This window comes from Rhinolophus hipposideros, assembly GCF_964194185.1.
Source record: "Rhinolophus hipposideros genome assembly, chromosome: 18".
Lineage (NCBI taxonomy): Eukaryota > Metazoa > Chordata > Mammalia > Chiroptera > Rhinolophidae > Rhinolophus > Rhinolophus hipposideros.
Window position 1 is genome coordinate 22,348,651 of NC_138064.1, and position 105,312 is coordinate 22,453,962.

The following is a 105,312-nucleotide window of genomic DNA, read 5'->3' on the forward strand; positions in this document are numbered from 1 at the left end:
CTGTTACTCTGTAACCAGTTACCCCAAAACTTACCAGCTTACCAGCATCAATAAGCACCATCTTATATAGTTTCTGCAGGCCAGAAATGCAGGAGCAGCTTCCCTGGGTGGTTCTGGCTTGGAGTTTCTCAGGAGAGTGCCGTGAAGCTGTCAGCCAGGGCTGCACTCATCTGAAGCTTTAATGGGTCTGGAGGACGTGCTGGCAAGATGGTAAAGTGGGTCTGGAAGATGGCTTGCCACTCACTGGGCTGTTGGCAGAAGGCCTTAGTTCCTCCCTGGCTTTTGGAAGGAGGGCTGAGTTCCTCATGACATGGACCTCTTCCGAGGACTGCTTAAGTGTCCACATGATACGGCAGCTGACGTCCTGCAGAATAAGTGATCCAGGAGAGGGAGCAAAAGAACATTTCGATTCTTTCTATGGCCTAGTCTTGGAAGCCACACCATCATTCTTGCCCTGGTAGCAGCCACTCACCCACAATGCCAAACTCTCTTTTTCTTTCTCTCAGCTGCAACCTTCTGCCAAGGACCATCGCTGAATTTCAGACTTTGGCTGTGCCCAGAGTCTCAGGTGCCCACAGGTAAAAGGATATTACAGATTCTCAGAGACGGTTTGCTACTCCCTCTGGGGCTTTCATCTCTTGCCTGTTCTGATCTCAGCCCCACTTCTACCATGTGTCTATGTTACAGTGTGGTGGTTTGAACACCATCAGATAGGGGGAAACGTGACTCTGCTTTTTATGAGCTTTTGATCTAACTCTTCAACTTAGCTGGAGAAAACCAGCAATGTGTTTGAGTTACCTTCACTGTCCAGTTTTGTGTCTAAGAACCAGGCAACTGCTGAAAGCGGTTCTGGTTTCTCTTTCCTTCAGCAGAATTCTTCTGGCTAGGCCAACCTCAGGTCATTAGCCCACACACAGAACTGGCAAATACCTCCAAAGGTGAGACTTAAAAAAGCAGTAGACTGGATAAATACATTGTGGTATAGTCGTATAATGGGATACTCTATAGCATGAGAACAATAGAATTACTGCTACTAGCAACAACATGGGTGAATGTTACAATGTTGAATAAAAGAAACCAGACAAAAAAATAATTCAACTTCTATGATTCCATTTATATGCTTTTTAAAAACAGATACAATTAATCTATAGTTTAGAAATCAGGAAGCTTTTAGAGTGCTGGTAATGCTCTATTTCTTGATCTAGGATGCTAGTTACATGAATGTCTTCAATGTTTGCAAATTTGTTGACTTGAGTAGTGATGGTTTGCGTACATTTCTATATACATGTTTTACTTCAACAAAAACTTCGTATAAAATGTAGGAATTATTTTTCATTATTGGTGTTTCTGTTTATATTTAAATGTTTCAAATAATACAGAATAAATGTGTAATATGCTAAATCACAGAAAAGTTTAATATACAGATAAACTACTAGGGTGTCTAGAAATACCAGGGGTTATCTCAGTATAACTGTGAGCATTTGAGCAGGTTGTGTCCCTTTCTCTTCAAGGTATTTTTCCTCTCGTGTTGGCACTGTATCCCAGTTCAGAGAGGTAATAGCCATCACTGATCTCTTCATGGATCTTAGAAAAACAGCATCTTCTGGGTCATCAAACACAATTCTGCAAAAGTGGCAATTATGTCAGGGGGAAAAAAATCAATTAGGCCAAAATTCATTTTTAACTTAAATGACTCAGTATCCTATTTCTCTTCATTATTTGTAGTATAGTAACACTAACAAATAACTTTTGGGCTCTAATGACAAGTGATTTTCAGGATATGGAACACTATTTTTATTGTACATATAGTTTATTTTAAGAATAGAGTTTTGACCATATGTGGGATCAGCTAGTACAGTTTAGGTCTCACACATTCATGCATTCATGTTTTAAACCAGTGTTAAATGAAATGATTAAAATATTTCTAGATCTCATATGCATATTAGTATCTTACACACATTTTGTTGGGAAGTTATTATTTTAGTACATTATGCCATATTTTATAAATGGGGATAATATTTTTCAACACTGAATGCAAAGAAAAAATTCCTAAGTGCAAAATTAAAAGAGAACAATTGTTTTTAAATTCATCAATATTCATGAATTTCAAATGTTTTTCATGGTTTAATGAAGTATTTGCTTTTGAAAATGTAAATCCCAGTGAATATAAAATGTTAACAATTGCTCTCACTGGGCATATTGCGAACAGTAAACAAGGAAGGTAAAGACCCTCATTTGTAATAGCTAATAATTCTTAAGTTTTATTTTTTTGTGCATCAAATCACATTTTCATTTATTGCAGGTTATACTATTAAAAACTTAAATATGTCAAATATGAATACATAGTTTGAACTCATTTATCACAGAAAGATATAGCAATTTTTCCTATTGAAGAGTTAGTCATTTTTTAACTTACTAAAATCTACTTGGGAAAGTGGGAATAATTTAGGGGGTGAACACAATTATGAAATAATCTGATACTACAAGTAAAGTTTTAAAAAATCACTTACTTGTCTACATTATTTGCAAATCCAAAATCTGAAAAAAATATATATTTCTAAATTAGTATTTTTCAAATGTTTATTCAGCATTTTAAAACAATTGAACAATGCTGTAAAGGAAAGAAGTCTAGAGCATAAGTCTGATTTTCAAGCAAGCGTTTAGATGAATAGTTCAATCCATCAGAAAAGCCTTGACACTTAACCCCAAATTGAAATTTTCTTTTAGATGTAGTGCCTTAAGTTTGTCTTAGGTTTTGAGGCCAATTCTTTAATACAAGACACATCTCAAACTCTGAGAACAGAATGCTTAATCAATTTAGTTACCAATGGAATTCAAGTGGGAATTTTTATAATTAAGATATTGCATCTCATGTGCAGAAACTGATCCTTTTTTTTTTCCAGATAGGCACATGTATCTATAAATGGAATAATAGACCAAATGGGGACAAATATTTAGGTCAGTTTAAACCATTTGGATTCTTGGCATTAACTTCAAAGAAATGGAATAAACAAATCCTAGATCACAAGAATCTACATCTTCCCTAGCTTTGGAGCTCAAAGGCTAGTCCTCAAAGCTTGGATTTCTTATGGTGTCTTTTAGAGACTGTCACTGCTTTGTTTATTCCTCTCCAGAAGGCCTAGTGCCAGACTAGAGATGGAATGTACCAGCACCTGTTAGGCCACCAAAGCCCACATGTGAGCTTTTGCCAATCCACAAGCAGCAGGGAGCACACAGCCTCTGCCTAACTAGAGGGGTTCATGGCATCCTTCCCTCCACAGGTGGCTGACCTAAGTCTCCCATGCCTTTTCTGATCTCCCCAGGCACTCTATTTCTACATTTTTAATGATAAAAAGCACCATTTTGCTTATAATGAATATAAATAAGAAAAGAGTAAAAAAGTCAAATCTCCCTTTCCAGCTCCTCTTATCAGAAGTATCACTATTAAGAGTTTTGTACGTAGGCTTCCAGCCCACTATGGGCATACACACGTGTGTATTCCCACACATACATATACACAAAGATTTGTTCATTGACCCAATTCCAATTTTATCATAACTCTCCATGATGTATTTTTCATACTCAATATATGTCATGGAACAATTCTATAATGCAATAGTTTACATCGTATGAATATGTCATAATTTAACTTTCTCCTATGAATGACCAGATTGCTTCCACTATTTTTTCTATTACAAAAAAATGTTTCAATGAGCAGCTTCATACATATACTTTGTCTCATATGTGTGCAAATACTTTTGTTGGAGAGACCTTTCACATTTAATTGCTGTGCTGAATGGTGTGCACATTTTACATATTGATGGATACTGTCATATTGCCATGTGGTCTTCCAAGAAAGTTGAACCAGTTTACACCCCATCAGGAATATGTAAGTTGCTCTTTTCTGCCCTCATCTTCACCAACGCGTTTAACTTTTACCTACCTGCTGAATGAAAATGGTATCTCATTGTTTAAACTGCATTTATTTGCTCACTAGTGAGGCTGATCATTCGACACCATATTTCCTTCTATAAATGTTTTGTCTACAGTTTTTGTCACATTTTCTATTTGATGTTTTCAAATTAATTTATAGGAGCCGTTTAACATAATGGGCATTAACTTTTGCCTATTGTGCATACCGCAAACATTTCTTCCAATTGTGTCTGTAATTTGGTTCCTATATTATATAATGGTTTTCATTATATACAATGGTTTCATTGTAGTTAAATCTGTCAACATTTTATTTTTATGCCTCTGGGATTTGTTGTAAGGGTTTGACTGGCCTTCTTCACCTTGGGATTATAAAGGTATTTTTTTTCTAACACTTTTCAATTCATTTACATTTAGATATTTAATCTCTCTGGACTTTATTTTGCATTTGATATCTTCTTTATAAGATAGTCTTTGGCCCAGGACAACTACATAGCATAATTTCAGGGGCCCCAGTCATTGATTTCTATGTAAATAATGTCTACAAGGAAGGTTTGCTGACTGCTGATTTTTGCCTTCACAAATCCTTCTGATTCTGCATACCTTTCTCAGTTGTCAACCATTCTCCAGACCCATTGACCTCAGTCACCTATCTGAGCCTTCATGCATAAGTAGCACTTAGTATTTACTTTCCTGGGTGTGTCTGGTGTCATTGCTGCCCAGAATCACAAATGTCTTCAAGGCCTGGCTTCCTGAGCCTTCCCCCTAGCTCAAAACTTTTAATTTTCTGTTTTATCTGGATTCTGTCCTGTTGCCTTGTACCTGGATTGGCTCACTATAGTGAACGGCCATTTGTTGAATGGTCTGCCTGATTTTCCTTCTTCTCTGTGCCTGAGTAGTACATGTCTCAGCTGCCAGATCCAGGCTCTGGGATACTATCCCTCAGCCTGATCTCAGCACCTGCAGTTCTTCTGTCTTGTTTGGGGGAGAGAAGCAAACATGATGGAAATCCAGCAGTTCCACTTTTGTACTAGTAGACATTTTAAAAGTTTATTAATATTTTCATCTATTTTAAGTAACCCTTAATGGCTTTCCAATTTAGGCAATTCGTGTGAAATCTGCAAATGTCTTTTTCCTTAAAGTCATATGAAAGCCCAAAGAGTTTTGGTTCTGAGAATATTGGTTATCAAGCAATAAGAACCAAAGACATTAATGGAAATAGGTATATGCCTTTTAACCACACCTCTTTAATACGGACAGAAAGCTGGGATTTGAAGAAACGTTAAATTGACCTTGCTTTTCTATTTGAAGTATGACTAGTTTCTATCTCAGTGAAGGGTTGAGGATAATAAAATCAAAATGTGGTGTTACAATTGCCTATAAACATTTCCAAGTATATTCTCTTTCCAGTAAAATAATTCAGAGTCCTAAATATGCATGTCATAAGAAGATACAATTTAAATCAAAATAAATATAGAAACTAAATTATAAGGGACACATTTTTAAAATTTGCATAATGGTTTCATTCTATTTAATAGTTTCATTATAAATGTTTGGTTTTTAGAATATAGGTAGATTGACTAGAGTTGTGCTGCCAATTTTTAGGAAGACTATATATAGTCTTATGTCTATAAATCAGAAAGTGAATTCAGAAGAAAAACTTCCCAATATAATAATATACTCTCCCTATTCTTTCTTACTCTGTTTTGTTTTTGGAGGTTAGACATGAAAAAGCAATCTGTTTCCACAAAAGAAATGTAAAGCACTAAAGGCAGTGACCAGCTGTCCTCCTCACACCTGTAATAATAATAGCTCTGAAAAACACCGGGGGAGCGGCCTTTTATTGCTTGTTATTGGGTGCATTAGCTCTTTTTTGAAAGTGAAGATGTTCTATCCAGAAATTCCTTTTCTACCACAGAATGGCTTTTCCCCAATAATCCAGTCACATTCAGTGTGGACATGAGCTGTTAGATGAAGTAAAAGAAAAATCAAGGAAGTGGCCTTGATTAGATAGAACAATTCAACTTATCATGCACTTGATAATGTGTCAGATCAGGTGGTGCAATGTTTTACATAGTAAGCATCCTGAAAGCCAGAGGAAGACATTATCCCTGTTTGAAAAATCAGAAAGCTGAAGCAAATGAATGTCCCAAATAAAACGTGTACTTGCTAGCAAAGCCGGTGTTTAAACCCAGGGGAATCTGATCCCAAAGCTTGCGCTTTTGCCTCGACAGTGGTTGTCCTCTCACAGGAGAATGCACAGAATCACCTGAAAGGCTTGTTAAAACATGGCTTCCTGGGTCCCACCTTTGAGTTTTTATGTGGTAGATAGTGTTTGGGGCAAGAATGGGCATTTCTAATAAATTACTAAGCAATGCTGTTGCTGCTGCTGCTGGTGGTTTGGGGACCACACTTGGAGTACCACTCCCCTACTCTATACTCTTCTGCATCCAGAACATGTCCTCCAGACATTACTTCTATTCTATGGAACACACAGGAGTAAAAGAACAAGTTAAATGACACTTTGTGGAAACATTCATACAAATTGAGGCATTCTACAATACAATTGGCCCAGTCCCTTCAAAAAGCCATGGAAGCAATTCGGGCATCTATTCTAAATTAAAAGAAATTAAAGGAGCCATAACAACCAAATGTAATTATGAATATTGACTGGATTCTGGGTTGACAAGCAACGATGGAAGCCATCTTGGAACAACCGGGATAATTTGAATATGGGTTAAATATTCAATAATATAAACAAGTTATTTTGCTTAGATGTGATAATGGAATTGTGGCTATAAAGGAGAATGTCATTTTAAAATTTACAGGCTAAATTATTTAGGAGTGAAATGTCATGATGTCTGCTACTGAAGTATTTAAATTGTTCAGCAATATTTTATGTTTTCCAATTTATATTAGGCAAAACCTCATATTGAGGGTGGCAAATATAGCAGAATATTATTATTGAATGAGCACATACAGGTGTTTAATATTCTTCCAACTTTTTCTATGTTAGAAAAATCTCACAATAAAAAGTTAAGGGAAAAGTCTTGATTTTTTGGCCTCATTTTTTTCTTCTTTTGCTTATTCTTAAATAATAACTTAGCTGATTGTAAAATTCTTGGTTGACTATTACTTTTCCTTAGCATTTTAAAGGCATTAGATTATTGTCTTCTGACTTCCATAATTGCAGTTGGGGAGTTTATTGTGAAACTATAAATTACACTTTTGTAGGTAAATTTACATTTTCTCTCTATTTTAAGATTATTTTGCTTTGGTATGGATTTTTGTTGTTAAGTCTTTTATGACTTTGGATTAATTTTGGTGAATTTAAAGATTCATATCATTATCAATTTTGGAAAATTCCCAGCCATCATTACTTGAAACATCACCTTCTGTCCAATTTCTGTATTATTTTCCTTCAGGATTACTAAACTTATATTGGACCTTATCTTTCTAATGTCTCCTTGTCTCAACAGCTAATTAATATTTTCTGTTTCTTGCTTTCTCTGTTGCATTCTGGGTAATTTCTTCAAAATTATTTTCCAACTTAATATTTTTCCCTTTGCTTCTAGAAAATCTATTCTAGAATGTATTTTCATTTTTAAACACATGCTTGCAAAGTGTCATGTGGAAAAGACTTTTGTCTTTGTATCTTTTTTAAATCCTTCTTTGTGACGCCTGATGATACAGCAGCCACATTGTATCCACAAAACACACTAACAATAGCAGAACAAAATATAGGTGTATTCCTGAAAACTGATGACATCAATAACTTTACACTAACCCTGGACACCTTTGTACCCTTTGTACCCTTTGTACCCTTTCCCTTTACCCTTTACAATGTGAGAAAAATAAACCTCTACTTGCTTAAGTCACTGTAGTTGGATTTCTGTTACATACAAGAAATTAATTCTAATTAATGAAACATCTGAAGATATTCAAGTTATACTTGTATATAATGACCAAGATATTAACAGTGCTTTTTCCTGCGTGGAAAAATGGCAAACAATCTTTATGTCTTCTTAATATTTGTTCCGTATTATTAAAAATGTACAGCCTTAATTGGCAAAATGCTCCAGTGATAATAGTATAATAACAACTATAGCTTATTTACTGACCCCTTTCTATTTTGCTACATATTGGGGTAAGGACTTTAATGTAACATCTCATTATTATTATCCAATTTCTACACACACACACACACACACACACACACACACATATAATTGCATGTCAATTTCATTAGACTGATAAAATTGAAAGTACTTATTTCACTATGTAGGTACTTAGCTTATTATAAATTGTTGCAGTCATTATCAAATTACCAAAAAGTTTGATAAGTTTTTATTTCACTTTTTTTCTTTTTTCAAAATACCTGGAGGTTCTCTCTGGGCTCGTTTTTGCTTAAATGGTGATCTAGGATCCCATGAGGCATCTACTTTTCTTCCAAATGAAATTGATTGAACAATATGAGCCTTTTTGTGGTTAAAAATGGTAATCATTGATCTTCTTTCTTTTTCTGTAACTTCTGATCAATGCAAAAAGTAACGTTATTGCATAGCTTTATAAATAACCAGAGTGATTCAAAACAGAATTGAACCCATTCAAAAATGTATTTATTTGAATTATGTAACATTCTGTCAAAATGAATTTAAGAAGAGCTATCACAGTTACTTCCATAATTTTACAAGTACTCGATATATGCCCCTCAGGTCACAGACACAGATCAATCCTAATGCCTCACAGACTCTTTCTGACACCTCACCATGGAGGACTTAAATCACAGCTATGACACATCCCTCATTTCCTCAAGGCTGTGAGGAGGAGGAGGTATAAACTCAGGTTTTGATATATCCTCATTAAGAAGGTACTCAATAATACATTATTAAGAATGTTCAAACCTAGAGATAGAAAGACAAGTGGATAGATTGGGTAATAAAGCCCTTGGAGGTAAAACAGTCCTCCAAAAATGTAAAATGTAGTGCACTGAAGTTGATTGTTTTTATGGCTTATATGAATCAGACTTACTGATTCATACACACACACACACACACACACACAGAGAGAGAGAGAGAGAGAGAGAGAGAGAGAGAGAGAGAGAGAGAGAGAGAGTTTTAAAGAATATGATTTTTAAAACTTAAATAGACCTTAAGAAATTTAGTCCAATGCTCTCATTTTTGATGAAATAAGAAATTAAGGTATCAGGAATTCAATGATTTGGCATTCAACACTTTATATGTCAAAATCAGTATCAGAAGGAGAGCTATTCTCATGCTGAATTAGAGTGGTCAAGAGGCATACATCTTTAAAGTAGAACAAATTTCATAGAGCAAGAATTTCAAAAATAATACTAAAACTTTCATTTACTAAGAAAATAATTTTCAAAGATATTCAACATTTCTAAACCACTGGGTTATAAGACTTTCTCTCAAATATTTATCTGCAAGAAAGAGGTGTGCTTACGATTTCCGTCAAGCACCTCTACTCCTGGAAGGTGGTAGATTGTATATAAACGGTACAGGTTATATTGGCAAAAAGGGTTTTGGTAGAGACCTGCAAAGAAAGAATTAAAATTAAGATGTCAGATTTCAAAATTAGTTTCACTTATCACTTGAAAAAATATGGAAAATTACATGATTAATATAAAACACAAGGACATGTAAAGCTCTGCTTCATAGATCAAACCAACAGCCTCACCAAACCCTTACTTATTCAGAGCAGCACTTACTTTTCCTATTTATTAAATTCATTCATGCCACAAATACTTTCTGAGTGCTTTCTATCTACCAGGAACTGTGCTGGGTGCTGGGGACATATCATCAACCGAAATCTGCCACAAATGAGAAATATTTAACACGTCCATAAGTTAATTAGTAAAGGAAGAACTAGATAATAGCTTTTATGAGGGGTCTTGATGCTGCTCTATATTAAAGTATTCATTCTCTTGGTTCTCTTCTTCCAGTCTCACAGGTCACAGGTCGCCTGTGTGAAGAAGGACAGAGGTATGGTACTCTGTTCTAACAGTTTTTTTCTCCCACTTCACACCATTGTGCATAGTTCAAAATATGTAAATGTCAGTAGCAGTTTCAGGTCTCAACAGGGGCAGGGCCGAGCCGGTGTGGATATCTACCTCTGGCCAGGGACACCTATTGAACCACGCTGGCTCATATAGTGGGTGGAGGTGGGAGGTATGTGGATGTAGAAGAGCTCCTGGAAATTCTGATGTCACATCCCTTAGGCTTCAGTATGTAGGACATTTTAAAGAACACTCAATTACAAGTTGTGAGGGTTTTATATTCATGGAACCGGTAACACATTTTCCCTATTCTTCCTCAGATAATATCAAACAGGGTTTTTCCAATACAATGTGAAAAAAAACACACCTTATAAGTTCTAGTTAGATATCTTTAGCTATTTGATTCCGCATGTAATTTCTAAAAGATACTTCTGAAATATACAGCTAGTGAGGAGAACCACTAGATGGCAGTAGCAGAAAGAGCTACAGATATTGTACAGCTACATCATTCTCAATCAACAATGAGGCTCTTTTAAAGTACATGTTAAATTTAGGGGTACTGCTGTATCATTTGACTACAAAATACAAACAGGCTTGATAAAACCATGAAAATATTAAGCATTAGAAACCCAGAAAACTGACTAATATTTATAAGGAACTGTTTGCAAACCTAAGGAAGGGGGGGGGGCATGCTTAAAAGACAACAAAGTATTTAGATAAAAACTGAAAAAGTTAATCATCTGAATGTTTTCTAAAGATGGGGGGGGCATGCTTAAAAGACAACAAACTATTTAGATAAAAACTGAAAAAGTTAATCATCTGAATGTTTTCTCTGTAGGTAATAAAACATTATGATATTTGTTGTATAAATACAAACTTTTCTGGCCAATAAAATCATTATATATAACTATTCCTTGTGGAAATCATGAGTGTTAGAGGAATTTAAAGCAGGCAATGGAAGACACCTGGTGCATCATAAACAAAAGCTTTAAGACTGTAGGGAATATAGTCAATGGTATTGTAATAGCTATGTATGATGTCAGAGGGGTAGTAGACTTGCAGGGGTTATCAATTTGAGAGGGGTGTAAATGTTCTAATCATTATGTTGTTTTGTATACCTGAAACTAATAAAAATAAATAAATAAATAATAAATAAATATGAAATAAACCACAATGAAAAAAGAATGTTTTAAGACTGAAAAAATGCATAAAAGAAAATGTACCTCACAACCAATGAGCCCAAAGGTCAATCTCCCTCCCCTCCATCCCAATGATGTGCAAAGAGCAACCAAGGTTCACCTACAACAGGAGGACACACACAACCCACACAAGGGACACAACTGGAGTGCGTGGCTCAGGTGACCTGGAAGACTGCACCCCACAGCACAACTACTACATAAGGCCATTCTACTAAAACTTGGAGACATTTCAGCCTTACCTAATACATGGAAACAGCCAAAATGGGGAGACAAAGAAACATATCCCAAATAAAAGAACAGAACAAAGCTCCAGAAAAAGAATGAAACAAAAGGAGACAAGCAATCTACCAGATGCAGAGTTCAAAACATGGGTTATAAGGATGCTCAATGACCTCAGAGAGAACTTCAACAAAGAGACAGGAAACATAAAAATAGAGATAAAACATAAAAATGAATCAGTCGGAAACAAAGAATACAATAATGGAAATGAAGAATACATTACAGAGAATCAATGGTACATTAGATGAAGCAGAGGACTGAATCAGTGAAGATAAGGTAGCAGAAAACACCCAATCCAAACAGCAAAAAGAAAAAAGAATTCAAAAAAATGAGAACAGTTTAAGGGGCCTCTGGGACAATATGAAGCATACCAACATTCACATCATAGGGGTACCAGAAGGAGAAGATAGACAGCAAGTAACTGAAAACCTATTTAAAGAAATAATGACAGAAAACTTCCCTAACCTGGTGAAGGAAATGGATATTCCCACCCAGGAAACATAGAGAGTCCCAAACAAGATGTACCCAAAAAGACCCACGTCAAGACACATCAAAATTGAAATGTCAAAGGTTAAAGACAAAGAAAGAATCTTAAAAGGAGCAAGAGAAAAGCACATTAGTGGCCTACAAGGGAGCTCCCATAATACTATCAGCTGATTTTTCAACAGAAACTTTACAGGCAAGAAGGGATTGGCAGGAAATATTCAAAATGATGAAAAGTAAGGACCTACAACCAAGATTACTCTACCCAACACAGCTATCATTGGAAGGACAGGTAAAGAATGGAAGGACAGGTAAAGAGCATCCCAGACAAGAAAGAGCTAAAGGAATCCATCACCACCAAATGAGTTACAAGGAATCTTAGAGGGACTTATTTAAGATGGAAAAATATATATATATATATGAATAATAAAGTGGCAATAAGTACACATCTATCAACAATTACTTTCAATGTAAATGGATTCAATGCTCCAATCAAAAGATGGAGGGCTGAATGGATAGGAAAACAAGACCCATACATATGCTGCCTACAACAGACTCACTTCGGATAGACACACACAGATTGGAAGTAAAGGGATGGAAGAAGATATTTCATGAAAATGGAAACAAACAAACAAACAAAAAGCTAGGTAGCAATAATAATACCAGGCAAAATAGACTTTAAATCAAAGGCTATAACAAAAGACGAAGAAGGGTCTGATTATCCCACTTCTGGGTATTTATCTGAAGAAGCCCAAAACACTGCTTCACAGGGACATCCTCATCCATATTTTCATTGCAGTATTATTTACAATAGCCAAGATATAAAGGCAAGCTGGGTGTCCCTGAATGGATGAAAGACTAAAGAAGAGGTGGTAAATATAAACAATGGAATATTACTCAGCCATAAAAAAGAATGAAATCTTGCCATCTATGACAGCATGTATAGACCTAGAGGGTATTGTCCTGAATGTAGTAAGTCAGATAGCTAAAGACAAATGTCATATCATTTCACTTATAAGTGGACTCTAAGTAACAAAATAAACAAATGAGACAGAAACAAACTCATACAGTGTTTCCCGGGAAATAAGACCTAGCTGGACCATCAGCTCTAATAAGTCTTTTGGAGCAAAAATTAATGTAAGACCTGGTATCATATCATATCATATCATATCATATCATATCATATCATATCATATCATGTCATATCATACTAGGTCTTATATTTTATTAAAATAAGACCAGGTTTGATATTAATTTTTGCTCCAAAAGACGCATTAGAGCTGATGGTCTGGCTAGGTCTTACTTTCAGGGAAACACGGTAGATACAGAGGACATTTTGATGGTTCCCAGATGGGAGGGGGTTGGAGGTGAATGAGAATGGGGAAGGGATTAAGAAGTACAAATAGGTTGTTACAAAGTAGTCATGGGGATGCAGGGTATAGCATAGGAATATAGTCAATAATATTGTATTAACTATGTATGGTGTCAGATGGGTAGTAGATCTATCAGGGTGATAGGTGGAAGGGGGGTTGGAGGTAGGGTGAAAAGGGTAAAGAATTGGTAGTTAAAAATAATCATGGGGATGTAAATTTAAGCATAGGGAATGTAAGCAATAATAGGGTAATAACTATGTATAGTGCTAGGTAGCTACTGTTGAATAACTATGATGCACACATGAAACTAATATAATATTGTATGTCAGCTACATTTTATAAAAATATTTAAAAAATAGAACAGAAAATGTAGAGCCAGGATCAACAAAGAACTTTAAAAGAAAGGATATATGTATGCATTGGGGGAAATTAGAGGAAAAAATGAAATGGATATTTTTCAAGATTTCTAAGTAAGGACAAAAGTGGTTTGAATGTTAAGCTCAAAAGAGAAGGAATTTAAAGCAGTAACAAATAATTATAGCTACAGGACAGGGAATAGAATGAATTTATATTAATCAATAATAAGGACAGATTTAAAACGATCCACGGGGATCATGCATTGTAGTTTGAGCCAGAAAGAGAAAAGGACACCCTTGAAGGATATAAAAGCAAACACAATTGTTTCTAATGAGACTTTAGGAGGGAGAAAAAGTCACAAATTCTTTAGCGCAGAAGTCTGTTCTGTGGTTACTATCCTGGAGAATCACATCTGACACATCATAACACTATCATACATTATAGCAGCTGGGAGTAGAGTCTGCCTTTGCATATGATGTTAATGGAAAATGTACTGATATCTTTCAGTGGCATTTATTTTTGGTATACCCTTCATATTTTCTTTTCCCTCTGAGAGTATTACTACTTTTTTTTCTTGGCTTTTTCTCCTAGTGCTTAGCTAAGTAACATCTTTATGTAAGTTAAAAACAACAACAACAACAACAAAAACCTGCTAGCTTCAGCTAAACAAAACATCCAATTTGGATTTACTACTATTACATTACTTATTAAGATGTCTCAATACTGAAAACCAATATGCTTAGTATGGTTCAACATTCCTTTCATCGTAAAGTAAAATGTAAGTGACAACAAGTCTGAAAACTAGGCTATTAAGCCCAGCCTCTGTCTAAATTAACTTAAAACATAAATAGAATTAAATAATTTGAAAGGCATTTCATCTTTATTATTATTCACTTAAGGCAGTTCATCTTTATTATTTGCTTTTTTTTCCCCTGGCTCTTAAAGTTTAGAAGGAAGCAATCTTATTTTTAACTGTCTTTTTTTTCCCTTCCATACTATCAAGCATTTCACATTTGGATTTATGAGTTTTGGATTGATGCTACTAAAATTACCATAAATTAAGTTTCTAAGATATGAAACTGGTTTCCTGTGTCTGAAAGTTCTAAAAGCCTTCCATGATGTATAGGTACATTCCTTTAGAAACTATGAGGCGAAAATGCTTACACTTTCACTTTCAATCGGTTAATACTATTTAATCCACCTTCCCTCTAGGCTACTTAAAGAGTACACCTCAGTGGCGCCAGCACTGTCTTGCTTATCTTAATTTGGGATTCTGAGTCTAAGCAATTTACATTTACCCAATAATATATCAAAATGTCTCTACTACCTTACTGCACAAGCTTGAGTTACATGAGTCACATGTGTGAATCTACTCATTATTGAAAACAGAAGAGAGAGGGAAAAAAAAAAACCACAATCATCTAAATAATTGGCTCCAGTTATTTTTTTTTTACAACTTTAAAGCAAAATTTAAAATTATTTAAATGAGCCTAAATGTTTTTAAGACCACCTTTGAAGAAAGTTGATGGAATTAATAATGTACCAATATACCCATTAACAGTTAGAGTCTGTGCCTATGCAGAACAGCCCGTGGAAGGAAGTTCAGATGTCAATAATCAGGAAGATTTTGAGGTTCTGGCTCAAGGTTACTTAGAAAGGCCGGCATCTCCACACTGATCACCATCGTGTTGTAACTAAAATCTGTGGGCCACTGTATACCACATCCCTGTATTGAATGTGGAAATCATCCCTGATTTTTAAAAGGCAAACCTGGACTGAAGCAGGGTATGAAGAGAGTGGAGGGGTTAGAATATTGTCTTTTTCAGGACAAACCGCAGTGAAAGACCCAGTTGGTCATTTTTATTGGATGGATTGTTCCATTTTGTAGTTTCAGAGGGGTGGTCCCACCTCGAGGGGTATTCCAGGTAAAGAAGTTCAAATGAAGAGACCACTGAGATCATAGTCTCACTCTGATCTCTTTGCATCTCTCTGAACTCCCTGACTGTTTTCCATCAGCAATGGCCTGTGGCCCAATGAGGAAAGGCAGAAAATGTTTAAAGGCAGAACCTGTAGAACATGAAGACCCTCTCTTGAAAGGGATACTCCTTGTCTTCAATGGTGAATCCTTGTAGCTCTGCAAGGAGTAACTCCTAAAAATTGTGGGATGTAGGAGTTTCAGTCTATTTTCCCATAATGGAGATTAATGAAACATAGAGAACATTTGAAAGAAATGAGGAGAATAAACGTTTAGGAGCAGGAAAGTGTTAAGCATTTTGTTGCTGTTATTGGTGGTGTTTTTCCCTCTGTGCTGGGAAAGAGGCAGGGAGACTGAAGGTTAGTGAAAGTCATCATCCACAAAGTAGTCTTTTGACGTATGTAGATCCTGATGTAGAAAGAGGAAGGGAAGAGAAAAATGGAGAAGGAGGAGGGTGTGGAAAGGTAGACTGCCTGGAGAGAAGAGGTGGGGCCCTTGTGAGTCAGCCTGGAAGTCCAGAATTCCAGTTTCCAGGACCTCACACTCTGCAGCTGGTTTTAGGCCTCCCTGAAGCTCCAAGCCATGTGTCTCCTGGGCAATCTCTTGGCAATTCTCATAAATGCCATCGGAGGGTGCAATGCTGAAATGGATTAGAGGTTTAGCCCCAGGCAATTTTCTCACTCTCTGAAGAACTTGTAATTGAAGTGGAATAATAACACTTTAGCATTTTATAAGGTTTTAGAACTTGAGAAAACAAAAATTTTAACATTTCAAAATACATGACTTCTCATTTTAGTTAATGAGCTGAACCTAATCTGTGATTGAAAATGGGGCTCACAGAAACTGAATCTGAGGGCATTATCGCACTATTTATAGTCTAGTAAATACACATTCACCCCCATAATTTCTTTAACCTAAATGGGGCAAAGGTTCAAAGTGTACATATTTACTACCAAAAATTTTCAGAAAATGCTCTTTTTTAAAAAAATGGACACGGCATCTTCTCCATTTCAAAGATTGATCCCACTATAAGATTTTCAGTTGGAACAATTATAGTTATATAATTTGAATAACACCACTATGATTTTAAGTAGAGGTCACTTAAACTGTTGTGACAGGTAATGATATGAACATTACACTACCGGGTTGGCCTAACAGCCTTTCAGAAAACGAGAAGAGGCACTGCTGCACCGCACTCAAGCCTGACACCATTCTTTGTTCATATATGCACTTGACAGACAAGTGGGGCATGGGGTGGGTTTCAAACTCCACTCCCCGGGGCAGGCACATAATCCTGCTGACTATGATGGGGGTGATGATAACCTCCAAATTTTGCATTGTAAAATAAGTTTGCTTAAATGATTGCATTCTTACATTTAGCAAATTATCCAATTAGTTTTGCATCAAGCCCCTTCAGCTCTCTAAGAAATATTTAGCTTGAGAGTTATAAAATTATAAGCTCCATAAAGGTCCAGATAGGGTTTCACCTGTTCACTTTTATGGCCCCATCTAGTAGACAGTAATATAGTAAATACATGATAAGTATTTATTGAATGGATGAATAAATGAGAAATGTTTAATGAATGAATAAATAAGTGATTACTAAAAGAAGAAGGCATGAGTTTAAGTTTCAACATTCCTTAGCAGTTTGGTTAAAGCTCTGAGCCTTGCATTTTCACCATTAATGAAGGAAAAATTCTAATCCTATTATAAGATTTAAATGCGAATATTGGGAGAAAGCATTTTCTCAACATGAAAGACATTGAAATATGCTATTATAATGATTACTATTTAAAATGTCAGTTATATTTTGTAATCTATTTACTACTTAGCATAATTTCTACACTATCTTAATTCGTTATCTAATTTACATAATTCACAATAAAACAATTTTTGTTCCTACTTCAAAATAGAATTAATGTCAAGAAATACTTTTTATAAAAAAAAGTTTTATAGAAATAGCTTAATATTTGAAGCAATCCTGAGGTAGCTATTAGCCCATTTTATAGAAAAATGAAGATAAGTGAGAATTTCGGATCTAGCATAACCAGTCTTTTAATCACGAAAGCATCTGTTCAGCACAGAAGGGCCAGGTAATTCAAATATGCAGGTCAATCCTGAGTCTTTCACAGACCTTATCATGTCTCAAAAATAAGCATGGAATTGCCATGAACTTGGTGTAATATTAATATTTGGCTTTAAAGAATCCACCTATAAGCACATGAATCATTTCTCCTAAATACAGTAGATGTAACTGATTAACACAGAAAATAGATGAAAACTTTACTCTCAATTTATTGATCTGATTAGAACCTCCGCCAACAACACCAATTTACATGTATGCAAAACCCTATCTCAGGCAAATCTGAGAAATGAATAAAAAAATGAATAGAAAAAAAACCCACATCCATTTCATGACATTATATAAAGAAGTCTCCAAACTCTAAAGTTTGAAAGCCCACTCATTGATCTGAGCGTCTTTTCCCTTGGTACACCTAGAACCATTTGTCCTGTACTGCGGTTGTGTCTGGGTTTATTTACCCTTCAATACTCTAAGCTTATTGAGAGTAGGAACTGTGTATTATTTATTTTTCCAACCTTCTCACATTTTCTTCTACTACCGAGGTCAGTTCATTTCTGGGTATGATTCAGTATTCATGAATGAAGTTTGCTGTTCATCCAATTGATGAACAATTAAAACTTTTTTTTTTGGTGTCAGCTTTATTAATATAATTCATATACGACCTGATTCAGCCATTTTAAGTATGCAATTCATGTTTTTTAGCATATTTGCAGAATTGGGCAACCATCACCACAGTCAATTTTAGAACATTTTCATCACCCTGAAAAAAACCCATATCCCTTATTCTTTAGCTATAACTCCCCAGTCCCTTTATACCCCCAGTACTGGGAAAACATTAATCTACTTAAAAATAGTTACCTCTCAGTGTTGCTGTCTTGATAGATGTATCTATTCGGGACATGCCATATAAATGGAATCATATAACATGTCTAAAACTTACTTTACAGATAAAAACCAAAACCACCGATTTAAATATGTAAATCATCTTTTGTCACTTTTGTTGTTTCTGTTTGGCGTGTCACATCATCTAAAACCATTTTTCCCCCTATCTGTTGTTCTTTCAAAAATGTTTTAAAGAGAAATAAGATCCAGTCTTGTTTTTAGAAATATCTACATATTTTATTTATAAGCATGGATCTGATTTAAATTTAAAAAATACACACATGTCCTGTGTTATGACTATTTTAACTTATGGCCATATAAAAGTGTAAATTAATACTTAGCGTCTTCAGATTTAGCATTCCCTTCAATTCCTTCACTGTTTCATCTATGCCTGTTAACTCATTGTGGTGTAGCAGGAGTATATGCAATGATGGCAGGCAGTGCAGGCCTAAAAACAAATTTTTACACGTTTTTAAACATTTTTAATGCCAATTAAACACACTAACTAAACAAAAGCAAAGACTACATTACAGCTGGTGAAAGGAAGAATTATTATCAACAAATATTGTGATTTATCACTAAGAATAGAACAAAGCATAAGAATTTAATTAATTGAGTGAGATGTGGGAATGTAGAGTCGATTTCTCTCCAGTGTTTTTGTTTTACATTTTTCTGTAGCAATGGTTTTTCTGTTTGATTGTAGGAGGGGTATTTTCTTTATTCTTTTTGCTTTGTTTTGTTTTGTTTTGCCTGTTACTTAGATTTATAATGCCGATCGAGGGAATAATTACTCATTCAATTCAATCCCCTCCTAAGTAAATATTTTCTTTGTACAATGTGAAGCCAAATATTCATATTGTTTTTGTTGATTCTAAATTGCACATTTCCCCACATTATTAACATAAGTGAAAGTGGGTTGTGTCTTTGTGATAGCCACATCATAGTTTAATTGGCAAAATTTTCTTTCTTTGTGGTACATGAAATGATGGTGGATCTTAAAATTTATGATATTTTGATTCTATGATATATAATATTAAGTAAAAATATTCTGTGCTGTACCTCTTCATATTTCCTCATCATAGTACATCACATATTTTTATACCTGCTTTAAAAGTGTCATTTTAGACAGTGTTGCACATATAAAACTAATTCAGAGTGAAAACAAGAATTTGGCTGGTAAAAATTATGACCAGTAAAAAGTTAAGACTATTTATAAAGTTGCTATATTGATGAATGCTCCCAAATATTGTGAAAATTTGCTTCCACAATATCCAGTTGTGTTCAACTGTGCCGTAGAATGGCAACATTTCTATGTTAAAAAAAGATTCTTTTACTTTTTGAATAAGACACAAGACTGTATTAAAACCATAATCAAAAGCATATTTCTTAAAATGAAATGTATATAAGAACATTAAAAAATAATCAGTTGCATCACATAGTTTCAATAGAAATGTTAAAACAGATTTTTGCATGCTGTTAGCAATTGCATACGAGCAGTTGAAAGTTATTATTTAATTGAAAATTCATTCAATCAATAGAGAAAATTTAAGACATACCTTCTATTTCAAATATTGCATTGTTGTGTAGATACAGTTCTGTCAGACAATAGTTTCTGGTTAGAAATGTTATTCCATGGAGCTGAAAAATAAGTGATAGAGAACAGTTTACTTTCTACAATAACTATATGCCTATATATAATTATAATAGACCATAGAAGTTTGGCATTTGCTGTTATTAATAATTATTTGTGAGCTTTTGGTCTGGAATATGAGTTTTTAAGACAGTGTGATGAAAAGGATGTGTTTAGCTACCTTAATATAAACCTCTAGACCAAACTCCCTTGCATGATTTTCAAAGCCTCTGTAAAAGGGCCTAGACCTTTTGCTCTAACAACATTTTATTCAATTCTGCTCCATATAGACTCCCTGGGTCTGGCTTCCATGTATCACTCATTCACCACCACATATTTTCAAGTGCCTATTATGTGCCAAGGGCTCTCTCCTCAGATAATGCTGAGGCCATTTCTGCATCTGTAAATGAGCCATGATTTCTCTTTGCCTGCATACCTTTTCTTCTGAGGATGCCTAAGGTCAGTCCTAGGCAGCAAAATGTACGCAACCATGCCTGAGGGGGCCACCACGGGAGATTTCCATTGCTCTAGAGAGGTGTTGAAACCTTGCTTTGATCTCTTTGCATCTCACTATTGTCTTCTCACTCTTTTTTTTTTTTTTTTTTCATAAATTTATTTATTTATTAGTTTCAGGTGTACAAAACAAGGTAATACTTAGACGTTCATCATCCATATCCCTCACACTGTGAAACCCCCTCCCCCCATCCACCATCCCTCCGACCCCACACCGAACCATCACATTATATATATAAAATTATAGTTGGCATTCATTAATGTCCAGCCTCTGGTGTCCAATGCCATGATCAGGTATCCACAGCATCCCTGAGGTGGTCTCCCCAACAGGACGCATGCCCATCGGATACCCAACAAAATCTCCACAACATTATAGAATACCTTCCCCAAATTAATTTTCAAAAACAAAACAAAACAAAAAAAAAACAAAAACAAAAACAAACAAACAAAAAAAAAACCCCGAGGCCATCTTGTCACTCTTTTAACCCACTTTTTACTTTTCGAAACTTCCATTGCTGCAGTACTTTGAATCATACCTCCTGAACAACGGTCTAATTCTGAACTCTCTTTCTTTATCCCCCACCCAGTCTAGGAACCACTCCCTTTACTCCAGCTCACTGTCCTGGTAAACAGATTTCCTCAGTTTAGCTGAAGACACTGTAATCTGAATAGACACAGAAGGCCATTGTGCCAGGTCAGGCCAAGTGTGAACAGCTCAACCAGCCACTATCGACAAGCGAGGGCAGGCACAGCATAATCCTACTACTTCACATCCCCTCTTTTAAACAAGGCCTTTCCTGACAACCCCTGTGCCTATGCACCTCCATTTGCTCGACCACTCCAACACTTCCTTTGACTTGTACAATAAATCACTTGAAAACTAGTTTTGTGTCTTCCTTAAGGAACAGAACCATATTTCTTCAGTACTGTATCCTTCCCACGTTCTCATTCTCCTAATGATACCATAAGGCTACATCTTACTTTTGAGATTCTGTTATTAATTCAGTGTATGTGAATTGCGAATAGTCAAAAGTACTCTTTTTCTTGAGTTTTTCTTTTTGTTGTTGTTTCAAATGCATTTTTTAAAAACAGTATTCATTAACAAATACATTATTGTTGTAAAACATTCAAACACCACAGATAAAATTAAATTTCTGTGTGGCCAAGTCCTCCCCAAGGAAATGGCCCTCTGCATTCCCTTCTATGGAGATGACCAGTGTTGTCAGATTAATGTATCTTAATTTTAAAACCAGATCTCAGGACAATGTACATGAGAGCTGTTACTGTCTGGCACTCGAAAATTCCTCCAATGAATCACTAAGTACTGCATACATGATATGGGGTATTCAACTATAAACTGTTAGAGTTGCAAGGAAAACTCCATTATTATTATTATTATTATTATTATTAATACTGACTTAGTAATAAACTTGATAAAATGTAACAGGTTTATTTGAGTTATAAGGATAAGACATGGTAGAGTCATAGAGGTAGGGCAGGTATGTTTTAAAGCAGCAGGTAAATTAAATAAAAGAATGAGACTTACATAGAGACACATATAAGAGATTACTATATAATATAGGATTTAGCAGGGAGAAGATTCTCATGAAATAGTAATTGATCAAGTGCTTAATACTTTATATAGAGAGAAATATATGCTCATGATTATGATTAGTTTTAAGTGTTCATTAAAGCTTATCAAGGAAACTATTATTATCAATTAAATAGAATTGTTTTGACCTTTGCTGGATTGATTCAGATAGAAAAATGCCAAGCTATCTGATTTAGTAAGGACTTACTGCAAATTTTGCTCACACCCTCTCATATCTCAGAAAAGCTATTTTAGAATTATATCCAAAGTTCGAAAACTGGTTTCTTCAATACATTTTCTTTACTTTTTCCCTTATATTTACAACATTTACAAATTCTGAAGCTACAGAAGGCACGTGCGCTACTCATCTCATCATTTCACAGATTCATAAGCATCACGTTATGTCAGTCCTCAAGTAGGAGGACCACCAACAATTTCACCACAGCTTTTGTTAATTCATGAGGAGCCACATTGCCCCCAGTTGGGAGAAACCATTCAAGGTAGCGAGGAGTGGTTCCCAGTTGACTTTCTAACCCTTTTTACTTTTCCTACCAGCCTACTGACAGCAACTTACTACCTTCCATCCTTCTCCTCACCACTCCCTGGTCTAATGATAGCCATACCTGACGTCAGCAGAGCAAAGAACATTAAATGGAAACCACGACTTTTTTTCTCTCCTTTTCTAGTGGTCTGACTGATCACACATTAACAGGACATCATTAATTAACTGAGGTTTTTAATTTCTCTGGACTTACTTATTAACACAAGAAAACTACTAATGAACTCAATAATTTCATCTTGATTATAGACTCATCGTTTTCCCAAGAGCATTAATAGCCTTGGACTATGATTATTAGAATGTTAAGACTGCGCTGTTTGTTGGTGGGAGAGGAAATAAAGGGGAAAGAGATAAAGCCAGATCATGAGGGTCTTGGAGTGCTATTACAAGATTTTATGCAGAAGGGTGCTATTGCCCAATTTTATTTTACAAAGAAAATGTCAGGGAAGAACATAGTTTAGAAGGGATAGTAAGTATAATATCAGGAAATGAATAGGAAGGGGGCTACGCTAATTCAGAAAAATATATGCTGGCCCAGAGTAAAGTAATGGCAGTGTGAGAAAAAAGTGGAGGGAGTTACAGTTCCAAGGCGCAATTCATGGGACATAATAGACATTGCAATGTAGCAAGTTATTGAAGTTAAGAACTAGGAACAGGAATTAGAAAAGACATACTGATGTTCCAGCTATTGTTAAAATAAAAAGTTGTTATAATTATCTATTTAAAAATCTACCCTATTGATTCTAAGGATTGCCACAGGATTTATATTTAATGAGACATTTCACAAATCATCTGTTTTAGCTCAAGGCTTCATAAATACAAGTGATTCTATTGTTGATGTGCATATCAACAGTATTTGTGGAAACCAGTTCTGGATATGGTTTTGATCATGGCTCACTTTGATCCTGACATTTTTCTATACTTGATTCTTCAGCTACCCAATATCTACCCAATATCTTTCCAATATATTATTTTTCTGCTTAACTCAGTCAAAGCATGCTTCCATTAAGGGAAATTCCATTATCTTAACGAGCACCTATGCAAAGAAAAGTTCAACCTGGCAGAAAATATCAGGATTTTTATTTACTCATTCTTCCATTTTAACAAATATTTGTTGAGCAACTACTATATGCCAGACACCATGCTAAGTTCTGGGGGTATAGCTGTGAACACAATAGACAAAAATCTCTGCCTTTTTTCTAACAGGGAAAGAAAAAACAAATAATATGTACAATAAGTAAATTATATATTACGGCATCAGTTGATAAGTGATAAGGGAAAGAAAGCATGTAGATTGGGAGAGCCAGTAGGGAGGGGGTGTTATATTTGAAATGGGTTGGTCATAGTAGGCCTCACAGAGGAGGTCATGTTTGAACAAACTCTTGATGAAGGAGAGGGAGTAGGCCACTGGGATGTCTGTAGGAGAAGCATTTGGGGACAAGCCAGTGCTCAGGTCAGCGACAGTGCCTGGTGTGGCTGGATCAGAGTGAACCAGAGAGAGAAGGTGGGCAATGAGGTCAGACAGGAAATCAGAGGCCTACTTGTGTAGGGCCTTGTAGGTTATTATAAGAGCTTGGCTGAAAGTAACAGGTAATCATCGGAGGTTTTGAGCAGAGGAGTGACATGTTTGGTCTCAGGTTTCTGTATATCACTGTGTCTACTGCATTGAGTGATTCTCGGTTGGGTGGGGGGGCTGCAATTTTGCTCCCCAGGGAGCATTTGACAATGTCTACAAATATTTTAAGTTGTTACTTCTGGGACAGATTTCCTGGTATGTAGTGGGTAGAAGCCAGGGATGCTGCTAAACATCCCCAAATGCACAGAACAGCCCCTACATCCAAGAATCATCCCGTTCAAAAAGTCAGTAGTACCAAGGTTCAAAACGTAGGGGCAAAGACCTATAGACCAGTGATGAAACAACATGAAGAAATTCTGAAAAATTCTGTCGTGATGTGTTAGTTAAAAGGATACATTATTGTAGGTGTGAATATTGCAATCACAGTATTTCCTAAATTTGCATAGAACTCTAAGTATTACTTGGGGAGAATTTTTATAAAATATGCTGTATTATATAAAAGAAAAAAAAAAAGAAAAAAATTCAATATATTTCCATGATTCCTAAATTCACTTTTTATGGTGTTGCTGTTCAATAAATGAGAACAATGCATTCATGTGTATCTTAGTTTACAATACGTACAAAACTGAAAAATAAAATCTATACTTTAAAACTATAGTGAGAATAACTATTTTTATTCAATATAAAGTCTTTCATTTTCACGTTTTTTCTCCTCTTTTTTCCAAGTTACTGAAATTTTTGTATATGCTCTTTTCTAAAAATAGGTTACGTTTCTTGGACAAATAATTTTAAAGCATAATTCAAATAGAGATACAGGGTACATGTTTTATGAATTTCACAACCATGCATTGAAGTCTTATTTAGGATATTTATGTTGATTTACTTTTTTGAGGAGGTTTTACATATTTGGCAAAATATGATTCTTTCAATAAAGTTGACATGAGGGATATAATTAATGTTGCCCGGAGGTAACAGAAACACACAAGAGCCCAAATTATATGGAATGTACCCTACTTCGTTTTATTCTCTAATAGCTCTTACGCTCTGCCGTGGTATTTGTGCTGCTCTAAATTGTGTTTTGGAACAAGGTAGGTATGTGTAAACGAATAAATAAAATACGTATGCCCAAACCTGATGGAAGGAACCAACTAAAATTCCATAATGCAAAGCTTGTTGTGAAGCAAAAAAAGAAGTGTTGCTCTTCAAAACATCTTTACATATATTTAAAACAGCATGTTAAAAATAAGTATTTCAACTTTCCAATGGTGTTTTTTCGGTCTTGTACACCAATATTCTTTCCTAAAATATATCCATTTGTGCTATTCACCAAATTTGTAATAGGTGCTGAATGTCTGGGAGACAAGAAACAAAGTGTCTTACTGGCTCAGAAGAAGGAGCTCAGGATCTTTCTTAAAGCAATTTTCTCATCTCAACCTGACCATTCTCTAGTCAGCTAGTGTGGAAAATGTTATTATAAATAAGTATTTCAATTATTATTTTTCAGATGACGAATTTTATAAACAATGACTTTGCCAGAAGAAGTATTTTTTTTAAATTCAGCTTGTAAACTTGTCAGCTAGATTTTGCTACATGGCAGAAACTCATATTCCAGTTTGGCTAGTTGCTTGGTGAGGCATTATTTAGGTTTTTCATCAAATGCTTATTCTAAGATACATGCAACATACCAAAGTACTGCTAGTTCTTCCAGAAATAGAATGCTATCATTGTGGTACCAGTATTAGGGACTTATTATTAAATACCTTTGAAAGAAGAAAAAAATTGAGGTAATTAGCCAAAACACAATTTAATTGTAGTATAAAAGGCAAATCACTTAAGTCACTTGCTGAGCAGACTCGATTTCTCTTGAAAAGTTGGAAAGGATGAACAGTGGCCTGAAAATACCCTCATTCAAGCTCCCAAGAAAATGAGACAAGGAAGGTCGTCTTTAGGAAGGCCTTAGTTAACATGCACCTAAGAGTAGCTGCCTCCCACTAATTATATCAAATGAGATTAGAAAAAAAAAATGGTGACCCATAAAAGGAGGAGATGCAGAAGTAGTGAATATCTCTGCAGTATGAGGAGAAAACCAGCCCTCAGAGAGCATACCGAAGGAAGCAGAGTTGCCTGAGGAAACCTAGGAAAGCTGGGGTATTGGAGGTCCTTAGAAACAACTGTACCTGTTTAATCTGCTAGTCTAGGGTCAGACCAGAAGTTCCAGTTTTATCATCCACCAGATAATAATGGGGAGAAGTGCATAGGGTGCAAGGCTCCAAACACACCAAGCTTCTTTCATTGCCTCCCAAGACTACTGCTTTCTCTCATTCCATCCCCGGCAGTTGTAGATGCAACGTCCTGACTAGGAGCACAGCTACTCCCTCTGCCCTTCCTAATTTTATTACTAAAGCAGGTACCATCACATTTAATGTTATTTTCTATCAGTAGCCTAATGCAAGTACAGAATAAGCCATGTCAGATAGGATGCTATTGGCTCCAAGTAACTTCTAAGCTCAACTCAAACTGGCACATAAATTAGAACATTTATTATCTCACACACCAAGAAGTCCAGAGGTAGTAAGAGCCTCAGTCTTAGTATCTTAATGATTCTCTGGGCTCTGCTTTTCTCTAAATATTGGATCTATCCTCAAGTTGGTGGGATGATTCTAGGCAGAGGAAACAAGGGACCTCTCTCTCTTCTAGGGTCCTCCTTTAGGGATAAGTAAACCTGACACAGAAGCCTCTTATGTCTCCAATACCACAGTTGGTGAGGTGCCCATTCACTGACCAGCCACTCACGAGGAGGATGGAATTATCCTAATTGGCTTAGTGCAGAATCCACACAGGGGATGGGATCACCTACCTAAGCAAAAAAGAGGAGGAGCATGGACCAAAACTCAAATTCTGCTGCACAGGTAAAAGAAGAGAATGGATACTGAGTGGACAACCAATAATGCCCAGTACATACGCCTCAACAAAACTGTCAATTAAATAAAGGAATAAACAAAAGAGATGTGCTCATTTTATTTTACTACTTTGTGTTTTAGCTGTTCCTAAATAGAGGGTAATCTTAGGTATTTACTCACAGAAGAACAATGCTGGTCACAAATTCAGATCATTGTTAACAAAACATTACAATTCTAAATATTTATATTCTTATGTTAGGGTTGATGTTTTGTACCACAATTTTCCGTACCATTTCTATACTGGCATGATAACTTCTTAGTTGTACACCTAATGTAACTGAGATTTCAAAGAAAACTATCAAAATTTTACATAAGAATTTTGATGAAGTACTATCATAGCTAATATGCCCACCAGAGTTTTGGATCATGGGTAAGAATTTAATTTTTCATGAAGTATGAGTAGTCAGGCAACTTATTCAGTAACCAGTCAATTATTGATGAATAGGAAAACTCACATCAGTTTATTCACTTACCCATGACCACTTAAAACTTATTTTGGGTATGACATCCTTCCAGTGTTATGTGGACTGAGTAAGTTAAAGAACAAAGTGACGGTGATTTTGTAATGATACATATAGTTAGTTTCTTCAACATAAAGAACCAAGTACAGGAAGAGAATTCTGCCTTTGTTATATCCCTTCCCCAACCAACCCTTCAAAAACAAAGTAAAATAGTTGACAGCTACGCAATCCCTTCCTACGTACATAATGTATCTGTCAGTCAACCGTGTGAACATTCAATGACTGAAGGTGGGACAGTGTCCACCACCAGATTGCAAAAAATAAAAATAAAAAATTTACGAAATCCCTAATTATACCTCTCCCTGTAGACATATTGCCAACATTTGTACACATTCTTTCCTTCAAAACTGAACACCACTGAACACCACAAGAAGTACAAATGAAAAACAAAGATTAGTTACTTTTGCCATGTCTTATGACTTCCATCTTTTTCTAATCAGAGGTTGCACACTGTGACCCAGGATAATTTTTGGCAGAGTGTTCAAAAGAGTTTTGAATTGTGTGCCCGTAAGTGGTACATGCACTTTCCATTTCAGTCTTTAGCTGGCTGGGCCTTGGAGGTATTTGTGTTTGTTCTCCTAGAAATGATTTCAAGCTTATGAGACTTATGTTTACACTTAATACTAGAAGCACTTTCATTTTCCATTTTCCACTTAGTTGGTTTAAATAAAAAGACTGAAAATTCAACGTAATATTGAAATACTTTCATAAACATGGTTGCTTAAAGATTCAGTGCTGTGAATCTGAACTACTGCTTGACAAGGATACTACTACTGAAACTCAAAAGATTTTTTTTTTTTTTTAATAAGCTAGTGTTTGGAAGTCTAAATACAAAATGCTAGATTGGATAATTAATTTATAATGAAGAAAACACAAGCTGTTGGAAAGTCGCATTTTTGAAGGTTGAGAATAACTGACTAGCTAACTGTAGTGATTGTTTGCATCTGAATTCTAGTTCAGTCCTGTTCTTTGACTTAGAGTTTGGAGTCCCACTCAGGCCCCCACTATGGAGGAGGCAGTCAGAGGACTCTGCCTCCTAAATGCTATCTAGACTCTAAGAGAAGCTTCAAGGGCCACACTTAGTGACCTTGAAGGGTGTTTCCGACAATTGAGGACACGGTGGCTTAGTGTCTGACACTTCTTGAGGAAGCTAGACCAGTCTGGGTAACAACTGGGAGTCAACCAATTCCTTTGGCCCCTTATAGCAGATCAAACGTATGTGAATCCTGGGAACTGCATGCCGGCCCATTGTAGGAATGTTGATCTGGGGTACTTTATGAGGTATCCCACCTGAGAGCATTGTTTGCCAAGGCCAGAAGACCCTCAGCAGTAAGTACAACTGGGATAAAAGGTGGGGGGAGGTCAGAAGTGGCCAAAGAAGAGGTTATTAGAGTTGGAGTGACCTAGGAGGGAAGCTTCTGAATAACCCACTAAGAGAAAAGCGTCAGCTTTGAACATCTGTTAGTACCAGAGTGTGCAAATCAAAAAACTGTTTCTCCCTTGCCTTTGCTATACTTCCACATCTTCCCATTCCATACAACCCTGGAAAAGGCTGGGTGGAGATGAGAGGGAAGGAAAACCCACCACACCTCCCTAGTTAATAAAGAAAGCAGGTGGCATCTGCAGATGACCCTCACTCGATGTGGGAGGGGAGGTAGGGGGATGTCCCATTTATGAATGAAGATTGAAAGTTGATTAACATATTCTCCTAGACATTCTCATTTCTGAACTATGGCTATAACTCAAATAGGTGGCAAAATTTTGAATTACATAAGATTGATGAGAAAAGTCATGCGACTGCCCAAGTTTTCTTCCAGGAGCTTGAGAAGGAATAGCCTCCCCTGAGCAGGTTTGACAGGACATGGGGGACTAAGGTGTAGTGTGGTAACATCTCACAAACTGTGCTATTAAATATATATATACATACAGAGGGTGCCAAAAAATGTATGCACATTTTAAGAAAGGAAAACTATTAAAATTGTAATACTCAATATATACTGATAACAAAAGATGAATACTAGTCATGTTTGACTTCTGCAGTAACAAAAAGTGCTCAAAGTGGTTACCGTCAGCGTCCAGACACTTCTGATTACAGAGAACAACTGTTTGAGCAACGTTGACCAAAGTGTCCACTTGTATATATTTTTTGGCAGCCCCGGTATACATATAGTTTCTTACCAAAATTTAAATTAGGTGTACAAAATATTAATACTTTAAAGATTAGCTCTATTAAAAACGTATTGAAATAGTCATTTAATTATAGAGCCATTTGAAGATAACATATGAATCCTACCTTGTTATGATGTAGCCATAAGTATTTTAATTTTTTAAACCTAGAAAGATCAATGACGTCTGTCAGTTCCCTGTAATGGACAAAAAAAGTGAACATTAGCAATGATTAATTTATTCATGGGTAAGGCAGGATATGTAGTCTGACTCTGGAGTAATGGGGGAAAAAACCTTTCTTGGTCCTTTCAAAATTGTTGGCACATTTATATGCTAATTTCTGAAATTCCATCATTAAAACTTCATGCATATGGATTAAGATTTTGTCAGTAAGTGAAAATAAATACTTAAAGGAGAGCATTTTATCACATGAGTAGAAAAACATACCTCATTATGACTGAATTTATTGGGACCCCAATTAAAAAAAAAGATTTTACTGGGGAGAGGGGTTAGAGGAGAGGGAAAAACGTAAGTGCAGAAGACACTGGACTTAACAGGTAGATGTGAGGAATGCTTCAACAGCATCTTCAGGGGTCTTGCTTTGGGGTTACCCAGATCTTGGCCAGACTGAGTTAGGACATGGAGATTGCAGAACACCAAGAGACGGTGACTGACTAAAGTGTTTTATTCTCCCTTTGTTGTTTATTAATACAGGGACAAATATTGCCCATCCTTCTGGAATTGTGCAGGACTCTGGCTGTCAAGTGCTTCTGAGCTTTACTGCTAAAGCAGATCCCACAGCAAAGGGGAAGATACTGGGTGAGAAGTGGGAGATATCAGCAAAGAAGCAAGATCTCTGAGGATCATTTGCCCTTTGACAGCTGTGGGCTGGAATATTCAGATCCCTTTTATTTCTCAGGGCAGAAATTATGGGCCCTGGTTGGGTATGAGCTCCTAAACATACAGAATGTGCCAAAAAAAAAAATGAATACACATTTTAAGAAGGAAAAAACTGTATTCAAATTGTGATAATATATACCGATAACAAAAGATGAATACAAGTAGTATGTATACATTTTTTGGCACCCCCAGTGTATACCTGTATTTATCAAACATTTACAGAGCATACCCTGTGTTCCAGGAACTTTTCTAAGCAATTTAAAAGTATTAATGTTAATTAACATTACCTATATTAACTCACTTGTAGCAACATCCTTTCACATTTGTGTTTAACCTTGGGACACTGAGGGACTAATTATTTTCCTATTTTTATGAAAGCATATATTTTTAAATTATGACAACATTTCTAAACAAAAGAAACCTTTCTCACCAACATTTTATATTGAAAAATTTCAAACCTTAGAAAAGTTGAAGGAATGATAGTACAATGAATGCTTGTATAGCAGTTACAATTTTTATTATTTTGCCCCACTCTCTCTTACCTATGTATCTATTTATTGGTTGATAATTTTCTGGGAAATCATTTGAAAATAAGTTGTGCTCTTATTATTGTAGTGCCATCACGCCTAAATACTTCATCATGCACATCCCTTAAATAAGGACATTCTTTTGCATAACCACAATACCACTGTCACACCCAAGAAAGTTTAATTGAATCCAGTAATATTTTCTAATATACTATTCATATTCAAATTGTCCCTGTTTCCCCTACAGTTATTTTATAGTTTGTTTAAATCCATAATTCCATCAACATTCATGCCTTGCTTTTTCAGTTGGTATGACTCTTTAGTCTTCTTAAATTTAGAACAGTCATCTTCTCTCCTTTTTTTCCCTTCACAATGTCTTTTTTTTTTTAATTAAAATGTATTGGGGTGACAATGGTTAGTAAAATTACATCAGTTTCAGGTGTACAATTCTGTATTACATCATCTATATATCACATTGTGTGTTCACCACCCAGAGTCAGTTCTCCTTCCATCACCATATATTTGACTCCATTTACCCTCTTCTACCACTTGCCCTGCCCCCTTATCCTCTGGTAACCACTAAACTGTTATCTGTGTCTATGAGTTCTTGTTTTTTTGTTTGTCTCGTTCCTTTGTTGCTTTCAGTTTTATATCCCACATATGAGAGAAATCATGTGGTTCTCGACTTTTTCTGTCTGACTTACTTCACTTAGCATAATAATCTCAAGATCCTCCCATGTTGTCGCAAATGGCATTAGTTCATCTTTTCTTATGGCAGAATAGTATTCCATTGTGTATATATACCACATCGTCTTTATCCAGTCATCTATCGAAGGACACTTTGGTTGTTTCCATGTCTTGGCCAACATAAATAAAGCTGCAATGAACATTGGAGCATATATATCTTTACAGATAAATGTTTTCAGATTGTTTGGGTAGATACCCAGGAGAGGGATTGCTGGGTCATATGGCAATTCTATTCTTAATTTTTTGAGGAACCTCCACACTGCCTTCCATAGTGGCTGCGCCAATCTGCATTCCCACCAGCAGTGTATGAGGGTTCCTTTTTTCCACAGCCTCTCCGAGACTTGTTTTTGATGGGCACTTAGGTTATTTCCATATCTTGGCTATTGTAAATAAAGCTGCAATGAACATAGAGGTGCATATATCTTTTTGAATTAGTGTTCTGGATTTCTTTGGATAAATACCCAGAAGTGGAATTGCTGGGTCAAAAGGCAGTTCTATTTTCAATTTTTTGAGGAACCTCCAAACTGTTTCCACAGTGGCTGCACCAATTTGCAATCCCACCAACAGTACATAAGGGTTCCCTTTTCTCCACATCCTCACCAACATTTGTTGTTTGTTGATGATAGCCACTCTGACAGGCAGGTGTGAAGGTGATATTTCATTTTAAATTAAATGAAATATTAATTATTATTCAAATTAATTTGAATTTCCCTGATGATTAGTAATGTTGAGCATCTTTTCATATGCCTATTGGCCATCTGCATGTCCTCTTTGGAGAACTGTCTATTCAGGTCCTTTACCCATTTTTTAATTGAATTGCTTTTTTTTTTTTTTTCTTTTTTGGCATTGAGTTGTGTGAGTTCTTTATAAATTTTGGATATTAACCCCTTATTGATTATATCATTGGCAAATAACTTCTTCCATTCAGTAGGCTTTTTGTTTCGTTGATGGTTTTCTTCACTGTGCAAAAACTCTTTAATTTGATGTATTCCCATTTGTTTATTTTTCCTTTTGCTTCCTTCACCCGAGGAGACATGTCTAAAAACATACTACTAAGAGCAAGTTCAAATAGTTTACTGCCTATGTTTTCTTCTAGGAGTTTTATGGCTTTGGATCTTACATTTAAGTCTAATAAATGGTGACTTTTCTAATGTTCTCATTCTTTTTATATCTGTTACCTGGTATTCTGTAAAGAACATCTGCCCCTCACCTTTCTGTCAATCATTTCCTTCCCCACTGTCTTTGTATTTGAAGCAAAGCATTTTTCTCTTGATCCTATCTCATTTTATTTTATTTTATTTTCTAAAATCATCCCAAACAGAAGACTTTTCAAGCGGACGACTGTGTCCTTTTGACCTGTACATTTAGCCTTTGTGCACTTCCCTGGCACAACAGAATATTTCAGGTTCTTCCAAAGCAATTTCTAATAGGAGATTTACACACATCATGCATTCTCCTCTCTCACTGTAGATATATAGCCTATTTTGGGGAGGGAGCATTTGGACTCTGGTACACCTACACTATTGCATTGGGCAATAATGATAGTATGTTAACTTCATTAACAAAACAATCATTACAAGGTACCAGAGAAACTCAATCCCCACTTAGAGGATTTCCCCGAAAAGCTATTTTAATATATTTATACTTTAAAATATCAATAGTGTCAAACTACTGCTATTAGTTTTCTTGTACAAGTAGTACTGATGTTTAAGTTTTGGCTATTCGATAATGTAATAACGTGATTCACTTTTAAGGGGACTTTAACTCAGGTCAGAATGGTTGATTCTGCACATAAACCTGTCTTAAATCAATAACAAGCTATTACATTTTAAGGCGAGGCCAATGAAAGACAAGGAGAGGAAATTCTACCACTAATGATGGCAGTGACTCGTGCTGACAATAATTTGTCAACACCATTGTCACAGTATATGTTCTCAGTGCTTACTCAGGGACTCATTGGTAAGATTCTTTCCATTTTCCCAGGGCGACCGAGACTTAGGAAAATAACTCAGTTTACTGGTATCTGGACTGTGAAATATAAATGTAAATATAAATATAAATATAGATATAGATATAGCTAGATATACAGATATAGATGTAGACATATATAGATATTTGTACCCAGAAGGATTAAAATGGTAATTTACTATTCTTAGGATATTAAATGTGCTGACCTTTAGTTGAGAAGACCACTCATTACTTACTGTCAGACAATCAATATTTCTAAATTTTTTTCTAGTGTTTTAAAAACTTTATTTTTTGTTATCTACATACCCTTTAGATCAATAGTGTACAGTTGTTAAAATCATGAAAGGCTGAAGTACAAACTTTTGACTATATAAAATATTTATTATAATACTATCTACTTGTAAGTTCTTGTTATTACTGATAAGTGATAATATAACTGGACTAATGCTCATTGAGTGTTCACTGTGTCCCAGCCACCCCCCCCTCCTCCCACACCTTCTATTAACTCACTAATAGAAGTTAGTGAGCAACCCTGTGAAGCAGGTAGTATTGTTACCTGAATGCAGGCAATACCAGCTATAATAAAATGCAGGATACCCAGTTTATGAATTTCAGAGAAACCAGAAATATCTGAATGTGCTGTGGGATATACTTATACTAAGAAAAAAGGTATATTTGCTTGTTTCTCTAAAATTCACATGTAACGGAACATTCTATATTTTTATTTGCTAAGCCTGATAACCTTAACAGGGAGGTTTATGGTTAAGTCCAAGCTCATCCAGCTGGAAGAGATAAAACTGGGATGCAAACTTAGCTTAGCTCCATACCTTTGTTCTCATCCCTTTCAATATGCTACCTCTCAAATGGAGACTGTGACTCTAATGAGTGGTGGAGTGTGGTACTTGCCCATCCAGTCCTTGCGGGGGTGGGGCAATGAAAAAGAGCATTCGAATCTATGACACATTATAATACGATGCTTTTCTATCTCTTACATAAAGTACCCTTACTTTTGAGAAAGGAACAGCTCGAAGACATCAGCATCCCTCTTATGGCCACATATCTTTAGTTGATCTTCAACTGCCTGATAACATATAATTAATCTGTCAAGGCACATTCCATGGAGCAAAAACACTGAGACATTTGCAGTCAATAACAACGTCTACAAGAAGATCAAAGGAAAGGTGAATATGGAGGTAACCACTGTAAACTGATAAATTCCAACACTACAATTATATATTATTTAATCATTTTGTGGTTGAATTTCATTATCCTTAATCCTGGGCACAGATGTGTAAATAATTTTTAATCAAAGAGAAAAAAATGTGTATGTGTACATATATACCCAAAACAAGTTTTCGATTCTCTATGAGGTAATTTCGTCTTTAGATATTCTTAAATGTTCCTTCAAACACAAGGAATTCATATGTGGTAGGTTTTCTACTTTTACGGAAGACACTCAGAATCAAGGTTGGAGGTGGAGGAGGTTGAATACAATGTACATTATCATAGGGGTGCTTGGCACCCTGTAAACACTCAATAAATGTCAGACAGAAAAACAAATGAGTGAAAAAATACCATTTCCCTTTCTTTGTAAAGGAATAGTGTCTTCATTTTTTAGGAGTTACTAACTTACTTGCACCGTGGGAATTTTTGGTGAAGAAGAAGCAATTTTGATTCCCATAGGCTTTGTTTTGAAAATACAAACCCAACAACAGCTAGTTAAGTGCTTTGCTTTTTCTTTTGAGGTCCTTTGCTAAACTACAAAATAACATTTATAGGCCATATGGCCTAAGATTATATGTAAAAATTAAAGCCCATGTATAATTTGCCATGAAGGAAGCAAACAAGACACAACAAAAGTGGAAAGCATAATTGTTGCACTTCTGGAATCTGACAAACATTGTAATTATAAGAGTCAGAATAATCACCAAATTTCAGCTAGGATTTGTTGTGGGTGGTGAGATAGTAATGTCTGTAAGTGAATTATGAAATTTTGACAATGGTATTATTATTTAGTGGAGGACTTTAAGAAGAGCTAGATTTAATGGGATGAGCAAATCTCTAAAGAAGTGACGAAGGTAGATATCCTAGGGATAGAGAGCAGCTGCTAAGTTGTTGTCCCAACCTTTCTTTGTTACCTGTGGCACACTCTTGAATCTCCAGGCTTGGAGAATTCATTGGCTCAGGTATAGGCAATTCCATCAGGGTATTTTGTTACCCTGACAAGCAAGCTGAATCTGGAGCTTGGGAAAACCCAATGGATCAGGCTTACATACCAGCCTCTGGGTGTTTTTAACTGAAACAACTAAACTCTCAGCTTCTACCATGCACCGTCAATCACAGTTCTGCCACAGTATCTGGGATGTTAAAGGCCAACGTAGAATTAAAATTTTGCAGCTATCTATTAAAATTGTAAAAGTACTTTTAACTTGACCCCACCCTTCCACATCCAGCTGTCAGAAACATAGTGGTACATACACACACGCAGAAATGTGAATATCATTTCATTTCAGCATACCTTGTCTGTAGTTGTTAAAAATGCTCCATTAATTGGAATACAGTTTAAATTAAGGTATAACTTTGTAATAGAATACTGTGTAGTATCTTAAAAATATAGAGAGATGGATATCTACACATATGATATCAGAAATATCTTTTTAAGTAAAAATGCCATTGGCAGCATAATATGCATAAGTGTAACAATATTTTTGTTACTAATAACATTAATATGCACACAAAATACACACACTCCAAATTGTTAACAACAATTATCACTTGAGATCATAGGGATCTTTTACTTTTTAAGCCATAGACTTTTTAAGAATGGTTGACTATTTTATAAGAAGACATTAATTTAGTAATCAGAAATTAATACATATTTTGAAAATTTTACATGGAGTGAATGTGTAATCAAATTTTGATAATTAAGACACGAAAAGGGAAATTGAAACTATCAGTATAATATGTAAATCACTGGTGTAATTAGGTATTTATTTACACAGCTTTTTATCATAGTGTTTTTCCTTCCAACCAAAAATTTTCGTATGAATCTGGTAACAAGTATTAATGTCAAAGTGCCAAAGAACAGGAAAATGTGCCAAGAAGTTTCAAGTTTCAGTGGATCTGAGGTGGAGCAGTTCCAGTTCCCAATCAACACACAACTTCAATAACAGCATGTTCCTTTCATCTAAAGAAGCACAGCAAGAATTCTTCCCCTGAACTATTTCTTTTATTGTGGTAACATATACATAATATAGAATTTACTATTTTAACGAGTTCTGCGGCACTGAGCACACTCACTTTGTGCAACCATCACCACCATCCATCTCCAGAAGTTTTTCATCTTCCCCAAATGAAACTCTGCACCCATTATAAACACTAATTCCCCATCTCCCCCTCCGAAAGCCCCTGGCAATCACCCTTCTACTTTCTGTCTTTAGGTACCTCATATAAGAGGAATTATAAAGTATTTGTCCTTTTGTGGCTGGTTTATTTCACTTTGCATAATATCTTCAAGAATTATCTATGTTATAGTGTGTGTCAGAATTTCTTTCCTTTTTTAAGGCCAGATAATATTCTGTTGTATCTATGTAGCACACTTTGTCCATTTATCCATCAATGCACTTGAGTTGCTTTCACGTTTTGGCTTTTGTGAGCAGTGCTGCTATGAACATGGGTGTATAAATATCTGTTTCAGTCCCTGCTTTTGCTTTGTTTGAGTATAAAGTCAGAACTGGAACTGCCGGATCATATGGTAATTCTGTTTCATTTTTTTGAGGAATTGCCATACCATTTTCCACAGCAGCCGCTGCATATAACAGCATTTTTAAAGATGAACATTTAAAAAAAGTAGGTCCAAACAGATTATTCAGCCATTTATTGAATGACAAATTATGGATTGCTTAGTTCAGGTTGTGATTGGTCAGTGACTAGCTAGTAAATGTAACAATTAACCAGGTAAAGTGACTGTTCTCTAGGAGCAAATCTTTTCCCGTGTTTCCCCAAAAATAAGACCTAGCCAGACAATCACCTCTAATGAGTCTTTTGGAGCAAAAATTAATATAAGACCCAGTCTTATTTTACTATAATATAAGACCAGGTATAATATAATATAATATAATATAATATAATATAATATAATATAATATAATATAATATAATATAAAATACTGGGTCTTATATTAATTTTTGCTCCAAAAGACTCACTAGAGCTGATTATCCGGCTAAGTCTTATTTTCGGGGAAACACGGTTGTAGGAGAAGTAAAGGGTGTAGAATGCTGTAAAAGAGGGCTGTAAGTGTTAAGGGCTGTGACAGAAGGGAAATCTACTCTGGTGAATTCGGAAGAAGAAATTACTGTTAGCCTGGGAACTCTGAGGCTTCACTGCAGGACGGACAGTTGGATTAGGCTTGAAAGGATGAGGAGAAATTAGAAACAGAATATTGATGGGTGGGTGTTTTAGTCAGAGGGGAGTAAGTACACAAACAAGAAGTGAGGGAAGAAAATTCGAGGAGTGCAAAGCTGTATAGTCTTTGGCTTCAGAGAAAGGCCCGTGGAAGGCAATGGTGAGAAATAAATGAAGAAAGCTGAATTGGGGACATATTATTTGTGCTGACTTTGAAATTTAGGCTCAGAAGTATGCACTTAGTTCACAAACAAAACTTTGATATGCCTGAGGACTCTAACTTAAAATCACATAGTTTATGTAATCTGTAATGTAAAATGAATTGTATGATACATTTACATATAGATGCACATACTGCCTGATAAAATCAGTGTAAGTCCTACAAAGTTCTGATTTTTCCCATGACAACTACTACACCAATGCTTTTAAACAATATCCAATATCAATTTATTTTGAAATCATTGGACCCAATTCTGGGGCAATAGGGAAATAGTACCGGATTTTCAAACTGGAGAAAACTGCTACAAAGCTAGGCCTCAGGCAGATGACTCGCAGCAACATGTATGATGGCCTGGGGTGCAGAGAGCATGCAGACAGGAGGCAAGGCTGCCTCTGGAAAATCCAGGCCGGAGCTGATGAGCCTGCTGCCCCAGGAGAGTGGCAAGAGGCAATGATCAGTGAACAGATATGACATCGGGTGCACAGAGAAGACTGATTGGAACTGGCAAGGAACTGGAGGCAAGGGAAGTCACAGGCAATGATGACAATGTGATGACATGATCCCAAGAAAGGTGACTGAAAGGGAGGATGAATTCAGCTTAGAAATGCTGAGACTGAGGTGCTGGGGGAGCATTTAGGTCAAGGCAGAAAGCTGGGCAAGTGGGCGAGGGGATCTCACCCGAGTTGTCAGGGTGAGTACGTCCATACTGGTTGAGTCAGGTCAGCACAGAAGAGAGAAGGGGCCCAGATAAGATTACTGTGGAGTAGCTGCATTTAGAAAGAGGGGAGGGGACCAAGCTGGCTAAGGGGACAGAAGAGGGATGGTTATAAAGTTAGGAGGTGAAACAAAGACAGTGGAAACTGAGAGGGTGAATTTCAAGAAGGTAGAATTTGAATCTGCAGTGTTGTATCGGATGGTAGAGGATATTTCCCAGAAAAGGTATTGAGTTTGGGGAGCCATCCCTGTAACCTGATGAGGCAGAAAAGTCAGATTTCAAACGAACTGGCTAACAAAACAAGAAAATAAAAACAATCTAGCACAATTGGGATATGGACAGTTCATAGCAGCAACTTCCTCCACAGCCTGATGCCTTAGGATCCCAATAAAACAGACAAAAAACTTTTGAAAATTGTGGGCTTATTAAATCCCAGAAGAATGAAGCCTGTATTCATATCCCTAGAAGAAAATAGCCTCTCTGGGACAATTCATGGGCTGTAATAATAAATTCCTAGACCTCCAGGAAACACACAGACACGCACACCACAGGTTAGTTAGGACTTAGTGTGAATAGCTTTGAATTCATGACAGAACTGCCAGCCTTGATTTATCATGGTAGGCCCACACCTTCCCAGACAAGTCTGAGAACCCTAGAACACTTTGCTAGCTCCTAGGTCGCATAATTTTGACATTTTCCCACTCAAGTATTCTTTGTCATTATCATAACTGTCCTCAACTCTACTTGTATTATTCCTTAGAGAACCTTCCCTTCTCAAAGTGTCAATATGTAGTAATGTTGGAGAGTCAAGATCCCGATTTACAGCTTTGTGGGGACAAAGCTCCAAAAAACAGTTTCCAGGCTCTCGGCCTCACATAGAAAGGTGCTGGCTCGGGTAGTAAATGGCCATCAACTGTGATCAGATGGCCATCAGCTGTGGCTAGTTGGCTGTCAGCTGTAACCCGTAAGCCATTGGCCACTAACATAACTGCTGTGGCTACGCTAGCAGAAAAGAATGGGGGCTAGCAAGAAGATGGTGGCTGGCAAGCGCAGACTGCTATTAGGCAGATTATGTAGATCCTCCTTCCTGTGTCTCCAGCCCAGCCTCCAGCGAGAATGTATTGGTTTGATTCCCCTACTTATGGCTCCATGGGTGTTCCTTTTTGGCCTTACCATGTCCTGCGTTCTTGGGCGGGGAGTGGGAGCTGAGACCCTGCACGACAAATGGCACAGCGAGCAGGGTCCCCTGCACGACAAGCTTTGTTACCTAATATCTATGCGGCAGATGGTAAGTGGGAAAAGGACAATTCACGTCTCTTAGCGTTAATCAGAGCAGCCCCCAAACCCTCCTGAGAAGATTACGGACCTCTAGATCCAATAGAGATCTGGGGTCCCCATTACAACACCCCTCTCCACCCGGGACCCCAGGGGCAGCCTCGGTCGGGCTGGGGTTTCCCCGCAGGGACCCGAGAGGCTCTTGGTCTGGGGGAGGGGGCGACCCTTACCCTGCGGCTGGTCTCCAGGTCAGGTCCCGGAGCCCTCGCTAGGCTCGTAGTCCGTGGGAAGGAACGGGGTAGATGCTTCAGAGGCCAGGTCATCAGGACACCGGGCGGCAGCCAGTGGCACCTGGGATTGACCCAGCCTGGCTTATTGGTCTCTTACCAACGGTTACCACAATCGCCTCGACTAAAAGCCAATCCAAACCAGGGAAGATTTGAAGCCAAATTCTGACTTCTGTGATGTCTGCGCGCGTGGGCCTTGCGGCACGCACTACGTGGTACCCCACACACACTCGCATTTCCCCCGAGCGCCGTGCTGTTGTGGATGCCAGAGAGAGGGCAATCAGCTATGCCAGAGTGTGTCAGAGGAGTCACCCAGTAATAATCATTTTATGGAGGTGAGATCTGAGTATCAGAAAATTTAGATTTCTGAAAACTAGACGTGTCTGGTGACACTGGCCTCGCGTGGAGGGTCAGGGCACAGAAGTGCCCTGTGGAATCGTAGTGGAGCTTGAGGCAAAAGGAAAAACAAGAAAAGTCAATTCTGCTGGTCCTGTCTTTATTGAACATGTTGACGTTTTGTTCCACATGGATGTTTGGCATTAATTTTGATTTTCTAAAAAAAAAAAAAATATTGCATTAGGATTGATTGTGCTGAGTTTTTAGTGACACTACATTTTTGCACTAAGTCCAGTGACTCACTTGCCTCACCCTAGACTCAGTCCTAGGATGGAGACAGGGGTGGCAGTATCAAGGAGCAGCCAGGTTCCAGGTGCACAGAAACATGGAACCTATACTGGACTTACTGGCCAAGAGTCAGTGCATATCGATTCAGTAGCTGAGAAGCCTTTCCTTGGCAGAGAACAGGTAAGATGAGCCGCTGTTGGCCAGCCTCTTCCAATCCTGACGATACATACTTTTAAATTGATGTTTCCTTGAGTTCTATTGGAACCTCTAACACAGACTATCTTATGATCTTATTTATATGAGTTTGATTCTCTTCTAGCTTAGGACACTTTGGACACAGGATTCTGTCTGTGTCATCACTATCTTCTGACAGGGAGTAACACATTGAATTCAATAAATATTGATTCAATTGAATGAGTTGGTTTCTTGGTTCCAAATTTGAACTTGAAATCTAGGCATTCAATATAGCTGGGGTTTTTTTTTTTTTGTGTGTGTGTGTGTGGTTTTTTTTTTAATGGGTCAGGCTACTTACACACAAAAATTCTGATTTTGAAATACAGCATTAAAAGTGTGTTACTAGAGAAATCAAACACACACACTTTTAGTACTTCTAAAAAGTATTTGGGCCTAGTGGGAGTTGGTGGGTAAAAGTCCTTTAAGTTATGTGGAGGGAATAATCATCTGGGAACTATTGTTTAAATGGTTTTTATCCCATAAATAAAAATCAGATGAAAGGAATGATCCACTGAGAAAATGTATAAAATAATTTATAGGCTTTTTGTCTCCCATTTTTGCTGTTAATACGTTACAGCAATTCAGATATCATGCATAAATATGCTACATGGAAACATAAAAATGTATACTACTTGGTCAGTTTGTCCATTACACAAATGTGAGTTTTAGAACTTTACGCAAACTTCTTTTAGAGAGCATTTTACAGAAGTAAACTACTAACCATCTAATTTCCACTAAAATTACATTAAAATTTTTATCCTTGAATTACTGTTTAAATCTTTTTACCTTACACTGATTAAGAAGAGAAAAAACAAATTTTTAAAAGCCAGTTCTGTTCTTAGGAAAATAACTCAGGAACTCATGTATTATACAATTTTAATGTGTTCCCTCTTCAAGAAAAATTGGCAATTTAACTGATCACGAGGACTAAAATAATGCAAATTTAATTATGGGATGTGAACAATGAAAGGTCGTTCCCAGAAATCCTCACAATGGTGCTACAAAAGTTTTACAAAAGAAGTATCCCTAGCAGAGTGAACTGAGAGAATTTTTACCTCTATGTGGTGGGATTATAGCCTGAGGAATTCAGCCTGAAATTTTAAAAATTCATGTAAAATGTACATTCTTCTGCACAATCAATCTTGTTTTAATATAAAAATAAAGTGGTCCCCCTTAACTCCCCTCAAATCTTTTTTCCCCTCAAATCTTTGAGTAATATTTACACTGAAGCAAGACACCCTGTGTTTATCCTGTGGATTTGCCTCCCTGGCGTGCTGCCATTGCCTGCAGCGGTATGCATACCCTAGTTTGAAAGTTCTATCATATCATGTATGTGGATTTGGATAAGAAGAAAGAGCCTGTGCTCCAAGTCAGGGCATGTGGGGTTTAGTCTCAGCTATGACATTAACTAGTTGTTGGCCACCTTTGAGTCACTTAATATCTCTGGTCCTTGGTTTCTTTAACAGTAATATTAAGAAGTTGGAACTTTAGCTCAAAAAAATCTATTATTTAATTATACTCTCCTAGAAAGGTTATAAAGACAGTATGTATTGTTCAAAGAGTAAAAGATTCTTGTGGAGATATTGGCATGTAATTGTTTTTTTTTTTTTAAATACAATTTCCCAGGGACAAATAAATGTGTGAGACAAAAATTATGCATGTAATGGATATCATTAAAGCTACATAATTAAAAAATTATCTTCCAAATTTTGTCTTGAATAATTCCAGCGATCAGTCTGGATGTTATTTTTCTAAGTGAGTAAAAGAATATAAGGTAAAATCATAATTATCAACAATTTTCTGCTGTGTAGAATAAGCAATATATCACCCACAATCAAATCATTTTCTTAGATGTATAAAAAGATCTTTTTAGACTATTTGATAACCACAGCATCAACATTTTCATTGTTATTAAAGTAAAGCAACATACTATTTTAATTGACAGATACCATTTTTTGTCAGTTTACATAAAATGAAAATGACAATAGAATGTTGGGAGTCCATGGAATTCTCCATGAGTCTTTCATGTTCCTGCAGGTCTTGTGAGAAGAGGCAGTGACTGCCTTTTTCAGGACTATATTTTAAAAGATATTTGTAAGGTAGAGACAGAGTCTACCTCCAGAGCAAAGGGTGGGTGTTTGTCGTGTTTTGTTTTTTACTGTGCAGCATAATAATGTCTCATTTCCTTATAATAAAGGTAAGCCTGCCTGCAGGCTTACTGCCCAATATAAAAGATTTGGGTTCCCTAAGTTCAGGATTCCTTGCTTATAACACAACACACTGTTTGTGATCACATTACCTGGACTGCTTTGCATTGTTCTCTGGGAATTGTGGCTAACTGATACTCTGGCTATGCTGTTACTGTGAGTAATAAACTGTCTTTAGTCTCTGACCCATAAGTCTCATATCTCTGCCAGTATCTATGAAACAGAGGCTGACTACCTTTTGCTTCTGTTTGTGTATTTTTTTTTTAAATGGAATGCATCCATGCAATTTGTTCTTCAACTTTCATATTTCTTCTTACCATCTCATAAACCTCCATCTTACAAAGCCAGCTATTGAATTAAATCATTGAATAATATTCTACTGCAATGTATCTTATGGTTTTTTTACTCACTACTCTAGTACTGGACACTTATGTTGTCTGCTTGTTTTGCTATGATAAACAATGCTGTAACAACGGTCTTTGTGTTTTTGTGCTCCTGGGTTAGTATTCCATTAGTTGAAATTCCTTTATAGTATTAATGTGTCATATATTAGAGTGTCCCTTTCTCTATCGGATAGCATTAATCTTGTTGAATGTTGCCAATCTAATTGGGGAAACAATTTTATCTCAATGTTTTCATTTGTATTTATTTAGTGAAGTTGAGTGTCTTTTCAAATGCTTATTGGTCATTTGTGGTTTTTTCTGTGAATTGTTCTATAAAATTGCTTAACTTTTAACATGCAGATGCCAATAACCAAATCCCTAACTGCATTCTATAAACTAGATCTGTAAAGAGGTCCTGAGATATTATTTGAAGTCACAAATGGGTCATCTCAAGTAATCTTGTAGCGTCTTGCAAAGCTGTCTTCCTTTGCTTTCCTCTCCCTGGCTAACTAACGCCTGTTGCCCTTTGCACTGTTAAACTTCATTTCTCTATCTCCACAGTAACCCTTCACTGATCTCTAGAGTCCATCCCCAGGATGCTGTCACCTGATGCTCTAAGTCCTGCCATTTTTGAGTTATTAGAGTGTTGATGTGTTCTGCTCTAATCGGGGAAGCATCAGTGTCTCTCCAACCCCATGGCACATTTTGTTATCAGGGTTCTGAAGGAACATTGCCCACATGCAGTATTTCTTAAACTCGCTCAGGAAAGTAGCTATTTCTACTTCTTCTGTATATGCCTGTTTTCCCTCAAAATCCACACACCATCCTCCAAACCTGTATAGGAACAGGAAATGGTTTAGAGTTGGAAACATTCCTATACTGTCTGGAACAGCTAGACACCTCTAGACAGAACCCCTGCTTAACTAAATAATATATTTTTCAATTCTAAATCTGTGTTTGCTTCACTGCGATTTCACATTTTCTCCCAAGAACATTGGACCCCCATGTCTAAGCTCTGTTCATCCCCCAAACAGCCACCTTTTGACAATCCCTTGGGCCTATGGAAGCACATGCCCATAGGATCCTAGGTGAAAAAGATTAGAGGACAAGAACTCCGGGGGTGGGGGTCTATTCCATGGGGTGGGTAGGAGTGGTGGGGGGAGTCCAGAGGAGGACTTTAGCAGGACCATCACAGAGCTTAGGACAGAAGGTTCATTGCCTGTAATTAGATATGGTACTACATGGAAAGGAAAGTCATAAAAATTATTTTTATTATAGGATTTCATTTTGTGATCTCATTGAAATTATTATCCCTTTCCTTACTTTGCTCAGTTTAGACTTGATGAGTTATTGCTAGTTTATCCTAAGCTGGCAAAGAATTCTTGTTATGCTAGCAGGAAATCTTCATTTTATCACACATATGATATAACAATTAGGCATTTGAAGTATAAATTCTCTCTCTCTCTAAATGTGTGGGTATGTATATGTGTATGTATACATACACACACATGCACCCCCGCACACACATCCACTCCTTCCCCGCCCCCCCCCACACACACATACATAGTAGGCAAACTCTACAATGCCTCTAGTGATCCCTACCTCCTGGTTTTCACATACTTGCAGAATCAATCCCCTTCCCTTGCATGTGGGTTGGACTTCAGAACTCACTTCTAATGAAAATTGCAGAAGGATAAGGCATCACTTCTGAGAGTAAGTTACAAAAAGACTGTGGCTTCTGTCTTGGGTACCTTCTTCCTTGCTCTTTGGCCCACTCTGAGATAAACCAGTTGCCATGTTGTGAGCTGACCTCTAGGGAGACCCATATGGCAAGGTACTGACTGACGCCTCTGGCCAATAGCTAGAGAGGACGAAGAGCCTGTCATAGTCATGTGAATCAGCCTGGAAGTAGATCCCCCCAGTGAAGCCTTGAGATGACTGTAGGCCTGGCCTGGATTGCAGCCTGTGAGAGACTCTGAGCCAGGGGTACCCAGTTGAGCGACACCCAGGTTCCAGAAATGGAAAAAAAAAATGTTTGTTGTCTTAAGCCCCTAAATTGTAAGGTAATTTGCCATGCAGCAATAGGTAACTAATTACACATATATGTATATTATTATGTATCATATATACGATATTTATGATATCTATCTATATATCTATATATCTAACTATATGTATATATAGGTGGCTGTGGGTGGCTTTTGCAGGCAGGGACTGTATATATATATATATATATATATATATATATATATATATACACATATATATGTATATATAGATAGATAGCTAGATAGACATAGATATATATATAGATAGATATAAATTTAAATTAAAAATACACAGAAGACCAAAAAGGTATATTTCTCTGGTCAAACTCAGTCCTTCTCAAAAGAATTTTTACTCTTGTCACCATACATAGTAAAAATTTGACAAAATTCCCATCCTGACAATTTCCAGATTGATATTTAAATCTGGAAAGACAGATTTATTCTTGGAATGTTATCTACATGCAACCACATGTTTAAATATAAAAATGCATTCAACTCTTTTATCATAATAATAATTTAGCTGAAGGATAACTTTAAAAAGATTTTTACTAAACTACAATGTAATCTAAGTTGAGCCTTGATTTTTTAAAAAATTGCTAGAATGAATACTATTACCAAGTCAATATATATCTTTCTCATCTTGTGATATAAAACTTTTCCAAATGTGGTATATATGTTTTTAAAAATGGGACAGTGTAAAGCACTGTTATTTTGTCCGATTTGTGGTTTTATCTTGGGGCTTTGTTTCACCTCTATAATCATATCGGTCTCTCTGAGACTGTAACTCCAGCATCTGAAACTGCTGAGATTTTGTTCTCCACACTCCTGTAATTTTTAAGATAAATTTTAGAATGAGAACTAAGCTTGAAAGTCATTTTCCTTTTGGGCCTTGATTTGTTTTGCAGGAGATCACTGTTACCAGTGGCATCTGGGATTCTTGGGGCAGACTCTTTGTTGCTCTTAGGTATTTATACATTACAGTGGCAAGGAGGGAGAGACTCCTAAACCAGATCCAGGAAGTCTGTGTTACCATGTATGGCCATCTCGGGCCATCAGGCCATTTAAAGTACTCTTCTCAATGCATGAGGAAGCTATTTCAGATGACTTGATATCCTCCATTTATTATTCATTCATTCAGTCAGTTAGGCACTAAAATTGACTGAGCCTACATACTCAGTGGGGGACCCATTGCTTTAAGCATAATTTAATTGTATTTGGTTCTGCTTGATATTGGCTGGCAGTCAAATGGTTCATTAAGGATGTTAACCGTTATTTGCTTAGAGCCTGAAGTGCTTCAGTTACCTTGGTACGTAATCCCATAGATTCCTATTGACCATAGTAACTGTGTGCTCTTTACGGCCGTTATTCAGCTGGTAGGAGTTCACTTACGATGTTTTCATCACCACCTTTTCACACAAAACAAATAGGAGAAAAAGGTTCAGTAATCATTTTAATTAGAGGCAATAGATGTTGGAAAGCAGTTCAGAAGAACTCTCTCTTAGAAAAAGTATAAAGGCATTGAGAGGTTTTTGCATTGCAAGTTTAATGCTTCTAAAGTTTAAAAAATACATGTAGTTTTTATTTCATGAATCTATTTTAGTTTACAAAAACGAAATAAAATTTGTTTTCACAATTAGGGTACACTTCCTAAGAAACTTGGAAATTTTCCATAAATTTGGGTAGAAGATCGACCAATAGCTCACTTAGTCTCTGCCCAATTCTTTACCCTGTACCTCGTGTTCTGGATAATGCAGTTGGGAAGCAGAAATCAAGCTGCAGGCCACTAGATCTCGACCACTTCTACATGTAATAGCTGTCGGTGGCTTTTGCAGGCAGGGACTATTAAAAATGGGTGGGGAATAAATTAAGAATGTAAGGGACAGAACACAGAACAAAAAGGAGGAGGAGGTGGAAAAAGAGACAAGGGAAAGAAAAGAGAAGCAGGGTAGAGAGAAGAGAGGCCACAGAGGGTGAAGAGAAGAAAAGAGAGAAACAGGTGAGGGAGAAAGGAAGGGAAGAGGCAAAGGGAAGGGACACATGGCTATTGAGAATTGTGTTCCCTTTTGAATGCTCTCATCTTTTGAAAACAGATGTGCTTCTGTGGGGACATTGCTTTATCCCTGATCCTGTGACCCCGTGAGGCTGATAATTACTGATAATCACTCTCTAAATTCCCAGCATTTAAGGGCAGGCATAGGATCCAAGCCATACTAAGCAGAATAATTCCTCCTAGATGTTTCAAATTTGAACTAAGGGGAAAGGAGGAGTCCATTCCTTGTGATGAAGCTGTGGGATTTAAGGCTTAAAATTATTACTATATGCTGCCTTAACAGCCTAACTGCATGTACCCCTCCCTCTTCTGTTCCCACAGACAAGGTCTCCTAGCCAAGCACCCCTCCTTATCAAACAGACCAAATATAATTGATGCTTATCCCTGAGTAGCAGGTTTAAGTTCCCTGCCAGCCCACAGGAGTTATTCAAACAATCCGATCACATCCTTGTGTGGGAACAAGGCACCCCACCCTCTCATTACTACAGAGCCTGTCTCCCACAGCTCCTGGCTGTTCCCTCCAACAGCCTCTGGTGTTCTCTCAGTTCCAGAGTGCAATCCCTGTGTGGTCCTGCATGGCATGCAGCATCCTCTTCCACCAAGCTGTGAGTACAGGGGACTAATAAACTGCTGCCAATTTTATCTCTCCAGTGTGAGTTGTCATGCACTTGGTCATCCCCATAAGCTTCCGGTGGGACCTCCTCCCTTCCCAATGGGGCGAAGAGATGATTAAGACAAACTATGATATGAACTGAGTGCTGCCAGGCCTCTTTGCAGATGTGTAAAAGAGCTGGACTGAGAGTACAACGCTAGCACACAGAGTCATAGAATTAGGAGACAGAGAGGGAAAGAGGGAGACCTTAGGACTTAGCGTCACTGACTCCAATCGCCACTGAAGTTCTGCCTTTCCTACCGTTTTCCCTCAAATTCCCCTTTCCATTTCTACTAGTTTGGTTAGGGTTTCTTTCAATGGCATCCAAAAGTTTAAATGGATGCAAGCAACAGGGAAGGGAGTGGGGTGAAGGAAAAAAACACGAAAGGAAAGTTGTACATGGTAAATTGGAATAAAGAACCACTAACCATCACCTTAGTATTAGTGAAACCAATGATATTTGGTTGCTTTTATTTGAATTAAAATCAATAGCCTTTCATTTAGTAAGGATGGAATAATGTGACTTACATATTCCTTTTAGAATGAGAGTACACAACAGGTATAGAAAGCTAGTGTTAGTCCAATATCATGAACAAGGGAAACTAAAATCTCAAGGTACAAAAGGTACCTGTGGTGGGAAAAGGAAGACACTGCCTTTCTAAAAATCACCCCATGAAGAAAATCAAGTATTAATAAATTAGAATATTATCTATCAAGTGTATTTATATTTAAATTCTTTTTGAGGGCTCGTAGTTTTTTTGTCTAGAAAATGAGAAGTTCTTAAAGTTTATGTGTTGACGATCTTTAAAAATTTTTTGTTGAGGTGAAATTCATATAACATAAAAATTAACCATTTTAAAGTGTACAGTTTAGTGGCATTTTCTACATTGACAATGTTGTGCAAACATCACTTCTATTGAGTTCTAAAACACTTTAATCACCCCCAAAGAAGACCCTCACACCCATTAAGCAATTGTTCCCATTTCTCTCTTCCCCCAGCCCCTGGTAATCATTAATCTTCTTTCTATGTCTGTGGATTTGACTGTTATGGATATATCATATACCACACAATATGGGACCTCTTATGCCTAGCTGTAATTTGCTCCTTATTAAGGCTGAATAATATCCCACTGTGTGGATATGCCACATTTTGTTTATCCATTCATCTGTTGAACTGTTGGGTTGCTACTGACTTTTGCCTATTGAGAATAGTGCTGCAATGTTCATTTCTTTACAAATCTTTGTTTGAACCCTTGTTTACAACACTTTTAGGTATATGCATAGGTGTTGAATTACTGGGTCATATGGTAATTCTATGTTTAAGTTTTTGAGGAGCCACGAAACTGTTTGTTTTTTTTTTTACAGTGACTGCACCATTTTACTTCTACCAGCAATGTATGGGGGTTTGAATTTCTCTACTCTATGCCAACACTCAGTATGATTCCAATTTGCATTTCCCTAATGACTGTGCATCTTTTCATGTGCTCGTTGGCTATTTGTATATCTTCCTTGGAGAAATTCAAGATGCCTGTCCATTTTAAAATTATTTTGTTTGTTTTTTTTGGTTGCTGTGCGTTAAGAATTCTTTATGTAGTCTGAATACTAGACTCTTGCCAGATACATGATTTACAAATATTTTCTCTCATTCTATAGGTTGTCTTTATAACCTATTAATTTTCTACAGATTGTTTTAACCACTTCTCCAGTTAATGCTAATTAGAATTTATCCTACAGGTATTCTTTTTTTCTACGTTATCCGTATGAGAGCTTTGGTTAAAGAGTGAGTGAATTAGAATAGGATCTGCATTATCCACTTTCTTGGCCATAGTTTTTGGTCTAAAGGTAGGGATCTAAATTTAACTGGACCACACAACCCTAGCCACAACTACTGGTCAATCACACAAGCCAGGCCAATCAGAATCCTTCCCTAGAACTTTTTCATTATCTTATCACTAAGATGCTAGTGTATGAGCCTAGAAGCTGCCATCAGCCATGTTTCTTTCTACAGAGAAAGTGGATCTACAGTACAAGAAAAGAAAACTAACATACTGAGCAGGAGAAGGTGACGTCTAATGGTACTTGAGTCTTGGTTCTAGCTAGCTCCACACTAGCTTTCACTGCAGTTTGTCTATGCAAGTCAATATACTTCCCTTTTGGTTTAAGCTGGTTTGCACTGGATTTACCTACTTTAAATCAAGAATCTGACCAAGTCAGTTGATGTGGTAATATTATCTTGAGAGTGTACCTCTTAATATCATGGCATTTTCAAATATACATGTCACTTCTCGGGTCTACATCCTGTCCACTCTGAACACAATTTTTACTGAAAGCCTTACGCAAGGCTGAGTTTGTTGACGTCTCTGTCCCCCTACTTCTAAATTAAGAACTAATAGGAAAATTTGAAATTATTTCTGGTAGAATTGTTATCTCTCTCTCTCAAAATTTACATTAAAATTATTGGACAGCTGCCAAGAACTTGAAGTACAGCTGCATTTTGTGAATTAATTAAACAACTTAACCCTGTTTGCATTTTCTATTGGTAACTGGAATGACTGTTATAAAAAGAGCATTTACTAAAAGGAATGTGTTGTGTAATTTAATGCATGCTAAATGTAGGTGGTCTAAAAACTATTTCACTGCATTCCTACTTTTGCTCATAAACGTTTAAAATACTGTCACTAAAGTGTGTGTACCATTCAACAAAAGGAAGTCAATTAAGCCCTTTATATAATATTATTTTAAATAATCTTTCTGATATTTTCTAAGTCAGTTTGTATAGTTTGTTAATCCACCTACCTATTGTAATGTTAGGCAGTGAAAAATGTCATGCGTCCTGTCTTTGGTGTAATTACATACATTCCTTTTCAGTTTCTTTTTGTTGACTTTTGTTATATTTTGTATCATAGCTTTAGTAACTAGAATATCTTTTGGGTGAAGAAAATCCCTTATTTCCGATCTCTGTCATTTAGAAATTAATGACTCAAAGTATAACATGTGCACTCCCGTAATTGTTTATCTTGGTGTGGCCCATGCTGAAAACGATTTCTACTATCAAAATGATTCTGTTCTTTGACATGCTTTCTTGGTATTTTTGGGTTCTGTTTTCTCTGGAAGTTCAGGAATTGCCTGTCGGAAATCCCTTGACAAGAAATTTTACCAAGAACATTATTGAATTGGTAAACTTAACTACTTCTTACCCTACAGCTATTATTTCCTCCCACCTCATGTTTTTCATATACTATTTTTATTTGAATAAACTTTTTTTTTATTAACTTCATTTTGTTACTTAGATATGGATCACACTTAAACTGTATAGCTATGGTAACATAACAAGTTCACACTTTGCATTAATTAAGAACATTTAAGAAACTTCATTTAACTGGTGGAATGACCCTGAGGCTCTTATCTGGAATTCTACACAGGAGAGACCCATTGGGAAATCACAGTCTGTTTTTCCTCAGGACAATTTCTAAGCCCTGAATTATATATTGTTTATCTATAAACGACCCTGGTTGCTACTTCCAGTAATCCAGAGTGTAAGACCCTCTGATTCATCATACGCAGAAACACTACCGTGGTTCCCCGAAAATAAGACCTAACTGGAAAATAAGCCCTAGCATGATTTTTCAGGAAGACATTCCCTGAACATAAGCACTATGTGCATCTTTTGGAGCAAAACTTAATAGAAGACCTGGTCTTATTTTCAGGGAAACACAGTAGCAGACTAATTGGCAATGATAGGTGCTAACTTTGGAGTAAAAGTATTGCTATGAGTTAGGATATTTTTCATTGTAATATCAGGACAGTAAGCTCTACTTGTTTAAACAGTAAGGGAACCATTAACAAGAATTCCAAAGGGAGAGCAGTTCTAGGCTCCATCTAGGCAGGGCCAGAGCTCTTGGTCTCTGTTGGCTTTCCGTTCAGGGCATCTTCCCCCATCACGAAACAGCTGGAGCAATTCCAGGTTTCACATTCTGACATGTCACTAGTGAGAGGAAGAAGAGGGGTCTGCTTTCCATTGTCATTTTCTTACTAGAGAGGAAACGTTTCCTGAAATCTTTACGTGAACACTTCCCTTAATGTCCCCTTAGCCGGAACAGAGTCACATGACTCCCTAAAACCAATCACGGGCAAGGGGAGTGGTATTACTCTGATTGGCAGACAAGTGCACTCTGACACACTGCTCCAGTTGCTGCCAGGTGGACGCTCCCCCAGGTAGAACGCTGACAGTCCACTCCCACACGGACCTCCTCCCTGGCTCGCCGCTCCCACCCCCCAGCTCCTCCACAATCCACTGGGCTGCCTTCCTTCCATGAGGACATGCTCTTTATCTGGCCTGAGCTTTGACATTGCACCCAGTCGTCCTCCCACCCCCATCCCCACCATGGGCTTCTCCGGCAAAGAGCCGAGACCCCAATTCCCACACGGGCCCATTCCAGGCATGGATGCCTTCTTCATCCACATGCCCTCCTTCATGCCACGGAGACTGACTGCTTACACCGCAACAGTCCGTTCCATCAAGAGTTAAAACTTTGCTCAGATGCAACTTTCATAGCAGTCTATTTAAAGAGGCAAGTTGACATGCAAGTAGCTATGTACAAAGTGAAAAAAAAGAAAGCTGAGATTTTTTCCATTCACAAAAGAAAAAAAGGGAGTTGTCAGACCGAAACCTGTGATGGTACATGCACACTGCTGCTATGGTACATACAGCTCGTCAGTGTGGTTTTCTTAAATTAAAAAACATATTTATATAACTATTCCCCCTTCCCATCAGCAGTATCTCAAGTTACAGGCACACAGAATAGCAATTTCAAATGACATTTTGACTTTTAAAACCGTGTAGTGGTACTTACCAATTGGAAATGTAAAAAAAAGAATTGGGCCCTAGTTAGCCAGAAATGAATTTAAAATAGAATAGATGCTTTATAAGAGTTAATGTCATGATACTTCTGATCAATACCTACCACAACCACATCACTCTTGCCACCAGAAAGCAATTTAGAGTGACAAAAACCTTTTATGTTGCGGATGTGTTAGCTACAAGGTTTCCACAGGAGGCTCATTTTACAGATGACAAGACTGAGGCACAGAGTTAAGTAAGCGGTCCAGGGTCACACAGTTCATAAGAGGAACAGGCAGGACCCCCCTGGCTTGGCTATTTGTGATTGAATATGTGCTATCGGGCATCATCTATCATCTTAATTGGGGTGAAGCTTCGGGAGCAATCTGAGGGAGCATTATTCCAATATAGTTAGTTGGTGAATCACTTGATTATTGGAGTTTCTTGGAGATTAGAAACATGTCTAGCAAAATTGCTTTTGTATTGATTCTTCTTGAATAATACATGATGGCTACATTACTTAGGCAAAGAATATTGTTCATTTATGAGAAACTAATCCAAGCAGTTGAATATTTCATAAAAATGGCTCATCATAGAGAGAAGGTAACCTGAGTTCACCATATTATACCTCAGCATGATTCTTTCAGGTGTAAATGTGTCATACAATAAAGCTGTATAAAGGCACTCTGGAGGCACCCACTTCTACACTTTTTTTTCCCGTTTTTCCTCCTACCATCTGATTTTTTACCCCCACATTCTCTTCTTTCCTCATGTTTCCCTTGCCTTCTGCATTTGCTAGGTCCCTGCCTGCCAGGGACACTTCCACCACCAGACCAGACCAGCACTGGCAGTTCTTGCCCGAGGCCCTGCTCATTTATTCCATTTCATCACCACCACCCTTTCTTGCCACTTGTGTCTGTTCTTGAATCTGGAATCCTGCCTCTGTCAGGAGGCTTTTCCTAAACTGTGTGACCTCATTCCTCTGCTGCCTCCACCAGACCCCCTGCGGAGCCTGAAGCTGCTGCCAGACTCTCCAGGACTCTGCTGTGACTTACCCTGAGAAGCTTTGTGTAGTGTTCCCAAGCCATGAGTCACTTGAGCCCTCTCTGTTTAGGTTAAGCTCCTGCTGGATGCTCCCTGACCCGAAGTCTGCAAACCCCAACTGAGAGTTTTCTTGTTTCCTCTCCTTGATCCTCTGGCTTTGATTCCAGGAGACCATCTTCTTGTTCCCTCTGTTCCTGCTGAAGGAGGACTTGGACAGAATTCTGTCTGGGCATGATTCCCTTGATGCTTTGTTTCTATATCATGTAGTGGGGGAAATGGCAAGGTTTCAGGTAATGGAGGCTGGTGGTGGCTCCCACGTTTAGTCTGCATGTTTCTCCTCCTTTAATGCCCTGGGACTTCTTGCTTCTCTGCCCTCTGCCTGCTTTTTTCTTTTTTCTTTTTCTCCCCACATTAAACAGAGACTCTCAACTTAATGCTGGGTGATGGGTTGGGGGACAGGACAGAACATCTCAGAATCTCTGGAGGTTGGAAATAGTTTAAAAACACCTTTTCACTATTTTAAAATTATTGTATGTTTTTAAGGTTGACAACATCAAATTTTGCTCTTTTTAAAAGTTATGTTCAAGTGACTTCATGTTGGTTAAATACAAAATTATTTAAAGATAATTTGTTTTTCTCAAAACACAGCTAATCATGTTACTGTTCAGTGTAAAATTCCTTACTGGGTTTATATTTATTACAATATAGATGATTAAATCCTTAATGTGCTTAAAGGATAAAATCCTTAAATCCTTAAAGGATAACCTCCACACACACAATATGACTGCAGCATAACTTTTCAACATACTCCCTTGTACTACCGACTTAATTTTTTTTAAGTATAACATATTTTAAAGCTAATGAACTGTTGCTCATTCTATGATTTCTCTCTCCTATGTCCTCCTGTATCATCGCCACTCCCATTTTATATTCTTTTAAACTTCTTTTAATAAAAATTCAAATATGTGTTTATGTAGAAAGAATATCATGCTAATCTTGTTTTAAGTAAGTCTCCCTTTATTTTTTCTAGAGTATTTCAAAACAAATTCCAAATAGCATACCATTTCACCTTTGGTATGTCACTGTAAGAAATAAGGACTTTAAAAAATTTAAATATAACCACAATGCTATTTAAACTAAATAATTTTAGTAATTGCTTAATATCATCTAAAATTCAATTCATGTTCACATTTCCTCAACTGTTTTAAAAACGTCTTTTTACCATTGAGTTGTGTCATGTAGGATCCATGCAAGGTCCACAATTAGTCTTTGCTTAATGTGTTTCTTAACTCTCTTTAATCTACTTCCATTTCCACTCTCCCCCATTTTAATCTCCCTTAGTTGTTGAATAAACCAGCTGATTGGCCCTGAATAATGTCCTCTCTTCTGCATCTGTTTGCTTGCTTCCTCGTGGTGCTATTTATACTGTGCTTCTATTGCCTGTATTTTCGTGTCAATTGGGCATTAGAGCTCATCAGAGGCTCCATTTAGATTCCATTTATTTTTAGGGAGGAATATGCTATAAATGGCACTATAGAGGAATACTTATTCCATCATTCTGGAGACCTACAATGTCATCTGCCCTACCGTTGGTGATGCTAAGATTGATCAGCAGATTCAGGAGTTTTCAGCCTGATTGCCCCATTATAATATTCCCTATCCACCTTTCACCTACAAGTTTTAGCAGCCTTTGATGTGTGTTTAGTTCCTTCATTTCATTAGAGGCTGCCAAATTGTGACTTTTCTTCCAGACTCTCTGCATTAATTAGTTGCAATTCTTCTATAAATCACTTTCTCTTGCCAATGATTTAGTTATCCAAAAATACAGTTTGTGCAGGGAAAATAGAACAAATTCTTTATTTTTTCAGTTTATTGATTCATTTTCAGAATAGTGGATTGGTATTAGAATCCTCCAAGGATGATTGATGGATTTTTGTTCACGTTTTGTTATGAACTCATGGGTTCTCATGTGTTCAATCTATTGGAGTCATTGTTATTTTTCATCTACTATCATTATAATTCGATTCATGGAATATAAACCTTCTCCACATTTTCTTGTCTGGTGGGGACACACAGATCACACAGAAATTATGGAGGTGGCTTTTGTGTCCTATGGCGAGTAGGGAATGACAGTTGTTTTATATTCATCAAAATGGGTCTGGGTACATGGTAAAAGATTAATGGTAAGGTTATAGTAAAAGTTAATGGATATATGAGTGTTTACTGTAAAATTCTTTGAATTTGGCTATAATTTTGAAATTTTTTACAATTAAGAAAATAAAGGACCTGGATTTTGAAAGTTAAGACTCACTGAAATAAACAAATGGGACCATATCAAATTAAAAAAAAACTTCTGTGCAACAATGGAAACCATGAACAAAATCAAAACGCAACCTACTGTCTGGGAGAGAATATTTAGAAATCATATATACAAGAAGAGGTTGATATCCAAAATATAGGGGGGCCAGCCCGGTGGCTCAGGCGGTTGGAGCTCCGTGCTCCTAACTCCAAAGGCTGCCGGTTCGATTCCCACGTGGGCCAGTGGCCTCTCAACCACAAGGTTGCCAGTTCAACTCCTGGACTCCACAAGGGATGGTGGGCTCCGCCCCCTACAACTAAGATTGAACATGGCACCTTGAGCTGAGCTGCCGCTGAGCTCCCGGATGGCTCAGTTGGTTGGAGTGTGTCCTCTCAACCACAAGGTTGCCAGTTTGACTCCCGCAAGGGATGGTGCGCTGCGCCCCTTGCAACTAGAAAAATGGCAACTGGACCTGGAGCTGAGCTGTGCCCTCCACAACTAAGACTAAAAGGACAACAACTTGAAACTGAACGGCACCCTCCACAACTAAGATTGAAAGGACAACAACTTGACTTGGAAAAAACAGTCCTGGAAGTACACACTGTTCCCCAATAAAGTCCTGTTCCCCTTCCCCAATAATAAAATCCTAAAAAAAAAAAAAAAGCAAAATATATAGGGAACTCACACAACTCAATAGCAACCCCCATCCCAAACAATCCAATTAAAAAGTGGGCAGAGGAACTGAACAGACATTTTCCCAAAGACTATAGTATAGACAGAAGGCCAACAAAAAAAGGTGCTCAATATTACTAATCATCAGCGAAATGGAAATCAAATCAAAACCACAACGAGATATCACCTCACATCTGATAGAATGGTTACCATCAAAAAGATAAGAGATAACAAACACCAGTGAGGATGTGAAGAAAAGGAATCCTGTGCACTATTGGAGGAACATAAACTGCTGCAGCCACTATAGAAAACAGTATGGAGATTCTTTGAAAAATTAAAAACAGAACTACCACATGATCCAGCAATCCCACTTCTAGGCATTTATCCAAAGGAAATGAAAATAGAATATTGAAGGGATATCTGCACTTTCGTATTCATTGTAGCATTATTCATAATAGCCAAAGTACAAAAACAACCTAAGTATTTGCAAACAGATGAATAGATAAACATGTGAGATATTACACACACAAACACACACACACACACAGTGAAATACTCTTCAGCCAGAAAAAAGAAGGAAATTCTGCCATTTCTGCCACAGATGGACCGTGAGGGCATTATGCTAAGTGAAATAAGCCAGACAGAGAAAGAAAAATATTGCATGTTATCACTTATATGTGGAATCTTAAAAAAAAGTCAAGCTCATAGAAACAGACAGTAGAAAAATAGTTACCACGGACTTGGGGGTTTGGGTGAGGGAAACAGGGAAAGGATGGTAAAAAGGCACAAACTTTCAGCTATAAGATAGATGAGTAAGGTCTAAAGATCTAATGTATAATATGGTGACTACAGTTGATAACAATGTATTACATAATCAAAATTTGCTAAGAGAGTAGAACTTAAATATTGTCACCAAAAAATGGGTAAATATGTGAGGTAGTGGATATGTTAGTTAACTTGGTAGGGAGAATCCTTTCAAAATGTATACTTATATCAAATCATCACGATGTATATTTTAAATACCGTATAATTTTATTTGTCAATTATACCTCAATAAAGCTGAAAAAAAAAAAAAGACTCACTGAGTGAATACATTAACAGTTATAGCACCACACAGGGAAACAAGGAGTTAAGGAATTTCCAGATTTTGAGTATAGAGGTGATGTATATCTTTGCAATGGTGCAGTAACATTTTTAACAGTGGCACTCAGACATCTACAATTTCTGTTGACCTCTGATATATGACTTTTTTTTCAAATTAAATCAAGATTATTTAGCTATGTGGGATAAAAGAATCTTGATTTGTTTGAGAAACACATTTGGAAAAGTTATGATGAACTTTAATGGAAAACACACTTGTATAGAAGCCTGGGCATAAGGTTGAAATTGATCATCACATTGTTTGTTTAGAAAAGAAAACATAACATTCAAAGAATATGTTGGAAGCATTGGATTTCTTCACATGGAGAACACACACATTGAAAATGATGAGGCTTGGATAAAGCCTATATTACAGACTATTTTTTTCTGAAAAGTGTTGAGCTTAAAAATATGCATGTATTATTGGGTTTACTGAAAATCAGAATATTTTTGTATGTGGAATACTTTCTGGAAAAATGCTGCAAAAATAATAGAATTTTTAAATTATTATTAATAATATTAATGACCAGACTTGGAAAATAATTCTCCAAATGGAAGAGTGAAACGACAATTTGCTGCAAGACAGATATGCAGATTTTAGGCAGCAGTCTATCATTGCTCACCTGGGTGGTCTCCCATTTCCCAGAAGAGGACTCCCTGAGATTCATGATAGAGTCAAGACACTCTGCACCTAAGGGGCCTTTGTGTGTGGGGAGGATAGAAGGAGGGGAAATCACTTTTTGAAAAAGTCATAGAAGGGGGTCAAAAAATCATAGAAGAAACCTTGTGAGTTATATAAACCAACCCACTTACCCTCAAGAAATACCACACCTAAATTCTTCCAGACAGATTAGAATCTTTCCTATTTCTAAAGACCTCCTGAGGAGTTTCCATTTCCTTACTTTAGCATTTAACAGACTTCCTTCTCAAGAACACTGTTCTCTTGCCTATGGTAACTCTTTCATAATACTGCCAAGACTTGTATTTGTTCTTATAATATCCTCTGCAGGGAAAAAGGAGAGCTAAGTGAGTTGGCTTCAGGAACTTTTTGTCTATCCCTCTTTCCCCCTTGGCCCTCTTTTCACTACACTTATAATTTCTTTTGAGGTAGTGATTGCAAGGGCCTTACGGGGTCAAGCAGATAATACTATATAACTTGAAGGATTGAAGACTCCAGGGATTGCTGGAAAAGTGGAGAACCAACTCTAAAGGCATTTAATTACATATTCATTTATGCGCTGATTAGGCCAAGCCAAATATGACTTTGAGGTGAATTCTACTTGAGAGCTATACAGTTCCACCCTTGCCTCAGGCTCTTCCTAAAAGGGTGGGACATGATAGGTACATTTCCCTGTGTCTACAAGTGAAAAACCAAGGCTTAGTTTACCTATGGTGAAAGGTGGTTCTGGTCTGTATTCTCTAGTACTATATGCGCTCTTATTATAATATGATTTCTTCTGGACACATATATTCTGCAAGAGATTTTAACATATGCGTTAGCTCCAAAATGGCCCCTAATGATCTTTGTCTCCTGGTATTCATACCCTTGTGTGAGGTAGCCCCATGCAAGTAGGTGTGTGGAAGTGATGGTGTGTGACTTCCCATGCTAGGTCATCGAAGTTGTTGCAGCTTTCACCTTTGTTTCTTAAAACACTTGCTCCAGAGGAAACCAGCATCATGCTATGAGGACACTCAAACTACCTGCAACCAACAGCCAACACCAACTTGCTAGTCTAATGAGAGATCCAACTTGGAAATGGATCCTCCCGACCCAGTTGAACCTTCAGATGATCACAGGACCATCCAATATCTGACTACAACTAAATGAGAGACTCTAAGTGTGAACTGCCCACAAGAGCCCTTCTTGAGTTCTTGATCAACTGACACAGGAGATGTAATAGATGTTTATTTTTGTTTTAAGCCACTAAGTTTTAGAGGTGATGTGTTAGGCCGCCATAGACAACATGACAAATAGAGTTGGCAGATTTAGAGTCTTGCATCCACAACGACAGGCATCTAACCACTTAGAATGAGTAGAACAAACCATCCTAGTGATCTATTCCTCTCAGGTTCTTTTTTTCGTGTAATATGAAGCTGTACAACATGAAATAATTACTACAGTAATGTTAGTTAACACATCCATCACCTCCCATATCCTCTCAGTTTCTTTGGCAATGGGAAGGGGGGTGTTGTGTTCTTCCTCAGAAATTTCTACATCAGGAACAATGTACAAAATCAGGGTGATTTTACATGGACACATGTAATGTTTTTTCCAGTCCTCATTGGCTTTTAATGATCATTCAACAATAGCTAAGATTAATTGCATTTTTACTATGTGGCCACACTATGCTAAGCACTCTGCCTGAGCTCTCTTCATACAATCCTCACAATACCCCAAAGACGTAGCTACTATGACTATATTTTGCCAACTTACCACAAGACAGCTCCAAGGAGCTGATAAAATATGCTGCCATCCAAGTAGCTGTGATTTGAAAAACATGATACAAAATTTCCCTGTTCCCACTTACCTCTACAAATCCGATATCATAGTTTTCTCTATTTCATGAATATGCACATTTAATATTTTCCCAAATTATCTCTAAACAGGGTACTCGGTCAGTTTATGAGTACGTGTGTAGCATGCGAGTTTTATACCCTGTGAAAGCTACTGTGTAGCAACTGCCCATGGAACTGGATCTGCAAGATGTAGCACTGCAGAGAGCCCAAGGCACTGGCCACTATCATCTAACATCCATACCTCTCTGCACCGAGACCATACTTCCCATGAGCTGTCCCTGGTCAGTGACTGAGTGTGGCTGTCACTAATGCGTCCTTCAGGACTCCACTGAAGGATGACTCCTGGAACCTCTTAAAACTGCAGTGCAGTCTAAGACTCTTCTACTCCTCTTTTTTTTTTTTTTTTTTGTCTCTCTCATTCACCTGCGGTCTGACCTGCATTATGGTCAGTAACCCCTTCCCTCGTTCCCCTCACTGGTGTTGTGACCCCTAATAAATCTCTTGCATAGCTAGTCTTGTCTTCACATCTGCTTCTCCGAAGGTCTGGACTATTAGTTACTGGTAGCACATGAAGCATCTACGATCACAGTGTGACAAGAAAGTGGCATAAACAAGCCTAGGAGAACAGGCGAGGATTCGAAAGATAATTAATCTGTTGTATTATGTTGGTTAAGCGAAGTTGGCACTGTACAGAATAAAATAAAAGATTATTTGTGGGGAGGTTACATGGAGACCTATCCATAGGGAAAGCGGTTGATAAAAAAAAAAATGAAGCTGTATAAGGATGAGTGTTCTGTCTGGTGACATTAGGTAGACTTATTCCTTATTAAGATAAGGATTCCCAACATGTAGCAGATGCTTTTGATGCCCTGCTTTGCCGCCCTCAGACCACCTCTGATTTTTGCTGCAACTGGGGTAGACATTTGGAGCAAGCTCAGACTCATGCTGACAGCATCCCACCTCAAGCATGTACCAAGAATAGGGAGGCCAGATTTAGAAGAGAGGAAAAAAGAATACAGGACACCCTGTTAAATTGGAATCTCAGATAAATAACAAATAATCTTCAGAGTAAGTATGCCCCATGAATATTTCTAATAAAAAAGTATTCGCTATTTATCTGAAGTCTAATTTAACTGGACGTCTTGTATTTTACAGGCATCCCTACCCAGTTGGGTCTCTACTTTTCTGTCTTGGAGCTTTCTTGGAAGCTGCAGAAGTGTCCTCAGCCTTTGCACACAGAGCCCAGCAGTGAGAAGGAGTTAGTACATCCCTTTAGTCCCCCTCCATCAGTGGAGAACTGGAGCTGGGCATCCACACCCAGCACTTGTCCTTCTGAAGGAGGGTGTCGGCATGCTGTTTGGGTCCCTGCAGTACTGAGTCTCTGTTTCCTACAGCAGCGATCTCAATATTGCACGGCTGCACTGGCCTCTCTTTCCCTTCTCTGTCTCCCTCCTCCTTCACTCCTGCTTCCTGTGAGTGCCCTTCAAATAAATCTAATTCTGGGTCTTGGGATACACATTTGGGAGAATCTAAATAAAGACAACATACGTATGGATAGAGACAAGTATAAGCCACTCTTTTCCCAAAAATAATTTTAAGTAGCCAGAAATTTGCAAAATTAGTTGCAGTAATAAATGGTTCCCTAACTACATGAAGATATACTTTTAGATTCTTAGTAAATAAGAAATTGGGCAAGCTACATTTCAGGAAGAGACATTTTGCTTATTTGACTATGACGAAAATAAACCGCTTGCTCATATTAGCTGAGGGTCAAAAAAAAATTTTTCTTTGTCATGAAATCAGTTACCCACCAGTATGTATGAAGTGAGTAACTAACGGTAATCAAATCTATTTTACAGTATATGTACTTTAAAGGCAACAGGAGTTTTGTTTAAAGAAGTCATAAAAACAGAGTTTGTAAGAATATGTACAGTCGATTTTGGAAGTTTGTGATTATTAGTTCTCAAGTACTTCTGGTCATCAGTATAAATATTGTGATACGATCTAAGAGTTACATTCATTTTTGGCAGTGTTTTGCATTTTCTCAACCGCAGGTTTTCAAGTACCTTTAGTGTGTGCGAGGTTCTGCATAAAACAATCAATCATCCCCTTTTGGCTGTTTGGCAACGACAGCCAATTACTTGTTCTGTCATGAACTGAATTCATATATATTCATGAAGCACAGAGAAACACCTCATTGTTTCAAACTGTTTTGTTATTTTAGAATAAATCATAAAGACACCATCCCACCCATAGTTGGTACAGAAATATTTGTCCTGTGATCCTCACCTTTGTGGTTTGTAGTGTTTTAACTTGCACAGTTTAGCCCAAATTACTGCAAGTTTTTTTTATAGTAAGTTGCAACTTTAAAAAGCACGGAGTCTCTGTTACCTTGTATCAGCAAAAATTGGAAACATCTAAAAACTGAAAGGCCATGTGTTCTAAGTTAGAGTGATTTAATTTTCACAGACTGAGGGACCCCTGGCAGAATACATTTCGTACAGGTAGGTATTGTCCAAGTTCCCACATTCCATCAATCTCGACATTTTTAGTCCCTCATTTATTTGTGCAGGACCTTCCAAGAATCAGTTGTAATTGCCAGATCTTGCATCCTGCCAGGATGTCTGTGAGAACTTCAATAAGAACAACAGTAGCACAAGCAGCAAGAAAACAACTTGCTGAGAAAGCTATTTTAACACTTCTGATAAACGAAAAGAAGTGAATATTTATATTTAAAGCCATCCAAATTTCTCACATTGTCTGCCTTTCATAATCAGTGTATTCATATTCAAGGCTAAAATCTTATAAAAATCTGAGGAAATAAAATCCAAAGACGACAATTCCCAGATGTAAAAAGCCATCAAACAGTCTTGATCACCACCAATGTGGTTCTCAGAAAAGACAGTTTATCGGATCTTCCCTAAGAATAATGTTTTCGGCAACAAGACCTGATTCAAACATTTACTGTCTTGGATTCTAACCATGGCTATTTGTTTAGGTGGCACGGTGTCCTATTTAGAACTTACAGTCTTTCTATACGGATCAACAACATTTAAAAAGACAAATGGCAATATGGCTCCACACAGGGGTGGAATCAGCCTACTTGCCCTTGGATGTGTTAACTGGTGAAACCCAGACAATCCATTTGGTTTTTAACCCTAGATTTTCTAATCTGTATAATATAAATAACAGTACTTATCTCACTTTATGAGAATACTCGTATGTGCTAGGCATAGACAAGAATCTATCAATTTTATTACATCATCATTATCTGGTATACTTAGCCACAGAGAATAGCACCCATTGCAGCTGGATTTAACAGAAAAGGAATTTGTTAAAGGAGATGAGGTGGCTTATAGATTCTGGAGGTAGGAGGAATACTGAATCATATTTGAAAACGACATTAAAAGGACAATGCCTAAAGCATACGGGAGAAGCCGCTGGGGACATAAATACTGGAGCTCACACAGGAGCTACAAAAATTGTGGATCCCAAGGCAAAGTGAACATATGGGGCCACTTGTTCAGAAAGTGGGCAAATTTCCACAAAAGGCATTAAAATATAGAGCTCTTTCGTTTCTCTGCAGTCTTTCTCATAACTGGACGTGGTGTTTTCTCTTTGCTATTTTATGTTGTTCTAAGTAAACAAAAACTAAAATTTAAATATTTTGGTATGAATTTTTCATTCACCTTTATGTTGTACAATGGCAGTCTAAAATGTAACTATGAGACCCCCTTAACTTACATGTATAATTACCAAAATTACCACAATTCATGGATCATAGCTTATACATGCAGATGTTTCCATTATTTCGAGAAGAACAGAAACTCTGCACAAAACAAACCCAACTGTTTTTATTTGACTTCTTTGTACGTGGGCATTCTCCCAACACACTCTACCTTTGGCATGGTGATGTGTAGGGAAGAAATGACAAGAAAAGGAACGATGGATGTCCCTAAGGTTCCCTTTCCTATTATGTCATCATTTTCAGTGTAAGACAGGGGCCACTATGGAGGAAGAACAGGAGTAAGAAGCGGTGATAGGGTTCCTTCGTGGTTTGTGTTTCTTAGAATGGTAATACCATTTCAAATGGGAACAGGTGTCCTAGCTAGGGGCTCGCGGCGCCCCACCACTCCCAGCCCTACTGCTTCTCATAGACATTCACGTTTCCTTTGTACTCCTTTGAGCCTTACTGAACTCCCACACATCATAGGTCTTCCCAAATGCTGTGTTTATGGGTCAGTAAATGCTATATGCAAACAAGCATTGAGAAACAGGGGCAGGCACACATATTGTACAAAATATTACATGTAGCATAATCTGGCTGAGGTATGCCTTAGAAGATTTTGTTTTTATCTCTGAGGGGCATATACTTGACTGCCTGGATACTCTTTTCTAAGACAGTCAATGCTAGTGTCAGAAAATGCATCTAAATAAAGAAACACACGTAATAGGTTGCATGAGACCAAGCAGAAGAAACCTGTATACAAATTCATCGTTGTTTTGTTGGAAGGAAGGAGCCTAAGGACAAAAGTCATCTGACACGGTATATTGAATTATCATGATCCAGAAATAAAAAAAAATCCCTCCTGGAAAAATTGTCAGGAGCCTGCCATCTGTGTTATCCTATGACATCAACTTGATAGAGAGATGTACTTTGTCAGGCAGTTCACAAGGCTGTTCTCTTGTGACCTGTCATCTATGTACACTAATGACCTGAACTCGTACCAAGAAAATGCCCCTCTCAAGTAATAGGGGTTGAACATATAAATTCATCGTGATAGACAGGTTGTCCTATATTCTTGAAGTTCATTTTCAACTAATTTTTCATTTTATTTTAACCTCCTATTCTTTCAAGTGAAATTTGTTCTTTAGCTTATACGACAGGTTAATTTGGGCTTGTAGCATATTTCACTCCATCAGATGCATTACTCAAATAAATTATGTAAAGAATTTCTTGGCTATCAGATTGTGGGAATATTAATCTTTCTTTTTGTTTTACTTCACTATTGTGAAAGTACAGGCCTTACATTCTGAGCCCTATAACAAAATGTTAAATTAAGTCAGAAATACATGATTCTCTTTTAACAATGGAAATAAAATCGGTAAACTGGCTTCTATTTCTTCATTAATATTTATCAGTTCAGAAGATTTAGATGAAATTATATGATACAGACACTATTTGGAGTCTACTTTGTTACTTTACTTCTGGTATGATTTTCAGAACTGATGTCAGAATTTATTGCTCAATAACTATTTGTTAGGATGAATGACTCTATGAGGAAGTTATTATGACCATTCTAATGAAGATGTTGGCCCATCTCATAATAGCTAATAGATTTAGGTAAAGAAACTTCACAAAACTAGATTTCCTGGTTTGCGCTACTAGTGTGGATGGAAAAGGGGCCATAGGTGAAACTTGACAAGCTCAGGAGACTAAAAATAACCACATAGGATGGCATGAGCATAAAAATTCCTAACTAAGGTGGGCCATGGCAGGAAGTCACATCTTTAGCCTGAGGCTTCCTTGACAAAGGTCAGTCTTTACCTTAAGTGAGTCTGTCAATTGTCTTTTTGCATCTAGGATAACATGCCCTTGGAATGTCAGTAATCCCTTTTTCCAGACCAGAGCAAGAAACTATACAATCCTTCATTATTATGCTTGTCCTCTGATTACCATCTCTATGTGCTGTAAAAAGCACACTATTAACTATCTGGTACCCACGTATGTGAAAGAAATACCTGTCTCTCCAATTTACTTTTATCCAATCCCAGAGATGCCCCGCCCCTTGCTTTCTACCACCCGCTTAATCTACCACCAATGGATTTCATGTAACCCTTCTTTTTTGATTCTATGTATAAAATAAGCTGCAAACTGCCATTTTGCGGAGCATTTTTTCCATTCATTGAGATTTTGCTTCCTGGCAATTGTCGTCAGTTTGGCTCAAAGAAATTTTTATAGGCTTTCTCTTAGGCTGGATGTTTTTTCGTCGACACTAGTATTTTCAATTCAATTTTAAGAAGTTTTTAAAAGGGATTAGATCAAATATTTAAAGAAAAGTGAAAAGCTTCCCTGGAAAAGTAGTTGTCTGGGTGCTTTACTAAACTGAATCATGAGGTTACTGAGCACAGCCTGTGACGTGGGACAGTGTGCTAGATCTCTCCTTCATCCTCCGCAAAAAAGTATTCAGATGAGCTCATGGTGTCCCAGATTAAATTTCCCAAACACTCTAGAAGCTAGATGTGGCCATGTGACTAGGATCGTAAGAACAATGAAATATAAGCAGAAGTGATGTGTACAATTCAGATTGTGTAGTTAAGGGGAAGAGAATAAAAATCAATCCATACAAGTCACCGTGATTTTGGATTTATGTACATAGAGCCAAATCTTCATTCTAATAATGCAATGCCCAAGATAGAATGATCTTGGAGGCCAAAATATGGTAAGAACCCATTAATTTTCTAGTGAACTAAATTAACATAAGATAGGACAATTTGGCACACACACACACACACACACACACTCATACATACAAGTATGTTATGATATTTAAAGCTCAATTCTATACTTGGTTTTGGAGCTCCAGTTTTCCTCAAGTATCAAGGCCTTGCTTAGTCTAGCTCTGGCCTTTCAGGAGGCTTGAGTGCCAATTGGGTGGTCCTAACGAGCTTAAAGTTCATTTTCTATGCTGACATCACAGACATCAAGATATTGTTAAGAAAAGTAAGTTCCAAAAATAATGCATAAGGTAGAAACCCATTAGGTTAACCCAGCATAAAAAATAAATTTATATATAGCTTGGTGTGCATTCATGCACACTCATGCGAGGGTATGTGTGAGCACATGAATGTATAAATTAACAGGAAGTGTCTGTAAAGATATATGGGAAATTGTTAACAGTAGTACCTCTGGAGAAGGGCATTTGGAAGGGAGTAAGATAAAGGTGCAATTTAACTTTTTAGTTCATATACTACTTTTTGTTTGAATGTTATATAAATAATATGCATTCGGAAATTATTCATGAAGTTTTTATATATACAGATGCTTCTGGACTTACAGTGGGGTTACATCCTGGTAAACCCATCATAAGTTGAAAATATTTTAAGTCAAATACACTCATACATTTAAGGTAACTAAACTATAGAACATTATAGCTTAGCCTGCCCTAACTTAAATGTGATCAGAACACTTACATTAGCCTACAGTTAGGTCAAATCATCTAACACAAGCCTATTTTATAATAAACTGTTCAATAGTTGATGTAATTTATTATGCATATTGTTTTCACACCATTGTGTAGTTGAAAAATCCTAAGTCAAACCACTGTAAGTTAAGGGCTATATGTGTGTGTGCAAGAAAAAAAGGAAGGTTGGCAGGAAAAATGTAGACAATGTTTTAAATAAGCATATTTTGTAAGTGAACTCAAAGTTACAATTAAAAATGTTTTATAAAATTATGAATTACCTAAGAAGATTTAATGAAAGAGTTCTGTTCACCACAGAGAAATAAATAACAGCAACAAATGTGAGAACAAGGAAAAACTTAAAAATAAACTCTGTAAACCCTATATGAAGAGAAGTTTGTAAGAAATATACAAGATGACTTGAATAAATTTAGAGAAATCTCATGTTCCTAAGAGGAAAACTGAGTGTAAAAAAAGAGTCAGTGTTTCCTCATTAATTGATAGGTTTGGTACTATTCCAGTCCCATTTGTTGCAGAGAATTCTCCAGAGAAAAAAGTTGAGATGGACTTTCGAATTTAAGACATTTATTAGGGATTGACAGCTGAGAAAAGAAGGGGAAGTAACAGGGTTGAGAATGGGAGAAGAAGAACTGAGAGGAAGAGCAGCAGAGCTTCAGCCAACAAACTGGGAGCTGGTTGCCCCATGGAGTTATCCCAGGCCAGCTGAGATGACTGATTCGTTTATTACCACTCCTCCCAGTTACCCCGTGGAAGTGGCCTCTGGCAGCTGGAAGGTGTTTATGCAGTCCTCACAGCTGGGCAATAAGCCCTACCTTGAAAGGGCACCCGGGTGATGTATCTCCGTGTCTGCTTTATTATTGGGAGAACTTAACAAAGTGATTTTAAAGTTCGACAAGCAGAATAAGCAAGCAAGAAGAGCCAACACATTTTTGAAACAGAAGCATAATGAAAAGGGATTTGCTCTGCCAGATATTAAAACATATTTAAAAAGCCTCAGTAACACCTGGCAGTACTGACATAGGCATAGACTGGAAGCTCAGTGACACAGATCTGAACACCACACACAACCTCTTGTACACAGAAATACTTAGTGTATGATTGTGGGGAGAGCTTTCGTTTTTGTCTTTCTTTTTTGAGATACTGGAAAGACAAAGGCAATGATATCATTCGTGAATACCAGGGTACGGTCTGTCCTTACAGCCCATCTTCATGTGGCTGTACTTCACTGAGAATTAGGTTTGTTAAAAAAAAACAAAACCCAACAACTAGATAATTTTATGTCCATAAATGGAAGCAATTAGATTGCTGATGTAACTTCTTCCCAAATAAGGATACAAACCCCAAAATATTTAAGAATTAGGGTAAAGCTAGAGTTTGGCTGTTTACTGTGACAGCCTCTGTGTGGAGTGTCACCAGCATCTGTGAATTCAGTTAGGAAACCAACAAAAAGCATCTACCTGTAATGTAGATTACATCTACATGTAATGCTCCTGCCTCTGGATATAATTAAGGTATATGCGAAGAGGAGTGGCATATGAGGATTAGTTTCTTCTTGTTAATGTATAATTCTCCTGAAACTCTGAAATTTTAAGAGACAAAAACAGTGAGAAAAGGCTAGATGTTCAGTAGTTTATTTAAAAATTTATTTAACAATTATCTGGGGAAAATAACAAAAAGATCACTACCTTGCACCCTATCCCAAATAAACTTTCTATAATAAAGAAAATGAAACACAAAATATACATATACATTTATCTGACCCTGGTGATAGGGAAAGCCTTATAAGCATGAAAGTATAGTCAGATACCATAAAATAAATGAATTGTATATGTGATTATACATACCCACGCCCACACACAGACACAGAGAAACCTTATATGTACAAAGCATGTATGAGCCTCAAAGCAGAGACTAAGACAAAGATCCATGTGTGCGTTACTTATTTGTGAATGTGATTCCAGACAGCAGGAGTGAGGAGTAGGAGGAGGGAAACAGATTAGCAGAAAAAGTCAATACAGGGATACATTATCCAGTTGGCCACCTGCTGTGCATTGGGTTACTCTATCCCAGCGATGTTCTGAGAAGACTCAGAATATCCACTTGAAGGAATAAGAAAGAAGCTCCATTGCTCCCAGATCTCTGTAGTCAAAAGTAGCAGTAACTAGAGTGTTGATTGGTCCATATTTTCAGGTTGCAAAAATGAGTGCAAGTGAGTTTCTGGGAGTGTCCTACTGTGAGGTCAGAGATAATTCAGGGCAGAAAAAAAGAGGGTTGGGACAAAAACTTCAGGTAAATGCTCTCAGGTGGCACCTAAAAGAAGCTGGACAAAGCCAGCAGGTAACTGGACACTACAACAAAGGCTGGGATTACAGGTGAGGCCACAGGACTTGAGGTGGGCACAAGAGATGCTCAATACAACCAACAAATAAAGGCATCAGCATAATTAAGTGGCAACTTTCTATTTATAATAATAAGCATTACTAACTTCATAGGTAAAGATCTTTCTATTTATAATAATAAGCATTACTAACTTCATAGGTAAAGATCTTTCTATTTATAATAATAAGCATTACTAACTTCATAGGTAAAGATATTTCTATTTATAATAATAAGCATTATTAACTTCATAGGTAAAGATCTCTTACAAATACATAGAAAGAATAAAGTAAATACAATTTAAAGATGAAGAGGCAAATAATAAAAGAAAGAAAATGTGATGATACCAATGAAAAATGGCTTCATTAATTAACAAAACTTAAATATTTAAGATATATAATTTTCACTGATTGAATTGGAAATTCAACAAAAATTATTCTTCTCAGGTTTGTGGTTGGTTGAAAGAAATGGACACTTTCATATATGGGTGAATATTATCAAAATAGAATATTTTTAAAGAGCAACTTTGCACGATTCACAAATGTGCTAAAATGAGCACATACAATAGTCACTGTATGTGCTCATTTTAGCACGTTTGGAATCACAGTCTGTATTATATTTTCAGAACTCACAACTAAATAAAAATATGGAATAAGTAATTTGCAGAATAAGTACAAATGGCCAATAAATGGAAAAAGAAACAAATGCAATAATTAGCCAAGAAATTAAGACATATAGTATTTTTTTACCTATTAAATCTTAAAATATACTTTATAAATTAAATTTTCTGGGATCTCAAAAATTGGCAATACAAAATGCTGCTAAGAATGGGACTCATTCTCTGCAGGTAAGTTTGATCTCTGAACACAATTTGGCATCATGTATCAAACTCATGGGATCCATTTCCAAGGAAATGAAAATACAAATGTTTATACACAACAATGTTTGCTTCAGTATATTTAAATTATCAGCGAATTAGAGACAACCAAGAAGTGTCTATTTGATACACAATGACAAACGTCAAAGTTAAGGATGAAATCATTCTTAGAATCATTCCAATTTAAGTCAGGAGCAATACATGATTGCCCATGATCGCTGCTGTAAACTATCATTGGTGCAAAGTTTTAGCCAGAAGAATAAACAACAGTATATGACAGAAACAAAACTATTAAACCTTGAAAAGGGAAGAACAAAGTTATTACTGACAGATGGTATGACTACCAGAAAATACTAAGAAAATCAACTAAAAAATGTATTAAGTTGTAATAGTACTGTGGTCAGTTCTAAGATCAATTATCAAATTCTATAGTTTTTCAATAAACATTTAGAAAATGTGATGGAAGAAAAATAATTCTCATTTCAACAGCAGTCTAAAATATAAAATACCTATTATTAAAGTTAAGGAATGTACTGACAGTATAAAGAAGACTGAAAAACTTGACTTAAGAACAAAAATAAAAGGAGTACATGGGCAAAAATATTGGATACACAGTAAATACTGTAAAGATTCAGTTAAATATGCTCTTCCTAATTATTCTATTAATTCCATATCATATCAATAAAATTATCAGTGATGCATCTACATGATAACAGTGGTTATCTCCTGGTGTATAAGAATGATTTTTAAATTTACTTATTATTCTTTAAATATTTCTGAGTTGTCCCATCACAAAGATGTTATTTCCTTTGAAGTTAACATTTTCAGTGGAACAGATCTTTGGCCCTTTCCTAGATTACTTAGAAATCCTGAAAAGATTTTAAGTTCTGGTTCAGTTTACTAACATTTAGCCAAAACCACTGCTGAAAAATTACCATTTTCATTTCTAACCCAAAAGCGTTTATCTTCTAGGATTCTGTCAATGTTGGAATACTGTTTGCGAAGAGAAAGGACAGAGCTCTGCCATAACTCTCTTGTAAATAACACAGTTACTTTGTGGCACATCAAGCAATAAAAAAGGGCTATTCGGGGTACAATTATATAGTCATTCATTTATCAATTTAATGAAGAAATATTGAGCACCAACTTTGCCCTAGATATGTTATAGACATGTGGGAGCCAACAGTGAACAAAATAAAGTCCCTCCCCTCCTGAAGCTTATATTCTGGCAGTAGGGGTGGGAGACAAAACAAAGTAAGCCAAGTGAAATGTGAATGGTGATGAGGGCTATTTTAATTTCAGATGACTGTGAAAACCTTTTAGTTATGGTGACATTTGAGTAAAAGATATCCTGGGGAGGGAAGTTGCAGGCAGAGGGATACCACTAGTGCAAAGACCCTGGGGAAGTAGTACAAATGGAGACAAAAAGGAGCTCAGTGTAGCTGGGTCAGATTGGGAAAAGGGGAAAGGAGGAGGAGGTGGGGACAAACAGATAACGAGGGACCAGATATCTCACAGTCTCTAGATCATTGTAAGGTGATGGAAAGGTACTGGAGAGTTACGAGCAAAGGAGTGATGCCCACAGGATGTTAGTAAATAAGAGTTAGGAAGCTTTGTAACTGTCCAAGCAAGAGAAGATAGTGGCTTGGGTCAAGGTAGTAGCAGTAGAGATGATACAAAGTGATTGGACTCTGAATACAATTTGAAGGAAGAGCTGATAATATGTGCTGGTAGATTTGAAACACGTGTGATAGAAAAAGAACCATTAAGGAGTTTTTGACCAGATCAATTGAATATCATATTCAGTTCACAATAATAGAAGATTTAAAGAAATTCCATGAATTTCATTGTATTATTTTCAGAACAGGACAGATTCACATGAGTAACTGATGCAATGCTGTTAGGATGTTAAGATGAATAAGAAAATAATTTGTTAAAAAAATTTTTTAAAAAGATGCGGGAGAAAACTTTTGGAGATGATGGGTAAGTTAAATCTTGACTGTGGTGTTTTCACCCGTGTGTACTTAATTTCAAACTCATCAAGTTGTATCTGCTACACACATACATTTTTGGATGTCAATTATACCTCAATAGAGTGTGTTTTTTTTTTTTTAATGAAAGAAAATAATTAGTCTCTTTCTGACGAAATAGAATACTCCGGAAATGGCTGCATTCTGTCCTGCCAGCCACTCTTTCATCCCCAATGGGACAACTATGACTTATGCAGCAAGGGCGGCTTCCAAATCACCTCCTCTCCTTTTCTACCCTCTTTTTTCTTTTAGTCTCCCTCTGGCTCTCCAGTCCCTTTTTCTTTCTTCCCTGTCCTTTTTAGTTTTTCCTCTTTAGTTTTTCTTTCTTTATAATAGTCCTGACCCACAGGAGTGATGGTTCAACCGTCACTTATTTAGCTTTTTGAACAGCACTGTTTTCAGTCCCAAGTTCTCTCCTTAGTCTTCCATTTGATTTAAGATAAGCTCACTTTATGCTAAGAATTTCTGAATTTCATTTTTTCTCCTACAATCCCTCCAAGTTATCTATCCAAAATCCCAAGCTTATCATGTTACTTCTTTGTTCAAATTCTTTTAGGGGTCCACATTTACTTTAGAATAAAACTCAAACTCTTCAGGAGGGCAAATAGGGTTAGTCACACTCTCAGTGCTAATTTTTCCCATCTCTTTTCTAGCTGCTGCGTGGGGGAGGCATTTCAAGGCTAGCAAGGCATTTTTGGTTTCTAAAATTTGCCATGCTTTCTCTCACTGCCAGCCCTTAGTGGACATACTATTTCTTCTGTCTAGAATACCCCAATACACTTGCTTTCATCATCTGTCTGCTTGTATTTATTTTTAATGCTCTGCTCAGAATTCACCTCCACCAGCAATCTTTCTGGCCTCCACGAATGGCTTTGAGTCCTACTTCTGTCCACCTATTCTACCCTTCCTGACTTACAGTCCTGTATTGTAATTATCTTTTTAACTGACTGTCTCCACTGTAGGCAGTGAGTTTAGGGGAGGTAGCTTAGTTCTATCACTTCAGGGCAAGCCACAATCTCGAGTACATAATAAGCACTCAACATTTATTAGTTAAAACAGTGAATAAATAAAGGGGAACAAAGAAAGTGTATTATAAATCCCACAGGGGGGAAAAAAAAACATTTCTTTGGCACTGATAAGGAAAAATCAGCTTTTAGGCTGAACATGGGGAGGTTGGGCGATGAAGAGGAGGATTTAAAGAAGTGAATTCTTGAAAGGCTGTAGGCCTTGTTTTGAATCATCTGATGATTTCACTGGATCAAAGAGTGGTTTGGCAAGCAGTTGTTAAGGAACCCTGAAACTGTGCCAACATTTCTGAGCTGATCTGCTTGAGAGTGAATAAATTTTAAGGAACTATAATTATCATGTGCATTAGCCACCTATATAATTGGAAAGGTAAAATAGCATTGAAACAGTGCTGTAAATGACAACATTTATGTGCTTAAGGGTTGTCTTTAAAGGCTCAATCTTATGAAGATTTGATCTGCAGGGATACAAGCCTTTCAAGTGCTTCAGCCTCGGACTTGTACGGTATTTGGAGACAGTCACCCTAGGGCGTGGCTGTGCACAGTTGTATTTTGTTTTGCTCAACTTCTGAAGCTAGCCAGATTCCCAGGACTACCAAGTATGGCAACAAAACCAGCAGAACATTTAGATGGTCACTAAACAGCTTGCAGTGCCCTGGCAGGAATGGACTCTCCCCTGTCTGTTTTAAGTTCTTCTTTGGCTGTTTGTCAGTGGAGTCTTGCCACCCCAAGCACTTGTCAGGCCAACAGCCCCAAACTACTATATAAACATGCTGGAGAATTAGGCCTGAAGACAATCTAAACTGTGAGTTGACATAATAAAATTCTAAGCCATAAGACATTTTAAGGATCCTCTTTGTATTTCTTTGCTGAAAGCAGTTTTAATCAATGCTTCTTAATCAGAGAATAATGGTTAAATTGTTTCCATGAGATGTTTAATTGACTTCATCTTTTGCTAGGCTAAAGCTTTTCATAAAAACTGCAAAAGTACCAATTAAAGGTAAAAGCAACGGCAAATAAAAATTAACGGTCATATGCAGGCATCGCTTTTCCACAAAGAAATTATTTTTTTCTCTTCAAAATAAACCATTAAATCTTGTCTCTTCATATTGTGTGTTTCAAACTGCTTGATGTGAATATGAAATAAAAGTGATGTAATAAATCCTTAACAACTTGAGACTATAGTAAAGGAAGGTCTTTTTTTTTTGTTAATTGTGTTTTAAAAGAATGAATGGATATTACAGAATTCCACATATAACTATGTCAAGATAAAAGAACACCACTTCAAATGGGAATTTTCTCTAAGTAATGAAAAAGAATTATCCTCTTATGAACAAAATCTTCCAAAATTAAAGTGTAACTTTAAATATATCAAGGTATATAAAGTATCTTGGTATACGGGAAAATGCAAATCCTTATGAAGATGGTATAACTTCTGGTTTAGAAGCTTAGATGTATGAAAAAATATATATTGCATTTCTTTATCATTTTAAATCAATTTAATTTAGAACCCTGGCCCTCATTTTATTTTCTCTCCTTCCCTTGCTCCTCATCAGAGATGGTGTAAAGTTCCTTCCTTAGGTTCAAGGCACTGGGGTGGTTCCTCCAGGAACTGGTCATCAGCAGTCATTCCCCTTTGGTGACTACTGAGCTGTCTATGTCTGGTCTACACACTCCCTTCAGGTCTAGAAGCTCTGGAATTACATATCCTATCGGAATCTTTAATAAATTTGCTTATCATGCCTTTCTGAAGCCTAGCAACCTGTCTGGAACACCGCCAGGAAGTAGGGCTTGGCTTCTGGTCTTGTACGAAGCTACATACCCAACCCCACTTTTCTACTTTCAATTCTACTCCCTCCTCAACTACTTGGGTGAATAAAATGGGGAGGAAAGGGGGCTTAAAACATAACTGTTTCAAATGAATATCCTGCCAGATTTAGAAAGGAGAAATCTAAAAATAATTTAAATATTCAATAGAGAACTGGATGAATAGTCTATGTCACAACCACACAACACATTCAGTGAAAGAACAAGGTAAATCTGTACATTCTGATATAGGAAAATGTTTTAGATGGGTCATTAAGTACAAAATGTAATTTGAGAAATCATATGTATAGTATGATCTAATCTGTAGGAAAAAATTTAAAAATAAATGTATATGTGCAAATACACACACGTACTCATATACCTAAATGTATTTGTAAATGCAGAAAATGTTGAAAAACATCACAAAACTCTTAACTGTGATTATCTCTTGAGAGTGGAGTTGGAAGAGGGATGGGAAGAGGTAGATTTTTATAGTTATATTTAATGAACTATTGACATTTTTTACAAGATGCAAATGTTATTTTTGTAATTTTATAACCCCAGTTTTTTAAAAAGGTAGGTATCTGATAATGTGAATTTTTCCATAACACAATAATTTTTGTATTTGTTCAATACATTTTTAATGAGCTTGAGTATTATTAAGTAATCATGTTAATTTTGTTATTAATGCCATGAGAGCATTAACACCGGAAGGGTACTTGGTCGGAAAATTTGAAAATTTAAAGCAGTATTCTTTTGACAGCTTTATAAATTATTCTACCCTGAAAATCTGCATATATTCTTTTCTCTATTATTTTAATGTTTCATTTTGTTATATTTTAAATTATTTTACTGATCTTAAATGCATTTTGCTGTATGTAAGGGCTGGAAATGTAAATCACATGATTTTATTGACATTAAACTAAAAATCTATATTACTTTAAATCATAGTACATAACTGTCAGAGATCCATCTCCCACAAGTTCGGAAAAGCTTCCTTTTGTCCCAATTGTCCTTTTCCTTATTTCTCATTGTTTGATTAATTAAATCTACATATTGAAGAAAGACGTCAAAGAGCAGAATTTTGAATTGTTTACAGGAATAAAAGTCACAAAGGCATTATATCAATTGGTGAGCATGAAGAAATACCACAGAAGCATAAAATATAAGTAATAGAGTGGCAAGAATTGAGGGTAGGTGGCTCATGAAGGTGTTTGTTCATTCTGTAAGTAAAAGGAACAACTGAGATTTTAAAATAAGATGTCCAGATACACATTTTTAAAATATCATTCTGTATCTCACTGTGAAGAGTTCATTTTAGAGGGATGAGAATGGAAGGCAAGAGATCAATTAAGAAGTTATGGCAGCAGTTCAGGCAAATAATGTTGAAAACTTGAACTACGTCAGTGGCTATATGGGCAATTAAAAAACAAGAAACTGAATAGGAGAAGATATTTGCAAATAACACCTCCGATAAAGAGCTAACATGTAAAATATGTTAAGAACTCATACAATTCAACAACAACAACAAAAAAATCCAGTTGAAAAATGGGGGGAGGACCTGAACAGACACTTCTCCCAAGAAGACATACAAATGCCCAACAGATACATGAAAAAATGCTCAACTTCACTAGCTATTAGGGAAATGCAAATCAAAACCACAATGAGATACCATCTCATACATGTTAGAATAGCTATTATCAACAAGAGAAGTAATAACAAGTGTTGGAGAGGTTGTGGGAATAAAGGAACCCTCCTGCACTGCTGGTGGGAATGTAAATTGGTACAGCCACCATGAAAAATAGTATGGAGTTTCCTCAAAAACTTAAGAATAGAATTACCACATGACCCAGCAATCCATCTTCTGGGTATCTACCCCCCCAAAAATCTGAAAATATTTATCCATAAAGATACATGCACCACTATGCTCACTGCAGGATTATTCATGGAGGCCAAGACATGGAAACAACTGAAATGTTCTTCAATAGATGGTTGGATAAAGAAGATGTGGTACATAAACATAATGGAATACTATGCTGCCGTAAGAAAAGGTGACATACTGCCATTTGTGACAACATGGATGGATCTTGAGAGTATTATGCTAAGCAAAATAAGTCAGACAGAAAAAGCTGAGAATCGTATGATTTCACTCATATGTGAGAAATAAAACTGAAAGCAACAAACGAACAAGACAAACATGCAAACAAAAACTGTTTGACAGAGACAACAGTGTGGTGGTGACCAGAAGAAAAGGGGGGAGGGAGGTGACAGAAAAGGATAAAGAGGGTCAAAAAAGGGTAATGGAAAAAGAATTGAATTCAGGTGGTAAACACACAATGCAATATATACATGATGTATTATAGAATTGTACAGTTGAAACCTATATAATTTTACCAACCAATGTCACCCCAATAAATTTAATTAGAAAAAGAACAAGAGATATTGAGAGATATTTATTATTTATGGTTTCAAATAAAACACCAGGCATATGTTTTTTAAGACTTGTACAAAATACAATAGTTCATACTACTTGGGAATTACTGAAAGCAGGGAGTTACATTTAAAAAAATCGAGGAGCATGATTAGATGATAGTATACAAATGAAAGTCTTATATAGTGTTATTTAACAAAAGGTTTCTAAGCCAAGTTCTATCATTACAATGTCATAAGAAAGCATGCTAGTTGCTGCTAAGAAACTGCTACCAGTCGCTGGACAGATTCTTTGAGATCTGATTTCAGTTGTCTCTTAGACATGTTCTCTTGGATTCCAACCAGCACCCTAACTTCATCCTAACTCAGTCTAAACTCATTACTGAACTTGAAATTCAAACTCTGCCAACGCTCATCTTCCTGATACCTCAGTCTCCCTGGTCATCCAGCTTTAAAACTTTATTTTCACCTTTGCCTTCATTTCCAATCACCTTCCAACAGACCTCCACAGTATCTCTAATCTGTCCTTTTCTCTCTCCTTCAAGTTCAGGATCTTATTCTTTTCCACCTGAGCTCTAGCAGTAACGTCCCTCTCCCTGTGTTCCACCATAACCACCCCTATATCATCTTGTACACGGAAGTTAGATTCAGTATCCTGAAACATAGTGTCGATCTTGTTCTTCCCTTATTTAAAATCTGTTAGGGATAGTGGAAATTTCATTTAATAAAACCACTTTGGGAAACACTTTGGTATTATCTACTAAAGTTGAACACACCCACACATCCTACATGCCATCCATTTCACAAGTGGCATTTGTTCAACAAAAAGGTATGCCCATATGTATCAGAAGACAGGTACAAGAATGTTTACGGCAGCATTATGCATAATAGCCAAAAGCTGGAATCAATCTAATCTAGAATGGATAAGTACATGTGGTTGTCCGTGCAATGCAATAGCACACACAATGAAAACAGTAATTTTTATATCAAATTCTGAAACAACCAAAACAAATAACTGGTGTCAGAAATCAGAACACTGGTTTATTTTAGGAGAGAGTAAGGAAATAGTTACTAGGAAAGGGCAGAAGGGGAACTTTTGGGTACTGGAAGTTTTCTATCCTTTTACCTGGGTATAGTTACATGGTGTTTTCACTTTGTGAAAATAAAAATAAACGCACACGTACACATATATATCCTTCAATGATTTTCCATTGTCTACCGAATTATGTCTAAACATCTAAAACTATAAAGTAGGATTGTAGTCACTGATGGGCTCCAATCTACCTGTCCAATCAATGGAGTCCAACTTGTTTTTCATGTTCCTCATCACATTCTCTTCATGCCAGCTACATGGTGGCTATGGAACCCCCTATATCACGGCTTCCATCTGTACACAACTTAGAAGTAAATGACTTCACTAAAAATATAAGAATTGAAATTAGAAATTTCTGCAACCACTTTATTCCCAGAAGAGACTGTGGTGTTGTTGGCCCAAATCCTCTGCTAAAATCTTTTTGTTCTCCAGTTTTCTGACATACCAGGGAACTGTGAACGGTTGAGTCTCTACTGGTGACATAAGGTCATTACCAACTTAGGCATGGTGATGAAACCTTCTGGCACCGGAATAAGAGACTCTTCAAGAAAGAGCAAAGCAAGGCTTTATGTTGCCAGGGCTAAGAGCCTGACTTCGCTGTGGGATGTTCCTGGGGCTGGTGGACAACAATCAAAACCACAGTGATCAAAGTATTTTGCCTCAATTTGGGTCAACACTGATACCTGAGAGACTCAGGCAGGGCTTCCTAAATTTCTCGTGAGTGAGGATAATGACTATAGATAGTTAACTGTGGCAACATCGTCGTGGAACAAAGCATGAATCAGTCATTAGGGGATACTGAGAGCCTCCAGTCCCTAGGGAACAATACATACAGGAAAGGGGAATTGGTTTGGGTTTTGGCCAAATGGACTGATCTTTAGGGCAAGCCTTGCATGTGACTGGGCAAACCAGAAGAATCTGGGCCAGTTAGATTAGGCCACTGTAATGGAGACTATGAAGAAAGGCCACAGGAGGGCACATGTGTGTTTTAGAACAGTGCATTGTAAACTTGAGCAAGCATGAGAATGTGGTGGAGTGCTTGGTAAAACACAAGTTCCTGGGTTCTCCCCGAAGGGATTCTGACTCAGGTCTGAGGTCAGGCCCCGAATGTGCAGATCTAACAAACTCCCAGGTAAAACATGGTTTAAAACAACTATCAGGCTTGTGGAACAAAACTTATTCCAGCTCTCCCCCCCACCACTGGGGCAAGATAGGCTGCCAGCCTTGGTTGAATTTAGTTTAGGGACTTGTGTGGGCTGAACACACAGAGTGAGGACATCAATTCCTACTGCACAAGGGAGCAAATGCCAGTAAAGAGGATAACTTACTACTCTCCCTAGTTGTACAATCAGATAGAAGCCCTGTCTCCACTGTTCTCATCTACTCCCTAAAGCATATGAGGTTTTCCTTAATAGGGGCTCTGCTGGCATATTTGGGAAGTTTATTAGAGAATTTGCCTAAATCAGTAGTTTCTAACCCAGGAAGATATTGTGCACCGGCGGACATTGAGTTGTTACAGCTGGGTGAGGGGTGTGCTCTTGACATATAGTGAGTAGGGCACAGGAACACTGCTAAACGTTCTGCAACATACAGGACAGTTCCCACAACAGAATTATCTGACTCAAAATGTCAATAGTGCCAAGATTGAGAAGCTCCCTCTAGAATTTTATCAACTAGACTTGGAATTTCCACCTGGGTTTCATATCAGCACAGGGCAGTGTTATGTAAATTAATGTTATTTTGAGGCATATTATAATAAAAGGAAGATTTATTCTACAAAGAAAACCAAAAAAATCCCCAAAACATTTAAACAAAATAAAAATAAAGACACAACTAATAAAAGTGGTGATGGAGGAAGAAACTTGTACAGGAAGATCAAGTTAAGAAAGGTTTAGTGGAATTCTAAACAGAAGCTTTTGGGAAAGGGAAAAGAGCAGCCATGTCTCATTTAGCTTTGCAGTCCCTGGACTCCAGCTTTGGCAAACATTGGGCTCAATACAGGTTGATATGAAATGAATGAAAAATGTTAGTCCATTCTCTTTCTAAGGATTTTTATGCATGAAGATTCTATATAGGTTGTTTTTTTTTTTTTCCTTCTAAACTATTGATGGTTAATTACCTTTCTAGTTACGAAGTTCTCCATTATTACCTGGAACTCTGAAAATAGTTTTACCCACAGATACAGCTGATTGCTGCGTTCAATAAACATATTTTGTTTATATTTACCTGTATTCTGATTCTTTCTCTTTCAAAGATAAAAAACAATCAGTCAGGCTATTTTTTTTTTAATGAAATGACATTTACATATTATTTTGTATTTAATCAGGTTAAACAATCTCTTGTCTCTCAACTTTTTGTTCTCCACCTTAAATAGGGTAATTGTGTTTGTTTGAGACTTCTCTAATCTTTCTGAAATCATTTTTAAATTCAAAGACTCTAATGAGAAACAATACTTTTAGTCTCATATTCAATGATAATATTTTCCACATTTCTTCTGGGGCATATTTTACACTATACACGTTCATATTCTCTATTCCTCTGCGAGGTAGGTAAAATTGGTTATGTTTCACAGATGAAGGAACTGATTTAGAGAGCTTCAGAAAATATGTCCAAGTTCATACAGATTGTAAATGGTAGCAATAAGATTCAAATTGATTTTCTGATTCCAGTGCCAGGAATCTCATGACAGACAATACTATTTGGAACATTAAAATAACTCTCCAGCTTTTTGCATATCAGTCCAATCGTAGCAATTTTAATATTATTATTTGATTATTAATAATAATACCACATTGATGACTCAGCCGAGGACTGGAAAATATGTTTCAAATCTTACCCAAAGAACAAAAGTTGCACAGTCGCCATATTTAATGGTTCCACACCTGATGCTTTCAAGGCTCTAGCATTGGTGGCTTGTTATATCTTACTTTAAAAACAGGTAATATTACATTGATTATCTATAGTGTGTAACAAGTTACTCCCAAATTTAGTTAAAACAGCATTTATTATCTCATAGCTCCGATGGGGGCCTCTGGTTTAACACCTCTCCTAAAGTTGTAGCTAGGGTGTAAGCCTCATCTGAAGGATTGATTGTGGGGAGATTGGCTTTCAGACTCACTCATGAGCTTGCTTATACCATTCAGATCCTCATGGGTTATTCGGTTGAGGGCTTCCGTTCCTTGTGAGCAAGAGACAGTAGTTCCTTGCCACTTGGACCTCTCCATAGGAAAGCTTATATCATGGTAGCTAGCTTCCATCAAAGCAAGTGAGAGAGCAAAGCAGGCAAGCAAGCCTGAAGGCACAGTCTTTGGCAATGTCATCACAGAATTCCCATCTCATCACTTTACTATGTTATGTTCATTAGAAATGAGTTACCAGGTCCAACCTACACTCAAGGGCAGGAGATTGTTTTGAGGATGTGAATCCCATGAGGAGAGGATTATTAGGGGCCATTTTAATGATTGCCTACCATAAATATTAACTGATCTTTTTATATATGAAAGGATAGTTTTTTATATTTCTTAAATAATTAATTTATCCACTTAATCAACAATATTCATAAAATAAAAATAGTTCTTCTATCATAAGACTTTCAAAGCCATTGCGTTAGTCACTCTGGCACGTGTGGATGGGGTGCTGACTCCACACCTGAGGAGGTAGAGGGCAAGGGAAGTTATTTTAGACCTAGGGCCATCAAAAATGAGAACTGAAGGGAAAATAGGTATCAACCAGTGAAAATGAGAATGAGGAAAGAGTGAGAGAAGGCTGTCCCAAAAAGAAGGAGAAATGTATATACACAGAGGCCTGGAGATGAGAAAGAACGTAGTTTACCCAGGGGAATAGTTCCTCAACCAAGATATTAAATATCTATACCCATAATCTCATCAGAGCATTACAGTTTGTGATTGTTCTTAATGAAGTAGTTTTAAACTGACTGGAATCACTGTTAAATATCAAACTATTATTGTTTCTGGTTTATCAAAGTAGTTTCCTAATCCGGTCCTGCCTGATATGTTGGGCCTAAGAATTCCGCATTATTTCTGTCCTCATATACTGACTCCAATTTCATTGTCTTCATTTCTAATTTTGCTTCTGCCTGAGGTGATAGCCTAAGGCTGAGCCTACAGAATACTAGGTGCAGTGAAGATTTAACAATTATGAGTTATTTTGGTCGATCTGATTAGCCCAACCTAATAATTAAGCTGCAAATTAAAATATCTCCTCCTCCTGGCACAAAAAAAATAGTAATGGGGAAGAGCTCAGGCTATTTTGACCCACTTACTTCCTTCAGGCATTGGATCTACTAGTCAATGGTTAATATTAACATGCTCCATGTAATTAATGTCAAGTTCCCTGATAAGCAGGATAAGAAATTCTTCACAGTAAATACTTTAGAAGGATGTCTGACATACAATTTCCATATGCACCTAGTAATTAACAGATGTATTATTTTCTAGGAATGACGTTAGAATAAATGTCTACATACAACTTTCAGGCAGGGATCTGATGGTTATTCAGCAGTACGTATACATTAAAAGTTTTTACTCTAGTTTTAAATTTTTGATTATGTAGAATTTTGAAAACACACACAAGAGTACACAATAGAACATCCATCATCCATCCCCAATAACCATTGACCCATAACCCATCCTGCCCCACTCTCACCTCTAATCACCGCCTGCCGGGTTATTTTTGAAGTTTATTCCAGACATAATACCATTTTATTTAGGAGTATTGCAGCATATACTTCTAAATGAGAAGCAGTCATTGTTTTTAAATAAAACCACAGCACAACTTTACTACTAAATAAAAGAATAATAATTCCTTAGTATCATGAAATAGACTTTTATTCTTAATTTTACTTTCTTTTTATAGTGAGATAAATAGATAGACAGATAGATAGTTAGTAGCTCTCAACTGGGGGTGATTTTAGCCTACAAAGACATTTAGCAATGCTGGGAGACATTTTTGGTTATAACTGGGTGGGGAGGAAATGCTACTGGCATCTATTGGGTAGAAGCCAGGTATGCTGTAAAACACACAGAACAGTGCAGCTTAACAAAGAATTACCTACTCTAAAATGTCAATAGTGCTGCTGTGGAGAAACATAGATAGACGACAGACAGACAGATGGATACATAGATACAAATAGTAGTTACAATGGACAAAAGTTTAAAGAAGATATAAAGTATCCATGCTATAAGGTCATTTTAGTAGCCACACAAAGGACAATATAGATTTAAAATTGGAAAGATATTCAGAATATGCAATTATTCCAATCAAAATGTCTTATATCAGATGGAATTTCATGATTTTTTTAAGGATGGAGATGAGTGGCCCAGAATTAATTAATGGAACATCTGTTCCAGGTGTGGAAAAAGACGTTCACAAAAGTACCGTGTTTCTTACATGGGCAGCAGAGTCAAAGGAAATGTTTAGTAAATACAGGTAGAATACTAGCAAAAATTATTTTGAAATTGCCAAACAATAATCTGTCGGAAATGGCTTTCTTTCTTGTAAAATGATGCCATGAATGTGAATGCTTGCGACACATTTTTAAGATGAAAATTGATATTAGTTACTTGAATGCAGACAGAGCTCATTATTCTTTGCACAGAACCCCTGGCAATAATTTACCTAGCAGTACAGTAGTTGATGCAGATCAAAGCTGCATTATTTAAGTATGTCCAGGAGGCAGATTCTAGCTCAGTGCCTTACACTTTAAGAAACAAATATATGTTAGTTTGCTTCTTGAGAAATAAAATCTGTTTAACTAAACTACGTGCTTCATTCAAGTCTTACAGTATTTTAAACTCACATGAATTCCTCCTATTATCTGGGATGAACCTCCTCTCTGCCCCAAATACTCTAAAATCTGAGGGGAGTACAGAACAACTGTGGAAATGTAAAGCTCTTCAAATGAACAGCAGTGTATTTTTATTGAAATTAAATCCGAATGTAAACTAGATTCAGGAAAGGAAATGGCAGAGAGAGAGAGAGAGAGAGAGAGAGAGAGAGAGAGAGAGAGAGAGAGAGAGAGAGAGAGAGAGACTGTACTTGCTATAGAATGTGTCTGGCTGCTTCAGCTCGCAGCCAACGGATGAAGTCCAACTCTGAAATTTCAGGCAATTTGTATACCAAGCTCCTCCTTTTCTGTAGTCTTCTCTTCCATTGGTAAAATTCTTTTGCAGGGTCATGTAGGGATCCCACCCCTTCTCTGTGTTTTCACTCTGAAGCTCTACACAACTTTACACCTGAATGAACGCCAAAACTCAGGGATATATAAAGGGGACCTTGAGCAGGAATTTCACAGTTACAGAGCAGAAGCAGAGGGAAAGGAATTAACCAGCTCTCCAGCCAAGCAATTCCTCTACTCACCATGCTTCCTCCTGCCATTCATTTCTATCTCATTCCCCTTGCCTGCATCCTAATGAAAAGCTGTGTGGCTTTTAAAAATGATGCCACAGAAATCCTGTATTCACATGTGGTTAAACCTGTTCCAGCCCAGCCCAGCAGCAACAGCACGATGAATCAAGCCAGAAATGGAGGCAGGCATTTCAGTAACACTGGACTGGATCGGAACAGTAAGTGTGTTTTACTTGTATGGGTTGTGTCTTTTCTTTTTTGGTAGCATTAGCTCACATTCCTGTATAATTATTTCATTCCTAACTAACCTGAACCATATATTTTTTTGCTAAATAATTTGTTGCATGTGTAGACTGGCACTCTTCCCTATAAAGTTAACATAGCTAAAACAGTGATTTGCTAATACAAGCACAGACTTAAGTTTTATCAAACTTCTAAAGAGGAAAATCTTTCCAGGAATTAAAGGGTTGCTTCTTTAAATCACGCACAATGAGAATTTTTAAAAAGCGTTATTCTAGATCATTTAAATTCAGGTTGTTTTCTGTTTATTTCAGGACATGTGCAATTCTGGTAAACTGCATAAAGGTAACTAACTAAAGACTATATAGGACATCACAAGGGAAAAGAAGAAGCTTTCTGGGGATAAAAAATTACCGTGAATTTCTCAAATATGTATAGTGAAATAGTTGTAAATTTTGATGATGATCAATGTGAAAAAAGGACAAAATTAAACATGTTGGAGAATCATATTTTCCTATGAGAATTCCTTATTAACCAGATCAAAATTTAGGTAATTGTATATTTTTGTGAGAGACTGGGGAAACTTATAACTTTGGAGATTTAAAATAATGACACTATAATAATATATTGTATAGGCAGCACTTTTGTTTCCTTTTCTATTTGCTTAATTAACACACCAATTGACCACAAGTTAGAGGGATTCAAATTTCTTTTCCTAACTTTTGCTTTTCTCCTTTCCTTTAGAAGAGTTCACATGCAAATAATCAGGTTTTGAGAGAGACACAGAGAAACAGTGCACGGGAAATCTTACACAAATCTTTTGCTCTTTCTTCTCAAATCTATTCAGCTGCGAAAAGTAGTTTTGACCTTTGAAAAGTCAAAGTGCATTCAAGTATGACTGCTACTGTGTTTCTCTGAAAATAAGACCTAACCAGAAAATAAGCCCTAGCATGATTTTTCAGGATGACATCCCCTGAACATAAGCCCTAATGCGTCTTTTGGAGCAAAAATTAATATAAGACCTGGTCTTATTTTCAGGGAAACAGGATAATGTCTAAAAAAAACAAGGTGCTTCAACTTTCATGAAGATGTTTGCTTTTACACAGGAAATATCTGATTATTATTAGATTATTGAGGAATGTGGTGGGTATCTATTATCAGTGAACTGTCACTGCAAAAAATGCCGAATCTCTATATACACAGGAACAAAAAGCTAGACAAGTCAAAATTGTCTCTGGTGGTTTCCAGGTGCATTCCTAAGACAGTTGCAGGAAGGTGAGCTGGAATCAGAATCAGACAGGAGAGCACTCTTACTGGCCAGCTAGTTTACCCTTAATTTTAATCCCACTCTCTATAGCTATACAGATATATGTGTATATACAGACATTTTTTTCACAGCTATCACATTCCTGTATCTCTCACCTCAGAAGTACTGGGGCACAGAGCAGATCTTGAACCCCTAATTCAATATCTATTTCAAATTAGCTTTCATTATTCTATGCAAGACTACTTCAATGTCCCTGATAATTTTTAATTTTTTAAATTGCAGCAGTTATACTTTTAAATATATTTTTTTCCTCTGGTTAACAGACAAGCCTTGCTCTCTTTTCAAGCTTGTTACAGGCAATTCTTCTGAAGTTTAGATAACAAAGCAATAGAAAGAAAACCTCAAATATTTCAAGACTAATTTTTGCTTTAATTGCATAAGGCATGTAACAAAAAACAGCCAATTAGAAAACATGCTTATCAAATTCAAATAACCAAACAAAACGCTTGCCATGACCAATATTCAGGAAATGAACACCGTGGTTCCTTTTGCAGTTGTAAATCAGACATGTTAGGCATTTTTCTGCCATAAAATTCATGGAAATGTAGCCAAGTTGTTATGGCAACCATACGTTCCTGATTTAGGGGCTTTTATATTCTTTTAATTTTGAATTGTAGTGACATTTTGCATTTCAAACATTTTAATCTTTGTGTTTTTAAAAGACAGCTTGGGAATTTATGTTTAAAATGTAGTTATTAAGTTTGATATGCAAAATGTCAGATTTTGTACACATAGGTATGCATGATTCTTTGCAGCTAAATTTTATAATTGAAACAAAATATTACAGACAGCATATGCATTATGTACAATATTTAAACACTTTCCACATTTTCTCAATAGGTTTTTTTTAAAAAAAACTAATTAGAAGCACTTGCAGACATTAACAAATATGACCTGTAAGAAAAAGAACATAAAAATATTCTCATTTAGCTCATTGAAAAATGAATATTTACACATAAATGTAAGAGCTGCTTAACCCTTACTGGGGAGTGAGACTAAGAAAATGAGATTTTCAAATACTCCATTAAGCAATTAGCTAATCTTATACCTGAAAAAAGAAAAAAATCAACGCTAGTTTACTTTTTTCCATGGCTAATTATAGTCATGCAAACTGCAAATTTTCATTGACGTGTCTCTACTACCTCTTTCTATTTGACTATTTGCTAGCATTAGCACATTATTTTTGTCATTGCAGATTAAAAAGAAGTAATGTCCATTTGTGCTTTCTTTTCTGTTTCCTGCAGCTCGGGTTCAAGTGGGTTGCCGGGAACTGCGTTCCACCAAATATATCTCTGATGGCCAATGCACCAGCATCAGCCCTCTGAAGGAGCTGGTCTGTGCTGGTGAGTGCTTGCCTCTGCCTGTGCTCCCCAACTGGATTGGTGGAGGCTATGGAACCAAGTACTGGAGCAGGAGGAGCTCCCAAGAGTGGAGGTGTGTCAATGACAAAACGCGTACCCAGAGAATCCAGCTGCAGTGCCAAGATGGCAGCACGCGTACCTACAAAATCACGGTGGTCACAGCCTGCAAGTGCAAGAGGTACACTCGGCAGCACAATGAGTCCAGTCATAACTTTGAGAGCATGTCGCCTGCCAAGCCAGCCCAGCATCATAGAGAGCGGAAAAGAGCCAGCAAATCCAGCAAGCACAGCATGAGTTAGAACTCAGACTCTCAAAACTGGACTGACTAGTAACCATCTGCTTTACAGATTTGATTGCTTGGAAGACTCAAGCCTGCCATTGCTATTTTCTTACTTGAAAATATATGCTTTCTGCTTTGATCAAACCCAGCAAGCTGTCCTAAGTATCAGGACCTACTTTAGGAATAACTTTTCCTTTTCAAGTTTTTCAAGATGTATGCAAATCCATGAAAGCAATTTGCATTTAAATTCCACGCATCCTGTAGTTTTAATTCTCTGTGGTTCTTGAAAGACTGGGGATACTATATACACACTATATACTGAATCATTACTTTTTAAAACGGAAAAGGGCTTCTCAGTTACCTTTCATTCCCCAACCCTGCAACCTCCCAAAAAAACCCTTTCAAAATTGAAAAGTTAAAAAAAAAAATGTTGCCATGAATCTTTCCAATAACACTTCAGAAAGATGCTTTGTTGGTCATCTTCATGGGAACAGGTTAGCAGCTATGAGTGATTTTCCTTTGAAACAATAAAAGACCTTGTGACATTTCACTTCAAAAGTAAGCCCTGTAGCTTTTTACAGTCTCATAGTATGAAATTATACCCTGCATGCTGACCCTCGCTTGGAATGGAATGCCAGAAATGCATGGCAGCAGCTAATAAGTAAAGCTGATTATTTATTTGTCAATGTTATTATTTAATGAGCATTCACATGTGATTTTTTTTAAATGTTAATTTTTTTTATGTTATGAAGCTTTTTCATGTACCTAAATATTTTCCTGTATGATTTGTGGTTGATCTAGAAATATGAGAATACATGTAGATATGTAAAATAAATATTTTAGTCTTTTTAATACAATATGTTTCATCATGAACTATGTCAACAGAATGGATCTTTTAAAATCAATAAGATGCTTTGTAAAGCTAAAATATGAAATGTTTTCTTGTTTAATCTGTGCAATCAGAAGGTGATTTGTCCTTCAAGTCTATCAGTTTCTTTTAACAAAAATAAACACAGCTAAAAGTTATTGTCCTTGACTCTAACATGCATACAAATGTACATGTTTACAGAATTACAAAAATTACAGAATAAATGTGTCAGAGTAATTGATTTTTTTTTTGATATGGCACATTCATGCATTGACAGAAAGTTTTGTAGTAAGAGGAGAGAGAGACAAAGGGAGACCACCTTTTCAGTAAATGGGATGATTGAAAAAGTTGGGTGGCAATCCAGCAATAAGTTGTAATAAGAATATCCTATTTATGTATACCCGGAGATGCTAAATCTGCTGCCCATTATAATCACCTGGGGGAGATATTATGAGACCCAAGCCCAGGCTGCCATCCAAATTACATTATAATTTCTGGGGTTAGAACTCAGATATTGGCAGTTTTTAGTTTTCCAGGTGATTCCAATGTGCAGCTAAATTTGAGAAAGAAACTGTGAAGGAATTATTATCATATGTTGGGCAACTTTGAATATTACTTCATGGCCCCCGAACCAAAATAGAAAACAAAATAAAAACAACTAAGCAAACAAAAATTAATTTTTCAGTGTTTTTCAAGTTTGACCATTGTTATCACTAAGCAACATAATCACAGTCTAGAACCAGATTGTCCAGTTAAAAGGCTGATGTGTCAATTCAATCAAATGATAGCTCCCATCACCACAAATGCAGAAAACCAAAATGGCTGGGTTATGTATTGAAAAGATTTTCTGTGTTTTCCCATTTTGGATCCTGAGCATGAAAGAGTTTTTAGTACCTTTTTATGGTCGATTGTTGTTTCTGTAATTACGAGTCTAAAAGTCACACGTATATTACCTATAGCATACTAAGCTAAATAAGGACATTAGTATTGTCCCTTTCCTATGAGAGGTAGGACAGTCTCAACACATACCGTGTTTCCCTGAAAACAAGACCTAACCAGAAAAAAAGCCCTAGCACAATTTTTCAGGAGGACATCTCCTGAACATAAGCCCTAAGGTGCCTTTTGAAGCAAAAATTAATACAAGACCCAGACTTATTTTCAGGGAAAGATGGTATAAAGATAAGAAAACATCTCTAGGTTTTATAATAATGCTATTTGTATCACCAAATAAAGTAATGATGCACAGTCCACTGTTGATGTAGCTTCCAATCTTAACTAAAATCTTGAACTATTTTATATTATATTATCATATTAATACATGGGATGTTTACAATAATTATGTCACAGTTTGAGTATACCAAAAATGTATTGTTTCATATATCTATTTTACTTGTTCATCATTGCTCAACATGGGATATTTAACATAACATGGAAAACTAAAGACACTTTAGCCATTTATTCCTTCTCAATAAAATAGCACCTTTTACAGAAGGCTTTAGAGAGAGGATCTCAAAAATCAGTGTGTCCTAAGATCTAAGGCATAAAAAGGACTTCACCAGATGATGGCTTTTCACAGTGAAGACTATGTTGTTGCCTTTTACTATAAAACATTGAAACGAAGGTTTTGGTGATAATAACATGCGAAAATGATCACTAATTTGATTGCTAATAGTGTATTAGTAAATGAAGGTAGTAGGAAAAATGAAATGGAATAAAGAGGATAAATAAGACCTTTTTAGTCTCGGTTAAGTCAAGAATTGGATCTATTTCTCGTGGTCACATTCAATGTACTGATCTATTTCGGGTCATGTTACACTGGTTATACATTTACTGCACAGCATTTAACACCAAAGGACAGGAAAAGGTCAGCAATCAATAAGAAAGGCTTAGGATAAAATCAGGTTCCTAGTGAAACAAAAATTAAAAGTCAATAGAAAGAGTAGCTTTATAGTTATTATTTAAAAAATGCTAAAATGCACTTGCATCTGAATTGTTGATGGTATTTCCATTTTATTTTAGTTAATTCACATGTTCCAATCTGATTAAATTCTGCATAATTGTATTCTCACCTTAGTAACTATCATTTCAAAATGGTGAATTGTGGTAATTTTAGCACAGTCTGACCTCTCTAGTTCACATTCATAATATTTATCTAGAAAGGATTTGTTTATCAAATTTATTTTGGCTATCATGGATAAAGACCTTTTTCAAGTGGCTTGATAGAAGATAGATATACAGACAGATATTGATATTTAAAGATATACTAGATCTATAAGTAGATAGATTTATATCTCAATAACAAGGATGAAAAAATTAATATCATGTATAAAAATAAATAATACACATAATGTACATGGACATAGAGCCTATAGAAATATCTATTCACAAAAAATAATATTTCAATTACAAATCATTTATATTTACTCATTTATGCTAGTTTCAAATAACTACTAATTGGCAATAGTTAGTCATGTTTATTTGCTGTATATTTTTGAAAAGCAATAAAAATTAAGGGTTTTTTTTTAATATAAAAGACTGAATCTTAATCCATTATGACCCTATAACAAGTTAGTAAGGTTTTACCAGCAGGTTTTGCTTTATCGTTCACCCTATTCAATTAGAATGATTACTTTTTATTATGTAATATGATCTATCTATTTAGCATATTTACTTTAATAGATATTCAGTAGTATGGTTACACTCGGCAGTTATGAGTGGAAAGAATAGTATTTTGGTGAAGCAAAACCAGAGAACTTCCAAACTACTGACTAAAGCCTTCGAAAGTTTAAATTTAGTATGTTGCAGCATTTCTTTTTTGGCAATCATGACGAAAGGTAGGTATCAAGATCTAAATCATTATATTTGGAATTAAAACATCATTTCAATTAGACTTAACCGAAAATATGTTTTAGCACTAACGTGACAATTCACTGCATACCCTAATTCAGCATTCTTATAGTCATACAGTTCTAATAAAAAATGAAATGCATGGCAATTCTTTGATGAAGTCCTTGTAGAAAACCAGAAGGAGTTAAGTGGGAAAATGACTTTGGATCCTTAGAGCTAGTGTGCACTCTCTTGTGAGAATGTTTTCTTCCCACAAGGGCAGATAGAGATAACTTCCATCTCAGTTTTATCAGAACCTATTAATATACATGTTGAATTGAAAGAAGACTAGATTTCTGAACTAAGTAGACATTTGGCCCCCAGAAATCATTATAGCCACAAAGAGAGACCTACAAGAATAGATATACCCAAAAACATTCTCCTTGTCAGTATCATTTTCAATGTTACTGGTTTGTCCATCATTCTTGACTCTTGAGCTAACATGGCATTTGGTGCTTTTGCATGCATATTTTGCAAACTGTCTTGAAGAGCTACAGGGTAACAACTACTGCAGAAATCCCAGTGGGAAGATGCTTCAACTTCCAGGATCAAGAATTGATGGAAATGAATTAATACTAAGCTGATTGCATAATTATTTCCCGTGAAAATTACACTGAATGGCAGTTTATCATCTGCATTGGTAGACCTGTTGAAGGATTTATTTTCTGTTACGGTAAAGATAAAGAATGAAACATTTTTGGAGATTTATAAAAAGAAACTTAAATATTTTCCTTTGAATGTTAGTAACTGAGAAAGGATTACCTTGTATTACTGATTTCATTAATTTTTTTTTTTAGCAGGGATTAGGTTCTTGAATCTGAGACAGAATGTCTAAATTGACATTATCAGTGACACAGACATATTCAGCCAAAGTTCATTATTATTAAAGCTGAACAAGACTTTAATAGGCTTAAAAATAACTTACTATTAAAACATAAGCATCACACTTTTCGATAGGAAGGGATTCCTTTTGTGAAATTTGTCATTAACACAAATTTAAAAATCTTTTTTATGTCATAATATCGGCAAGTTTCCACGAAGTGATCATTTGAGTCTTTTATTCATCGAGGTGTTAATCTAAATTTGGTATATAAAGGTAGCCTAAAACACTGAACCGAGCAGTTCAGTAACCAGGACATTTGGACAATCCTTTACGAATCTTTAATCAGCACTAAACTTTATATTAAATAATTGACAACTTTTACTAAGCAGAGCTTTCTGTATATTTGTTTGCCTTGTTTGCTGTCTTACTTTTCGTATGTGGTTGATACGTTATCGAGCTTAGAGAGTTTAAACAACAACAAAACACACCCAACTCTTTGTTGCCACAGATTTCCTTACTGCAAACCAAAGACAAAAAATGCCAAAGGCATTCAATACTCTAATGAAGGGTTGCCTTTTTGCCTGTTTGTTGACACTATCTTTCCTGAGAGTTAATTCATTTTGTCCACTTTGTATACTAATTAAGGAACATTTTACATTTAATCTGTGACTTAATTTGACATTTTAAAAAAGTGATAGTTTTCAATTTGACTGATCTGCTTTTTTTTTTTATGTAACAATTTTATACAAGTGACTTCAAGACATGTGAACTTGAAAACAAGACACCAACTATGATCGAGACCAGCGGTGTCCAAACTGCGGCCTGTAATCCATTTTTAGCTGGCCCGCAGCAAATTCCAAAAATATATTTAGTTTACTTAAATAAACCAGGTGAGGCAATACGTACTTCACCTCGAGTGAGTGGCCCGCCTGTTTGTGTATTTTACTGCATATGGCCCTTGGTAAAAAAAACGTTAAAAAAACTTTGGACACCCCTGGTCTAGACTGTGCAGCTACTAATTCGTTGGGTGAGCTTATACTGTGTCTTAAACTTCCTAAGGTTCAATTGCTTTATGCATAAAATAAGGGAGTTGAATTAGATAATGTCTAACGTGTCTTCCGGACTAAAATACTCATTTTCTGTTTTCCCAAACAATCTGGCCATATTTTTAGTCACACCTAACTCCACAAAGGCAGATTTGACTAATGCTACTGTCTACTTCTGATGATGTTTTCAGTTCACTCAATTGTGGAATTTTTAGAATGAGATATTGGTCAGGCTTATTATGGAATAGACATATTCCATCATAACCAATACCTGGTTAAGACAGACAATATAAGATGAAATTAGAGACCCAGCTCCAGAAGGGTTAGACTGTAGGCTGTTACAAGCCATTTCCTACATTTTGTCCAAACTTGGGCAAACACCAGAAAGATGTTAGAATCAGGGAAAAGCTATTAGACTTTTTCTCCATAAAAAAAACACCATTACTCTTTTACCTACTCATTTCTACAGAAAATGATAGAAAAATCAGCTATAACGTGCAATGAGAATTTTCATTTTGAAAATTGTAATTATACATATTGTCATATAAGTGGGATAGTGATATTTCTAGTCAGAATATTTTATGATATTTGAAATTCTTTCATTAATTTATTCATTCCTTTAGTAATGCTGAAAATCTACTCTGTGTCTGTTAGGTTCTAAGAACATACTGGTGAACAAATGGCAGTCTAAGAAAGTAACAAATACCCTACCACTAAATGTAAAAGTAATTACATACAATCTCATTTTTGAGCAAGACTCATAGGGCATCATTGCTATGATCCATTTCCTAAATTGCACCACCTAGACGTAAAATGGAAAAATATATTTCAGAAGGGAATACTAACATCAACATGAAATGAGGTAGTATTACAAACAACAAAAGCATACTGGAAACTGGACAGATATATGCAAAAAAATGAAACTGGGCCAGTTTCTTAGACCATATAGAAAAATAAATTCAAAATGGATTAAAGATTTAAATGTAAAACCTGAAACTGTAAAACTAGAAGACAGGCAGTAAACTCTTTAACATTGACTATATATATATATACACACACACACATATATGTATATATATACACATATATGTGTATATATATATATTTTTTTGATATCTTCCCAGGTAATGGGAACAAAAGTGAAAATAAACAGATGTGCCTACACCAATCTAAAAAGTTTTACACAATGAAGGAAACCATCGACAAAATGAAAGACACCTACTGAATGGGACAAGATATTTATAAATGGTACATTCAGTAAGGGGCAGAACTCATACAACTCAATAACAAAAAAAATAAACAATCCAATCAAAAAATTGACAGAGAACCTGAAGAGACATTTCTCCAAAGAATACGTACAGATGGCCAACAATTGTATGAAAAGATGCTCAACATCACTAATCATCAGGGAAATGCAAATCAAAACCACAATGAGATACCACCTCGCACCTGTCAGAATGGCTATCATCAAAAAGTCAGCAAACAACAAATGTAGGTGAGGATGGGGAGAAAAGGGAATGCTTGTGCACTGTTGGTGGGACTGTAAATTGCTGCAGCCACTATGGAAAACAGTGTGGAGGTTTCTCACAAAATGAAAAATAGAACAACCAATATGTTCCAGCAATTCCACATCTGGGTATTTATCTGAAGAAACTCAAAACACTAAGTTCATTGCAGCATTATTTACAGTAGCCAAGACATAGAAGCAACCTTGGTGTCCAACGATGAATAAAGAAATTGTGCTATATAAATACACAATGGAACATTACTTACCAATGAAATCTTGACAATTGCAGCAACATGGATGAAACTAGAGGGTATTATGTTAAGTGAAATAAGTCAGAAAGACAAATACTATATGATTTCTCTTATATGTGTAATCTACAAAAAACAAAGGATCAAACAAAATAAAAAAGAAACAGTGTCACAGATACAGAGAATAAAGAGATAGTTGCCAAAGAAAGAAGCGTGGGAGATGGGTGAAAAAGGTGAAGGGGAATAAGAGGTACAAACTTCCAGCTATAAAAATGTATGTCATGGGGATATAACGTACAACACAGAGAATACGGTCAATAATATAACTTTGTATGATGGCAGATGGTTACTAGATTTAACAGGTGATCACGTCGTCAAGTATACAAATATTGAATCTCTATGTTGTACACCTAAAACTAATACAATATTGTATGTCAACTTACTTTAGTTTTAAAAATTAAAAACAATAAAAGTATACTGGAAAAAATATATTTCTTTATGATTGGTAGGCTTGCCAGAAAGAGCTGAAGCCTTCGTTTTTTAACCAGACATAATCTTAGCACCAACTTTCACAAAAGTACCTACTGTTTTGTATAAAGTTGTTAGATTTTTCTGTTTAATTATTTAAATATTCCTGTACTTATAAGTTTTGTTTTCGCAGTCTTCTTCTTCTAAACACTGATATTAAACATAAACATTCTTGTTTCCTAATAGTTTCCACATATTAGGTGAAAACATTTTATTGCTGATGATAGCATGAATAAAGGAAATAGCTGTAGACAACTTTAGCACACAAAATATGTATAGGTTTATTCATTTAGGATACTAAATATTGCCTGTATCTAATATTTATATAGATATTTTAAAATAATTATGCACTTCTGAAAAATGCCATTGTAATTAACTTGTCTTGAAGAGGGGCATATAATGCATTGGATGATCTGCCTGGCTGTGTGTGTGGTAATGTCCAAGCAAAGCAATCTCCAAAAATATGGAGAATTTTATGGATTACATCAGATGGTTGCGGTGATATCACGCAAACCATGCTGATATCGCATAACTTGTTGGTTCTCAGTCATTAACATATGTTTAAGGGTAATAATTTTTTTAAAGACTTAAATTGCATTTATGTAAGTGTACATTATATCCCCATTTATTAATCCATAAAATGGGGGAAAGTGCAAGACAATGCCTCCAGCAGATGTTGCAGCTGGAACAAGGCTCTTTGTTGATCATTGTGTTGTTTTTTAGTTAAGACATTCATGTAATATAATTCTGTAATGTTCTGTAATATTCTGTAATATTATTAAACTGAAACAGGTATGACTCCTGGACATTCCAGGTTAAGGATTGTCTGTTGTGTTTTATTATCTCTTTTATTACCAGCAGGAATGATAAGCGTGTTCAATGGGAAGACAACCACAATACTGGAGCAGTATGTGGAGCCGAAATGAAGAGCTGGCAAAGGCTGATGACAGGGGAAAAAGGCATGTAAGGACACACAAGCAATGCCATAGCCTAGCTCTGGAATGAGTTCTGAAAAGCCAGTCTCTTGGGACTGCTGCCCAGAAGAGGAACCTTCAAACACTGTAATTTCCAAGCTATCGGAAGCCCTACTGCCCTCCTTTCCTGGTGAAAACAACAAACAAACCTCTCTCTAGGCCTTTTTGTAACTCACAATGACTAACATTCTACCATTAGAAGACATTTAAACATTTGTTTTTTAATTTATTGGAGTGACAATTGTTAATGAAATTACATAATTTCAGGTGTACAATTCTGTATTATATCATCTATAAATCCCATTGTGTGTTCACCACCCAGAGTCAGTTCTCCTTCCATCACCATATATTTGATCCCCCTTACCCTCATCTCCCTTCCCCCATCCCCCTTACCCTGTGGTAACCACTAAACTATTGTCTGTGTCTATGAGTTTTTGAAATCTTTTATACATAAAGACACGTGTGCTCCAATGTTCATTGCAGCTTTGTTTACGGTGGCCAAGACATAGAAACAACCAAAATGTCCTTCGATAGATGAATGGATAAAACAGTCATGGTACATATACACAATGGAATACTATTTGGCGTTAAGGAAAGATGATATAGGAACATTTATGACAACATGGATGGATCTTGAGAGTATAATGCTAAGCAAAATAAGTCAGACAGAAAAAGCAGAGAACCCTATAATTTCACTGATATGTGTGTATATAAACCAGAAACAACAAAAGAACAAGACAAACAAATGATAAACATTTTTTTATTTAACATTTTAAAAATTTCTCTCAAATACAAACATCTCTGGGAAGAGAAAACACATCAAAATAAAGTTTTGTCACCTCATTGCCTACTAGGACCATAGGTTGGGAATAAGGCAAGGGAAAATGGTGGAGACTGTAGAAAAAAGCCCTGCATAAAAGACGGCAGTTTCAAATCTGCTCCAACATTTGGCAGCAAAATTCCCCTGAAAATCCAAATATTTTATAAGAATTTTCCTCATGTTTAAATGCTAATAGATTACAAAAGTTCTGTACCCTACAAAGTGTACACACCTACCCATTTACTGGGTCATTTTTAGCCAGTTTATGGGTCACATATGGTACCTAAAGGTTCTCTCAGTTAAGAGATAGGAGCCGCTAATTCTACTCTTATATCTGCTACTTCTGAATGGCCTTGGGAAATTCAGCTACATTGTAAACTTCCTGAGATCTGAGTGGACATCTCTGTGAATTAGTATCCCAAAAGGAAATAGGGTACGGGGCCAGTGGCGCAATGGATAACGCGTCTGACTACGGATCAGAAGATTCCAAAAGGAAATAGGGAACACTCAGAATAAGTGAAGGAGGGTTTATTTACAAGGGTACTAATTACAAAAGTCTGGGTGAGGTATAGGGAAAGCACAGGTCATACAGTGTTTCCCCAAAAATAAGACCTAGCCGGACAATCAGCTATAATGAGTCTTTTGGAGCAAAAATTAATGTAAGATCTGGTCTTATTTTACTATAAGACCGGGTATATAATATAATATAATATAATATAATATAATATAATATAATATAATATATATAATATAATATAATATAATATAAACGGGTCTATATTAATTTTTGTTCCAAAAGACTCAATAGAGTTGATTGGCTAGGTCTTATTTTCGGGGAAACACAGTAGTACAGGAGCCCAGGACCAGCAACAGCAGTGCTGTCAGGACTGGAGACGCCAGGAAAAGAGGGAAGGATAAGGATATATGGGCCTGGAAAGTGAGGGCACAGATTGAGAGGAGCAGAGGCTGTGGTCAGTCTGAGGAGTTGGTCAGGGGAACCTGCCTGCAAAGCCAGTGAGCCAGGGGACTAATATCCTTGTCATGTGCTCAGTCCATCCTCCTTCTGATTGATCTCCTGCCAGGGATCCCGACTGGCTGACTCCACTAGCGGTCATGGGATCGAGCGTAATCCACATTGGTCAGCCTGGGGCAAAGGGCAGGGTGGAGAGTAGAGGCTGGATATGGAGAATCAAACATCAGCTGCCTGGCACAATCTCCTTGGGCATACTTTTCTCTACAATATTTGGAACAGTGTATTGCATGGAGTAAGCACTGAAGTATAAAATCTCGTTTTTTAATTTCTATAATGTAGATATTAAGATACTCTCCAAGATTTCTATCAATATTAACCTTCCCATTTCATTATTTGATACTTGCGATGAGAATCTGAAAGAAACATTTGGGAGAAATTCTGAGAGTTTTGGGTGCTCTCAAGTATAAAATAATGAAATGGGAAAGTTAATGTTGATATCTTGAGGTTAGATATCACGTACCTTAGGAAACAAATCAACCTATCAGAAGCCATAAAGACAAAACATTGAGATTATTTTTTGAGCAATAGCTCACATAGCACATGAAAAACAGGGGCATATTTACTAGGCTCTGAGAAATTTTCACTTCTTTACAGTCTGTGGATAGAGTGGAAAATAGGGATTGGGTCTTTGTTTTTGCTGTTATTGTTTTTACATGCTTTACTAACAACCATGTCATCGGTACACACAGTCATAGGTGAATTAACTACAAATTGGTTTCTGTTTGGGAGTTTGTTTCATGAAAGCCTTTCAAGCTTTGCACTAGCACCTTGGTTGGAAGAAGAAACCTTCTGTTCCATAAATCCATTTCAAATTAACTGAGAACGACTCACCAAATGTGATAAAGCTCACCAAAACGCATCATTTAGAATACAAATAGTATATACTATGTTAATCTTATTCCTCAAGCTTAGGGAACACACATTTTAACCTGGCAGAGTTTAACCTTGGCTGCCACTGTAATTTATGGTGATAATGAAATATCAGCATTACAACCATAAGGTTCAAGGTCTATGGATTAAAAGGAGGGTGGCTACATAACTCTTACACGATTTCAAAACATGTTAACTCTTACCCATTCGCTTTGTTCCCTCCAGCAGTCATCACTATAACCCAAGAACTACACAAACTTGAAGGAGGACGTCAGCATGGTTCCATATGCAGCTGGTCTCTTCACTTGGGACAGTGATGATCATATCACAGTTTCACAGAGTGGGACGGATCCAGGGAATGATGACAGTAGGATGCCAAGACACTTTAAATACACATCAAAGCCAAGTTTGAGACTTGGCTTAGGTGTGGAATGATGGGAAATGAAGCACTCAGCTTTCAGAATTTCAAAGACTCACTTTAAGGGGAAAGCACTACATAGATAAAAGATGATGAGAAAGAATGAACAGCTGTGCCAGGCTTTGCTTCGTGGTTATACTGCCAAGCACAGCCTTTAGATGTACAACGGATAAGAAGCACTGCCAATTATGCATTTTTTCCTTCACCTACAGCTGAATACATAGAAATAACATCTGTAACTGGCTAGTTCCTTTTTCCTCTCATTCCACTCCCTTAAACTTGAAGGTCCATATGGTGGGCTTAATCCAGTAATGGTAATATTATTACTGCTTGATTCAAACAAAAGTTCTAGAATGTTGGGATCCCAGGAATGGGGATACAAAGATTAAACGGGGAACCCATTCAAACTTTACTTGCATTTTATGTGGCATATTGTTACATGGCATGGCACGGCCGTCAAGATTGCAGCTACTGGAGATGAAATACCTGGGTTTGACTCCTGGATGTAAGGGCTTATAGGGTTAGTTGTTACTGTTATTATTATTGTATAATTATATTTCTTAAGTTGAGACCAGACAGTTGAGTGGGGGGAGAATGTAGACTTGAGATGGAACTTCATCTTCTCCAAGCCCTTGGTCCAAAAAGTAGACGAGGAGTGGGGCAGAGAGAAGCAGAGGAAAAGAAGGAAGAGTTAGCAAAATAAGAAAATGCCAGGTGGAGGACAGAAGCATCTTTGGAAGATACTTTGGACTGATCTTATTTAATTTGAAATAAAAATAAAAAGCTTTGGTATTTTGTTACTTTTCAAACACGGAATTCTCTCTTTCTCTTTCCCTTTCTCCTTTTCTTTCTGTGTTAATGCCTTTACCATTCCTTTTTGAATCACCCTAAGTTTGCTTTTCTTGGCTATGCTGTCATTTTCATTTATTTTATGAATTTCTGTGACACAAAAATTGATGTAGGAAACATTTGCACACATTTGTTCTCCTTTTGCCCCTATACTTAACCTTGACTACTATTGTATTGACTTACTTTACCCATATGTCATGTCAGGGCTCACCCTCCCTCATTCATTTCTTCAACAAAAGGAGCACTTCATCCCTGCTTTTTCATAATTCCAATACAGTGTGTCACTCCAATCTAAATGTTCAGACTATTGTTTCATTCTGTTTTTCCTTTTCATAATTTGTGTTGTGATGGATTATAACTCTTTGAACATGTTCTCCATAAGAAAAACAATTTTGAGCACCTTTTTCAAACACAGATTTATGTACTTATAAATTATATATATATATACACATATATATATGTGTGTGTGTATATATATATATATATATATATATATATATATATATATATATAGAACAAGACAAACAAATGAGAAAAAAAAACACCTCATAGACACAGACAATAGTTTAGTGGTTACCAGACGGTAAGGGGGAAAGGGGGTTGTAGGTGAGGGTAAAGGGGATCAAGTATATGGTGATGGAAGGAGAACTGACTCTGGGTGGTGAACACACAATGGGATTTATAGATGATGTAATACAGAATTGTACACCTGAAATCTATGCAACTTTACTAACAATTGTCATCCCAATAAACTTTAATTTAAAAAATTATATATAACTATATTAATGCATTATACACATTATGAAACATACTGAGAAACAGAAATAGAATAAAATGATAAAACTGAATGCAAATTTTCTTCCTGTACTCGAATAAATTAATAAAGCTTAAAATAATAATAATAATAATAATAATACAAAAGAACAAGTGGACTTGAGTATATTCTCTGAATGTAATGAATGCCATATAATTTTGGAAAACTTGTGCAAGATTTTATACTGTTTATTTAAACTATACTTCCAAGCATTTCTTTCACATTTCTCTATTCCTACTCCCTAAAATGCTTTGTGCTATCAGTAATTGTGCCTTACATATTACAGTTTCCTCTGAGATCATAACCTGATTAATCTTTCCCTTGTTTACGAAGTTCTTTGTTATATATATTTCCTTTTATAGGCTAGGACTGCTTTATGGGGGGAAATCCAGAAGACAATAACATAGATGAAAATAATATATTTAACATCATTCTAAAAAGCAATGGCAAAATTCTAGGAAAATACGCCTCTTATGTCTGGAAGTATATTTTATCCTTGGCCTGCAAGAAGATATTGAGAAGTATAAACAGAGGCTTTGTTGCTAAAGATTCTTTCAACATAGTTTACTAGTATAAAAAATGATGAAACTTTTTATACCAGTATACTCTTAATATGCTTGGCAAATTTGTTTTATACCCTTTGGAAACATTATATTTCTAATTAATGTCTGCATTTAATATGAATAGTAACTCCCCATTTGTATCATTTTTATACTAGCAAAGGAAGACACACTAGAAACATTGGAACTTTCGTTTCTGTAGATGAAAAAACTTCATTACTTTATTCTATAGCAGAAATAGGTATGGCATGGTAATTTAAAAATAGTAGTTAGCTGTTAATCCCTCTTTTTCTCTCCTGTTTTGTGTTTGCTTTCCATGAAACTTCTATCTCTTGCAAGTTAAACCAGCCTCTGATTAGTAAGCTGTGAATAAACCTTTATTAATCATAAAGCTCTTTGGAATGGAAATAGAAATACTATTACTGGGTGCCCAGTCTCATCTGTTGTCTCTATAACCTGAACCACATAATCGACCATTTAATTGCACTAGGGTTTATGTACATCATTTTTTCCCTTCAATTAGACGGAAATTTCTGGGAGAGGTAAATCATGTTTTGTATCATCTGAATAGCTCTTGCATAATAGGCTGGCACCCTCTGATGAGAAAGAATTTCTCTTGTTTTTCCAAACCAGAGAATCCTTTAGAGGGAGTTGAGATTGACTCTTGCTACCAGATAGGCAGAAGCTGTGAGACCCTCGGATAGCAATATGGTCAGAAGTGCCACATCTTATTCTTTCCACCATGGGAAACATCTCTCAAGCCATGGCAAGGGGGTATGGCTGAAGCTCCACCTTCCTGTTG

At 36.5% G+C, this 105,312-nt stretch overlaps 2 protein-coding genes across 2 annotated transcripts; one reads left to right on the forward strand and one right to left on the reverse strand.

The window, feature by feature from the left end:
- Positions 1-1,457: 1,457 nt before the first annotated feature.
- Positions 1,458-53,814, reverse strand: LRRC72 (leucine rich repeat containing 72; the record flags this gene model as incomplete). The annotated part of the gene is made up of 9 exons (XM_081079705.1): positions 1,458-1,623; positions 2,511-2,538; positions 8,309-8,461; positions 9,397-9,486; positions 18,918-19,028; positions 20,137-20,218; positions 30,224-30,293; positions 35,246-35,397; positions 53,488-53,814. 9 exons carry the CDS (start codon positions 53,812-53,814, stop codon positions 1,458-1,460), a joined length of 1,179 nt encoding a protein of 392 aa, XP_080935831.1.
- Positions 53,815-86,928: 33,114 nt separating this feature from the next.
- On the forward strand, positions 86,929-91,767 carry SOSTDC1 (sclerostin domain containing 1). Its single transcript, XM_081080133.1, has 2 exons — positions 86,929-87,276; positions 89,870-91,767. Exons 1-2 carry the CDS (start codon positions 87,072-87,074, stop codon positions 90,283-90,285), a joined length of 621 nt encoding a protein of 206 aa, XP_080936259.1. The 5' UTR covers positions 86,929-87,071; the 3' UTR covers positions 90,286-91,767.
- Positions 91,768-105,312: the final 13,545 nt, after the last annotated feature.

What these genes read in the sequence shown, in the direction of transcription:
- SOSTDC1 (XM_081080133.1), top strand. Translation starts at nt 87,072, where the DNA reads ATGCTTCCTCCTGCCATTCATTTCTATCTCATTCCCCTTGCCTGCATC. An exon ending in CACTGGACTGGATCGGAACA is followed by an intron (nt 87,277 to 89,869) that starts GTAAGTGTGTTT and finishes TGTTTCCTGCAG; the next exon opens with CTCGGGTTCAAGTGGGTTGC.